The 144,179-nt window shown below is 44.1% G+C and overlaps 2 protein-coding genes across 2 annotated transcripts; both read right to left on the reverse strand.

Moving 5' to 3' along the window:
* Positions 1–47,256: 47,256 nt before the first annotated feature.
* PHLDA1 (pleckstrin homology like domain family A member 1) lies at positions 47,257–49,934 on the reverse strand. The gene is made up of 2 exons (XM_090042560.1): positions 49,362–49,934; positions 47,257–48,283 (listed from the first exon to the last, which is right to left on the reverse strand). Exon 1 carries the CDS (start codon positions 49,826–49,828, stop codon positions 49,370–49,372), a length of 459 nt encoding a protein of 152 aa, XP_089898686.1. The 5' UTR covers positions 49,829–49,934; the 3' UTR covers positions 47,257–48,283; positions 49,362–49,369.
* Positions 49,935–59,639: 9,705 nt separating this feature from the next.
* Positions 59,640–105,691, reverse strand: NAP1L1 (nucleosome assembly protein 1 like 1). The gene is made up of 16 exons (XM_090041580.1): positions 105,543–105,691; positions 89,099–89,134; positions 88,168–88,256; positions 86,636–86,738; positions 78,168–78,309; positions 77,060–77,140; positions 76,673–76,801; positions 76,070–76,141; positions 74,995–75,134; positions 73,008–73,153; positions 72,887–72,906; positions 72,179–72,301; positions 67,766–67,798; positions 67,428–67,478; positions 62,162–62,169; positions 59,640–61,636 (listed from the first exon to the last, which is right to left on the reverse strand). The coding sequence occupies exons 2-16, from the start codon at positions 89,113–89,115 to the stop codon at positions 61,579–61,581; spliced, it is 1,212 nt and encodes a 403-aa protein (XP_089897706.1). The 5' UTR covers positions 89,116–89,134; positions 105,543–105,691; the 3' UTR covers positions 59,640–61,578.
* Positions 105,692–144,179: the final 38,488 nt, after the last annotated feature.

A 144,179-nucleotide genomic window follows, 5' to 3' on the forward strand; every position in this document is an offset into this window, starting at 1 on the left:
AAACTTAGGGCAAGTCACTCTGTCTTTCTGTACCACTCTATTCCTAATCATCAGCAAATATACCAATCTTTACTGGTGTCACAAAACCATTGGGAACTTACTATGCAATCCTTCTCTAGTGACATCCATGCAAAAACTCCCATTAAAAATAAAAGTGAGCCCTCTAGTCCAACATTCATAAGGTATTTTGATGTCCTCAAAAATTGTAATAGTTCCTATCTCTAAGTACGCTCTGAGGGCACAGAGTTGGTCTTAGAATTTAATCCTCTGCACCGATATTAGGATCACAGGAAAGTAGGGCTAAACAGGACCTCACAAGGACACCTAATCCAGTGCCTTGCTCAAGGTAGCATCAACCTTGACTAAACCATCCTAGCCAAGCATCACTCCAACTTGCTCTTGAAAACTGTCAGGGATGGAGACAACATCTCTAGGCAGCCTGTTCCAGTTCTTGACCACCCTCTGAGTCAGAAAGTTCCTCCTAATCTTCAACCTAAATTTCCTCTGATGAAGCCTGAAACCATTGCTCCAAAACTGGACATTCTCTCACTTTTGCACAGTCTAGATTGTTATACTTCACTCATCACCAGCATAATTTGGGTTCAGATCTCAGTAAGGTACTGCTACCAAACCACTGATCAGTGAGTTCACAAAGTCTCTCAGACCCATATTACATTTAGGAGTGTTTCAAAAATTGTGGTGCAGGGAAGGTACATAAATCAGCTCTGTCAAGACATCTGGAAGGTTTATATTACTGTTGTAATTACAGTAAACATAATGAATATGTTGGAAGGAAGAGTAAGAATCAGAAAGGCTATAAAATAGGGAAATGCATGTAAAATAGGAATAAGTATAAAAGAATGTAGTATAATGCAAAGTAGAGACTACAGTGAGAAAACTGAATGCATTTCACTGACGGCTTCTATGACAAAAGACATTGTGAAGAAAGGCAAGAATTTCTTTCTAACGCTATTTTTATTTATACGCTGTCATTATACAGACTGCATTTTAATTGCTCTTAGGCAGCAGACTAACTGTTACCTAAAGGTAGCTCACCCTTCTTTTCTTGCACAAGCAATCTGCTATGAGGGCAAAGAAAATAAATAAAGCAAACCTTGTAATTAAGCAAATAACAGACCCTCTAGTCTTTCCTTCAAGGGGGAAGAGCAGATAAGAGACATCAGATGGTAGTCAGATGCTCCGGGCTAAATTGTGTTTGCTTTTTCATGCTGTGTTTTGTGGCTCGTGACTGTGCACTCCAGTATCTAGCACAGAAAAAGGGCACATCCTGGCCTCCTGACCCATGGGTGTGTGCCTTGAGGGCCCTCAGGTTTCAGTGTTCAAAGATGTAATAAAGAACAAAGAAAGCCTTTCTGCAGCTGTAATTGCAACATTGGATTTCAGTTTTATTCCCAAATATGAACTGAGAGAAACCATAAGCAGGCTTCTTAATCAGCCCTGGCAAAGATGAAAGCTTGAGAAAGGCAGGCAGTGTGTCTGTGTAAAAAGGGTTCATTTACATTAAATAATTAGCCTTAAAGAGGCAAATGGCAAGGGAGTGATTTTTTAATTATAAGAAATAATTGCAGTCTTGAGGAATGAACAGGATACCATTTTTATTTTGCAAATATGCAAGTAATTTATCTATAATGAAACCCAAACTCGCAGGGTTGGGAGGCAAAGTGTATCTATTTGTTGTTTTACTCAGAGCAGAATTTATAGTGCTGTTTGTGCTATCCAAGGGGATGATGGGTAAATACTTTTGTTCTCCCAGTTAGTTATTGCAGCTGTAGCGCATTCTACATTCATCTGTGCAGGGACACCAACATTGCATAAATGAATGTAAACAGAACTTTTCGTCCCAAAAGTACCTGAAGTCTTTTATGCTCCTTACTATGAAGATAAATGTTTTAAAAAGTTTTATCTAAAAGATATTTAAAATGTACTTAATGCCTACAAGTGAGCATTTAAACACATATGCCCTGGTATGTGCTTCCTGATTCTTGTGGCCATTTATCTTTCAAAAAGTGGATAAAGATTGTACTCAAATGTTCCAAAAAAAATTACTTATGGGTTTAGACCGAGCATAATTGTATGCACCTTCAAAATCACAGAAAGCTTTTTTCTGAATGCTCTGAGCATCTGAGAGATTAGGCCTAGCTATAGCTTTAAAAACACACAGAAAGATTAGATCTAGTGAGTTTTCCCTATCAAATTTCAGTCCTAATTCTTCAGGTACATAACTATGAACAATATAAGTACTCCAGCTACTGACACTTTTTTTTCCACAGCATCTGACAAAGTGAGTTCAAGTTCATTAAAATGTATGTTCTATATGTGTATATATCTTATTTAGCCTGCAAAGTGCATATTATCTACCTTGCCTTCTACTGAAACCAGGCACATTGGTAAAGTTTCTTGTTTCATAGCTGCCTGACTGGGCCAAGCCTTAGTATGTGCTTAACATTAAATACTTGAGTAGCTCTGTGGATTAAATGTGCTTTTACTTAGACCCATGCAATAACATTTACATGGATATCTTTTCAGGTATGTTTGCCATGGCACTACCTACCAGGACGATTTCTGGTACACGAATGAACACAGGCAATAAGGGCATGATACTATAGTACTTTATTAACATGATCCTTCTGGAATCTGTGTACTTGATAGACTGGGCTCTTCTACATTAGTGCACATTGCTAAAAGATAAAATGCAGTGGAGCACCAAGAGCCTTTTCCTTATGTCATATAATCTCTCTCTTAATTGGAGTCCCATTTTATTATATGAAAAAGGAGGTCCTTCTTAAAACACCCATTGTAAGATGAAGAACACAGATCTTACTGAGTGCAAGGCCAGAAGAAATCATTATGATACTGTTTTAGTCTGACCTCCCGCCTTACACAGGTCACAGAATTTCACCCAGTGATTTTTGTATCAAGTCCATCAGTAACATTTTTCTGCCTCTAGGCATTCACTTTGCCCTTTTAAATTATTTCAGGCTTGGACCTTCATGCTAGGTGCATGGATCCCTTCTATAAACACATTGACTAAGTATAGATAGTCAAAAAGCCCAAGGCTGAATCACAGAAAATTAAGGTTGAAAAGGACCTCAGGAGGTCATCTAGTCCAACCCTCCTGCTCAAAAGCAGGACCGTCCCCAACTAGATCATCTCAGCTAAAGCTTTGTCTAGCCGGGTCTTGAAAACCTCCAAGGATGGAGATTTTATCACCTCTGGGTAAAATGTTTCGGTTTTTTACTACCCTCCTCTTGAGAAAATTCTTCCTAATACCTAACCTAAACTTCCCTTGCTGCGACTTGAGACGGTTGCTCCTTGTTCTGTCGTCTGCCACCACTATCGAGAACAGTCTAGCTCCATCATCTTTCAAACCCCTCCTTCAGGTAACTGAAGGCTGCTGTTAAGTTCCCTCTCAGTCTCCTCTTCTCTAGACTAAATAAGTCCAGTTCCTTCAGTCTTTCTTCATAAGTCATGACACCCCAGCCCCTCACCATTTTTGTCACCCTCCTCTAGACTCTCTCTCCAATTTGTCCACAACCTTTCTGTAGTGGGGGGCCCAAAACTGGACACAGTCCTCCAGATGTGGCCTCACCAGAAGAATCGTTTCCCTTGACCTACTGGATACACACCAACCAATGCAGCCCAGTATCCTGTTAGCCTTTTTGGCAACAAGGGCACACTGCTGGCTCATATTCAGCTTATTGTCCACTGTAACCCCCCAGGACTTTTTCTACAGAGCTGCTGCCCAGCCAGTCAGCCCCCAGCCTGTACTGGTGCATGGGATTGTTCCATCCTAAATGCAAAACTTTGCACTTGTCCTTGTTGAACCTCATGAGATTTCTTTTGGTCCAATCCTCCAATTTCTCTAGGTCACTCTGAATTCTAGCCTCCAGCATACCTACTACTCCCCCCAGCCTGGTGTCATCTGCAAACTTGTTGAGGGTGCACCCTATGCCATCTTCCAGGTCGGTGATGAAGACATTGAACAAAACTGGCCCCAGCACTGACCCCTGGGGCACTCCACTTGATACTGGCTGCCAACTAGACACTGAGCCATCGAATACTACTCTTTAAACCCAATGCTCCATCCAGTTTTCTATCCACCTTACAGTCCATTCATCCAGCCCATACTTCCTTAGCCTGCCTGTAAGAACATTGTGAGAGACTGTACCAAAAACCTTGCTAAAATCAAGGTACACTGCATCCACTGGCCTCCCTGCATCCACAGAGCCAGTCATCTCATAATAGAAGGCAATCAGGTTGGTCAGGCTTGACTTGCCATTGATGAATTGCCATTGGTGACTGTTCCTAATTACCTTCTTCTCCTCTGAGTACTTCAAAATGGATTCCTTGAGGATCTGCTCCACAATTTTTCCAGGGACTGAGGTGAGACCGACTAGTCTGTAGTTCTCTGGGTTATCCTTTTTCCCTTTCTTAAATATGGGCACTATGTTTGCCCTTTTCCAGTCATCTGGACCTCTGCTGATTGCCATGAGTTTTCAAAGATGATGGCCTATGGCTCTGCAACCACATTAGCCAACTCCCTCGGCACCCTCAGGTGCATCCAATCCAGTCCCATGCACTTGTACATGTTCAGCTTTTCTAAGTAGTCCCTAACCTGTTCTTTCACCAATGTTGGCTGCTCACCTCCTCCCCAAACTGTGATACCCAGTGCAGTAGTCTGGGAGCTGATCATGCCTGTGAAGACTGAGGTGAAAAAGGCATTTACTACTTCAGACTTTTTTGCAGCCTCCCCTAGGATCCCTCCCCTATTCAGTAAGGGACTCACAATTTCCCTGATCCTCCTCTTGTTACTGACATACTTGTAGAAATCCTTCTTGTTACCCTTCACATCTCTTGCTAGCTGCAACTCTAGTTGTGGTTTGGCCTTCCTGATTTTATCTCTGCATGCCCAGGTAGTACTCTTATACTCAACCCTAGTTGTTTGTCCAAGTTTCCACTTCTTATAAGCTTCCTTTTTGTGACTTAATTTACTGAAGAGTTCCCTGCTAAGCCAAGCTAGTCTTATGCCATACTTGCTATTCTTCCTGTGCATTGGGATGGTTTGTTCCTGTACTCTCAGTAAGGCTTCTTTAAAGTACAACCAGCTCTCCTGGACTCCCCTCTCCCTCCAACTGACTTCCCAGGGGATCCTACCCATGAGTTCTCTGAGGGAGTCAGTCTATTTTTCTCCAGTCCCGGGTCCTTACTCTGTTGCTCTCCATCCTTTCTTTCCTTAGGAGCCTGAACTCTATTATCTCGTGGCCACTGCTGCCCAAGTTGCCATCCACTACTACATTTCTCACCAATTCTTCCCTGTTTATGAGCAGCAGGTCAAGTAGACCACAGCCCCTAGTTGGCCGCTCCAGAACTTGCACCAGGAAGTTGTTCCCACCACTGTCCAAAAACTTCCTGGATTGCCTATATCATAGGTGGACAAAATATGGCCCGCGGGCCAGATCTGGCCTGCCAGGCCATTCTATTCAGCCCACAGGACTCACAATAAATTTAGTAAATTAATGTAGCCCAGGTATCCCCAAAGATGTGTCCTATTCTCAGTTGGATGGAATAGGATGGGTAGGCAGAAGGGGGTGCTGTGAGAAGGATGCCAGAATTTTGAGCAGTTCCCTCTTTCCTCTAGAGTTAACCCAACCCCAAAGCTCTTAACTATATACAATTTACTGAGTTATAATATACATAAACATAACACTAGATAACATATACATATATTTACACAGTGAACATTAACCAATAACCAAGGTCAAACCCTAAATAACACTATTTGTAACACTGACAAGTGCAAGGTGATGCACCTGGGGAGGAAGAACCAGCAGCATACTTTCAGGCTGGGGAACTCCCTTCTCATTAGTGCAGAGGCAGAAAAGGATCTTGGAGTCATCATTGATGACAAGATGAACATGGGCCGGCAATGTGGGGATGTAGTCAGGAAGGCCAACCATACCTTGTCATGCATACACAGATGCATCTCAAGCAGGTCCAAGGAGGTGATACTCCCTCTCTATGCGGCACTGGTCAGGCCGCAGCTAGAGTACTACATCCAGTTCTGGGTGCCGCACTTCAAGGGGGATGTGGACAACATGGAGAGGGTCCAGAGGAGGGCCACTCACATGATTGGGGGCAGCAGGGCAGCCCCTACGAGGAGAGGCTACAGGACCTGAACCTGTTCAGCCTCCACAAGAGAAGGCTGAGAGGGGATCTAGTGGCCTGTTACAAACTAGTCAGAGGGGACCAGCAGACACTGGTGGAGTCCCTGTTTCCCCTAGCATTACCAGGAGTGACTAGAAATAATAGTCACAAGCTGGCAGAGGGTAAATTCAGATTAGACATCAGGAGGCGCTACTTCACTGTCAGGGCAGCTAGGATCTGGAACCAACTTCCAAGCGAAGTGGTGCTGGCTCCTACCCTGGGGATCTTTAAGACAAGGCTAGACAATCACCTTGCTGGGGTCGTTTGACACCAGTACTCTTTCCTGCCAGGGCAGGGGGTCAGACTTGATGATCTCCTCAGGTCCCTTCTGACTCTACTAACTAAGAAACAACATCACAATATAACATTTCAATTATAAAATATAAGGTGCAAACATGAACAGTCTTAATAACATCTATTCTTTAATATAGTCCTCCTTCCAATGGAGTCCCTTGGGGGAGCGTCCAGGAAGCACCAGGGGCCCCTCCACTTAGGCCTGACAGTTTACAGTCTTCGATCAGGTCCAGGGGAGCTTTTCTCCCACGCCCCTCAGGAAAGGGGTGTGACTTTATTTCTCTTGCTGCCTCCTGGTTGTGGATGGGCTCCACCAATCAAAACAGCAGGATCTCAAGCCTGGGACTCAACCCAAGCTCTGAAAGTGATCCTTCTACATTAATATTTATTTGCTCCTGGCTCCCTGTCAAAGCTGACAGATGCCACGAGAAGTAGGACCCAGGGGGAACCTTCAGCAGGCTTGAGTAGCCCAGTCCCGCCCCACCCCCAGCTAGTTCCCTGCTTCCTTCCCCTGCTCTGCTCCAGCACCACAAAGTTCCCAGCTGCATCACCGGACTGGGGAGCAGGGGACCACGCTGGTAGTGGGGGGGGGGGTGCCTGTGTGCAAGTGCATGTCTGCAGGCTCAGGGCAGAGTGTGTGTCTACAGGCACAGGAGCAGAGTGTGTGTGTGTCTGTAGGCATGAGGCAGAGCATGTGTGTCTGCAGGCATAGGGCAGAGCGTGTGTGTGTGTGTTCATAGGGTGAGTCCTACACCCCCCCACAAATACACACAATTACCCACAGCTCTGCTCGCACTGCCATACAGAATCCCCAGCAACCCTCCCCCAACACCCACCCGCACCCCACATATCTACACACATACTCACACACTCACCTCCCCACAATATACGCAGGTAAGACTTCATTTTAAGCTATTGTGCAGTCACCTCTATGTACACTACACAAACACATGTAAACAAGGACAAAAATATTTTTTAAATCAAATTAATGAATGTTCTATATATTTGGTATTTAGAATACAATTTGGTATTTTTCTGGTTCTAAGATAGCAAAACCCCTTGCTGAAAGGAGTATTTCTGGGGGCAAGGGGAGGGACTTCTGGTGGCAAAGGGTTAGGGGGTGAGACTTCCGATCACAAAATGGCAATGAAGGGATGGGGCACCTGTCAAGGACAGGGCTACCCATGAGGCCCTCAACAGCTTGCCAGAACTCAGTAAGTGGCCCTCTACCTGGAATAATTGCCCACCTCTGGCCTACACACTGTTTTATTGCCCTCCTAAGAGATGTCAGGGTGATTTAAGTCCCTCATGAGAACCAGGGCCTGTGATCAGGACACTTCTGCTAGCTGGTTAAAGAAAGCCTCATCCACCACTTCCTCCTCATCTGATGGTCTATAGCAGACCCCCACCACAACATCATTCTTGTTGCTCTCCCCTCTGACCCTAACCCACAGACCCTCGATAGGCCTATATCCAGTTTTATACTGGAGCTCTGAGCAATCATAGATTTCATAGACATTTGGGCTGGAAGGGATCCCAGAGGATCATCGAGTCCAGCCCCCTGCCCCAGGGGCAGGAAGTCAGCAGGGATCACAGGATCCCAGCAAGATAAGCATCCAAATGTGTTTTGAAGGCATTCAAAGTGGCTCTTTTACATAAAGTGCAACTCCTCCTCCTCTTCTCCCCTGCCTGTCATTTCTGAATAGTTTGTACCTATCCATGACAGCGCTGTCAAATCTCTGTTATTCCAATCATGTCATAGGTCTGTGACTGTGCAAGGACTTCCAATTCTTCCTGCTTGTTTCTCAATCTCTGTGAATTCATGTACAGGCACCTGAGTTCATTACTCAATTGCCTTGATTTCTCAGGAAGTATGAGAACAAACACCCCCCGCTTTTGCCCCTTCCTGCTTGCTCTTTCTCCTGCTCTCCCGCTGCCCCACTTACCTCAGGGCTTTGGTTTCCATCCCCCAGCAAACCTAGTTGAAAGCCTTCCACACTAAGTTAGCGAGCCTGTCTGTGAAGACACTCTTCCCTCTCTTCATCAGGTGGACCCCATCTCCTCCCAGCAATCCTTCTTCTTGGAAGAATACCCCATGGTTCAAGAAGCCAGTTCAATCTGCTCAGGGTAGTCTAAGCTGTGTAGATTGAACTGATAAGCCAGTGAACAGACATTCACTTTTGATTCCAGAAATTCAACCATATACCTGCGGTGGCCCAGGCTAGAAGCCAGAGGGAGCTAGAGCAAGCCTCCTTGCTAACCTGCCCACCCTGCAAGGGGAGCATCCTGGGATGCTGGGGGACTGTAAATTAACTTGAATCTGGAGGGGATCTGGGATAGAAGTTCAAAAAATCATTTTAACCTAAATCAGTTAAGTCTAATACTACATGCATCCAGGTTTATCATAAACCAGTTTCAGCCATTTTGAAAACAGTATATGTGCACTGAACTTCTGTTGTATTACAAATTTGAATCAGTTTCTGATCACTTATACCAGATTATGTGGAATTTCTGTCTCTAGCCCTTTTGGTTTCCCTTGATTACCTATTTTGAACCAGGTTCAGCAGAAAGAGACCAATTTCTGTGAGAGTTTTTAATATCCCTAAGTATTACATCAAGATATAGTGGACTTGACAACAATCATTTATACATTTATATAAGGAAGTTGTTATGCATAAAGGTAGAGAAAAATCAGCTTCTCAGAAATCCCATATCAGAAAACAAACAAACAAAACTCGTATGAGAACAGATTTTAAAAAGGGAGCAGAAGTGAAAACTTGATTTCAGTGGGGCCAGGATTTCACTTCATGTCCAGAGTAACTATATAAATTTACAGAAATATAAGGGGCATCTTATCCAAGATTAATTTTTAGTGTTGTTGTTATCATGTCTGGTGTTTTGCTGGGTGGATGGTACAATAGTTACAGGTCAGATTTTGATTTCCTTTATTAGCTTATTCTTGAAGTAGTCTTGAATTCCTGAGAGTGCCTGTAGACATGCAGGGAGGCTGCTCCAACACGCTTTATTTACAGTGCCTTGGAGCAGACATGATTGAGTCTGCTGGAGTGTGATAATTAATGTGCTCCAGCAGCTTCCGTCTCATGTACTCAGTGTCCCCACTCTTCAAAATGGCAGCAGGGGTGCTTTAACTTGTTGAACAAGCTTTAGTTAAAGTGCCCCCACTGCCAGCAACTACTTAAATCCAGGAGGGGGTTTTCCTTTGGCCCCTGGGGCACAGTGTGGAGAGATTCAGTGGGGACTCCAGAAGCGGCAGACCCAGCACTGGAGCAGCTTGCTGGTAAGATCAGCTGACTGGGTGGAGGTAACCACGGCAACTGGCAAAGCAAGGAGGTGAGGAAGAGAGGAGAAACTTACTGGCTGGGAGAAGGTCCCATGGAGAAAGGATCCGCTGGTACTGGCAGGAAAGAGAAAAGAGAGCGGGACTGGAGTAGAGCTGACTGGCTTTGGGGGCTGGGCGGCACAGTAGTGGAGGGTGAAAGGAAGACCGCGAGCTGTGAGAACAGCCGGGGTTCTCCACAACCTACAGGGAATTTACTAATAAACCAATTTTCTTTAATCCTGCTCCTGGGGCGATTTACTACAACCTCTCTTGTTGGGGAATTAACTTCTTATTCTTCTATCATTCCAAAGCGTGGCAAGCAAGCCCCAGGGACAGAGATTTCATTATTCACCCCACCCAGCCCCAATCATTTTAAATGAAATACTATTAGATTTTCTGAATGATGTGCTGTTCCCTTTCCTTATTCTCCCCAGTTTGGTATTTCTGGAGTTTTGGTCTGTAGTACTGTTTTTCATTAGAACTCCAGTAAAGGGCTTAATAAATATGAACAGGGATAGCAAAGTGGGGCACTGCAGTAAGAGGAGAAGTTAACTGTAGTTGGTTAAATCACCTGCTGGACAAAGTTAATGAAAGAGAATTTATTCCAAAACTTCTAAATTAGTTCTGCATAAAGAGAACTGCTGCCATATGGCCTAGCTAGATGCATATATTATACATGGATGTGTTTTCCATAAGTAAAGAATGATTAAATTAAAGTAAATACTGGCAAATCTTTCCTAGAAGCAAGCCAGGCATTATTTTAGTACATGATTGTTGAGACTAATGTATGATGTGCTGGGAAATGAGTGTGAGGTAATGTTTTCAAAATAGCCCAGGACAGTTTAACCAGCTCCCCATGGTATTCCGATGAGTAATGTCCGTCCTTATCAGCTTGTAATGTGATTCATGCCCAGCAGCACCAAGCCATTAACAGTGTCAGAATGCCAAAAAAATATCAATGCCCGCTCCATTATGGGGGAACATGGAGAAGGACACCGAGGCAAGGCTGCTGTTAGGCAATGTTGAGAGACAAATAACTTTGTCAGTTGTAGAAAGAAATGTTTACACTGGGATTGTATGGGATCTCTGAAAGATATATTCTGGGCTAGAAGGGGAGAGGTTAGACATGAAAGCATCTGGTCTGGGGCAGCTTTGGTTACTGAAAGAGCAACTGCTTTATGTTAGAGAGAGTCTTTGTTCAGTGTTTGCACAGTGCCTAACCCAAAGAGGTCCACATCCATGATTAGGCTTCCTAGTAGCTAACAAGAAGAATAACAAGCACCAAGTCACTTTTATGAGGGAATGCCCACTCTTTTATGGGGGAATGCCCACTTTAGTATCAACCTCCAGATGGCTCTCAGCTACAAGTGCCTTCACCTGAATGCTGCCACCCACTATATTCTGCACCTTAAAGGTGTAGTGACTATTGTAAGCTATTGCATAGTCAGAGAGAACTGGAATGAAAAGTATTCTGGAAATGCAACACTTCTCGCTCCACTTCACATTACTGTATATGGCTTCAAGGTCAAAGACAAATGTCTTTTATTATTTTGATTATTATTATAAAGCTTCAGTGTGGGGGTGCAGAACAGTCTGATAAGAAAAGCAGACATGTTCACTCTCTCAGTAATTGTGGCTAGAGTAATACCATAATGCCAAGACTTTACAGATTATCTCACTACCGTACTACTAACCCTATTGCCACAAGAATGTATTTCCCTCGCCCCTCCCCCCAAAAAAAGCAGTTGGTACTACAAAATAATATTCAGGACCACATTGCTGTGCTAACCATTCCACTGCCCTGGCTGAACATCGGCTCCACCATTTTCAACAGATGGACAAAGGCTTGGCATAATCTGTTCCAGGAAGAGCAACCACTACAGCCAAAGGAGTGTGTTAAAAGGGAAAAGTGCATAGTTAGGAGGCTGAACGGCTCATCCACTACAATTTTACTTGCTTCCACACACTGCTAAGCAGACTGGATGGTCTGACACTCTACCTAGCTGGCCTCATGAAGGAAAAGTAACGAGTATGTTAGGAGGAGATAAGGACCTCTTGAAAAGTGACATACTCTTAGTAACCCTGGGCACCTATAGACATACTCCGACATGTTCTAATTAGAACACTCCCGCGTGCCTCACTGTCACTTGTATTAATCATCCCATGTTTCAAAATGGAAGCAGGGGCACTTTAACTAAAACTTGTCAAATAAGCTTTAGCTAAAGCACCCCCATGGCCATTTTCAAATGCAGGATGCTCAATACACATGATGCTGCAGTGTTTTAATTAGAGCAGCTCTCCACAATCTGCTCTAATTAAAACACCCCCACCCACCCTTGCCTGTAGGCACCCCCTTTACCCAGAAAGAGGAAATCAAAGCGCATTCTGATAAAAATTGTTCTATCACATGACCAGACAGCCAACATTGAGAACAGCAGTAAAAATGCCCATACCAAACCTAAACACAGCAGCAAATAACCAAATGGTATTTGCTTACTAATTAGTTACTCTAGACCAGTGGTTTTCAACCTGTGGTTCACAAACCCCTGGGAGGGCCACAGAGCATGTCTAGAGGTCTGTAAAAGGTGGCCCAACCCAAAGGCGAAGCACTGCTAGTGTTGCTCCAGCTCCCCACAAAGCTACCCAAGTACAAGCAGCAGGCAGAGTATAGCTAGGCAGCCCCGCCTCATCCTGCTGCCGCCACTGCTTCATGTGGGACTCAGCAATGCTGCAGCCCCATGGCCCCTCTGCTTGCCCAGTAATATCAATCTACAAACTGGAACAGGTGGGTGCACACGTGTGTGTATCAGAGACAAGAAGTAGAGGCCGAAACCAGAAGTAGGGGCAGAGCACATACCAATTTGGACGGAATTTCCATTGGGAAAATTGGCAATCTCTCGAGGCACTTATGGAAAGCTTTATTAGGAACAATAAGAACTGCACATATTTTTAATGAAAGGTTAGGTCCTACAAAACTGAAGGGAGGCCACCAGCAAAAGCCTGGTGGGGTATCAGGATATCTACTAGCTCAGTCTGTGACCCGGCTTCTCATCTTCACAGCACATCTAATACATGTGAATGTGTTAGGGTTTGACGTGGCAATCTGGGGGAATCCCTGGGTGGATGTTTGCCTGTGTATGCAGGAGACTACACCTGATGGGTTTTGTCAAGAAGCTTCAACTCCAGGTTTCTCAAGTAAGAGAAAACAACTTTGATGTATTCAAAACCCTTGACAGCTTTTTGGCTGAAAACGAGCTGATGCTGAACAGTGATGTTAAAAGTGAAATAAAAGAACACTTGCTGGCACTCAAATCTCAGTTTCACCAGTATGTTCCTGAAAAGGGCAATGAGAATGAGTGGATCTGTAACCCCTTTGTAACAGACAGCAACTAGGTCCTAACAGCTAAAGAAGGGGAACAATGACTCTAGTTATCCCGTGACAAGGGACTGAAACTTGAATTCAGGGAGGAACCTTTTGCCCAATTCTGGTTGAAAATTAAAAAAAAAGGAGTATCCCAGTATGACAGATAAGGCCATTAAAGCCTTGATGCTGTTCACCCCCATGTACTTACGTGAAAGTGGGTTTTCAGCCTTAGTATCAATAAAAAAGAAACATTGAAACAAATTGGATATTGAAGGAGATCTATGGCAAACTATCACCTATTGTACCAAACTTTCACATGCTTTCTGCCAAGAAGCAAGCTCAACCATTTCATTAGAACTGACAACACAATGGTATGTTCACATAATTGCATTATTGTTATTGTAGATATTATTTTTAATATGACAGTTTGTCAGTAATTATTGACTTAGGTTAACTATACACACAATAGATTTCCATAGGGGTCTGCACCTTCATTTGAAATTTTTTAGGGTCTACAAATGAAGAAAGGTTGAAAGTCATTGCTCTGGACAGATACAGATGCCTGAAACGAGGTAAATCACCAATATTTTGTCTATTTGCAGAAAAAGAATTTTTTTTCCCACCTCCCACTCCAACTTCCAAAACTCAAACTATACCAAGGAAAACTGAATTATATTAAAGTGGATTAAAGCAAAATTTCCAGATTATCTATAGCAAAAATCAAATTTATAGGGACCTCTTAGAGGCTCATCCAAAACCCAACTAAGATAGTTAGAATGGGCCTCAGAGTCAGGTTGTGTATAAAGAAAATTATTTTTTTTTGCATGGAGCAAGTTGCTAGGTAAATAAGTTCAGTATACATAGACAGTCTTTCAAACCCGGATAATCTCTTACATGAATCACTTCCTCTGAAGTTAACAAAATGGAGGTATACAATCATATCATATAAAAGGTACAATAGGCCTTTTATTTTTAATTTAATAGCAAGAGACTGAAATAATCTTTTTTTCAATAGAATGGTTTCATTGTTCTACCCACGTACTATATTTGTTGACTGACTGAAGCAGAGGAGGAAAAGGGAAATGAATGAGAGAAATAAAACAGATTATAATATTTGGGATCTTCTTGGGAAAAACACTACCTATTTCATAGTTTACTTGATCTAAGCATCATCATTGTCATCAACTTGCAAACAAACAATTTAAAAAAGCAGAAAAAAACTTCACAATAATTATGCTGCAAATTTTAATATCGCCCATATTGTCAAACTCACATTCTCATTTTAATTTGCTTTTAAGGCTTTTAATGCTTAGGGTCTAGGTTTCTGTTTTTGTTTAGGCATAATTTTTACTACGCAGAAAGGCATATCTCCAAGAGTAGAAATGTGCATTTCTCCAGAGATAACTAGCAGAGGCACTATTTGTGCCACTGCTAGTTGTCTCTGGGCACTCCCTTGCAGGTTGGATAGGGGAAGCTGGGGGTCCTCCCAGGGCAACAGCTGCAGCAATCTGGACATGCAGAGCCTGGCTGGCAGCTGGAGCATGGCTCTGGCTGGCCAGGCTCCAGTTTCTGGTGGTACACACTGCTGCCACATGCAACACCCCACTTTTTTCTGCCACCCTTTTTTTTAGATACTGGGATTTCCCGGTATCTAATTTTGCTGCTGCAGTGCACGGATGCAGTGCAGTGAATGAAGGCACCACAAAAGGCTTTGAGGCACCACAAACTGCACATTCCTGCTTAGGGAATGTGGCCAAAGAGGTAATTCTGCTAGAAGAGGTGTATATTTGGCAGTGGCTCATGGAACTTTGAGTGGAATTAAAAAGGGAGATTTAGGCTTTACTTTCATCTGTAGAGTTCACAGCCACAAACTGAGACTCTACAAAATGCTTAGGGAGAGTTCAGGATCCACGAATGCAATTCACAAAAGGCAGTAACTTAGGAGGCGAGACATCCAAGGCAACCAATAGGATATGCTGAGAAGGAGCATGGATTCAGCCTCATCCCTCAAAGAGAATTGGGCACATGACAATGGACTGGATAGATGCATCCATCACCACTTGAGAGTCACAGCATGAACTACCCCTAGAGCTGGATGCAAACTTCATGCAAGGACTTTCATAGCAGTTAGATACCTAACTGCTACTATAAGCAGCCAAGTCCATAATGTAGCTTCTCAAACACCCCCACCCCCCACCCCCTATACACTGAGTGCTTAATTCTGAAGATGCTACTTTCTTACCAGGAAAGTTCTCTAAGCTCCTAAATGTTTGTTGATGATGAGCATGCCCAGAACTGCCAGACCCTTGACCTGGCTCATCCTTAAATCCCATGAGTCACACACTATATAGTCCTCTGCATTCCTAGCCTGCAGGGCCTACTCAAGTACCATTCCCAAAGCCTATCAACCAGATTGGGCATCTTATAAGACACAGCCAGCAGGGTTACCCCCCTTAACCTTACAGTCCAATCACTAGAACACTCTCCCAGTTAGAAAACCAGTTTCAAATCCCTCTTTTACCTGAGAAGATGCGAGTGCATGCTTCCCCCCTTGTAGGAGAATTGCTTCTGTATGGGATGTAGACCCTGTATGGGATATCAGAGCAGGGATTCAGAATGTATAGTCCTGCACTGGACAAGGGGACACATTGTGATGTTGATCCTGTCCATAGGCCAGATTCCACCCTGCACTCATGCAGCGTAGGACTTCCTTCTGCAGGCAAGTCTAGTGAAGTCAGTATGGTGAAAGTAACTCTCTCCAGAGTGTGCATAGTAGAATCCAGTCCTGTGCTCTTCCACTGATGCCTGGTATTAAAATCTAAGGTTCAGGTTAGAGCTAAGTGGAATTAAAATCAAGGGGAAAATGGAAAAAAAAAATAAAGTTGAATATTCTTGTAAATTATGAGCCAAATCCTATTTCTCTTGTTCATGCAAGTGAGTTTGTTGAAATCCGTAGGATTGAAGAATTTGTAAACAAGGCAAGCAGGATTTGGTTCTGTTCAGGGAGTTCCCTGCAAGTTTTGCCAAGCTTCTCCAGCAGCATCTATATCCCTGCTTGATAAATATCTTCTGGCTGTAGCACAACTGATAGGTTAATTAGCATGTGCTGTTCTGTGCAGACCAGCTGTCCAGTTTCAGGAATGCAAAATCCTTTGAGAACCCCCTACAAGAAAATGTTCTTCGTCTTCCAGGAACAAAACTGATTTCTTTTAATATCCATATAAACTGTAACTCATTTAGCTTATAAAACTTGACAGCAGATTTAGTCACTGATGCACTGTTTTCATAGGCTAAGGCTTTTTTTCTCCTTCCTCCTCCAATATCTTATACTCTCTGTTTAATTGTAAGATGCAGCTGTCTCTGCCAGCAGGGGGTCATATAAAAATCACAAAGATTTATACAACAGGTGTTCTACCAGCCCACTGCTCTGACATTTCCTCAGTGAAATGAAACAATATACTGTGCAGTGATAAAAAAAAAAGGGGAAGGAAACATTTGCTAGCAAGAGATAAGACTTGGCTGAGTTCCATCTTAAGAGAAGACTCTCTCAGATGAAGCCAAAATTGCCTGCTTAAAAGCAGATGGGTGAAATTAGTCAATAAAAGCCATATCAGAAACAGCCCTAATACTAGTATGGGAAAAAGTAAGAAATAAGCTAACTGCAGGATAGATTTCTTATGGGCACATACCCCCTTTGTCCCACCAGTGTTTTATTTAATACTTGGGGACTATTAGCAACAAGAGGAACAAGGCTCAAGCCAAATTCTGTAATAGTGTAATAGGACCACAGCTGTGCTGAAGTAGTCTCCTTGCCTTCTCAGTGAGCTGAAAATGGCTCCTAATGAGTCATTAGACATTGACCTTTCTGTCAGGCCATGGCAGAAGTGAAACAATCTTTGAATGATTTTATAGGGAGTAATAAAGAATTGCTTGAAACTCTATGAACAAAATGTACATTTGACACTTGGTATTAAAGCTCTGAGTTTGATCATCCTAAGTGTCCCTTAGGAGACAGCACTATTAGCTCGGGAAATGCTTGAGCACTTATCTGCATGCTTATTTCTGACTGTGTTCCAAGGCAGAAGATGGGGACAACACATGAAACAGGAACGTCCCGGAGAAAGTCAGTTAGTTCTATAGAAAGTGGTGCATGCTTTCTAGGACAAGGATCCACATTGCCAAGATTTTTTTAGACATTTTTAGATACTGAACTAAAAGATTAATTACTCAGTCTCTCTCTCTCTCACACACCTCTTCACCATAGTCACAAGCACTCACTGTAAGAAGAGATAGCTGGCCCTCTCTTCTCTTCACAATATATATGTAGCTATTTGACACCATGAAGGCTTAATGTTTCTAAGCTTTATGTATACCTAATCCCAAGTATTTATTTCTGTTTACAATATTCACTTTAGTATTTAATTTTAAGAATGTATTTGTAATATCATAATCCTTTCCCACCCTCCTATAGAAGCAAAGTCTGAGTTCCAGAAAAGCACTTAAGCCACCACTAACTTAAACATCACAGCACCTAAAAAAAGCCTACTCCCCTCTGGTGCTTATGTACCTGAGTCAGGCCTCCAGATTAGGCCCCTCCATTCACTCTGGACCCAAAGCACTGAGTGTTTATCTGAGGGTGAGCACCTGGTGCTATTCACCTTTTGCATATTAAGCCAATGCACCTACCCAGGAGTGATTTTTATACATTGATTGTCTAAACCAGTGGTTCCCAAACTGTGGTACATATACCACCAGTGGTACACAGATGACCTGCGAGTTGTACATAGAAGGCCGGGGAGAGGGGCCACATGCACACAGAGCCTAGCCGCAGCCTACTGCACACAGCCAGGAATGCAGCACTGCATGTCAAGCAGCACCCAGAAGGTAAGTGTGTCAGGGGGAAGGGGGAGAGGCAGATCAAGGCCCCTCCAGTGAGCGAGGGAGTGAATCAGAGGCAGGGGCTGGGGTGAATGAGGCCCTAGGACAGGTGGTGGGATGGTCGAAGCCCAGGCAACTAGTTCAGAGATGTGTGGGGTGGGAGGGCTCCCCAGGGAAGGAATGGAGGACACATGCCCCCCCAGTCTGTGTGTGGGGCAGAGGCAGGCTACCTGGTACACTGGGCTCTGCACCCTCCTGCTGTTGCAACTGCCTTGGGAGTCTCGCATGACACCATGTCCTTTCATGCACTGCCTGCCCAGAGGCAGAAGGCACATGGTGTCCTGCGCAGCTCTGGAGGCAGTGGCAGGGGGGTGCAGAGTCCATGCAGCCCGCCTCCACCCCAGGCACAAATCTGGGGGGCACATGCCCCTGGGGGTGCGTGCAATGGTGGGGAGCCACTGCACGAGCCTCCCATGGCTCTGTCCCACAACCCGCCCAGCCCTGGGGCCCCATTCACCCCCTGTCCCGTCCCACTCCCTCCCTTACCATGGCGGCCTTGATCTGCCCCTCTCCCCTCCCCCCTCCCCCTGCAAATCCTTATCTACTGGGTGCTGTGTCTGTTTGTCTGTGTTATCATGTGTGTGTCTGCAACTCCCAAGCTACAGCCCCCTCAACCCTGCTGCTGCCCCTCACTCCTGACCCACAGTGGCAGGGCATGTGGGAACCTGCCTCCCCAGGCTCCAACCCCTCCCCCCCACACACACACACACATATCATCACACCGGAAATATCCACAGGCACTATGACATCCATTAATATGCACATCAATTTGTCTTAGCCACTGTACATGTGGTTAATGTCCATCCCGCTGTGAAAGTGAATTAAAAAATATATTGTGAATTTGCCATAGAAAAGGATTAAACATTTAAAAATAAGGGAAAGCAAAAGGTGTAAATTAGTGGTGATGCCCAATTTTTGTGTGTTATTATTGGCAATACCCCCTAGCTTCATCTCTTCGGACTCCACGTCCTTTTATTATGCCAAAAGGCTCTTTGACATACTTGACTTTAGTGAATCTCTGCTTTCTAAACCAGAAGAAAAATTTTTCATTGACCAATTTTGTAGGAACATATGCCTCCATCAGAATTAAAATCCCTCACAAAATCAGGCTGGTTTTGTCTAAATATTATTTCAGAAGCAAACAAAAGGAAAGTGGCAACAAAATTGGAATGGCCTGTTTTGATATTGGGGGATGAAAGTTATCAGATATATATTTTTCCATTGTGAAATGGCTTTTCATTTCAAAATCTGAGAAAACTGAGAAATCAAAATTGTAATAAAATACTTATATCAACCTGAAATGTTTTTAAATTGGGATTTTTTTTTCTCCAGATAATTTTACATATTTAAATTTTGTTCCAATAGAAAACAAAGCCAAAATGGGACACCTCAAAATCCTTTGCAAATTAAATTTCCATCATTTGAACAGCTCTAGCTGGAGCTCCTCTTCTATCTCATAAACATGAGCACATTATCCCCTCCAAAATGAACAATTCAAAAGACAGATAAAGCTCTTCACCCTGTGTATTCACCAGACAAATTAATACTTGTAGATCCACTAACCAGTGGCAAAGATTTCAAGCCCAGAAAAAGAGGGGAAATTAAAAAAACTAGAGGTGCACTGATACATCAGTCTGATATCGGATTGGCACCAGTTTAAAGAAAATTGACCCAATGTGCCGATAATGTGGACAATAAATGCGGCATGCATGCACACAGCTGCAGCACAACACATAGGCAGCAAGGAGCACAGCTCAGCAGCTTGGAGAGCTGTGTGCAGCTGGTAAGTCTGTTGTGGGGGATGCGGAGAGGGGAGGGAAGAAGTGTAGGGGAGCAGATCAAGGCCCCCGCTATGAGGGAGGAAGAGGGGTTGGGGCAGGTGCTGCCCAGCCGGTGTGGGGCAGGGCATGGGGCAAAGCTGTGGCTTGTCTGGGAGGTATGGAGGGTGGCTCCCACTGCTACGTGCACCATGGGCGGGCATGGGGAGGGGGCCACCAGGGCTGGGGCCAGGGCTGTGCCACGCTTTTCCCAGTGGGGGTTACTCTGGACTGGGCTGCACTTGGGGTGGGCAGCAGTGGCACTGGGAAGGGGAACTGGGGGGGCTATGGTGAATATTGTAGTGGCTGCAGCAACAGCCCCCATAGCCCTCTTCCCAGCACTGCTGCCACCCGTCCCTAGCACAGCCAGGCCCAGCCCCCACAAGGAAGAGCCCAGTGCAGCCCCAGCCCCACCCACAACAGCAGTCCGCCCCGCACAGATCCAGGGGGAGTACCCCCTCCACTCCCTGTGCCCTCCCGGGGTGTGCACAGCAGCAGGAGCCACCCCACGAATCCCCGCCCCCCCCCCGCAGACAAGCCGTGGTTCCATCCTGCACCCTGCCCTGCCCCAGCTGGACAACGCCTTCCCCAGCCCCTGCCCCTGCCCCTGCTCCACTCCCTCCCTCAATGCAGGGGCCTTGATCTGCCCCCCCATGCCCCTTCCCTCCCCACTCCCCTCCCACTGCAGACTTACCAGCTGCACCCAGCTCTCCATGCTGTATCAAAAATCAGATCGGTATCAACTGACAGGCCTCCTTAAAAATTGGCTATCAGTATCGGCCCCAAAAATCTCTATTGGTGCACCCCTAAAAAAACCTGAAAGAATCTCAATGTTTGCTCTGGTGGACTGTTAAAAATGACCTGAGAATGACTGTCAGCCTACATACACAGAAAAATCTGTTCCACTTATATTCATCCTACATTTCAAATAAAAAGAAAAACACAGAAGATTGTGTTCAAAGATGAAGATGCCACCCAAAATGCAGAGAAAAGTATGGCAAAGTTGCTTACATAAAAAGAAACTTGAGAGAACCTGCTAAGTATGGCTATGTGTATTTCTGATTTACAGGTGCTCAACACACTATTTAAATAGCATTAAGAATGAACACTCAGCAGTCCTACAGTGTATTTGCAAGTTCAATAACTCATCTAGGATCCTTTTGAATGGGTGATTAATTTAAAAAGGAGAATTGGCAGCCTGGCTTCCAAATGACACTCAGCAGCCATTTCAGAAAGACTGCAGTCTTTGCATTTAAACATCAAGAACTGATATATGAAGGCAAAACAGGAGAAAAATACCAAGCCAAATATTAGATAAGACGGTTTAGCCAATACCTTTCATATTAAACCTTTTGTAGTGACTGACATTTAATGAGTTTTCTAAGATACTACAGGTACTTTAAAAAATATTATATGCCCGAGTCCAATGGGAGTTTTGTTTTCATTAAGACTGTGTGATCAAGCTCTAAAACTCCATGGGTAAACTATACCTTTGTGCATCTGTGACAATTACAGTTATGACTTGGAGGTATTCCTTGCTAATCATGGTATTAAAACCATTCTGTATGAGAATTTATTTCATTACGATAATCACTGCCTATCTATAGTAAGTAGAGATGGCTGTGGATTACTTTCAGTGAGAATGATCTGGCCTTCAGATTCATGGTATTTCATACTGTTGGGTATTTTAAATATAAGGAAGTGCCAATCACCATAAACAGGGCAGTGTTGAATTTCTTTCTTCCACTGGAACTGCTTATGTCATCTCCAGCTCTTGCAGTAAGTCACCAATGTTCATTTTGTTTCATATTTTCCATTTTTAAACAAAATGCTGTCTCTGCCATATCTGGAGTCCCCTCTAGTTCATCCCTCCCTACCACAACCCTGGGTTTCAAGGGCATTTCAATCCCTATGGGACAAATATCTGTGTCAATAGCTGAGGCAATAATCCCTCTCATGGCTAATGGACTGAAAATGGCCAAAGACTGATTGGACCTGAGAGGATGAAGCATGCTCTCACTTCTAGAAGCCAAAGTTGAGGAACATTAGCTTATATTGTTAGTACCTGAATTACATCCGTTCTGTGGATAAAGGATTGTTAATTTCCATTTTACGTGATTACGATATTCACTGTAAATACAAAAAGCCAAGCTGGAATGTAACTTTGCTAGGGTGTATGATATACTCTAGACACAGAAAAAAGAAGCTTAGACTTGATGTGCCGCATCATAGCTAGAGTGTAATTGACTTTTCCGTCTGCCTGCCTTTTCTTCTCACTGAAACCGAATGTACCATATGTCATTCCCTTGCACCTCATGTCCTTTCTAATTAGATTTTCCCTGTTATGCTTACAATTACTGCTGTAGGCCAGTGGCCTCGTGGTGCTGATGTGAAAGGTCAAGCAGAAAGCTGAGTGTGGCTTTGGAACAATTTTTAGATTTATGTCCTGCCAGGAAAACAGCTGGGAATATTATTTGGAAAAGACTCACCCAGGAGCTTACTGTGCTGTAGTCAGTCAACACACTTGCCTTCTGCTTTTATCTCCTTGCAGCTCTGCCCTTAATAGCTATAAATACAGAGAAGGATGACAACATTACTAGGAGTTTCCACATGCTGGCAAAAGGGGTGGGGGTGAGAATTCAAGTGTTTTCCTTAAGGATGCCTTGCAGCAAATAGGGACATGGAAACTGAAATCACATGACACTGCTTGAACCAGTCCAATGCCGTGCAACTGAATTTTGCTGTATAACACAATGTGTCTGGGGAGAACGTTTAGTTATGTTCCCTTTTGTCATCTCCACCTGTCCCACCACTCTCAGCAATGCATGTGTCATGCCAAATGGGAAGTCAAAGAATCCTCATGTGACTAAATTAATCAAAATGGAGACTGAGTAAAACTCAGCTTTCATGCACAAAGGAAAGCAAAGGGAAAGCCAAGGACCAGCAGCCATAAACGGTTCTATTTCCATATTGCAGCTTTAAAGATGTTAGATCCTGCAGCCGAGCAAATCTTCTGAACAGAAAACACAAGGAATAAACCATTACCCTCTCGCTTACTGATACTGGAATTCAAGCTAAATCTCCTGGTTTACTGATAGACTGATAGATTCATAGATGTTAGGGCTGGAAGGGAGCTCAACAGATCATCGAGTCCAACCCCCTGCATAGACAGGAAAGAATGCTGGGTTCAGATGACCCCAACCAGATGTTTAGTGTAGTTATCTTTTAAAGAGTCAATAACCAGTGGTTCAGAATATGAACAATAACAAAGGTATTCCTCTCACCCCATTGCCAGTCATGTCTGTATAGAGTACCAGCCCTTTGGGGCTGAGACTAAGGCAGAGGTGGGCAATTTTTCTGGCCAGAGGGTTACTTAGGGAATTTTGGTGAGCTTTTCATGGGCTAGGTCAGCGCCCCACCCCACTCCCTCACAACAGCTCACCAAAACTCCCTAAGTGGCTCTGACCCACATGCAGCCAGACAAATGGGAAGGGACCATGGGCAGGCAGGGAGCAGCATCTGGGAAGAGGACAAGTGGGCAGGGCCAGAGCAAGGATGAGGATTGCTGGGCAGTGACAGTGTGGAGCTGCGATCTGCTCCCCGCATGCCCCTGCAACAGGTGCCAGTTACATGGGAAAGGGCATGCAGGGACCAAATTGTGGGTCTGCCCCAGGTCCCGGCCCCACTCTGTCACCACCCACCAACTCTGGGGTCTCCACAGAGACCAGCCAATACCAGGGCATGCAGCCAGGTAGATGGGATGGGGCCGCAGGCAGGTGGGAAGAAGTGTCAGGGAGCAGGATGGGTGGGCAAGGCCAGGGCTGGGTTCAGGATTGCAGGGCCATGACAGAGCGGAGCTGGGGCAGGGCAGGGTAGAGTTGCAATCTGCTTCTGGTATGCCCTTACCAGAATTGGCACCCATCACAGGGCAGTGTGGGCACCAGATCATGGTCGTGCAGCGCGCCCCAGCCCCATATTGTCACTGCTCCGCGATCCCAATTCCAGCCCTGGCCTTGGTCCTGCCTGTCCGTCCTGCTCCTGGATGCCGCTTCCCACCCACCCACAACCCCATCCCATCTGCCCAGTTGAGCACACCCCACTCATGCAGGTATTGGGCCCTGCCCATGTGGGTCCATGGAGACCCCCCCCACCTGCTCCATCTGGTGTCCCCCACAGTGAGTGTGGGATGGACGAGCCGGGCTACCTGGGCAGCAAGGCAGTGTCCAGCAGCAGTGGCAGAGATTGGGAGTGGCAGATGGAAGGAGCCACTGCTGTAGGGGGAAGTATGTCCAACTGCCATGCCAACCCAGCCCTGCTGCATGCCTGGGGGTGGTGGCACTGGCAGCCACAGCTCAGGCTGTCCACTCCCCTCCCCCATGCTTGGGCCAGGTGGGGCTGAAGGACCAACCATGGGCCAGACAAAATCCCTTGGTGGGCCGTATTATAAAGACATTATCTGTATTTACCTTTTCAGCCACCAGAAGTCTAGGTACATAGCAGCTTCAGTCCAGGGCCCAGACCACATACACAGTTCTTGTGTTTCTGGGGGCTCTGTGCAACTCCACTGAGCAGCTGTGCAACCAGAGTATGAAGTGCGCCCCAGGAAGGAATCAGGTTGCTGAAGGAACTTGGCAGCTAGCAGAAAGTATAGGAATATCTCCACATACCTTCTGCTGGCTGACGGGTAGCAAAAGAAACATTTTTCTATCCAGGAGATCTGGAATAGCGCTGTCCACAGAACAAGGAGCTCAGCCAACACAGAGGAACCCAAGTGGCATTCTACAGGCAAAGCTGTGTAGTGTAGATCAGGTCTCGTTCAATGTGCTGTGCCCAATGTGATGGCATCTTAATTTCAGCTGGGCCTTAGGCCCCACCATAAAATAACAATAAAAAGGATAATAAACACCTTGTTCATTTATATAGCAGTTGCCTTCCAAAGACCTTTAGAGCACTTTCCATAAACAGTTGAGTATTACATTCCCCATTTGGTAGATATAGCAACCACAGTGCAGACAGATTTAATGACTAGCTCATACAGCAAGTCAGTAGGAAAGCCAGAAATGGAACTCCAAGCTCTTGACTTCCATTTCCCTTTGCCTACCCATAGACTCCCAGTAAAAACCACACACAGCAATGGGTTTCACTTCCTCAGTGTTTGTAGCAGGTGTCTGTGTTTTAGTAGCAGTTTCAAAAGCAGGATGGGTGCTTTAAGTGGGACAAGAGGAAGTGGCACTTCCCCTTTCATCCCAGAGCTACGTCATTGTTCAGCCTAAACTAATATCCATACTGGAATAACAGATAGGTTTTAGTAGTGTTGCTGATCAAATCTCACATGCTAGCATAGAAACATGCTACAGAATATATTAGCTATAGGAATCTAAGCTTCACACTGCTTTTTATTCCCATCTCCCTTGCCTGTGTCATTCATGCATCTTTCACCTTTAATAAGGAAATGACACTCTTTGATATGATAGTAAGAGACCATGAAGTTTCAAGTACTTCTAACTCCCAGCTATGAGCCATAATGTGTTAGCAGAATAAGTACTCACATGAGTGAAATTCAAAGACACTTTCAGAAGCAGATTTCTTCAACATATTGCCTTTTCTGGTCTATAAGAGACTTTTTTCCCAGAAAAAGGATGCCTAAAATTATCTTAAATGCTGTGCCTATGTAATAATACATTTAAATCAATGTAATAAAAGTTGAACACAATTTATTAAAAGTTATATTTTAGAGTGGGGGGGAAGTTCCGTATACACCAGAAAACATTGTGCCTGTTATATTCTCCAGTGCTGAAGGAGTAAATAAAAGAAAGCTCTCGTGGCCAGGAAAGTTAAATGCCCTTGGTACTATGGCTTGCTGTCCAAGAGTCAGGTGTGGCCTCAAGATCTGTTTGGAGAATGTGACTGCACTACCCTGCTTCTTGATGACTCACTCTACAAGTCATCTTCACTGCTGCAATGAAGAAGAAATAAGTCATAACTAGTGACCTTTACCACGCCACAAGAGATATATGTACGAGCACTAATATAACTTGAGCCATGGGAATCACACCTGCAGCCTTGTTGCACATTAAAATCCATATATGTTACATCTGTAGAATATTATGCAGTTTTAAGGTTAGAACATGCTCTAAGCAGTCACACATTAAGGGTCAATATGATCTCTGACCTGCACAGCTCTCACTTACAGCTTGAGGGCTGGTGAGCAGGGCCATGGCTAGGAGCCAGGGTTCTAGCCCTGCCTGGGGAGGGGAGTAGGGGGTAGAGCACGGTTAGGCAATTATTTCAGGGGGAAAGCCGTTTACTGAGTTTGGCAAGCCACCGAGGGCTGCATGAGAGGCAGCCAGGGTTAGATAAATATTAATTTTCTAAAAATTTTAGGAGCCCCATGGGCCAGATAGAATGGCCTGGCGGGCCGAATTTTGCCCAGCCCTGGGTTAGAGCAGGCTGTGTCACCATGGAAGTATGTGCTGTATGCTCCCACTTAGCCATTTGCTGTCTGCCTCCTTGGGTTCTGCTGTGCTGGAATTGCCCATAGCATGGGCAGAAGCCCAGCTAAAGGGGGAAGCACAGGCTGAGTTTGCACCACCGTAAGCCAGTGAGCAAGGCAGAACTGCAGACTGGCAGGGCTGGAAAGATACAAGTACATGGGTCATCACCTCTGGGCTCTGGGCCAGTATGTTCCAGCTGTGGAGGTCCCACAGGGAACCCACTGCTGCAGGGGCACAGGAGGGGAAAGGCCTTTACACAAGCACATTTACCCAGGCACCGCACCAGCCCATTGCCACAGCAGGTGGCACACCTGGAAGGGAATCTTACAGTCCTGGCACCTCTGGGCTCGTCCATCAGGGCTGGGAGCTAACTTTCAGCCTAGAAGGAGATGACATTTAGTGGACAATTGAGACCAGATTGTCAACTGCTGCCTACAACCAATCCAAAATGAAACAAGAGCCCTTGATGTAGGGTACACTTAGCTACTGGAACTCACAGCCAAAGGAGACTAATTATCATAGGAACAATGCTTTATTTTAATTACATTAATGAATATTTTTTATGTTGTCTGGGATGCTTAGCCATGAACGATTATATACCTGTGCTAAGCACTGTCAGATGGTCCAGCCTAAAAGTTTTTATAGTCTGCCCTTTGGTTGTTAGTGATGAACACAGCAGAAAAGAGGTCAAAGCTGCAGTAACAGAAGGCTTCCTCATTCTCTTTCCTTCCATGTTCTTTTCAAGTCCAGATTCAGAAAATCACTCTGGCATGTGTGTTAAAATTTAAGCACATGGAAGACTTTTGTACTTAAAGCCACAAATGTATTTAAACATTGTGCTGCATTGGGCCTTAAATTCTGAAACCCTCTTCTATTTAGATAGGATACAGACAAGGCCAAAAATGTCTTCCACAGCCCAACTGACTACAAGTATTAATGATTTAACTTCTGTCCTTTCCCAAAATCTGAATGTAAGCTGTAATGAGCTGGCTAGTTTTGAACCATCAGCATATGACGCATTTTATGAGATTAAATAAAATATAATAATCCAAGGTGCCTAACAGATAATCTGAGCAAAACAGATCGTTTTCAAGGATGCACAAAGCTTTCACAAACAATGGTCATATCAGTAGCTGACCATATGGGAAAATGAGGAATACTTGGTGTAACAGGGAACCCCTCAACCTGTTACTAGGAGGACCACCTCCCCCAACAACCAACAGAGCAACACCAACGTCATAGTAGGCGAGAGACTGGAGGTACAGGTGGACTGGATAAGGACCAACAAGTGGGGTGGACCATAACAGGGATCAGATGCCAGGGTGGCTACTCCTGCTTTGGGTCCTACAGTTGGAAAGATGATGGAAGAGATCATCAGGGAATCTATCTGCAAACACCGAGAGGATAACAAGGTGATCAGGAAGAGCCAACATGGATTTGTCAAGAGCAAGTCATGTTTGACCACCCCGAGTGAATGTGATATATTTCAGTTTTATCAAAGTTTTCAACACTGGCTCCCATGACATTCTCATTAGTAAGCTAATGAAACACAGCCTAGAGAAAACTATGGTAAGGGGAGTACCTAACTGTTTGCATCATCATGCTTAGGAAGGATGGCGATAAACTATTCTCTGTGGCCATGGGAGATGAGACAAGAAATCACTGTCTTAAATAGCAACAAGGGATGCTTAGCTGGGATATTAGAAAGAATTTTCTCACTCTGTGGGTGACTAAGCACTGGTACACTAAGCACTGATACAGACTGCCTAGACAGGCTGTGGAGTCTCTATCCTTGGAAGTTTTTTTTAAGAGCAGGTTAGACACACACTTGCCTATAGTTGTCTACATTGGGATGCTCCTGCCTTAAGCAGGCATTTGGACTAGATGACCTCCTCTAGTCCTTCCAGCCCTCTTTTTCTATGTTTCTATGACAGTAGTCAGCAATGTTTTGGAACAAGGTGCCACTTTAATGGAGCTTAGTTCTGAGTTCAGGCCTTTTCCAAACTGGTCTGCACTGTGCAGGCACCACACTCCACTCTGCAGTACTGCCACCACCACTTATCCCCACCACCCAGCTGCCACATGGGAAAAGCCCCCAACATCAAAGCCCCCCACTACTGAAAAGCTGCAGAAGCCTCCTGGTTCCATAGGCCAAAAAAATACAAAGAGAATGCCATACAATATTGTTTTGTGTAGTCTTCTATACAAATGACTATATCTCTTAATGCTTTGCAGAGTTACATGCTACAGATACAACAAAGAAAGATTGACAGAGCAGAGAAAATAAAAGGAATAAGAAGTGGAAGAAATAGAATTTCAGTTGGGTCTCAGAAGGAGATAGAGACTCAGCAAGGTACAGAGATAGATGTAACTTGTTCCAGATGGCGGCAGCAGCTAAACAGCAGGCTCTTGGACCAACAGTAGTGACACTTGACTGAAGGGCAGAGTGGAGCTTTTTCACTGAGGCAGTAGGTTACTGAAGATCCAGATGTATCTGTACATTCAAGATCAGAACCAGAGTGGGAACTAAACTGAAGAGTTAATAATTAAGCCACACTCCACTGTATTGTGACTCAAGCATTAGCTCATGAAGGCTAGAGTCCAGCAACTAGCAAAGAATAGGTTAAACTGCATTTCTGATAGGATTTCTCATTAAAGGTTTACCGTATAAAGTCCCATGAATTGATTTGGGTCTGAGAATTCAGGAAAAATAAAAGCCTCAAAAGTTACCAGAATCATAGCTATACTCAGCTCTCTGCCCTTCCCCTTTCTAATATTGAATTTGACCCCTGCCACATCAGAGATGAATTTCCAGGACGTTCATGCCTGCAGCATGCCCAATAAAACCATTATCTGAAACACCTCATTAGACAGACAGGAATATCACAAGCAAGCTCTGCTATTCAATTTTAAGTTCATATAATATGCTGCTGCAGTGAGTGATGGCAAAGGCAAGCCATTCTAATTCCTTTATTAAGGGATGCATATAGTGACCTGCTAGAGCCTACCACCTGCCCAGATTTATGTAATTTTTTCGCAAGTAAAATACAGTGTCTGATCCTCAATTGATAATAGCAGACAAAAAAAAAGTCCCAAACTAATTATATTTTTTAATTAAAATATATAAGAGGTATAAAGTGTATCCCCTATAGAGGATAGAAAGAGGGACAGCAGAGAGATTTTTCAGACTAGGTCAAGCTCCCAGGATTCAGGATTTCCTAACAGGATTAAAAGTTGCCCTGAGCCTCAGAGATACAGATTTTAGATACCCTGCACTTGGAACTTTTCATAACTAAAAATTTTATTCAGACCTTTATAGAGGTCCTGGAAAAGTACGAAACTTGGATTTGGACCTGCCCATCCATGGCTCAGAAGCAGTTAGAACTGGGACACTGGTTCAAGCACCTCATCAGTGCAAGAAATTACATCAGCAGAGGTATCTTGTATCTCATCCCAAAGTAACTGTTTGCTCAAATAACCAAGCTATAGTATTACCCAATTCCCTGCCACCTGGTGCCAGGGTACAGTATTAGCAGGCTATATATGCACCTACCCTGGAATAACTACTAGTCTATCCACTCTGAATCCCCATGCAATCAATATCAGCATACAAAATGGATGTAAATTACACTTATGAAAATACATTATTTGTCCAAATTGGCATAATGTAAGTAATGTAGAGGGTGAAAAAACTGTATCCTCCTTCAATACACTCCCTTAGACGTATCTGTGAATTTGGCCGTGTGCTTAGTAATTAGGCCCAGCATAAGGCTCCAGCTGGTAAGAAATAATTAGAGGACATCAGTGAGGCAGGTAAGCACTGGTGTGGTAAAGAGCTATAGATGGCAGATACTATTGCATGGGTGGGACTGCAGTCGGGTGTCACTGAGAGGACACCGGGGGACAGAGATGGAAGAAGGAAAAGAAAGAAAGGCCTTGAGTAGAAACTGACATCTTGAAGTAGGTACTGAAACCTTGCAGGGAAGAACATAAAGAGAGACTTGGCAGAGGCTGATCAAGGACCAAGTGAATCCAGACTAATAATTTATCTTATTTGCACATAATTCCATACCAACTCAGGACTTTATACCAGTGTAAATCAAAGTCACCGGTGGGTGAACTTCAGACGGAATAAGCAAGTAGAAATAACTAACAAACAGCAGTGAGAAAGAACTTGTGAGGTGTCTATTGGCAAACAAAATGAATCCAAGGCAAGAGGAGTCCAGGCTCCTGAATAAACTGGGTGTGATCCAGATGAAAGTAATATTCTCTAATCTGAAAATTCAGCCCCATTTCTTCTATGTTATTCAGCACAGCACTGGTCAGAGTGTCCCAGTACTTTTGCAATCATCATTCCACCCCATTGCAGGATTAAATTGCTGATACAGCGTAATTCCACCCTCCTGTACTGAACTCTCTGGCTTTCTCTTCTTCAGTGCACTGATATATCTCAAGCATGTTAAGGTACAAAGTGGAAAGTGACACAGTCTGCTGAGCTGAAGAATCTTTCCAAGCTGCATAGCTGGCAGCTGAAGAATTTTGCATGTGGCTTCAACCCCCAAGGTTAATCTTATTTCTGCACAATATTTAGGGTGCTAATAAACACTTCTCCAAAATGCATGATGCTCAGGCCAGGTCCTTGTTCTGCCTCAGCACACATATTGTGACCAATCTGTGTTCCATTTATACAACATGAAATCAAATATGGTTGAATGAGCAGGGCTAAATGTGTGTAGCAGAGAGATTTGTGGAGCTGATTTCCATTACAAGAGGTAAATCTCTAGCAGGTGGTAGTACTGGTGCTTCATGATGTCTGTGGATTTAACCTTAATAGAAGCAGCATGGTTTAGTCCTTGAATTATGTGCATTTTACTGAAAATGCCCCCTTTATTGCAGAGCTTTCCTCAAGCACTGTATGTTGTATTTACTATATTTATTAACAGTGTAAAAAGTCATGCAGGAATCCACTGACAGATGCTTTCAAAAAGAGGCTACAGGCTGTTAGTTTTGCAAGCTTGAAATAATGGAGAAATGGCAGGTTTCTGAGTAGTTTGCTTTAAAAAAAAGATATCACCAGACAACTTGAAATTTGTGCAGAAGATCAGGAACATGCAGTTCACTGAGCACCTGTACCGATGCTACCTAAATGTCCATGCAAGGCCAATTTTCAAAGGAGCCCAGAGCCACCACCCACAGCTTGGAACAGGTTTTTAAATCGGCTCTCAGTTATGGCACCAAGACCCAGATATCAAACTGGTCAGCACCCTACAGTGATGGCCCAAGTGTCAGGGGAATTCATCACATTAGCATCTGGGCTCTTGAAAAACTGCCTATTTGTTCTGGTACCTAGCCTTCACACAGATCTTGCCCACAGCATCTAAAATTTCTAACAGGAAAACGGATGTATTCCAGTTTAACTCAATTAAGTGAGGCTCATTTCACAATCAACAAATAAATGACTGTGTGGACTCTGGGCAGTTTGATTTGAACATACTAGTGACAATATGTATAACAACAGGCAAAAAGAAAAGTGCCTACTGAAATAAGTTCTAATCAGTTTTCAGATAAAAAGCTGAATCTACATAGCAATGCACAGATTTTAAAGGATACTTTCAAGCACACGAAGTGAAACATGGTTTTGATAGAGAAAATACAGTTCTCTGCTTGTAGCTAGACAATGAAGGGGGAATTTTTTTAATAACATTAAAATACCTTTTATCTTTGCAGAAATGGTTGCAATTATACAGCCTAGAAAATCCCTCATTTAATTTTCTCTTTTGCATCTTTCCATAGAATTAGATTTATATGGCATAAATCTTAAGTGGCAACATATTCTTTATACAGGCTGGGGAACTATACAGCACTTCAGGATGAAATTGCTTTTTAAGATAAAAATCACTGTCAATGAAGTTTTGCCATGGAGTTCCCTGGGGCCACACTTCCACCCTTAGCGCTTAATTAACCTTTATTTCCTTGAATCCCCACTTGGCTTGCTTTGGCTGACTCCTCTCAATATTTGGAAGGATTTAGTCATTTAATCTTATTCTCTCCAAAGCAGAGCAAATATCTTCACTTCAAATAAAAGAATTCTCAAACAGAAGATCAAGCCCAGAAAAAGTCTGTGGAATAAATCCTCTCAGGATTGTACTGTAGCTTCTGTTAGAGCTGGTTCTTCAATAAGTCCCACATTGTGGGCTTGTTGCTATTATACAGCTGATACAATTTTGTAGCAAAAAGCTGTTTCTGCTGGTTTGGAGAGAATCTCTACAGAGAGCTAATTACCATACTGCAAACACACACATCTATATAATGTCCCAGTGGTACCAGTAGTGCCAGCAACCATGGATTAATTCAAAACAAAATAAACCTAATTGACTTTATGGGGTTGCTCCACAGAAGTCAGTGATTGTAAGCCAATGATGGCAGGTCTGAGTGAAAAATCAGGGTCTATGGTTTCTGAAGTGTCAGTTTGCTTGTTTTGATGCCATTTGGACAGGCTTCCTATTACACTTATTGCAGAATCTAGTTAGAAGGATAGTGAGTGGGAGGGAGAGGCACAGAAGTCTTGCAGCCTCTGGACTTTGCAGTGAATAGACACACTGCTTGGAATCACAGTATTTCTTAAATCACTTGACAGCTGCACTGCTTCCACCACACAGAACTGAAATTCTCCATATACTGCCAGCTTATAGGAAAGATATTCATTCCCTTCCCCATCTACATCAAATTAATGTTCAGCAACTTTCTTTTAGCCTGTGACACTGGGAGATTATTCTACTAGAGATGCTTCACAGTTAAACAGAGAAATAAGTCTAAAATATTCAGTCTTCCTATTTTTGACTTCTCATTCCCAAACCCAAAAAAGCTCCCAGGATTTTTCATACGCTTAAAAAAATCCATACGAGAAACCTGGAAGATAGCAGAACATAGTAAAGGAACCAAGATGTTTTAATCAGCTGTGTAACTGAGGACAGATGACTAGGGTAGCAGCACTTGATGCCTCCATTGTAAGAGGGCACAAAAGTAATTACCACTACAGTTGATATGGTGACTGCTGGTGCTGCCCCTGCTCCACCTCCAATTATAATCCCTCCTCCAGAGAAATTAGCCAGTGGTGGCCTCTTTCCCTCCCTTGGCCAATCCGGTGCCTTATGAAGCATCCTCATTCACCACCAGTGGTCTTAGCTCCTTTACCCCACAACTCCCTGTGACAGGCGGATGCACGTGAAATGTGACAGTAACAGCAGGACACGCTGCATTCCAGAAATCATTTAAACGTTTTTCACTCCATCTCAAGGGTCACACGGCAAACTGTGCATAGAGGCAATATCAAGCATTTTTGTTTGGAGAAGTGAATACTCCTTTGTTAAACAAACACAGGGCTGGAAATGCACTTACTCTGTGAAAACTAACAAGTAGAGAAAAGTCTGAACGGCCAGCAGGGCAAGAACTCAATAAAGTGTCAACAGAATGGGTATTTGTATGCTTTGTGCTGGCATAATGCCCTGTTTCTGGCTTACCTTAAAGACAATCCTTTTTAAATTGCAGTAGATTACCACGCACATTTCATATTGATGATCCTGGGCTCCAAAAAAGCCACTCTCAGCAAAAGCTTCCAGCATTGCTTAAATCAGCGGTTGTTTCTAGTTTGTGTTAACTGTGCATGCTTAAAGGCATATAGTTGTGTATACTCACACAAAAATACAACTGGAAACTCACACATACATATACATGCAGGCAAACATACAGCCATTTGTCTCAAGACAAGTATCAAACTACTTTGATCCTCACATCTTTATAGCCTTCAAATCTGAAAGAGTTCAGAAAAGAAATCCCCTTCCTTTCCCCCCTTCCCCGCCCCACTCCCAGAGTCACAACCTCTCTAGGGGCTGACTATTTCTGAAAAACTCTTCTAGATTCGTTGCTCTCCTCAAGTCTTCCATGAGGTCCGTGGATTTGCCTTGAAACACAAATACTTGGGTGCCTCTAACTTTTTGGTGTGCCCTCACGTGAAAGTACTGAAAAGGAGAGACAACCAGATCATGGACCTGAACATACCCCCACCAGGCCCCAGCTGCAGACACCTGTTTGTGACAGTGTCAAATAACCAGGATGGAGGGCTACAAAATGAAAACCTGAAAGAAGGATCAAAGAAAAGAAGACAATAAACTGGAAAGCTGGGACTGGAGAAAAGACTGTACAAGCTAAAGTAAGCATCCCAAATCCTAGGATCTTGTCAGAGCTGTTTGAGCTTTGACCATCTCATATTGCATGAAGCAGTGGCATATGGCATGTCAATAGTTATAATTAATCATTAGATTACTAACAATTTGAAGTGGCACTGGGAATCAGCCACCCTCCTGCCTCAGACAAGTTTTCAACTCTAGTTCACAGTAATGTAAATGAAGAGTTTAAAAACACACAGATTACATGAAATCCTTGAAAAAAGTACTCTAGAGTATTTCTTGCTTGCAGCCCAATCTACTGCTTGTTCAAATGAATGATTTCATACAAGTAAAATACAGGGCAATCGTTTTTAGACTGCAGACCAACTAGACTAGCTGATTAAAATGTGCTGTGTCTTTCATCTCCATTGAAGTCAGAACAGCTGTATGGTTAAACCATCAGGTAAACCAAATGCTGGTAGCTAATGGCCAAGGAGGTACCCTCCTATTATGTAGTCAGCTCCTGGGTCCTGAAGCAACTTTTATCCTTGAGCCTCAGTATTCATACATTGTGAATTTTCCCCTGCATAGCTCTGGTTTTAGTACAATACAAGCAAAGGCCGAATCCTGCTGTCTGTAAAGGAGCTATTTGAATGCTTAAAATTAAGCACCTGGTTAAGTACCTCGATGAATCAGGAACTTCAGGCCTGCACTCTGTCATGAGAGGGTGCTTAAATGTAATGAGGTGAATAGTACTTACAACCACATTCACTCTCCAGAATGTTGCCTCCCAAACTTAAGACCTCATTCCCTCTAACTTGAATGGGCTTTAGATCAGCAGATACTAAGTATGTCACTGTTACTGCACAGAGTAAAAGTCAAAGTCAAAGTTGATAAGAACATAAAGGTAGAAAAGTTGTGGAAAGGGCCAGATAAACAGACAGTACTTGGGAAAATCTATGCAGCTTTCAATTTGCTTTAATTTTCTAGTGCCTGTGGCCATCACTACTACAAGAAAGAAAATGACAGCTGCAAACTGGATTACACCTTAATTAATAGCATTTAGCAAGCAATGTTGACATCTTAGTAAGAGGAACAGCAAACCAGTCTCCTTAACATTTGTATACAATTTTACATAACCATCACATGAAGCTGTGGAAAACAGGACAGGTGGCTAGCACATAATTGACATGGAAGGGTTTTTGCCTCTACCAAGTGTGACTTGGTGCAGGGCTTGATACTTTTCTAAAAAGACTACATTTATGAGGGTTCACAAACACCTTCCCTCAGAGAAGGAGATGTCAAGCAACTATTACAAGCCCACTGCAACACATCCCAACCAGGAGCAAGGTGACATTTCCACTCCATACACCCAGGCTAAAACGTGGGAGGCTTGTGACAGATAAATTGAGACCAGCACCCATCTGTGCTGAAGTTTCATTTGTCAAGGGCAAGCCTAACATGTACCATACCTAAGGCTAGTCAAAATATATGATTACTTTATGAGACACTAACCTCTCCAATACAGCTTGCAAAGAGAGAGCTTGGGAGCAGCTGTTAGCTTTATGTATTACAGATCTGTATTTTGTGTTCAGCTCACAGGGGTTGGGGGGATGTAAAGCAGGCAGAAAACTAGTATTATCCATATCTAGAAGACCAGATTGTTTATCTCCAATGAAACTGTATCTTGATTTAAGGTTCCCACCTAATTTTTGTAAAGATGTTTACCAGTAAGAATCCTTACAGAAATGGTAATCAGTTTTAACTACCTGCACCCCCAGAAAAATCATAGTTTCATATTAGCTAGAGTCAGGAAGGACCTGAACAGATCATGTAGCCTGATCCCCTGCCACAGGCAGGAATGAATGCTGGATTCACAAGACCCCAGACAGGTGATCTTTCAACCTCCTCTTGAATTTGCTCAAGGTAGGGGCAAGGACTACTTCCCTGGGAAGCTGGTTCCAGATTTTGGCTACCCTAACCGTAAAATATTGCCTTCTGATCTCTAACCTAAACCTATTCTCCATCAGCTTATTACCATTGTTCCTTGTCACCCCAGGTGGTGCTGGGGAGAAAAGGGCTCTACCTATTTGCTGTTGATTGCCCCTGATGAGTTTGTAGGCAGCCACCAGGTCCCCCCTCAGCCTCCTCTTGCTGAGACTGAACAGATTCAGGTCCCTCAGTCTCTCCTTGCAGGGCCTGTCCTGCTGCTCTCTCACCGAGTGGGTGGCCCTCCTCTGAACCCTCTCCAGGCTGGCCACATCTCTTTTGAATCAGATTTAGAAGAAAATAAAACATTTGAAACTATGGAAATTCACAGCCAATTACAACACAAACTCTCTAACAATGTACCAGCCTCTTCGTTGCTTCATTCCTTTTATACCTGCTCTGTGCTGTTCTATGTTGGCACACATACATAAAGTTATACACTTCATTAAGGAAACTCAAGTAAGTGCTTCTGTGAGTCTTCAAGTCTCATCAACTCGGTGAGAAAAAAGTATTTTTTTAAATCTAACTTTAAAGTAACCAAATTACTTCTGAAACTTCATTTTAATTAAATAGCTTCTGGTATTGGAACCTGCATACTCCAGGTTATTATTAACAAAAGCCTCTCATGTTATCCACTACTTTAAAGGACTCTTTATGAGCCTGTATTACTGACCCAATGTCTGTGAAACAGTTGCCACAAACCTCTGCTCTTAGCTAACCAAGTCTACTGATCTCACTCCTGTTTTCTAAAATAAAGGCAAGTAGAGGAGAGCTTGAGTGCTACACTTGTTTTCCTGTGCATGGACAGGGTTTTATTTATTCACAGAGTTGTCCATCATTACAACTAAAATGTGTTTTCACCTTATAAAACTAGATCATGCCAAGGAAATTCTCATAATGTCTGAGTGGCATTATAAAATTGGCTTTGCCCAGAAACTTCTACATGGTGAGATCTCCTATTCGGGACACTTATGAGATGGGGAAGGGCAGACCTAGGAAGTCTTTCACTACCAAAGCAGAAATGTTGGAATGATCTCTTAGCATGACTTTTTAAAGGTGCAAAAGGACCAGTGAGACTTACTCTGGGTTTTCTTTAAATCTGTGTGTGTCCCTTTTCTTTTTGGAGACACCTTCAAAATTAAAATAGGCATCCCTGTGGCTTGCCACAATGGTGTTTAAAACAAAATGCAGCCTCATCTGGACCCCTGGGAATTTATCAAGTATCCTAGGTATTATCCTAGGTGGCTTCCCTGAGTCCTCTGTCCCCAACTCCATAGCTTCCAGCTTTGCTACTGTTGAAACTTTGAGCTTCTTTGCGGTTTAGAGTCCACATGTCCAAGGAAGGTGGGAGGATGGCAGTGATCACTGTATGAGTCCAATTTCACAATTTAAGAGGTAGATTTCTAAATTGTTTAGAAATTATTGTATCCTCTTGCCCAGTGTAGAAGCTACACACTGGTTAGCAATTTTGCAGTTACTCCTGCTTCAGCTGCCTCAGCACTACTAAACACAAGAGCAGGGTAGGCCATTAACTGCAAAAATACAACACTTCTGCTGACTCTCAGGTTTGGAAAGCATGAACTGGGTGGAGAGAAAAAGCAGAATAAAAGTGCAACAAAGCCTCATTAAGATGTCTCCACCTTAGCAGCAATGCACATATTCTGAGCTAAACTGATCAATGGGAGTTTTTTTAGTGTTTCTGACAAGTTAGTACCATTCACTAATTCATGAAGACAGAAGTATGTATTTTTACCCTGCTAGCCATGTAGTATGTCCACCTCAGAGTCACTACCTACTGAGCCTGTGTTCTGAGAATTACAAATGTTCACTTTTCCTCTGCAGTGTTTATTAATAGACACTCTGAGTTTATGATTCAATCTTCAGCTTTGAAATCGGTTGGCAGACCTCCTTCTCTATCTGCTTTTACTGCAAGTGGACAGTTTTATTTAGAGAACACCATAGAAATACCACAGTTTTCCCAGGCTCTCTCAGTGCCCTAGTGAAGAATGCTGACAATCTGCTGTCAAAGACTGAGGCTGTCAGCATTACTTCCCTATTGCTGATCTTTCAGTCATCGCTCGCATAAAGGACAACTATGCGACCCACTGCCGTGTGACAAGAGCTGTGACTTTGTTTAGGAGCCAAGTGCTAGGAATGAATATTAGAGAAGCATGGCTTGGCATAACAGGAAATCTTAACGATATTAATGTGATAAAAAGAGAAAACAGACTTGCACGTGAATCTGTATTTCAAGGCATCGCTTCATGCTTTGCTAACATTCATAAACCAGCACTGAAAAAGCAAACAAGTTTGATTTTTCCCTTGAGGCATTCCTTTAAAAAGAGCAAAATCATTTTTCTTATGTTACTTTTACTTGATATGCAAAAAACTCCTAGCAAGGTCATCTGCATATTGCAGGGACTGCTGGCACAGGAGAGCCTGGAATATTTTTCAACTCTGCAAACAATTTAAGGAGCTGTTTGCAAATGCATACAAGCTAGCCCTTCAGAATACCATTAATATTCTGAAGTGGGTTAAGATAAACACATTTGTCTGTGAGCTACTACAACCTTTTGCTTCTATCAGATATTTCCAAAAGGGAAAAAATTGTTTGGAATTTGTGTTTCTATCCAAAATCATTTATTGTAATATTTTAAATCTGTATCTTGGAGTATATCAGGCAACATAACCAGCTACATACTAACAGAAAAAAATCATGAATGAGAAAAATATTCCTCGTAATACTTACGAAGTGTTTGTTTTAGTTCAATCAGTGCTATGCCTGGAAAAGCCAGGTTAGAACAGGAATCATATCTAACTAATCCTTTAAAATTATTAGGCTGCTGATAACCTCTGCTCCTCCTTGTAATGCCAGGTAAAGTGAGGGACTTAATGGGTCAGGAAATTGGCTTTAAGCTGCAGTACTTTTCACTTACAGTTCATGGTTTGCAGTGACTAACACTGCTAATAACCAGCAGTTCTTTTAAGCAAAAGGCATTTGATGACAGCTGCAGCCTAGCTAAAATGTCATTCTTGTGCCATCTCACTCCAGTTTCAAATGGACAAATATCTGCATCACAGTCTTTCACAACTGGGACTCAACTGGGAGCCAGGCCAGTAACTCAACCCTAACCCAACGCAGATCCTTTGGTGTTAGCAGGAGTCTTTCAGCTGATTTCAGTCTGGAGGTTGGAACAGGCCTGTAACAAGCATAAAGAATGAACTGCTCTATCCCTGTGAGAATGCTCCCTTGCTCCAGGTCAAGACAGGCTGGCAAGGAATCTTGCATAGCTGTGTGCTATACTTGTTCTGTGGTTAAAGACAGGACTTTATTCGCAACAAGCAGGAAAGAATAATGTCCTGGTATTAAAGGTACAGTAAAGACAGCCAGAAGATGCAAATACTATTTCTGCCTCTGCTGCAGACTGCTGCTGCATCACCCTTGCACAAGCGATTCAAACAGGCAGTACCTGAGTTTTCTCAGCTGTAAAATAGAGATGCTATGCAGAAGTAGATTGACAGCCTTGTACAAAAAGCACTATTGTTAAATACAAAGAATCATCACACACATGCAGAGCAAAGATTCTGTCAGATGAGGATCCCCGCTTACCCATATTCTGACCTAATCTTTGAAAGTAAGTGGTGATCGAAAACAGATGTTTGGCTGGAAATACTGCAGATATTTACAAAACAGTGCCACAATTTTTTAAACAAAAATAACAATTTCTTCATTTTGCTGGAAACTGGGAATGTTCAAATCGTGTTGTAACATTGGATCTATTAAATACTACACTAATTGCGAAGCACTGTATGTTTTATTGTGGTGGTTAGTCATCCTATATATATTAACTGGTAAGCAACCATTCATAACAGATTAAATTAACTATTGCAAGATAAAAATTACAAAGTAGGGTCAATTAACAGTCCTGTTATTTATGTATCAATTCAGTGTTGCCATGATACATTTTATACAAAGGTAAATCATCAGAGTATTATCCAAACAACTATTTCCTGTCAATCTTTGGCTATCAGAAAGGGATGCTGGAGAAGATGGTATCAAAATAATTTAGGACTATATAATTACACCTTTTTAAGAAGTGTCTGTGATTTATGTTGGGATTAATTTTTTGACTGGGTCTATTCTAAAACAGAAAAGAAAATAGAGTGTCGTTTTAAAGCTAGTCTTCTAATGACAGCTTAGAAGTGTGATAACCTGGCCAGGATGTACAGTTGCATTGCAGGTACTTTAGGAGTCACATCTGGAAAGTGATTTCATTGCATTCAGGCTTATTTATTGAAATAACGCCGCTTTGCTACACAATGAAGGTCTTTTCTTTGTACATTCCAAACACAGAACTAGGGCAAGATTCTGCAAGTTGTTAAGCATCCTTACTCAGTAAGCACTGAAAGACCGACTCTGAAGAATCAAGGCTTTAGTCTTCATTTAGCAACTCTCTAACATCCACAAGAACAAAGCAGTTCTGTGAGCATAATAAACGTGGGTGCTTGTTAGTTGGTAATGTGTTTCCGGTGTTTATCTCTCACAATTCAAAAATCCCTAAATAAAATGATGAATAGAGACATATTAAGAAACCAAAGCCCATGCCCTGCATTATATTCTACAATTTTCAAATAAAATTAAAGGATACTATAGTAGCAATTCTTATTACTATTGATATCGATAAATGTGTAGCGCAAAAGCTGTTAAGCCATTTCTGAATGTCATTTCTACTTCAAAAAGAACACAAGGCATTTCACATTCCAATTACCTTGTTTTCTCACATACAATATACCACTATGTAGAGTACACAACATGTTTCTGAAGGGCAACCCAAAGAAAAAAAAATCTTCCTTTGTGTTGGCTGACTAGCAACAACTAGAGAGAAGAGCTTACTCTCAAGCCTGCTACCAGTCCTGTGAGCCAGGTTGGGTCTGCAGACCAACCCTGCAAGCTGACCTGACCTAGCACATAAAGACATGTAATCTGGTCAGGGTTTCCCCATGAGTCTAGAAATTTGGCAGTGGAGGAGCTGCAGCAGCATTATTTGCTGTGGATCCCAGAGCCATGGTAATTAATTGCTGCTATCACTCCCCTGCTACTAAATGTCCAGATCCATGGGGATCCTTATTTCTCACATACAATATGCACCTGGTCCTGTGGGGGGCGAGGGGGGAAGTGGGGGTGATATGCAAGCAAAGATAGTAGCTTTGCCCTCAGTTTACCGTAAAGAGAGGAAAAGGAAAAAGCCATAATGAGTCAAGTTATTCTCCTCACAACATTTCAAAAGAATTTAGCGAAAAAGTACCTTCATTTTTTTTTTTAAAGCAATCACCATTTTTGTGATGGCATGAAAGTAACACTGAAAGTACTTGTAAATACATGTGTTATTATTATAAATTCAATTATGTAAATAAAAAATAAATAAATATACTTTGTGCACAATACCAAAATATTTACAGGGCCTAGGCCAGAGAAAGATCAATAGAAAGATTCCCATTGATTTTAAATGGGTTTTGGATTAGGCCTATAAACATCTTTTCCTCTTACAACAATTCCCGATGTTTTTAGTAGCACTCTTGCCATCCTGCTTTGTAATGTAACCTATGTTTGGAAGACACTTTTAAAAAGATAGCCCCTTTTGAGGGAAACAATCAATTTACCTAGCATGCACTTTACTTCAATGCAGAACACCCAAACCAGGTCTGTGCACCACATAATCCAAGTTAAAGCAGCAAACTACGATTTTCCTGGAACTCAAAAGCTAGGGACAGACATTACACATAAACTGGTTTAAGTGATCAGAAACTGGTTTAAACGTGTAACAGATGTCCAGTGCACATAAACCAGTCTGAAAATGGCTGAAACTGGTTTGAGATAAACCTGGTTGAATGTAATAAAAGTCAGTCAGACTTAACTGATTTGGCTCAAACTGGTTTATGCAATGTCTGTCCCAGACCCCTGGCATCCCGGCATGCTCTCTGGGCTGGGCAGGGCTCTCTGCTCCACAGCAAGACTGGCCCCTGCCCTCTGTTCCCTGGCTGCAGCTTGGCAGAGACTGCAGGCTGCTGCCCGCTCACTCCATCTCACCACTCTCTGCTAAGCAGGAATTCCCCCCTCCCCTCTGCCTTACGGAGAGGTGTCGGTGTATTAGCTAGGAGATCTCATGCTGGTGACTGGTGACAGTCCCTGCTGAATCAACCCATAGAATCAGCAAGCACAATCAACAGGTAGCTAGTACTGTCCTTTAGTCTTCATGTCCCTCTGTTGTTTTCTTAATGGGGTGATAAACAATGAGTTAGGGGTGATAAGCACTGTTATCAGTTCCCTGCTGAGCTAATGGAAGGGCCCTGACCACACCCCCACCACTCAGTACTGTGCAAGGGAAGGGAGGGTTGCTTTAGTGCCCCCTGGCTTCTAGCCTGAGCCACTGTAGGCATGTGCTGGCATTTCCGGGATGTCTGTCCAGTTACAAAGTGATTTAGCTTAGCCAGGTTAGACTAACCTGCAAAGATTGAATCAATTCAGGCTCAGGCTTTTTGAATCTCTGTCCCTAGCTAGGGGGTTCCCAAACCTTGTGTACATCCTTATGCCACAGGAAATGTCATTGTTATTGGAGGTAGTGAAGCATGAACAAATAATTCCAAAAACTATTTTGGAAAAAATAGCTATTTGGTATTCTACTTTTTTCATATATTTTCTCACTTAAACATTTAGCTCAGCTATTTTGAGCCAATAATGGGCACTGTCCAGTCAAAGCTGTAAGCAACATTTTCAGCCTTAAATACTCAAGATTTAGGAACTAAATCTTTAGACACCCAGTTAACAGTTGGTGAATGTTACTGAAAATACACCATCTGTTTATGGATTAACATACACCAATAGCTGAAAAAAATTGACCTACATTTACTTTAGGTATTATTGCTGACTCACAAATGGCAAAGGCATGCCATTATATGTAATTATGATAGAGCCCAGAGATAAGACTGAATTTTGCTTCTAAGCTTCATCTATTTAGGTGTTTAAAAAAAAAAATCTTTCCGTAGCACAAATTATTTTTACTGTCACTCCATACACTTGAATGCTTATCATTCCATAGAGGTCTCTGGTACCACAGAAGCGGTTGCACATTTTTATTTTCAGACACATTTTCTCTTAACATGAAGTAGTAAAGAAACAGTGCTGTTAGAGGAGAATGCTCCTAATATTTGAAGGGTCCTTTCTGGACCACTTAAAGGTTACTTGAAATTCCCTCAGAGGCTTTAAGATGCTGACAGAATAGTGACATACCAAGTCTAAAGCTGCACTAAAACTCTTACCAAGCCTCCTGACCTCACACATGGAGATTGTCACACAATTGCTGATAAGATTACAGGCAGAGGTCTCCCTTCTACAACTTTTTACATGTAGGTGAGCTTCTGTGCCAAGCAAAGCAACGTTGAAATCAGAGGAACTCCGTGTGGGCACAAAAATCTGCCCTGACTGAGGGACCTTGTGTCGTACAACACCACTGGGTGTAAAAGAAGAGTGACCGATCACTACTGTTACTACTTTCCCCTTAGAAAAGATGTGGACAGATTCTTGTTTGAAACTACTGGTATATTTTTCCTTAGGGGAAAGGGGGGAAGCTCCTCCCTTACCCCCACAAAAATCATCGTCGTTGATATGCCTTCCAATGGAAAGGGTTTTTAAGATCAGACCTTTAAACATTTCTAATCTGGGACCCCCCCTCAAAGGATAATTCCTTTCAACAGTTTATTTCAATAGATACCTCTTTATTGGAAATGGAATGCATTTTGAAAAATATGAAAAATAAATCATATCTCTCAGAAATTATTTATGAGTCATATTTACACACAAATTTGTTTGACAAACCACTGATATTTCCGCTCACAACAGGATATGCTAAAAAACATTTGGTACATCACTGCAGCTGATTTTTCAGAAGCTGGCATTTGCATATCATGAACTTTAAAGAAAAGCAGTTACTTCAGGATGTAACAGAATAACGTCTTCTTTGATCTTCCTTCTGCTGAATGCTGATATACAGAATGGTTCAGCAGAGCTTGGATTTTCTTGCTGAATCCAGCTTGCTCCACATTCAGTTTTCACTGTCTTTATCAAGATACACATTGACCTCCTTCATTAAGCAGGTTTCCATGTCACTACTAGCTAAATCGAGCACTTTGAGTTTTTATTGGCATCATAGTTTATTTCCTGTTAAATTGGAGTCCTTTGTTCTCTCGATCCCCCTCCAACACACACACACACACACACACACACACACACACACATAAAAGCAGAGGCCAACGCAGTTATTTTCCTTATGAACCTCACAGAAGATTATACATGGTGCTCTACCGCTGATGATGCAGAACGCACTGGACCTATTTTAGTGGCAGTTGCTTACCAAGAACATGTCAATGATAGACAATATTTAACAAAATAGATTCAGAGAAGAAATTCCAGGAAGAGAGAGAGGTGAAAAAACACAAAACAAAACAAAAAATCATTATCAAAGTCAAAAATGGAAAATTTTGGTCTAAAATTGCTACTGTTTTCAATGCTCCCCACCCCATCTGAAAAACTCCAAACAACCCATAGTGATTTTAGAATTTGAGAACATTGCCAGATTGAACAACATAGAAGAGTAAGTCTTATTTATACTGGTCAGGTAGGAGCTGCCTTCACCATGCCCCCACCTAAACTTGCTTCAATCCTGTTTTGAAGAGACAGCTATTAGAGAGAAGGATGTACAGTCCTCATACACATTAACTCCTTCCATTTATGCCATCAAGGCTGCCACTGACTCAAAGGGGATTTTGAAATGCAAATCACCCGTCATGGCAGACATTTGGCTGATCTCAGCATTTTCAGGAATCTCAACAAATAAAACGGAACATGTTTGGCACCAACATACAGCAAAACATTTGTTCATAATGCAAATTATTATATTGAAAGTAAGTGATCAGAGTACCAATATAAGCCAAAAAATGCAACAAGAAAATGGGCACTGACTGATCTTAAACTGGGTGGTAAACACGTAAGTGTGAGCTAAAGATAAATAACTTAAAATTAAAGTTCTTGCCCTTTATCAGTTGCACATTGTTGAAAACTTTCCAAAAATGTCCTTGATGTTTTCCTAGAAGTGTATGCTTTGAAAACAAACAGCATTCCTGACTTAGGCCCAATCCAAAAATCAATGGAAGTCAGTGGAAAGACTTTCATTTGCTTCAATAGGCTTTAGACCAGGCTTGTTTGAAGTAGGAAGAACCGAATCTCTTGGAGAATTTCTCTCTCAGATCCCACGGAGACATACATTTAACAATTACATGAGTTCTCTCCTAGAGCGAGTACATATTCTAGTCAATGAACTGTCAAGATATATAGCATTTCTGAAAAGGTAGATTATTAGCTGACAAATAAACCGTATTTAATGAGTCTTAAAAAGTTTTGACCACAAAACAAAAGGCATTTTTTAAAAGGTGGATGTCTGGCATAATAAAGGACAGTGATTTTAAAGGAACAAATTCACAGCATCTTTTCTTGATTTGGTACTCAAAAACCTCACAAACTTCCAGCTCCATCATCTCAGAGTGAGAATGGAGACAGGAAATGTACCAAACTGTGAAAACCAGAAATTGCAGGATTCTTTTCCACAAAAAACCCTGATCCCAAAGCTGGATAGGGCCATCTGTTCACATAACATTTTCCAGGATGTCGCTTTTTCATTGGAACCACTCATGTGAATATTAATGGGACTACTTACATGCTTTAAAATGTTCACAGGATCAGGCCTAATTTATATATAATTTTGTTCATCCTTCAAGATGCTCTGTGCCCTCATGTAATCAGAATGCAGGCAGGCCCTTGAGAACTGGGACCCTATTTGGGCTGGGGAGTAAACTGAAAAATCCCCCTCACACTGTTTTTAAACTTTCACTGGATATATCACGTTCATCTTTTCTTTGATTTGCTTTTTACATACTACACTACTAGTATTAATTAATTATGCAACATTTTTAAACTGCACCTATTTCCTATTTATAAAATCCTGTTTAGAACTTTTCATTTATAAGATTTTATTTACATTTGTGTAGCTTGCAATTAGCCAGAGCAATTTCCCTAATATGTTGATAGAAAGAAGTATTTTCCTTGACTCAAAGATAACAGGCCATGCTTCATGATCTGTTTCTAAAGACAACTCCACTATTTATTTAAAAAAAAACAAAGAACTTCAGTTACAGCAGTGTGAAATGGGTGGCAAACCACATTAAACTCACAAGAGTTACATTGTCCATTTCAGTGGTGCGACTGATCCAGAAAAGCAAGTTAAGCACATGGGTTTGTGTAGCTTTACTTTTCTGGATGGGCCCTTAATGATAGCAGGAAGATACTCCAATTGGATGCTCAGTCCTTTTGTTTTCTACCATTTCAGTTTCATTAACATATTATGAACACGACTGCAACACTTCCAATCAGCTGGTAGCAATATGCACCAAAATAATCCAGTTTCTCTAAGCAATAGAGCAACTTTCAGTTTATGAAAATGATGGCTAAAATGATCTGTTTGAACACTTTAAGACATATACAAGATGGGCTTTAAAATAAGAGCAATTCCAATGCAAGGCATTTAAAATCTGTCAGAAAAGTGTATTTACAGGCACAAACGTGACCCTTTCAGAAATACTGGGTATGGAAAAAACGTGAACTCAGATGCAGAGAAATTGTAATAAATATTTCAACTCCTACACCATTTTCATATCAAAGGATAGTATTAATTGGACAAACTATTAATCAGAACAATAACCAGGTTGGTCAGACTTTCCTTTTAAACTTCTACAAGTAACAAAATACCACTGTTTAACTTCTCTAGCAACAATCAATATTCATTTTTTCCCCATGTAGTCAAACAGAACATCAAATTTAATACTCCTTTTCCAGGGGCATGCTTAAAAATATGCATCTATAAGCACACACATCACCTTTAAATTGGGTTCCAAAACAATGCTTTCCTTGGAGAGAACAGATGTCTTGTGCATGAAGATTGTTATCCAAATCCTAAACTGCATGTTATATTTTCCCTAGTAACCTTAAAAACCATTTCTAAAATAATCTTGTAGGTACAAATGAAAAAAATCTTGTAGAACTGCATGTGAAAAAAAACCCATGATCATACAAATCACGGCTTTTCCAACAACTTTCTCCTTTTTCTCTCTCTGCCCTCCCTTCCAAAGGTTTCAATAAGTTAGGAAGCTAAATCTCTTCTCTGAATTTTGATTTTTGCTGTTTGGACAATGGCCTACATTCAGAAATGTCTTTCAAAACAAGCCTCAAAAGAAGAATCCCTAATAAATAATCATAAAATACATTAAAATAAAGTTACAGTACATCATATGTTCTAGGAGTCTTCTAGGAGTCTTGCTAAGCCAGATGAGCCTTTCCAAGGTTCTTAAATAATAGTCGGAGTCTATAAATGCTTCCCTGCAACAAGAATGGGATTGTGCAGAAAAGTAGATGGCATTTTCAGGTGGCTGAACAGAAGCTCTCCAGTCTACCCGCTCTCTTTTGTTCGCCAAGTTTTTTGATCAAGCGACCGATACGCTCACAAGAGGGACTGCATTCAATCCCCTTGCCTGGAGGGCTTCTTTAGTTCAACCTGGAATAAAATAATAGAGTATAAGGGGGGGAGCTGAAGAGCCTGACAAACGCTGTGTGCGCATATCTTAGACTTTAAGTGCTGGAGCCTGCAAATGGGAGAGAAACTAAGGAAAACACCCAGGTCAGCCCCAGTTCATTCTCTGTATCAGCATGCACTCTCTGCTGGTGCGTGACAACCTCCGGTGGATCTCTGGTGTGACCCAGCAAATGGCAGTTTTACGTTCTATGATTCCTCCAGTTGTCTTTGCTAACAACGGTCAAAAGGGGCAGGGGTGAAGTGTGTGTGTGTGTGGGGGGGGGGGTCTCCCTTATTTTGTTCGCGTCCCAAATAGTGTGTGTGTCAGGGTCTGGGTCTGTGTCAAGACGCCTGTCAGGGGGGTCCGTGTGTGTGTCAGGGTATCTGTCAGGGGTCCATATGTGTGTGTCAGGGTGTCTCTGTGTGTCCATGTCCTTAAATGTACCAGGGTGTCCCCACCTCTGCCAGGACAGTGCATGAGTGTATCAAGGTGTCCCTGTGCATGCCAGGGAGTCTGTCAGGGGGTCCATGTGTGTGCCTGTCAGGTGGTGTCCATATGTATCATGGTGTCCCTGTCTGAGCCAGGACAGTGTGTGTATGTCTGTGTGTGAAGGTGTCAGAGGGGATGTGTGCATGTCAGGGGGTGTCCATGCCCCTATATGTGCCAGGGTGCCCTTGTCTGAGCCAGGACTGTGTGTGTGCGAAGGTGTCCCTATGCATGGCAGGGGGTGTCTGTGCCCCTATATGTACCAGGGTGCCCATCTGAGCCAGGACTGCATGTGCGCGCTCGTGTATGTGGTGTCCCTGTATGTCAGGGGGTGCCCCTGCCTGCACCAGGGCAGTGTGTGCGCATCAAGGTGTCCCTGTGCATGTCAGGGGGTGTCCGTGCCCCTATATGTGCCAGGACAGTATGTGTCAGGGTGTCCCCGTGCGTGTCGGGGGAGAGGGGCCTGCGTGTCAGGGGGTGTCCCTCCATCTGTAGCAGGGTGCCCCTGCCTGCGCAGGACGGGTGTGCGTGAAGGTGTCCCCGGGCGCGTCAGGCCCGCGGCGCGGGCGGTACCTGGCGGGCTAGGCGGAGTTGGAGGCGCTGCGCAGGCGGGGCCCGTGCTGCTGCACCAGGTGCTGCTGCTTCTGGCGGGTGGAGCGCACGGCCAGGATGGCCTGGCGGTTCTTGTACTGCACCAGCTGCAGCGTGATCTCCGCGTTCCAGCCCTGCTCCTGCGGGCACCTGAAGTCGATCTCCTTGCCCTCGGCCATGACCACGGTGAAGTAGACGTACTTGCCCTTGCGCTCCACGCAGTCCACCGTCTTCATGCGCGAGAAGTGCAGCTCCTTCACCTTGGCCGCCCCCGGCTCGCTGGCGCCCGGCGGCGCGGGCTCGGGCGGCGGCGGCGGCGGCTTGGGCGGCACGAGCAGCAGCCCCTCCTCAGTGAGGATGCAGCGCTTCTTCTTCCAGAGCTGCAGCAGCCCGTCGCTGCGCTTCTCCAACACGCCCTCCTTCAGCGCCTTGCAGTCGCCCTCCAGCATCCTGCGGGCGCGGGGCTCGGCTCGGCTCGGCTCCTGTGGCGGGGCCGGCGCTGTGCGCTCGCTGCAGCCCGGCAGCGCGGGGAGGCGGTGCCGGGTCCCTCCCCCCCGCCCCTCCCGCCTTTTGAGCGCGCTGCGCCCACCCCAGAGTGACACCCAGCGGAAAAGGCGGCTCCCGCCGGGGCCCTTCCCTCAGCCCGGGCTCGGGCAGGCAGCCCCAGAGCCACGGCTGCGCGCGTGCCCCAAGCGCCGTGCCGGCGGGCACTGCCAGAGGCTGGTGGGGAGGTGGGGGCTTCCCTGCTGCCTGGCCAGGAAAGTTTGGGGCAGGGGGGAGCCAATGCCCAGCTGGGCAGGCAGAAGGCTTTGCTCTGGGAGGATGTAGTAAGGTGGGGATGGTCCTGCTCAAGTGAGCGGGGCCTGGGACCAGGCTAGATGCTCTCCTGAGCTCCCTCCCAGCCCTCCGGGTCTGTGATCCAACAAGCACGGCAGCGGCTGCTGGCATCAGGCACTGGCTGCGCCAGGCCTGCAAAGAAGTCAAGGGCAGGTGGTGCCAGCATTGCACACCTCACGCGTGGCCTGGCTGGATCCGTGGTGACAAGCAGAAGAGCCTCCTTTCCTGTTGGGGGCAAGGACAGGAGGCGGCGGTGGGGCTGGGTGGCCCCGAACCAGGCGTAGAGCCAGTCACAGCCACAGCACCTGCCTGCTCCGCCCTCTGCCAATGTAAGATGGAGGCTTTCTCCCCATGCTGATGGGGGGACCTCATCTTATATTTGAGTGAATATGGTACATTGCCTTGCAACAGAAGTAATGAATGGATTTCCTATTGCTTGGGAATTTTAGAATTAGACCAGAATACTGGAAAGTATCCCTAGTTTGGCTAACAGATCGAATCTAGTTGATTTCTGTTGTCTTTGTCAGTTTGCTGTTTCCAGTTCCTCTTAGAAAGTAGCTTTAGGTTTGAGCTCCTGCATTCTCTCTTCAATACCAAAGAGATGGTTAGACATGTTAATCTGAAATCAGGCAGAGGGTAGGGCAGGATAGCATCTTAGGCTGCATCCAGCCCAGCGTGGATGTGCACGGTATGTAGTGCTGCAGACCCTTCAGTGGCCCCACAGACTGCACACGCAGGTGTGCCCTACACTGCTACCTTGCAGAGGAAGCGGGGGAGTTGATCCCTAGAGATCCCAGAGTCAAAAAACCCCTGCCAAAAAAAAAAGAGGGGCAGTGCACATGGTGGCAGCGAGCGCCTCCCAAAACCAGAGCCTGGCTAGCCTGAGCCACGCTCCAGCTGCTAGTAAGGCTCCCAGCTGCACGAGCATTGCAGCCACAGTTCCCTGAGGCCCTCAAGTAAGGCTGCTGGGGCCAGCACAATTGCTGACCCCAGCCTCCCCTATCCCACCTGGGGTAACCTGCCACACATGTGGCACAAGCATTTTCTGTGGACAAGTAGCAGCAGCATAAAGTGTGCCACTGCTGCTTGTTCCCTGGAAAACAAATAGTTATGCCCATCTGGACATGGCCATAGAGACTAGCTGATTTAGAGGCATAAGCTTCTGTAGGCAACAACCTGTTAGTTTCTAAAGTGCCATCTTGCCCTGCCTTTCACAGTGTTACATTCATTGACCTATCCTGTCTGAGGATCCCCTTAGACTTATAAGTATCATTTAATAAAATGAAGACAGATTTAAAATTGATGTTACTACTTGGTGGGGATCTCAACTCAGCTTCAGTTGCTTTCCTAGTTGAATAGTGCCATACCACCTCAATGATAATACCATGTACCTCTCTGATATAACCAAAAGTCTGGAGAGTAACTAAATCTTTAATATTAAGGTTAATTCTATGAATGCTACTTGAAGGATTATTTACACCATGTAGTGAATTGAGCTAATGTGCTAACTGAAGTGCCTTGTAAGGAACTTGAAGTATCAAAGAGTGTAAAGCAAAATTCTCTGCAGCAAAATCTGACTGCAATGACAGTACAAAATGACTTAAAGTTGAGAATAAGGTGTAATACATTTAACTATATCTGAATGGTATAATGAGGCAATAAGACTTTATTGTCATTCCTATAGGAGCAGGCACTCAAACCTTTGTAATTCTGAGCTCTAGGGAAATTTTAATCCCATGCCATGTTTAAATGCACTCCTAAATCTGTGGAAATATCTGATGTACAGGTGCCTCCTAGTGCTAAACTTCAATATTGCAACATGGAAGCAAGCCTTATTCTATAACTCTAGTAATTTTTCCTACTACTTGCATATCTAGGGAGGTTGTAATGGGAAAGTTCATCTGTAGTCATGGTATCTGTGTACACAGATGCAATAAGCCCCCAACTTCAGATGCCACTATGCCTGAAATACATAGCTGTGATCTTATAGTAGAGTGGATTTATTATTATTATATTTTGACAAGTATGAGGCAAATCAGGCAATATTTTAGGAACTACAGCAAAAGAGAAAGCAGGTGACAATAATACATTAATAATAGGGTCTGTCAAGTTAAGAGGACCACACATTCTTCAAATGTTTATAAAACCTACAAGTCAGAGATGTGGCTTGTCAGACTTAGCTTGTGCAGAATTTAGGTTTCCATTAAAGGATAAAGATTCTAGCCTTCGTGGCTATAGAGATAATCCTTCAATCATAAACAGATCCACCGTCGATCAATTAAAGGATCGTAATGGGGGGGAAAAGATTGAAGCCTGTGAAGGTATCAAATGGGAGCTGCTACTTGGAAAGAAAGAGGAGGGGGAGAAAAACAGAGAAGTCATTCAAAAAGAAGAAAAGAAACCATCCCAAATATGGAAAGTTTGGAAGGACAAAACAGAAGCAGCAGTGTCAAGCAGGGAACAGATTTTCTCACCAAACAGAGTAAGGTATTTTAAATAATACAGAAGTGTGGTTTCTTCATGAAGAATAATTATGTCACTCAAAGGATGGTGCCTTCTTCTCTTGACCTTTGCACTAAACTCCCATGGAAAGCAGTTGAGGACTCACAGTGGACTAAGTAGTACAAAATTCTGAATTTAAATAATTATTTTAGTCCTTTTCAAATTAATTCTGTCTATAGGCACTCTTCCTCTTAGACATACACACACACGCACAATTTGAGACTTCCCAGAAAATGTAGCCGTAAGCTCAGCCTACCCAGCGAGATAAGACATTATCGCATAATGAACTCTGTTGCATGCTGTGTGGAAACTGAATTCACAAGTCTGGACTTGCTCAGGACAGCTCCTTCTATTGCACTGCAGACAGCCCCACAAAGATATTGGAAAACCAGCACTAAGAGCAATCTAGGGCTATAAAATGTGAATGACTCAAGTATTAGTCAAATCCCATGGAACAATGGGCTTATTACCTAGAGGCTCAAGAATGGATAGCACGTATATCTGAAACCTCAGTTTCGGCAAATGGCACAAAGCTTGTCAACATGGGGAAGACCGCGAGCAATAAACCAGTGTTAATAAACAGCCCAGCAGCTAATCTTTCAAAATAGAGCAAACTCTGCACATGAAGTCCTACTACATATGTTATTAGCATGCTGTAAATTTATACCCTGGCTTGCTGCACGCTGATCTCCCTGTGCAGGTAGCACCTACAGAGATGGAGGCTTAATTTAAGAGACAAGCACTGCTGTGTTCAGAGGAATGACCATTCCTTTTTCCAAGACAGAGGACAGGAGAAACTCCTCATTCCAAAACACAAACCTCAGATTCTGAGGTGAAATCAGACTAGAGAAAAACATGTCTCAGGATTAGTTGTCTTCAACTATCTGGTTCAACTATTAATAGTATAAGAAATTCCTTTGCTAAACCCAAGTTCCTTTTCTTCCTGCGTTGTTATCCCTGATGCTTTAAATTAAAACCAGAGAACATGCACAGCCAAGTGAAGCTTTGGTGGAAAACATGGAAGTAATTGTAAAGAAGTCATGCAGGAGGTAACAGACACTGGTTTGGAGGGGGGAGGTCTAGAGAAAATGGATGAATCCATATACCAAGAAAAAGCCTAAGACGGATCTGAGCCTGGAAGCATGCTCTACAGCCCCACGTCTATCAGTAAGCACAGTGTCTGAGGTCTGCCCAGAGCCAGTTGGCTGGGAGTATGTGGGATTCAAAACTTGGGTCCAACCATAAACATCTTCCTCAAATGTCTATGAAATGCAGACTGGTATTGAGCAGGATCCAAAAGAATAAAATAGTTCCAAAGTTGACTTCCTTTCAGACAGAACACATGTCCCCTGTTTATAACTCAGGAAGCTCCAGTTTCAGTACCTCCCCTGACCTTGGTGGTGTTATGGAATAGGGAGTTTATCTATCTCCCATGTAATCAGGCCTCCAGTCATTTTGGATTTATCAATGGTATGCTGTTTTACCTGGGAGCCCAAGTAGTGTTCTAGATTTACAATTGACCTCTTTATTTCCAATGGAAAATTCATTAGAAGCCAGTGTATGCCCTACATCAGTGATTTTCAGTCAGGGTGCCATGATATCCTGGGGTGCTGTGAGATCCTTTTAAGGGTGTTGTGGGGTGCTGCTCAGTGTCAGCATAATTATGTGTACAAATACCCACACACAATTTGCACGATAAACCCAGAGGCTGTGTCCAGATGAGTAAGCATGTGCCTGTTGTGGCATCTCAAAACAGTGCATGCTGCAGGAGGCATGCTAGGAACAAAACATTTTCCATGCGCTGCATACTTGCAGTGCAGACTCTAAGTTTCATACTGGGAAATCCTAGTATATATAAAAAAAACATATACATGCCAGAAAAAAGCAGTGCAGAGCGCACTCCTGAAGCAACCGAAGACTGCGTCCTTGAAAGAGATGCTTTAGCACTCGGCCAGAGCAGCCAACCTCAGCATGCTGGAGTAAAAAAAAAAAATGGGACAAGGCTGGCAGCAGTGGCCTGAACCCAGGCTCTGTTCCCGGTAAGCAGAGATGTGAAGGTGGGGGGACTGTGTGGGGGTGGGGGACAGGGTTCGGGAGGGGTGGGTCCCTGTCCTGCCCATCACACAGCCCCTGCCGCAGCAGCAGTAGCCAGCAGCGGGCCATCAAGTCACTCATGGCCCGCTGCTGGCAGAAGCTGGTGGCGCATGGCACCATCTGAGACTGGGGACTCCATGTGGTATATGGAACTGGCCTGGCCTACTACCACATCCCTTTATTCAAGACCAGGCAGCTCTTACTGCCACCTTGGGCTCCTGGCATTGCAGGCAGAAACAGAGCATTTTTGGGCTGGGCCAGCTCCCACCTCTGTGAAACCAGCCCAGCCCAATGGCACATGTGGCACATGGAGGCAGGAGCTGGCCTGGCCTGATGGCACGCAGCTTGTGCATATAGTGCTAGGAGTCCTAGATGGCAGCAAGAGCCAGTCTGGTCCCACCTGAAGGTATGCATCGCTGACCAGCTCCGGGTCTGGGTCTCAGGTGGTGCTGTTCACTGCCGGGGGTCTCTGCCAGCAGCGCACCATGGCCACCCCGACGGCCCACTGCTCACTACTGCTGTGGGGGGGGGAGGGTGGAGCTTGTGCACTGTGCAGGGGGATGGGCAGGGGACCCATCCCTCCCACACAGTCCCCCCATACCCACAACCCCATCCCACAAAACTTACACCCTCACCCACAAACCATCCCTACTGACATACCCACCTACAACTCCCCCCACACAATCCATACACAAACCCCACACAAGCCTCACCCCCTCACAAATCTCACAACCGCCTCCCCAAATTTCGCACCTTGTGTGCCCAGCCACCAGATGGTATGGGACCTACTGACAGGAGCTGGGGCTACAGGAACAACTGCCACACTGCAGCCCTGCCCCATGCCCGTACTGGTGCTGTTGGAGGGAACTGGGGGAGGAGGCGGCGACAACAACAACACTTAGTCCCAGGAACCACATGGGGGTGCTGAACCACAGGTGCTGGACCCAGCCTCTAGCTCCTCCCGGCTGAAGATCTGGGAGGAGCTGGCCAGGATCAGTTTGTCTCAAGTGGCACAATTTGCCCTACACTGGAGTACATGGTCAGGCACATGTGCCGAGGCACAAATCTCTGGGAGAAATCTGTGCCGCTATTTTAGCTTTTGCAAGCACACATGCCTGCATGTGTGGACACAACCAGAGACTTCTAATAGTAATCCATAGTGTCAAAACCATTTTGACTTGTGGCCCTTGAGTTCCTTGTAACAGAAGATTTGCTCTTTTGTTTTGTTTTTTTTGGCTATAGAAAAACAAGCGAAAGCTAAGAACTGGCATTTTTTGAAGGGTGCCTCAACCACTGTTCTAGTTGAATGGACTAGCTACTCAGTAAAGAGGGCAGGAAGGCTGATCTACGTGGAACAAATCTGTGGTAGAGGGACTAGACTGGTGCATCACCAGTTTTGCCCAACAGCAAAGCGTTTTCTGGACTCTCATGGCCACCTCTGGACCTAATGCAACAAAGTTCTGGTAGACAGTTTTCAGTTCCATCATTTTATTAGGGGATTTAAGGGATAGTTCCTATGGCACTCTTGCCTACCTTTTCACTATATTTACCCAAGGATGGAGCCTTAGTGTCTCTTGTTTACACCTGGCCTTACTTGGATCAGTAAGCTTTCTCTACTAATATTAGTCTATTCTCAGCTGAGGTGCTGCAGGGAGCAAGGTTAGCATGCGTCTGTCCATGCCCTAGCCCCGAGACGGTAAACACAAGCTGCTTTTCCTCCCTTAGCCACCAACTATCCAGCCCTGTTGCAAGGAGTGAAGTGCACACACAATCCCTGCCAGGCTGCTCCTTCCCCAGCTGGCCCTCGCACAAGGAGGGAATAAAAAATAATTTTTGAAATGGGGTGCTGCTCAAATCACAAAACTTACAGAGGGATGCATGGAGTCTTAGAATGTAGAGAACCACTGGTCTAAAACAGGGATGGCTCAATCCCTGGTCTGCAGGCCACATGTGGCCTGTGGAGCTACGTCATCCAGCCTGTGGGGCTCCCTATGGGTTGAAGAACTTGGTGGTGGGGGAATGGTGGCAGCTAATTTTTGCTCCCTCACTGCCAAATTTCAGGATGCCAGGGGAAGGGCAGGTGGGGAAATGCTCCATGAGCCAAATATGCACCTACATGCTAGATTGGGTGCATGGGACTGATGCGCTGAGGGGAGATCCCAGTGCATGGGGCCCAAAAGGTTGAACATCACAGATCTAAAGCATTTAAAACTGAAGTGCATTTGCCCATATATCGTTATTGCAAACTACTCCTGCTGTACCTGTAGAGATAGCAAGAAAAGGACATCTCTGCCAAGATTAACCACACTGAGAGCACCTCAAGTAAAATTTACAAGATTTGTACTACAGGAAGAATTACAATAAAGGATGAAGCACCATTATTTTGAAAGCAACCATCTTCTTTAGCACCTGGCAAAATGTATTAGATGGAAACCAAGGGGAAAGAATGGCAGGGAACACCCATTTCTCTGACAGCCTATATAAAATCAAATCCATGTCCTGCAAAGGTTCATTTCAATTATACAAATAATAATACAAAAAAAAATCAAAAGATATTAAGTTCAGATGTCTGTGATTATAAAGCCTGATCTCATGCATAACATGGACTGTAGCATTTCACCCAGTAATTCTTGGAGGGGAAATAATATTGTCTCTTAAATAAATGAACACCATCTACTCCAGTAGTTTGTGACTTAACTAGAACATATTTGAGAAAGTTGTCAAATTCAGTTCAAACGTTTCAAGTGATGAATCAGCCACTTCCCTTGGAAATGGATAGTCTGAACAAATTTCCTTCCTTTTTGAAAATCCCTGTGCTCAAGCTTCTAGCTGTTAGATCTGGTCTATTTAATAACATCTTTACAATCTATGATTTTCCACGTGACCAACTACAGACTTAAATTTTAGTCATCTTAGCCTTTTCCTTGAAGAACTAGAAATTGATTGAGATCCTTTGATAACTATAATGAGCCCTCTTCCCCTCCTTCCCTTTGCACCCAGGACTTCACAGACCAAGAGTGTGCCTCTTTTTTAAGCTACTGCCTATTTTCTATTTCGTTCAAAGCAGGCACTAGAACTGGACATAGCACTAACTGAACTGCCAGACACAGTAGATAACATATCCCTATTCTTACTGGATATTTCCCAGTTTATAAAGATCTCAGCCATTTCACAGGCAGAAGTACATGAGAACTCCCCGTTAACCGCTATCTACAATGATAATCACATTTTTCAGGAGGACTATAGTTCTCTAATCCAATGCCCTGCTAGTGCAAGATCGTATTTGTTTAAGCCATTCCCAGACCAATGTTTGTCTACTCTGAACTTAAGAATTTCCTACGGTGGAGATTCATTCCATAGCTTCTCTAGGTAACTTGCTCCAATGCTTAATCATTCTCTTCCCAATGTGTTATTTTAAAACCCCTTGCTTTTTGTCCTGCTGTCTGTGGGCTCCTAAAAATTGAAAGACAGTCCTCAGCAACCACTCTTTTTTGAGTAACTTACCAAATCCTCCTACTCTTTCAATCTTTCCTCATACATTGTCTTCCACAACAGAGGTAGGCAAAGTTTTTTGACTGGAGTGCCGAAAAACACGCCTACATTGGAAGGTGCTGGAGTGCCAGCATGCCAGAAAAACAAAATGAGGGCATTGGGTCCATGGCAGGATGCCCTGCTTGTGCCCCTGTCCCCCACCCAAGGCCAGTGCCCCCCAGCCCTGTGGCTGTCAGCAGCTATCCCGGCTCTGGGTGGCTGCTGGAACCTGGACTGCTCCCAGCAGGGCTTGCAGCATCCCAGCTGCCTGCTGGGAGCAGCCCAGGCTCCCAGCTGGCAGCAGCTACCCAGAGACTGGGCCAGCTGCAGCCAAGGCTGCAAACAGCTGTGCGGGGCTCCGCAGCCCAGGCATCAGCTCTGTACCGGTGCATGTGCGCACACCTCGGAGCGGCCAGTGGGCACAGAGCTAGTGACTGGCGGCGAGTGCATGTGCGCATGGAGCCGATATTGGAGCTGTGGAGCCCGGGGCAGCTGTTTGCAGCCTGTCCGTTGCAGCTGCCCAGAGGCCAGGATGGCTACAAACAGCTGTGCTGGGCTCTGGAGCCCAGTCACCAGCTCCATGCTGGGAGTGCTCCATGCCCGGAGTGGGGGAGAGACTGGGGTTGCACTGCCTCAAGCACCTCGCCCACTGCCCACTCTGAGGCATACATACACATGGTGGTACAGAGCTGATGCCTGGGCTCCGGAGCCCAGCACAGCTGTTTGCAGCCTCCAGGCTGCCAGCCAGGAGTCTGGGCTGCTCCCAGCAGGCAGCTGGGACACTGCAAGCCCTGCTGGGAGCAGCCTGGGCTCTGCCACTGGCAGCAGCTACCCAGAGCCAGGACTGGCCATGGCATGCTGAGCAAAATGACCTTGCGTGCCATGCTTGGCCCGCATGCCGGGGGTTGCCAACCCATTCTACAATGATACTTGTAATGTAAATCTCCTTTGAATTCTTTCCAATTGGTAATAACATTCCTAAAGTGTGGTGCCCAAACTGGATCCCATAGTGCAAACAAGGCCCCACCAGTCCTAACCAGTGAAAAATTATTTCCTGACTTGCATGCAACACTTAAAAACATCCTAGTATGGCACTCTTTTTTTTTTTGTGCAACAAATATTACTTTTGATTCGTCTGCTAAAAGCCACCAGTACTTTTCTGGAATACTATAGCTAGCCAGCTTCACAACTTAATAAAGGGAAGTTGCCCACCTAATGCTTCCTTCAATTATGGACATGACCCACAGCTGGAGAAAAAATGGAGGGAAAGTGAAAAGAACGAGTCAACTTCTCCACTCTATGCCAAAAGTTTAATGTTTGTTACATACTGCCTTCCATAACAGCTAAACAAGAATACTTTGACTCACATAAAAATCAATATAAACACCAGAACTGTCATTTTTTATAAAATATTTTAAGCCCATAGTATTGGCATTTTTCAAATTTGCATTCCTAGATGTAGTATTTTGCTGTATTTGGGTCAGGTGGTGTAAGAATAAGTGAGGTTGTGATTCAATCCAGGAAATTCCTTATTCCTGAGTTCCTGGTCCCTGCTCCCCTGACTGTTCCATGTATTTAATATCAGACAATAACTAGACAAAAGCCAAAGATAGCCCTGAAAGCAGGAATCAGAAGCAAGTACCACCCCACCTCCTCAGCCAAGTACTCTCCAACCAAAGATATATTTCTTGCATTCTTCATGGCCCCATGCAGCTTGTACCCTTCACTGCAAGGTGGCACAACTTCAGAGGGTGAGGGAAGAACACCCCATCCAACCAGGTGTTTAGTGCGCTGGGTCATCTGGGAGGTGGGAACCCCCTCAGGCTAAGGAGGGTCTGAACCACTTTTTTTTTTTTTTTTTTTTTTTAAACTTTCTGGGCATGTGTCCTAAGCTATAAGCAGTTAATAACAAATGGGGGACAAAGCCTCTTCCTTCTGTAGCTGTGCTTTCAAAGCAAGCCAGCAAATCCTGATCACTTAGATGCCTACCCTCAGGAGAGTGCCCCCATGTCTGAAATGAAAGTGCTTGCCTACAGCTCTGACTGCGATACCTAAACATCAGAGAGGACCAGTGATTGAGACACCTTTGTCCTAGGAATTTCTGTACTGACTAGCTCTAGTCAGTTACCCATTCAGGATATTAGTTACTTTTGTTCCCACTCAGACATTTAATACTTCCCATGCACTGGATGGGGCGCCTAGACTCAGGTTCTGGATTCCAAATGATGGCTGAGATGCCTGAAGAATAGGGAATGTAGTGGCCAACTTGCAATACTTCAGTCCTTTACTGGATTTAGCTTCGTATCTGAAGCTGACATTTGTTTTCTTAAATGGCACACAGCGTCGACTGTAAGCCAGTGAGATAGCTGAAATTCATGTCCACTTATTATTCCTATTGCACTGACAACAAAATCATTGTGAATAGTCATGCTTAAGTGTTTAACAGTTTGCTTATAGGAAGTTATTTAAACGTGAATTTGTTGCTACTAAGAAGAATGAACTACAGCATGAAAGACATGTAAAAACATACACAGAGCATAATAAAAGAAGACTAGCTTCTGAAAATACTAGGTTTTATTCACACCCCAGTGGTAAACAATAACCTTAATATGATGACTAGTTTTTTTCTTTATTTCTTTTGTAGATCACTATGTCACATAAAATACAAAAACCCATAGCATAAACAAGCTGACAGTTCTGAATAGTTAATGTGGTCTTGTTGGGAAATAAAATGAATTATACTAGTCTTCTCAAGTAGTCAAATTCAGAATACATCATCTCCTAGTTAGTACAAGTCACCGCCATTTCTATAACAAAAAGTAATGAAGGCACAGCTAGTGCAAGCAGACTTAAACCCGTTCAAACTACTGGGCTGAAAATACTTTGGTTGGTTCTTCAGGAGAGGATTTTTTCCTAAACAAATATTGGTCTCAGTTAACAGTTCCAATAATCTTCACAGCTGCTGTCTAATAGCTACATGACAAGACTTCACAAGAACCAAACTATGTAGCAATGAATTAACATTCATGCTTTAGGGGTTTACTGCATTCTACATATTGGCAGAAAATTATACTATTAAAATACTAGGTAGAATGAACCTACATTTTAAACTGGTTCTTATGCATTTGATTTAATTTTTAACAAATTGTTTACTTAATTCTACCAAGAAGATACAAAACATAAGGCTGTAAGTAACTAATAGTTGTGTTTTAGGCTATTACAGTGCAGGTAATCCTCAAGGCCACATACACATTACTTCACTGCTGCTTGCATTCTGCTGGGTTTTGATCTTTCTGTTGAAGAGGGAAAAAGAAAATGTCAGTGTACACAGAGTAATTTTTCTAAAGCATCTATCAAAATCAGCAAGTATTGTATTCGCCTGCAATATGAAAGCTCTAAGGAGCCTGTTTATACATAACAGGAATAAACAAAGGTGCATTCTACATACAATAATATTACTCAGAAACAAATAAATGCAGTATAACCAAATTAATCATAGAAATTAGGACTGAAAAGGACATCAAGAGATCATCCAGTCCATCCCATTTCCTCAAGGCAGAATAAACTTTCCAAAAACTCTCTCTCTCAGATTTACTTAACCTGTTCTTAAAAGCCTCCAGTGACAGAAATTTCACAGCTTCTCTAGGTAATCTATTCCAGTGCTTAAAACTATCCTTATAGTTAGTTTTTTGTAATATCTAATCTAAATCCAACTTGCTGCAATTTAAGCTCATTATTTCTTGTCCTATCCCTAGTGAACATGAACATAACCAATCCTAAGAATCAGACCATGAGCTGGCATATGGCCTTTCCTGTACAGTTGTGTCTGCATAAAAAAAAGGAAAAGGATTAGCAGTATAGTTATGGTATGCAGATGAATGCAGCAAGGCATTACTATGAGAATGTGAACCTGCAACAGTAGGCACTGAAATGAGACATCAGGTTCTAGTGATAAAGACATAGGTTCACACCCTTGTAGATAGCATGGCACCATGCGAAGAAGACTGTACTGTAAGACCCTTTTATTGCTTCTCTAATTGAAGCTCTTAATCACAATGGAAAAACTTGGTCTGGTACAATTGTTTACCCATATGCACCAAACACAGAATGTGGGGGTTGTTGGGACATTTGGACTGCTTTCCTGTTTATTCTATCAACTGCCTGACAGCACTCAGAAAAGATGCTATGCTGGAGGGGGACCAACAAAGGTGTTTGTCAATACTTTCTGAAAGTAACCAGAACACACTTCTTATAAGATTATATTGCTTAGCCAGCCAAGCAGGAGAAGAAGTGAACCTAAGCAATCATGAAGCAAATCCAAGGAGATGAGTAATCCCTTACAGTCAACCCAGCAATTGGCACTAACAATGAAGTTTAGTGTTACAACACAGAATTGATGAATGTAACATATACTGAGCTATTTTGCAATCCTGTAAGTGAAAAAGCTTCAAGGTAAACTGTAGGTGTTTTGGAAGGTTAAAGCAGAGGCATGAAGCCTTAGCAATAATCCAAATTGCTTTAACTGGACACAGCAAAAAGCCAGGAAACAATTACTTGCAATTGTGCATAATGAGATGGACTGAAGATATGTTTTGTCATGGGAAGCAAGTACAGCTATTGGCTCGATACCTACTTCATTGCCAGGCAGTGTCACTGTTTTGTTTGTTACAACACATCACTTGATATTACAACTTTTAAATCATCTACTACCTGCTGCTCTGCACCTATTTTCAAGCTTGCTCTGGATAACAGAAGTATTTATCCTATATTTTAAGAATATTATCTCCTTAAAGACAAGGGCATCGTTTATCTGCCCCACTTAGCGTCGGCACCACAATTCTCAAATTTAATGCCCAGCTCTCACCCTAATTCTGATCATTTCCATATGCATACAGAGATAGAGCTTGGTCTGGACAGGGCTGAGAGAAAGGGACTTTCATATCTATTTGAACACACTAATTCCTCTCTTCAGTTCCTAGTTACTTGGACTGAGCAACAGGATCTTGTTATCCTTCAGTTTCCTCTGAAAGAGCTTTGGGGCTGCAGATGCCCTGGTAACAGCTAATATCCAGTCAGCATATAGGGATGAGCAAACAACCAGCCTAACTGCAGCAAGTAATTAAGCCCCATCTTGTCTCAACTGTTAAGTCAACATGATTATTTCTGTTGTGGCAAATACAAGCAGTTCAACAGGACAGCCACTATTTACTGTTGTGCTCCAGTATCAACTGCTTTTACTGCATGGGAAGGGAAGGGACAGGAAAGACTGGTTTGGATACAAGAGACCAGTGCAAATGGAAAGCTATTTAATTTTAGCTTCAAGAGCAAGCTTGAGCTTCCATGTTTTTAGTATGGAGCCCATTAAGGGCATCTGTAGCTGCAACCGAGATGTCCAACTGCAGCTTGGATAGACATACCTGAACTAGCTTTAACCTACTAGTGTAGGTACCAATAGAAGCGCAGCTACAGAAGAGCACTTCAGCCACAAAGTACTTCGCAGGGCCCCAGGCAACTCAACAAGCCTGGGCTGCCATGCTACATACACTATCAGTACTCATCCTGGAAGCAGAAAGTTAGCTTGGATGCATCTATACAAACTGCAATTACACCTCTGGATTACAGTGCAGACATACCCCTAAGGTTTACTACTGTTTTACAAAGATTAACAAGGCTCTCCTTGTTGGTTGAAAATAGCCAGTGAGGATTCTTTCTTCTTGGATACAACTCTTCTTACCCTTGCAACAGCAGTCCTGGCTACTGTGTAGAAACAGAAGCAATTTCTAAATGAAAGCCACTTTTAGCCATCATTTCTTTAACTTCTTTCTAAGTATGCTGTAATTGTAAGTCCATCCTTCCATCAAGTCTAGCACTGCTGGGCCAAGTCATTACCATATATACCTTCTTTATAGATGACAACATACATAACAGTATGACAACTTAAAAATATCTGATCTTATCCTAGCTTTCACTGGTAAGAAGCATGATGCATCTATATGACCCACTGATTTTTGCTATGTGGAGATCCCTTCATTTGTGCCCACTGAAACAGCACTACTTAAAAGTCTTCCACAGTGAAGGCTGGCAAAATCCTTCAAGTCAGTTTGCAAAGCAAGCAGCTGATACATTGCACATTGTTTAAAGGAAGTTTCTAGTACATAGGGGAAACTTACGGGCCTTTGTCACAAAAGTGTCTAGTACCTGCCTGCTTCACAGACAACATTGTCTTCTACCCCTGCATTTCACAGCCATTTTCCAGATAAAAGCAGAACTTTCAGAACTGTGGTGGACTCACGTTGGGTAAAACAGTAATCCAGGGTGCAATATAGCCTTGCATTTTAATAAATATGTTGGGAAATTAGAAAACAGTTTTCTGTAATACTTCTCCTGAAGCTAGTCTGAGAAGTTGACCCAGTTTCATATGAACAACAGAAATGCCACTGGTCATAGGGTAACTTACTGTACAACTGCCTATATCTGTAATAGGGATCTATCTGAGGGAAGCCACCAGAGCATACCTCAGTACCAGAGTTCAAGTGTTGTAACTTCACTAACAGCCGTGAATACAACCAAAGATCTACTTCAATGGCCTGAGTGCAAACTGCCTCACTGATCAAGTCAGCAAGTCAGATAATCTAAGAGATTCTCTAAAGGGTACATTTTGATAAGAGAAAAATAAATCTGCTACTACATTTCCGTCTGTGGTACTGACTCAGTAAGCAGTACTGATCAGCTTGACAATGGTTAGTCAACCCAAATCCTTAATGAAGTTTAAAGACATGCTTGTACTTCTAAGGCAGGAGTCCTGCTCCTAATTGATATATTATGATACCTGCATAAGAAGGTTTGTAATTCCTACCACGCATATCTAGGCAAACCAGAGAAGGTAGATACACCTGCCTGACCATGGGTCTCTTAAGGCCTGCAGGACACCCTGGAGCAGGTGCTTCTTGTGTGTGCCACAGGATAATAAACAAGGGCAATGCCTTTTAGTGTTGCCGTTCAGCAGGGCTGGGCGGCAGAGGTTCATGTTTTGACCTGTGTAATTCTTTTAAACCCTACAATATATTGCTGAGGAAGACAGGGAGATTGAATGAGTAGGGACCTACTAAAATCGCAATTTTGCAAAACTGAGAATTGCTTGCAAAATCAGTGTGGGGAAAAAGAAAGAAAAAAAACTCACAGAAAATAAAATGTCGGCCATCCCAGATGGAGCCAGAAGTCTTCATGGTGCTGTGGCAACCCCCTGGGCCAGGGAAAGGGGAGCTGCCTGATCAAAGGGCTGCCAGCAAGATGGTTGTCACCTCTGCCCCTTGCTGCTGACTGGCTGTGAATGCTGTCATGTGGCCCCACCTCTCCAATCAGCAGTGAGGGGCAGGGCTGTATGTCAGGCAGTGCTCATAGCTAGTAAGTAGTGAGGGGTGGGGCCACCATGGTAGGACCTGCCATGCTTCACCCACAAAATGGCTGCAAGGCCCCGAGATCTGCCTGCAAAAATTGGTGGGCACAACCGCAAATTCAGAAGGTCCCTAAGAATGGGGTTTGGGACCAGCTGTGGCCCCCTGCCTGCTGTGGACAGGAGAGCCAGGCTTGTGGTGGACATTGTTAATCACTCCATAACAGTAACCCTGTTGCATGGTCCAGTAATTAATATCAAGACCAAAAAAACAGCCCATAAGCAGGTTGTTTAGCCTAGTGACTTCCCTGAAGAGCTTCTCAGCCATTCCTCCCAAAGAAAATAGTTTAAGCCACAAAATAAAGAGAGACAAATAAAGCAAACAGAACCAAATCCTTATGCCCTGTCCCAGGAAAACCTCTTCAACTCTAACCCCCAGGACTGCACCCTGGTCCTACACAATAGCTAGCTGTTTTGCTCACAGCTGGTTTCCTTCCCTGTAACCTGTTTTTTTTGTAGTTCACCCCTTTCTGCTTTTCCCCCTCTCGGTTTTAAGCTGCCAGTGGGACACTCCCTTACTAGCAAAATGCCCCCAACTGCAGAACCTTAACCAGATTCCCTTCTCAATACAGATATAAATATCACTTAAAAATATTTGTTTAACCTCTAGTTACACTGATTAAACAGATAATTGATAACACAGCAGCTCAGACAGCTGCTGCTGGGAGTGGGTTCTGGGGCCCTCTGATGGGAGGGAAGGAGGTGGCAGCAACCCCAGCTAGACAACACAGTCCACATAAAGCCCAGAGCTGAGAAGGAGGGAGCACCTGTGAAGGAACAGCCAATTGCTTAATAGATGAGCAGAGATCCTGGTTTTCTCTGATAAAAAAAATGCAAAATTTTCTGATTTAACACCCCCCCATCAATATTTTTCCTTGATTAAAACTGAATGCCACTATATCTATATCTCTCTATATAGAGAGATAGATGCAGATATAGTGGCATTTTGTTATAATCATGGAAAAAATGTTGATTTGGGTTGGGTTTTTAAAAAATCCAAAATCTTCTTATTAACAGACAAAACCAGCATCCCTGTTGATGAGCCATTAGACTGCCTGATATTTTCCTCTTTAAAATATTTATAGGCTATGGGTACTAGTCCCCCTTCACCCCTCCCTCCAGCCTTCTGGTTCCTGCGCATCTTGCCTTCCCTTGCCAAACTGAAACCTGCCTCACTAACCCGTTATCACTGGCTTATCAGCCAAACTATTAAAATCGCTTAACCTTCACATCCCTGTTTCTCAAGGAGACACACCAGCTAGTTACACAGCAACAAAAAATGTTACCGCAAACCAGCTTCCTCCACCACCTTCCCAACATGCCTGTTGTGTAATCAGGATCGGACAAATTTTATCCTAGTTCTCAAAAAGGTCACCTGTTCTGCTGTTTATATGCAGCATAGCAGAACGTGCCATTTTTGAGACCTGAGATAAAAGTAAGCATATCCCAATCCTGCAATTATATTAACATTTGCCAGGGGCCCTAGAATGTCAAAGAACATGGACCCTATTCCTCACAGAGAACACTCAATCACAGTCTGAACTATAAGTGGCATGCTGCCTAGTCAAATAAAAAACAACACAAAACAAAAAACAACGTTTTAACAAAATTATTTCACTGATGCTGCTCACCTTCGGGTCATAATCTGGGTCATTTTCTTCATCTGCTTCTTCCTCCCCTTCCTAAAGAAGAGAAAGTTTCACATAAAAAAAATATTCTTGTTCAGATTAGTTAAATGGACTTCACAGGTTAACATTAATCTAACATTCAGAAGTTTGTCAGTACAGTAAAGATCTATTTCCATACAGCAAACTGCAAATCTTTTACCTACTATTGTTGGTATCTTTGTCTGCCCAAACTACTGTAGAAATTTACTTTAATGTAACTGCAAATAAGGTCTGCTGCTGTTGCCAGTGCAGTTCCAGTAAAGGTTAGGGTTTTTTTCCATATAGCCCATCTCATAACTTACCTCATCATCTGCCTCCTCACCCTCTTCATCATACTAAGAAAGAGGGGAAAAAAAGCATTTTTAGTACAGTGTTGTGAGCCATTTACAATATAACTGATTCTTCATCTATAACACACGGACAATAGATACTTTAATTTCAGAGCTAAATTTTGTAAGTAAGCTTGTGAAATACCTAGATACAATAGCGATTAGTGCCATGAAAATTCAGTACTTCCATCTCCGCTCCCAGTTTTGATGAGTGTTTAGTAAATAAGGCACGAGACCCAAATAACAAAGAAGGTCAAACGAAACACTGAACAGCTACTCATTAAGTAAGGGCTACCCATTCTGTGGATCGAATAAGGTAGGCTCTTACGGAAAAACAGTACAACCATATAGTTAAAATACATTATTAATGCATACACACGTATATGAGGATCTTCCTTAAGAGCACAGACAACTATAGTTGTATTTTCTCCTAATATTTTAGTACTATAATCCGCATCTTTAATACTATATTCTTATTTGAACAGAAGATCAGGTATCTATAGAAGGGATGTTCATTATAATGATCTTTCAGGGAGTGACAGTTTATTTTGTTGTAACAAGTTTTCTCTGCTTTCTCATTTTTGAGCATGAAGTGGTGTTCCAAAAAGGACTGCTTAGCAGAGATGGGCTCCACCTGATAAAAGTAAGGTGTTTTACATATATACTCAATAAGCTAGCAATAAAAGTTTTAAATTTTGTTTAATGGGGAGCAGAGATAAAAGCCTACAGGTTAAGTAGACAGTACAGGGTAGAAAAGGAACTAAGCAAAATTATATAGGGAGCCTTTATGTTCTCAGCAGGAGATAAGCAGGATAGTTAGCGAGCCATCCAAGATGTTTATATACTACTGCAAGAAACATGGGCAATAAGCAGGAAGAACTGGAAGTTCTAGTACAAAGAAGTATGGTGAAACTGGTATAAGATTTGGTGGGATAGTTCACATGACTGGAATATTATCATAAAAGGGCAAAACTCAGCCAAGACAGACAGGCAGGGGAAAAACGTGGTGGTGCTATGATCTAAAGTGCATGTGTATGTATATGTGTGTGTGTGCGCGCACGCACGCACGTGTGCATATATATATATGAAGTATATCAAATGTATGTAAAATAAACATGGGTCCGTGCACGTGTGCGCAAACGCACACACAAAAATAACACCACCCCGTTTTCCACCTGCCTGTCTGATGCATGTGACATACATTTGTTTTGAGTTGTATTTTGAAGCAGGAGGCAAACTTATTCAAAGTCTCCAAGATAAAAAGGAAAAACAGCAAGGATCACAAGGCATGTCTGCTAGTGACCAGCAAGCCAGCAGGAAATGGTGGGCAAGGTTTCCTTTCAAACAGTGAACTGAGGTATCCAAACTGCAGGGCCCAAAAGGGGGATTTAATTACTGGTGGAAAGGTAGCAGGAGTGAGCTGACAGTCCAGCAAGATCTTGAAGATCATTAAATATTTTTTTGGTGCAGATAATAAAGGAAAAGGCTTGACTTGCTGCCAGCAGGGGAATGGAGAGAGGGGGAGTGGTTCTTGATTAGCTGCTCAAGAACAGGGAGAAGTTGGTTGAGAATGGAAGGTGGATGGCAACCTAAGTGACAGTGACCATGGGCAGAGTGCAAGATCTTAAGGAAAGGAAGGAAGGAGAGCAGCAGAATATGACATTGGACTTCAGACAAGCAGATTTTAATCAGAACAGGAAACTAGTGGGGAGGATCCCCTGGGAGGCAGTTCTGAGGGTAGAAGTGCTCCAGGAGAGCTGACTGTGCCTGAAAGAGAACATATTAAAACACTTAAGAACTGGTAATTTCAGTGAAAGGAAAGAACAGAGATGCAGCAGAGACTGGCCTGGCTAAACTGTGCTCTAACAAGTGGAAACTCAAAAAATAAATTTTACAAAAAATGGAAGCTGTAAGATTCACTTTACAGTACTCAAGGAGTTGGCCGAGGTAACTGCAGAACCACTGGCTAGCCTCTTTGAGAACTTGTGGAAGTGAGGTGTAAACTCAGACAACTGGAAAACGGCAAATAATGTCCATCTTTAAGAAAGGGAAGGAGGAAGATCCAGGGAGTTACAGAGCAGTCAAGTCCAACCTCAATACTTGGAAAGATCATGGAGCAAGTCAACCAAAACTATTTCTAGGCACTTAAGAGAGTAACAAGGTGATAAGCAGGGATCTGAGTTTCCATTTCCTGCAGAAAAACCTGGATTTTCCCATTTGCAGCAGCAAACCATGAGTTTGCCCTCGCAGAGTGGCAGAGTTCCAACCTGCAATGAATTGCTTGGGTCTAGCAATAACTAGGGGAGAGTGATTGGAGGCAGGAATGGGCTCTCCTCCTCCTCTGGGCTGGGACTTTGGTGGTACCTCCCTCTCTCTTTCAGGCATGGTGCTTGGAACGACAGCAGTGCAGGTGCCTGACAGTGTAGGGACCAGCAGGCCTGGGGTGCGGTGGGCTGTGCTCCCCATGGGAGCTGTTGCTGCTGGCACTGTACACGCGCACACACACAGCAGGCAATACAGGCAGGGTGGTGGGAGCATTCCTGGCAGTTGCATGCAGGTAAGTCTATGGAACAGGGTTTGAAGGGTGAGGGGATGGAGGGGGGCAGGGGATAGCACATGACTGGGTGCAGAGCAGCAGCAGTGCGGGCTAGTAGTTGGTGGCCGCATCCACTGCATGCAAGGTTCCCTCACCCCTTGCATCCAAACTGGCCAGGCAGTGCTGGCCCTGTCCACTCCATCCCCGCCTGTCTGTGTGTACCCCCAAGGCATTCCCAAGTACCCCCAGAAGTACACATATGCCCAGCTGATAACCCCTCCACTATACCACTGTTTGTTTTGTTTTTGCAGCAATAGCACACTGCTGATTCATGTTCAACTGGTAGTCTCCTAAAACCACTGGGTCCTTTTCTGCAGTACTAAAGCCTAACAAATCATTCTCCTATCTATATTAGGTTAGATGAACACCTTGCTGGGGTTGTTTGACCCCAGTGCTCTTTCCTGTCATGGCAGGGGGTCGGACTAGATGATCTGCTCAGGTCCCTTCTGACCCTAGAAACTATGAAACTATATTTGCACCTTTGAGTTGTCCACTCTAAGTGCAAGATTTCACACTTAATCAATTTCATTCTGTGAATTTTGGACCATTTTTCTAGTTTATCATGGGAAAGGTGCTATTCCAAGCAGTAATTTTTGCACTGTTTCACTCCCTGAGCTCTTCCATTGCATCTTCCTCCTGCCCTCCTCTATTCTCATGTGAAAGATGCATTACAGCTACTGGTGGAAGGGAAAGAAAAAAGGAGAAATGACTGATACTTTTTTATTTTTTTTGCTTAGTAAAAAAAATTTACCAAGAATCTAGCACTATTGCTACAGAGGGGCAAGGATTGCTTCCCACCCCCCTGCAGCTCAGGGCTGCCTGGCCCAGCAGCAGTTCATTTCTGGCTGCCAGGCAGCTTCACTGAAAGTAGGATTGGGCGCCTTGCTGCTTCTGCCTTCACCAGGTGCCTACAGGATGCTTGGTGCTGCCCAGGAAGGGGCTGGCTTGCCCCAGGGATAGCGCAAGGTGTCAGGCAGCAGCAAGGGGGAGGCTGGCGGTGGTCCTGCCTGACACCCGTAGCCTCCCCCTCTCCTGCCCGATACCCATAGCCTCCCTCCCTGCCCCTGGGGCAGACCAACACCTTCCCGGGCAGCACCAGGTGTCTTACCAGCTCGAACCTTCCAGCACATTTATTTCACATGCAACTTTGTTTAAAATATGGAGAGCAAAGGATATTGGGAGTTTTTGCATATATCAAATGAGCTACCATCTGGATTTAGACTGAAAGATTAATTCACTGATAAGAAAGATTTCATTGCAACAAAACTACTTTCTATCATCAAGAACTGGTAAAAGGCATTTGCTGTTACTATGAATAATTCTTTACAAGTTTTGTTCTAATGAGATTCCTCTGTACTGTTTACTACATTCCAGTAGTGGCTGGAATTATTTTGCATTGATATTTCCTTAAAAATAGACTTTATGATGACCTGATAATACCTTCAAGTGCTAACTTTTTACGTAGACAATTAAAACAGATCTATTAGCATGACTGAATCCATACATTGTTCTACCAGCATTTTCTGCAAGATTGTTCTAGCAAAACAGATAACATCTATCTCCCTCCCAATACTCCTAAATGGCTAGGTGAAGCCCTGGACTGTTCTAAGCCCTTGGATTGTGCAGCTTGGGGAGAACCTGCACAGAGCTGAAGATATCACTGGAGATAATATTTAAACATTGAGGAGTTAGACACAAGAGGTGCCTTAAAAACCGTAACATACTAATCAATCAATTTTAACAAAACACCATTGTTCAAGAATGTTTGGACAGCTGGAAGTATTACTCACATCATCATCATCATCTTCAATAGCTTCTCCTGTGAAGTACAATACTGATCGTGGGACTATGCGCTCACGTAAAAAGTGACCGATTTCAAAATCTGCAGCAAGGATTGCCTCAGCATCATCATCCTGTATAAAAGACAACAGTACTTCAGAAACAGTAAATTCAATAATACTTTTAGAACTCTAAATACAAGTCAACATAGTACTCTCATGTTTGATACCAGTCATAGGCTGGGACTACCAGTTCTTAATTCAGAACCATCAAGTTATTCAAAGTTTAGAAGAATAAACTGCAATTGCTTTGTGAAACTCAGAAAATACTGAACAGACTAAAGCTTCCAAAGGAGAATTCTCCTCTCACTGGCTATGGTATCACTTCCGGAAAGTAAAAAAAACGTGCTATATCAGGGGGTCAGCAACATATAGCCCGCGGGCCAGATCTACCCTGCCAAATGACTTAATCCAGCCTGCAAAATCAGGACATTGGCAGCAATTCAGCAGCTGGGTCACAAGTAACAAGGCTGCCACTAGATCAAACTCCTTTAATTCTGTCCACTTCTCCTAAAAGTTTGTCCATCCTGTGTCAAGTAATATTACAGATATGTAACAACCTGATAAAGCAGTTTAATACCTTTTCAAACTATCACTTACAGTACTCACAGTCATTTTCAAGATTTATTGTATGCTGAAGGAACCCCATCCCCAACTTACCAGGTCTCCACTTTCAGGAACTGTAAAGGAAGAGGAAAAGAAGTGATTAAAAAAACCCAAACAAACCAAAAACAGATGCCACATTTGAAATTAAGGGGAAGCAAATCCAGATACAATTTACCTTCGGGGGGGCTAAAGAAATTGAAGAAAGAGTCATTTGACACAGTTTTTGTCACTGTTCTAACTGTTCCACGTCCCTTGTGTTTCTGCTTCTTTTTAATGGTTTTTAAAGTAACATTCTTTCCTTTTTTCCAGTCTATTTGGCATCTGCAGAAAATAAGGGGGGGAAAAAACTGAGCTTCAAGTAATGCATTTACAATTTTATTTATTCTGCTTGCTAAGACAACCACTATTTTAAACATATAGTTAATATAAACAAGTATAGCAAATTTAATGGATTTTAAAGGTTATTTTGATTATCATCATAAATTTGGAGCCAGAATATTGCAGATTAATGTTACCAATGTCACTCAGTCTACTCCAAAAATTGTCCCCGCCTACAAAAAGTTAACAAGACAAGGAGGGAAAAAAGTTACAAAATAAAAAAAAAGAAGCTAGAATAAGGAAACCTAAAATTTTGCCAACACAAACAGGTTTCTGAGGTTCCTTCATATACTGTTTGATTTTTGAGCTTCAGGTTGTATAAATCAATATCAATTTTAGTTTAATCCAAGGATTACACATTCAACATTATTCTTCTGCTCAGCATTCTACAAGACTTCAGATAACTCTCACGACACAAAGTTCTCTTCAAACAGTACACTAAACCAGGTGACATTTTTCTTTCATGAATCATTCACATGCTGCATGAACAATATACTTTTCCCCCCAAGGTCTGAAGAGACAATTTAGCTAGTATATGCATAAGAGTTTTTCAACCATACAGACCATGGGGGATGGGAGAGGGTGGAGGGAGGAGAATATTTGGGACATGACCTAAAAGTTATGGTTTGAGGAGTCTCAATTTAACAAGTTGCAGGATTTCTTCTTTACCAGAGTATTTAATCTAGAAGATTAATTTGGAAAAATGCCACAAAGATAGGACTCAAATCAAATATTATAAACATGACCTCAAAATTAATCAAAAACAATGGATCAAGTTTCCAAAATTAAACCTGATTTCAGAGGGAAGTTGCCTAAATCTTTCAAGTGATTTAAAAAGTTCAACCTACATGTCTTGTTAATAGGGGTGTGCAGATAGAGATTTTTGGGGCCGGTATTGATAGCTGATATTTAAGGAGGCATACTGGCCAATACCAGTCCAGCTGGTAAGTTCAGTATGCTGAAAGGCAAGGGGGGAAGTAAGGGCATGGGGAGGAGGGGCAGATGAATGACCCCCCCATGGTTAGGGAAGTACCAGGGGCACAGCTCGTGGGAAGGGGAGGGGAAGCAGCTTCCACCACTGCTTGCACCCTGGGAAGGCACAGGTAGTGGGGGGTGGCAGGACACATGCATGCCCTGCCTCCACTCACACCAGGAAGAGCCAGGGTTGTTCCAGGCAGCTGGCAGCAGCTGCACTGGGAGCAGAGCGGAGCAGCAGCGAAATCTGGGGTGGATGCAGCATCCTCCCAGTGCTGCTGGCGCCTGCGCCAAGCCCAGCCACCACTGAGAAGAGCACCATGCAGCCCTGATTGCAGCCTGTCCCACTCCACACAGATCAGGGGCACTCCCCTCCCCGCTCCCATGCCCTCCAGGGGTGCAAGCAGTGGTGGGGGATGCTTCCCCCACCACGAGCCATGACAACAGCTCCCCTGCCCCATTTGGGCAGTGCCTGCCTCTGCCTCCTCCCTCACCACAAAGGAAGTTGACCCCCCCATCCCTTCCACCACACTGGACTTACCAGCTGAAGGCAGTTCTCCATGCTGCCGGCTGTGCTCCTCTGCCTGAGTGCAGCTTGGACATTTATCGGCCCCATTGGGCCGATATCCAGTACAACCAGTTTTGTGTATATCAGTACCAATCCAATACTGGATCAATGTATCAGTGCACCTCTACTTGTAAAGGCAGGAAAATAGCAGAAAGCCTACAATTTCATAATGCTCATATTTAGGCACTCAAAGCATTGTAGGAAATAGAACTATTAATTACAGTTCTGTATTAATACTTACCCTGTACAACCCATAATTTCTGGTCCATCAAAGGAGAAGGGATCAGAATCATCTGGCTCTGATCGCATTCTATACATTTTTGTCAACACTTCATTTGTGAAGTAGTCATTTGGTTCAAAGTGAAATTCTAATGTAAAACTCTAAGAGAATCGCAGAAAAATACTGCCATTAGCAATAAAACAACATTTACATCTTTTAACTTCAGTCATTATGAAAGAAAACCTAATATCCAAGGAGTTGATGTTATATTACAGAATGTCTTTTTAGCTTTTCACCCATCTGTAAAGTGCTAGAACAATTTACATCTTAAAAACTACAGCAAGTTTACTTTTTCTTAACCTGATATTGGCATTTAGAATCATCAGGAAGATCAGAGCTATACTTTCAACTACCAATATACTGCTTGTGATAGCATCTGAAGTTAAATCAACTGGCGAGCAGTAGTCTTTGTGCTAAGCCTATGGACTACTGTAGAAATAATCAAGATCATTTCACTCAGCACACCATGTCATTTCTTGCAAATCAATTATATTCAAATGATTTTGAGCACTTTGGTCTTAGAAATCAGTACAAGTTTAGAATTTGGTCTTAGAAATCAGCACAGCTGGCTAAGGCTGGTTTCATATCTGTCTGATTACAGAATCACAGAAAAGTAGGGCTGGAAGAGACCACTTGCTCAACGCATGATCATTCCTATCGAAACTATACAATATAAGCATTAGTCTAATCGAATCTTAAAACTACACAAAGAACCCTGTCACAAAACTGCCAAGCACAATGTCCCAAAACACCAGAAACAGTAATCTGCCACAGGTAAATCAGGGGGGTGAGGGCATTGTCCATATCCCACTGATGCAAGGACAGGACTGGTTGTTAGACTGAAATACTGCAAGGGTTGTTATTCCTTTATATTGTACTGTAGTAACAGAATACTAGTATTATTTTGTTAAAAGACTGACTTCAGAGGAGTTCAATCAAATATTTTATACCTAAATTAAGAACCTTATTTTGGTGTCCGAATGTATTTTTTTCAATTACCATATAGAATTAGAAGCGTCAAACACGTTAAACTTACCATAGGCTGACCAGCTTCTGAGAATTTCACTTTGATATCTTTTAAATGTTTCAGGATAGGCTCATCATGTTCCTTTGAACACAAAAACGTTAATCAATATAAAACAAAGATTTCTCAGCGTTGACTAAAATCAGTTACAAAAATTATAAAAGTGCAAAGGCATACTGACATGGTCTCGCATCAGACAAAAACAAACTTGTGATAAGCATCTTACATAAATGAATGACCAGCAGAGGGCAACAGCAGCAACAGTACAGAATTTCAAAAGTAATTTAAATTGTAATGCAAACCTCAGTCTTATTTAAGTATAATAACTATATAGTTACATCTGATAAGCAAGTAATCACTGAATGATTGCACCTATGTGTGTACAATATAACTGGCAACTAAAAGAGTAGGATGTGTCAGATGCAATAAGAAAGAACATAGCAAAAAATACTGGTTTAAAAAAATGTCAACTGAAGTACCAAAAATTGGACCAAAAGTTACTTTATCTATCAACAATAGTATCAAATCTGGTCACTTTCCATAAATTTTTTAGGGGAACACAGTTATCTTTAGCTTCACAGTTTAAAATCTGTAGTCCTAAATATCTCCATTTACCTGAACCATATCACTGAGCAAGTCAACATTCTTAAATACAGTCAACCAAAATTCAGGAATTCCTTTAGGGTCTTCTTTTTCTTCATCTTTTTTCTCTTCTTCAAGCTTTGCCTTTTCTTTCATTTCATCCTTCAAAATAAAAAAAGTTAAGCTTTCAAAGATTTAAAAATTAATATGCCCCAGTGATTAGATATTCAGCTAACACAGACATGCTAAACACATAGGCTGCTAAGTCAGCATGTACCCTACCTAAGCTCACAGCTATTCTTTAGAGATTCAAAGAACTGCAAATGAGAATTATATTGTTCGCATTTTGGTTTTACTACCCTACCAGCTCCTATTTAGTGGTAATTCCTGAAAAAAGCAAGCAATTTCTTAGATACTCACTGAAATTTCTTCTTCAACATCTGCTTTCCATTCACATTCTTCCTCTGTAGGCTCGTAAATTGCATTGATGATTTCACTTCGCTAGAAAGTTAAACCAGAAAACCTTTCAGGTTTACTTAAACTATGCAGTCTATAATATCCACATTAAAAAAAAAAAAAACACTCCTCATGCTAAAAGTTCTTTGTAAGGGTACAAGCACCTCACCTGCTTACATCTTTATCCTTCACTTGTGGATGGTTTTACTAGCTTCATTTATTTCTTTCTATAGCATCCAAAAGCAAGGGGCTTTCTACCTCTTCTGACATCTGTCTACAGCATACTGGATGGGACCCAAGACAGTGGAAAATTTAGGCCACAATCTGGTAGACAGGCAACTCCTTAATCACGCTAACTCCAGTGCAGTTGTCTATGTGGACAGGTGTAAGCCAACCTGGACTAGTATGGGTTTAACGTACTTTTGAGCATTGACATGCAACACTGATATACCGTATTTTCTCATGTACCAAATGCCCCTAAATAAGACATGCACCTTGTTTTTGGGAAGACAAAATGAAGAAAAAGATTTTGCTGGACTACATAGATTTTGCTGGACTACATACAAAGATTTTGCTGGATTTTATGACTACATAAAGCAGGGACAGATCATAACCTTCAGATAACTCACTCTCCCTTTTCTGTTTGGCTGCTGCTGAAGACTGGTCTCCATGAGAGACTCAACTATTTTGAAAAGAATTAAAGTCTCCAAGACTGTGAAATAGGAGGAGACACACCAAGAACAGCTAGCAGACAGCAAATTTAGTGGAATATCAAGTCCAGTGAAAAGGGGAGTTGATCTTTAACACCTGTGGAGTGAAGAAAAATCAAGTCAAATGATTCTCTCAGTTTCCTGAATAGTGACACCACTGCTGCTGCATGGTGGAGCAGGAATCCAATCAGGATACTTCTATTCTAGGCAGAAAATCAGCTTCCCTCCTTAAGACACACTTCCCAATTTTGGGAAGCTGATTTTTGTGGAAAAGGTATGCGATATGTGACTATCCATGATATATTCCCTTGGAATCTTTTCTTTGACATTTCAGTTAAATCCAAATGGCATTAAGTTATTACCTTATCAAATAAGGGTTGATAGAGAGCAGCGTATTTTCTTTCCAGTTCATGAACTTCTTCATAAAACTTTGCTTCAATCTGCGCACACTTAACTTGAAGATTCTTGAGAGCATTCACCCGTCTCTTAACTACTTTGGGCAAGCTGAAAATTTCAGTTATGCAAAATTATTATTACCATTTATCAATTAATTTCATAAGAAAACCACCAAAACAAAAGCACATACTGACTCATCAACTGCATCCTCACTAGCCAACTTCTATCAAATAGTTATGTTGCATTTACTACTTTTCATACTTCAAGCTATGAAAGCAGAACATGACCCGCTCTATCCCATGCTGAATCAAAATGTTAGTGCAGGCTCTTATGAGGTTTCATTAAGGTTAGGGAGAAAGTATTCCAAAAGAGAGGGTGGTAGGCAGTTTTATTGCACAAGTTCTTGACTTAAGTCAGAATCGATAATGCAAGACTGCTTTCTTAACAGGACACATTAACTGAACTCAAATTAAATTAATGCTCCTTTGACTCACTTGACTGTCAGGGTACTGACTTTCTTGTGCAAAGTTGGGTCAAACGATCAAGATGACAAGGTAAATTCTTAAGCTTCCTTAGGAAAAGCCAAGCAACTTCAGGATGTGTGTCTAGTTTTTAGCCAAGAAGCCAAGTTAAAAGCCAAGTTAAAAGCCAAGAAGCTATTACGTAGGATTTCCGTAACTGAAAAGGATTGGTTTGTCAAGGAAAACAAATTATTTTATAAACACGCTGAAAATTGTTTAAGTAACCCTGACTATAGAATAGACTAGTGGTTCTCAACCTTTTAAGGCTCAAGCCACCGCTGCAAACTTGAGGCAACCCTTGGAAAATGCCAACTCTTAGTTTTCACTTTTTTTTTTTTTTTTTTTTGACTACAGAAAATACAGACTAGTATTTCTGCTGTAAAGAACACATACAGACCACAACAGGCCAGAATGTTTCAAAAACTACAGATTCCTATTCAAAATCTCTGGATTAATCTTGTTAATCTTGTTAGGTCTGCGTACCTAACAGGGTGCCACGGCACCCTGGTTGAGAATCACTGAAATAGACTAAACAGCTGCAACCCCCTGAGCTGCTATTCTTACTTGTCACTACAACTTAGATATAAAGCAAGTACTAGTTTGTTACAAAGACTAAGACACAGATCCTCAGATACACAGTGCAGTCTGCAGGTGCAGTGGGCTGCATATATAGCTTACGCTCCAAATCCTGGACCAACAGTGAGCTGGTCCAGTTCTGCAGAATAAGACTGAAGCTATCTGATTAATGTTACACTGGATTACCTATATTAGTTATTGTGAACCTATTCAGCAGGCTATATGAAAAACCCAGCCTACCCTGATAGGTGACAAAATATATAAGAACTTCTAAGTATCACAGGATTTTTAGACCAATTGTTTTCAACCTTTTTCATTTGCAGATCCCTAAAAAAAAAAAAGTGAAAGGAGGTGCTGGACCCTCTGAATGGTAAGCGTAGGTATTCACATACTTTTCAACTGATCACAGTCATCTTTTGCGGATCCCTTAGACCAGGGCCAGGCAATTATTTTGGGCAGAGGGCCACTTACCGAGTTTTGGCAAGCTGTGGAGGGCCGCATGAGTAGCCCCACTCCTTGACAGGTGCTCCGCCCCTGGTTGCCATCTTGGAACTGGAAGTCCCACCCCTATACTCTGACCCTTGCCACCAGAAGTCCCTCCCTTTGCCCCTAGAAGTACTCCTAGATGGCCCCCGGGTTCCTGGCAGCCACAGGAGCCTCTGGAATGCAAAAGCGTCCATGGGCCTAATCCTGCTCCTGGCAGAGCCTCCCTGCCCATCCTAGGGCTGGGCGGGAAAGCTACTGTCAGGCCCCTGGTATGCAGTCCCACCTGGGGGCCGGGGCCTAGTCCTCCCCCCCCCCCCCCCCCCGACATAGCACCACACCCTGGGGCTGGTTGTGGGGAGAGCCAGCCAGGCCCTTGCTGCCGCAAGCCTCGTGGCAGCATTACATCCTGCACCTGAGGCTTGGGGCAGAATTGCCCGGCTGCCACCCCCTGCACAAATAGACCTGGTGAGTGCTGGTGTCTTGGCGGGGGAAAGCCAGGCCCCATTCCCCTGCAGGGGCCTGCCGGCAGCTCGCCCCCCCAGTCCTGGCACAGGCAGGGAGCACCAGGAGCAGAAGCATGGCTGCTTTTCTGCTCTGGAAGCTCCTGCTGTCACAAGGAGCACAGGGGCCCCAGGAAAGCTCCTGGCTGTCTCAGAGGGCAGCATGGGGGGCTGCTCAAGGCCGCTGGGGGTGGCACGACCAGGCCAAGGGAGGCAGCACAGAATTTCTGACAGGAGCCAGGGGCAGATAAATATTAATATTTAAAAAAATATGTTAGGGGCCCCACAGAACAGACAGAATGGCGTAGCAGGCCAGATCCAGCCCATGGGTGGTATTTTGCCCACCCCGCCTTAGACAGTCTGCAGATTCCAGGGTCTGTGGACCACAAGTTGAAAACTAATGGGTTAGACTAATGATACTCCCAGGGCCAGTTTGGTGACTTATGTTTATGTTCCAATGGCAGTGAAGCACAAAAGCAGCTTGTTATATTCTCAAATCTAAGATCAAGTATTCTACATAAACCTAATATAAAAATGCAAAATATACTTCATAAGGTCTCAGGATAACGTAATATGCACAACTTGAAATTAACAGTAGAGCCAATATTTACACCCTGAAAGTCCAAATTAAATACAACTCTCTCATCTATGACTACTGATACTGTGCTATAAAACCTTTCACATTTTGTTCTTGTGCAAGTATAAATGGCTAAAAAACGATAAACAATAAAGTCACAGTCCTTTCACTGCCTCTCTGTAAGTAAAAGAAAAAAAAAAGCAAGATATTTTTTAAAATATCTGATGCATTTTCACAAAGGAATTATTTAAATGCTACCATAATACACCAATTAATTTCAAAGTGTGAGCATAGAATTAGGAACTAGAAAAACATTTAAGATTGTTAGCACTCGTCTACCTAACTAAGCAAGATGCTAGATTCGCCACAATGAACTGTAGGACGAGTGCTTTTGTTACCCTACCCACCTCAACACTGATGACAGAAGTGCAGAACTGTCACCCTTCCTTAACGATTTTAACAGAAACACACAAACACTTACTCACTGGTAAGATATCAATTTCTAGTTACCAATATTTCAGCATCTACCTTGCCTTTTTCTGACTTTGGAAGAACACGTCCATAGTATGTACTACCAAAGAAATTCATTAATGAAAATTTAGAAAAATGTTATATTGTACTCATCTATAACACTCATGTTATTTTACTTTCTCCAAAAAACATGTTCCATAAATTATATTCAAATGTCTTACTAAATGTTTTGCTGCAAACTTAACTTTCAGGAATGGAAAAAATAAGAGGAACTTCAGTGACCAGCAAAGGTTAATGGTGAAAAGGGGTTAAGAAGGAATGTTAGTAAGACTGAAGTAGACCATACAATTATCACTCATTTGAATGCCACATGCAAATATTGTTTTAACGTTCAAGGACATTGGAGAGGTTCTAGTAACTGTATATAAAATATCAAGAAAGAGATACTCAAAAATCCATATTTCCATGCAGAAGCTTTCATATAAATCAAGAGTAACCCACAGTAATTTAATGCAGGTGAACCTTTCACAATAAAGATCCTAGATTCTTTAGCATAAATTATATTTGATAGAAAAGTAAAATACAAAAACTGCCAATGCCAATCTCTTCCAAGGTTCAACTGAGATTTATACATATGTCTTACACGTCTTTTTATTTTTATGACAGTTATGAAGAAAGTCTCTACCAGGTTACAGGTCTAAAAGAACTACAGCTGAAGGAAGAACATATGCAAGACATCCAATCATGACTCGATCTGCTTTTCAAAAGCCAACTGAATGAATACAGAAGCAGAACAAGGTCTCCAAGCTCTGACCTACAGAAAGCCTTTAATATCACTTATGAAGCAAGGCTTCAGTGATATTAATGTAATAATGTTGAGGAGGGTTGCAAAGCAATTACTTGTGCGTAAAAGTCAAAATCTAAACATGGTCAGAAATTCTCTAACAGAAACCTGCCTGATTTTTTGATAGCCTGTGTGTCCCATTCCTCAGGGTCCACCTGACAGACTGCTAGATAACCTAGATATCTATCCTATCCTCCCTCCTCAACAACCCAGACTTCCAAAAAGTTTTTACTTCAGTCCCCCAAAGTCATGGGGCAATCCACAACCAGGACTTCTGGAGTACAAGTCCAGAGCTGCCAAGGCTTTAAGATAGAGGTACACTGATATATCATTCCATATCACATAAGTGCCGATGAAAGGAAAATTACCATTATCAGCAGATCAAGACTCCCATGGTGAGGAAAAAAGTGGGGCTGAGCAGGCACTGCCTAGCCAGAGCAGGGAATGTGCCCCTGCCAGGAGTGGGGTGGAGCTGCAGGCAGCTTGTCTCAGAGGTGTGGTGGGGGGCAGTTCTCTGCCACTGCATGCACCCCTCGGGGAGGCATGGGAGGGACGTGCCATCCCCCCACCCCACCCCAAATTTCTGCATGGGGTGAGGGTGGGCTGCCTGCTGTGGGCTTGGGGCCAGGGACTGTGCCTGCTTCTTTCTGGTGGGTAGGCTGAGCTGCAGCTGCACTCAGGGTGGGCGGTGGTGGTGGTGGGAGAGGGGGGGCTCTGGAGTGGCTACAGCCACCCCAATATTCCTAGTAGCCCCCACTCCCAGCACTGCTGCTGCCTGCCCTGAGCATGGCTCTGGCCCAGCTTCCCGCTGGGAGCTGTCCCCCCTCCACTCACTCCCTGGGCAACCTGCCCTTGGCTTCACCCTGCTCCCAACAGTGGTGCATTCACTGCCCTGGCTGGGCTGCACCCACCCTGCCCCAGCCCCACTAACTGTGGGGGCCTTGATCTGTGCTCCCCACACCTCTGCCCTCCCACAGACTTACTGGCTGAATGCTGCTCTACAAGCTGCTGGGCTGCATATTGGCTATGAGATGGGCATCAGCCGATATGGGCTGTTAATAATTGGCCATCAGTTTTGGCCAAAAAAATCTTGATTGGTGCACCCCTTTAAGCAGTTCCAAAACCCTTCAAAAAACCTTTCAGCTGGATCAAAATTAAAAGCCGTTCTAAATGGATTTCTGAAGCTCCTGTTCCATGAGAACTATTAAAATTGTTTGTTACATTCTGGAATGGAAAAGCCAGTTTCTGATAAATTCTACTAAAATCTTAAAAGGAACTTGTGGGCTGTTTATATTGGGGTGGCCCAGTTATTAAATAAAGTTCTGCTGCAAAAGTCACCTGCTGTAGTAGTCTCATTTTGCAGCAAGAGATTTCTAGTTGATTACAATCCATTTATAAACTTCAGAAAATACAAAGGTGTAGCAGATGAATTAACATACCCTCATAGGGCAAAGAAAAGAAAGACTCAATGCTGGCTGAGAACAACATTGCTGGGTGCTCAGACTAGAGAACAGAGGCATGCATATTACACAGTCGTAGAATCATTATGCAATTCGCCCCTTGCCATGCAGTCAACTCTAACCAATGGCCAGGGAAGCGTAGATGTATACTTAAAATACTGATAGGAAAACAAGAGCATGAGGGACATTTTGAAAGCTACATGCATACATATATTTGAAAAAAGCAGGCTCAACAAGTTATTCTTGTTACTTTCTCCAGCATCTTTTCACTGAACAGTTAGATAAGTTTTCAGTACAATAAAACCAAGTTAAAATGCTTTTATAGTAAAGGATGTGCTACTGTACTTGAATAGATGAAGAAATGGTACAGTATCTTAGTAGAAGTGGCTGACTAGAGGAATGGCATGAAAAAAAAATCAATATTATGACTTATGCTGTTCACTTCTTGGATGAAGGACCTGGAAGATTAGTAAAGGTTAATTAATACCTGAAGAAAAACAGAAGAGAGAATATATAATATATAAAATTCCAATAGTATACAGTATTTAGAACAGAAGTAGAGCATTCTGGTACACAGATTTTGAATTAAATGTTTAATCTTAACGATGATGCACTTTTTAAGCTTGCCTGCAGCTTCTCCACTATCCACTGAGAAAATTCCACTCTGAAGAGACGTTTCTTGTCAGGAACAGGAAGTGCCTGCTGCTCTGACTGCAACTTTGCTTTTCTGTCTCATTGTTTCCTACTACACCTAAAGCCTGAAGAGCATGACATTACATTTCCTCCTGTACTTTCACCCACAAATTGCATAGCAGTAGTCATCTACATGTTTAAGGCATTTCCCCCTTCAGCTTCATGCCCACTTGGCTACTTCCCTGGATTTTATTATTTTTAGACAATTGTGGGAGCTTATAAGCTCCCACAACACTGGCTTTCCTTTATACCAGGGGCAGGCACCTATTTCAGGTGGAGGGCCGCTTACTGAGTTTTGGCAAGCCATTGAGGGCCTCATGACAGGCAGCCAGGGCAGATAAATATTAATTTTCTAAATTTTTTTTAGAGGCCCCACAGGATGGATAGAATGGCTTAACAGGCCGTATCCAGCCTGTGGGCTGCATCTGGCCCGCGGGAGGCATTTTGCCCACCCCTACTTTACACTGTCACATGGAGTAACAAAGAAAGCTCTAGAGATAACAAGGAAACTATGCCAAGTAGCTCTCTCAGTCATAGTAGAAAAAGATGTACTCCAGAAAAGGGTTTTCGCTTCCCTCCATATTCTTCAAGGCCTAGAAAAGAGCTCTATATAACAAAGTCAGATCTTAGATGAAACTTCCAAGTGTGGTTTTTCCTGCGTAACTGCATTATTAGGTGAGGAACTTCTCAAGGCAAAAAATTATGCCTCTATATCAGGGTGGACAAAATATGGACTGCGAGGCCATTCTATTCGGCCTGCAGGGCCCCTAAAATTTTTTTGAAAATTAAAATTGATCTGTCCTTGGTTCCTGTCAAAAATTGCAGGAACAGGGGAAGCCCTGGCAGCTTGTAAACCAGCCCCGCACCAGCTCTGGGCTCACCCATGGGGGCTGTGCTGCAGCAGCAGTAGCTGCAGCCCCTGTCATGTCCTGTGCCAGGCAGCGTTTGCTGCTGCTGCCTGGCCAAAGCTCGCCATGGTAGGCTGCAATGTGACTGCCACCACCGCCTCTGTGCTGCCCAGCACGCAAGCTCCGGGCAGGCAGCAGCAGCAGTGACGAACACTGCCCGGCGCAGTAAGTGGGAGGAACACAACTGCTGCTGGCATGGCACAGCCCTGATGGGCAAGCCCAGAGCTGGTGCAGGGCTCAGGTTGGCAGCAGCTGCGGGTTATAAGCTGGTGCTGAGGAAAAGTGGTCCCTTGCCCACCCTGTGGCCAGCGCCCTGTGCTGCAGTTGCTGTGAGCTGTGAGCAGCTGCAGCAGGGAGTGCAGGCCACAAGGAGGGTGAGGGGCCACTTTTCCCCGTGCTGACCAGCTCCTTCCCTGCCAGCGAGCAGGGGGTTGGGGTTGTGCACTGCCCCCTCTCACCTGTATCACAGGCTGGTGGGGACACTGGGAGTGAGTGGGCACGGAAGCACAGGGCCTGCACCGGTGTCCTGGGGCCAGCGCCAGCAAGGCCCAGAGTTCAGCAGCAGGGGTACGGGGTCCTGGCCAGCAGGAGCTCTATGGAGTCAGGCCAGCTCCCTCCTCTCCCAGGCCCAGCCCAGCCCAGGTCCACAGACCCCTGCCAGCCTGCACCCTGCTCTGGGCCACACCGATGCTGGCCCTGCGACATTGGTCCCAAGATGTTGAGACACTGGTCCCAAGATGGTGACCAGAGGGTGGGGCACCTGTCAAGGGGCGGGGCACCTGTCAAGGGGCGGGGCTACCCATGCAGCCCTCGACAGCTTGACAAAACTGGGTAAGCGGCCCTCCGCCCGAAATAATTGCCCACCCCTGCTCTATATGCAAGCAATTTGCATCAGCCACTGACAATCCAACATTAACAACTCTGCAAGTCTCTGTGGCTTTGATATAAAAAGAATACCCAAAAACAAGAGGACCAAATCAGACAATTTTTAAACACCAGTTCCAAGACCATTCAGGATACTGATACTTTTTAAGACGACAGTGCAGGGTTGTGAAAACAATCTTAAAGCAACTAGAGGCATCTTGTAAAGACATAATACATATGCCACAACAGCTCCTCATCTACTCTCCCTTCTCAAAGTTGTCATGAAGAGATTCAGTGCCTGCTGTTTTCCATCCTGAAGTTTATTATATGCTTTTGGACTAAATGTTAGCTGTTTCTACATTTACTATGACATGAGCAGTAATTTAAAATTACTAGCATGTAATATGGGTTAGAAGTAAAGAAATTCCCTGAATAATGTTGGAGTACTTCTATGTACCTCGAGATTACTTAATAATAAAAAAAGTAAAATAAACAAACATATTGCAACAAACAGCAAATGAAAATAAGTCATACCTTTCTATATATCCTGTAGATGTTCCTACCAGACCATCAAGTCTTTCCTGAAGGGCTGCAAGAATCTGAGGGTTTTGCATCATCTGCACAGTCAGCTGTCGAGCTAAAATAAAAAAAAAAAAATAATATTCTTCTCATACTTGAGCTATAAACTTTTTACAGTATCTTTATCATGCTCAAATAGTTACTTTAATCTAGCATTTCAACAGATCTAGCAATTCTATAGTAGATTTGCAGATTTATATAAAACAAAAATCATTTGTTGCTATTCACATAAATCTTCATCTATTTACTTTTCAAATTCTTTATTAGACTCCAAGGAGCACTTGTACTGCACAGCAAATTGTCAAGCAAAGTGTTCTGGGATGAGAAGTTCTTGGGTTTTGCTTTTACTTGTTTTTACACATTCCCCATTTATTGTGACAATTGCTTTGAACCTGAATAGTTTCTGAAATTAAGCTAGATAAATGGTAAAGTTCATTTGTGAACACTGACAGACATGGAAACTAGTAAAAGCTTTGTCATGCATTGATAAACAGAAAATCTGCTGAACTGCTGCTTGCTATGGCTAATAAAAATAATGACAATAGACCAGGGGTTGACAAGTTCTTTGGCTGGAGTGCCAAAAATGCCCCAATATGACCCATGCCTCCACTTGGTAAGCCAGGGGTAGGTAGCAGGGGGAGCTCGAAGGGGCCTGATCCTCACTGCTGGCGGTGGGAGCATGCACACCACTGGGCAGAGATTGCATTGCTCTGGTCTCTTCCCCATCATCCACCCAGAGACACATGTGCAGCCACCAACACCACAAAGCCCAGTCAGGGCACCAGACTATGGTGCAGCAGCCTGCATGCAGCCTCCCAGCTGCCTGCCACAGTTGGCCTGGGCTCTGGGCAGCTGCATGCAGTAGGTAGGCTGCAAACAGCTGCAGCAGTGTCTGGAGCCCCAGTACTGGCTCTGTGGCAGCAGTAGGTGCACGCACACCTCCTGGCTCCCTACCACAGAACCCCTGTGAGCTGCCTGCAGCAGGGCTTGCAGCTTCCTGCTGCAAGCAGCCCAGGCTTCAAGGTTAGCAACAGCTGCCCAGAGCCTGGGCCACCTGTGACATGCCAAGCAAAATGGCCTCGCGTGTCATGCTCTGGCATGTGCGCCAGGGGTTGCCACCCCCTGCTATAGACACTACATTAGTAATAAATAATCATTACAAATCCTGTAGAACAGTGGTTCCTAACCTTGGGCTGCGACCCAAATGAGGGCTGCAGGGACCTGGCAGCACTGCACACAAAATACAAGCTGTGCTGCATGCTGGGAGCTCCCCTGCCCCTGGGCCACCAGCACCGCAGCCGCACTCTGCTCCCAGCAGTAGGTCATGGCAAAAAAAGGCTGGGAACCACTGATGTAGAAGAATAATATTCTGTGGTTAAGGAACTTATGACTAATATTAGGATTCGTATTAGCTACTTTAGGTGCCTTTAATATTTCTTTGGATGCCAGTATGCAATAGCTCAACATGTCTTTAATATATGTATTACCTTTGCTGTTGGCATCCTCACCAGTTTCTTCTTCTTCCACTTCTTCAACATCTTCCATATCCTGCTGGTCAAGTTCAGCCTGTTCTTTGCTATTAGAAACATTAAATTTGAGGGTCAAGAGGTTATTGTTACCTATTCCCACCCACATTTTTATTTTTTTTTAAAAACAAGACACATTTTAGAACTTGGTCTACAAAGCTAGTTACAAATACTGTATTAAGTCCCAGTGTAAACAACAGAATGATGTATTCTATTTTGGTCTAAATTTCCTTCCCCGAGTAAAATCTAACCAGAAATAAATCTATTAATTTTACTTCTGATATTCAAATAGTGGTTTAGCAGTTCACAGAAAGGAACAGATTTCTGAAAATGATTCCTATCTAATCCCATTTTGGAGATTCCCTTGCAACTGTCTGGTTGACCTCAAGCAAATTAACCAACTTCCCCACTCACAGCATTTCTCCATCTATAAAATGGGTATATATTCCATAGTAGGTTACTATTTATTGATTTGAAAACCACTTACTACAGGGACAGAGAAGTCATGTCCAGCCTGATAGCAGTAATGATAATGCTGGTAGCTTTAATCCTTTATTACACTACTTAAATTACATCTGGTAGTTGAACAAATTATATACAAGTCAAATTTTGCTTAATCTCTATTGCTATGAAGATCCTGGCAGAACACTTAGTAAAATACAACATGAAACAGATGTTATGGCAATGTAATATTGTTTACATTAAGACAAGAACTATTCAGTTGTCACAGCAGTTGGAAGAACAGAATAGCAGATATAGTAAAACAGAAGACACAGCAACACCTTGAAGATTAACTCATTCAGAAAGTGATGAGTTTTCATAAGCTACAGCCTACTTTGTTAAAGTCTGTGACAGTTACAGTCAAACTTAGCAGTCAAAAGACTTTACTTACTTGTCAATGTCTGCCATGTTCTTAAACCTCAAGAACCTAAAAAAAAATTAGCAACATTAGATTTTTGCATATAGCATCTATGTACCTCAGACAGCACTTATTTTAAATACAAAGTTTGGAAACCGCATATGTTCTGAAAATTAAGGTAGCATTTGAATTACCAATAGATAACCCAATACAACCACTGTTTGAATGCAAGTATGAAGATACATCTAACAGCACACACCACTTCCAATCAGAGAACTGAAAATACAGACATCTTATGTACTAGGGTTTTTTGTTTTTGTTGTTTTTAAACAACCTGTGTTGTCCCGATAACTAAAATTCAGCATACCTGAAAAGAATGTTTTATGACTGTTCAATGGCCACAAAAACACATTCTATACACGTTTTCTCCAGAAGTAGTTTTGTAGACAGGTAAGAATTTTTCATCACATCAAAAAGGCAGATTTTGTTGACAGGTTTGCAAAAACTGACAATTTTAAAAGACTGCTATAAACAAAGATTCGATCATTTGAATGCCTAAAGAATTGGAGATGGTCAACTCAAAACGTCTATTATTCTGATTTAAATCTGCCCTATAAAGAGACTTAAACCTTTACCAAATTTTACAAAATTATCATCAACCCTCTGTAGACTATGACAAGTGTAACAGTGTTCTGATTTCATAGACGTTAGGTCTGGAAGGGACCTCCTCGCAAGATCATCGGGTCCAGGCCCTGCCCAAAGGGTAGGAAGTCAGCTGGGGTCAGATGACCTTAGCAAGGTAAACATTCAGGCATTTCTTGAACAGCCCTGATAGAAAGGGTAACTATTAAAGGGCTGTTTTGAAAGTCAGCAGGCACTAATAAATTCACCTACAAAGATATAAGCGTTCTTACTTGCGATCAATGTTAGATCAGGCATATTCATATATATTTTTAAACAGATACTGGAGAACTTGAGAATGTAAATACTAAACTCCTAGACATTACCACACTGTGTATGGACAGGGATTCATAAAAACAACTGGACCAACTTGACAGCTGCCCTATTCTTTTACACTAAATTTATGTACCAGACTGGCAGATACTACAAAGGAAAAGCAAAAAAGTCTTTACTCCAAGTTTCACTTCGTAATCTTTTAAACTGTTACCCTCCATGGTTCTAGCATTAAGGAATTATGGGAGCCTTTAAGGGGAGATCCAGAGGGGGTGCAGTGGTGTACCATGGTCCCCAAAGAAAGCAAGAACTCTGCCTCCCAACTTCCCCTCCATGCTCTCCCAGGGGCAAGGGGAGTTCCTGTCCCGCTCTTTTTTATTTTTTGCTTTTTTATTATTTTAAAATAATAGTTCTAGTTAATTTTTTAAAAATGACTGTACCAGCGCTCTTGATACAAAACCATTGTATCATTTTAGCTAATGAACTAGGAGTAACTTTAGCTCAGATGGAAATTAGTCACTCAAAGCGAGTGGCTTAAGTTTTGCACCAGATAAGTCTTCTTTTACTTACACTGATAACTCCTATGTAGACACAAACCCTTGCAATAGCACTACAACTAACTGCAACATGCTGTCAACTTTTGACACATCTGAAAAATCTACTCCTCTTATACAGCCTTTTCCATTTTTAGCTTTGTTCTTGTTTATGGAGTGTGCATCTTTGCACTGACAGTCTCATTACCCCATTACCTTCCCCTTTTCCTCTCTCCCAGTATCATTCACCACTTTCCCCAAAAAATGTTATTACTCGCCCCATATCTTCGTTCTACTCCCACGAAAAGCTTCAAAACAAACAAGCCACAGCAGAAGGACTGTTTGGGGCCAAAGGGCTAACTGAGAAGCCGCTGGAAATTGATGGAACTGCACAAATAAAGGTGTGGACTTAATGCTGAGAGCTGGAGATTAGATACAAGGAGCAGATGAAATGCACCTTTACACACAGGTATCAGATGAACTTCTACAATTTTACTCTTCTGCTGCTTAAAGCTAAAATAGTAAGTCTATTCACTCCAGCCTCACTTAAACTATTCATAATTCTCTCCCCATTCCTCTTTCTCATGTTCTATATTTCCTCTCTCCTGCTCTTTTTGTATAATATGGCTAACATACTATAAATGTTAAGTAACTGTCACCCAGACATTTCACAGGAACAAAAATTAGGAACAAAACAGTGTCTGAAAGCTGCCTTTCCCTACCTAACTCTTCAGATATTGTTTACAAGATTCACTATGGTTTTTGTCCCAAGAGAACAAGCCTGGTAGCAATTTAATTCCAGCTATAAAACCCAGAAATCTGGATGCAACCACACTAGTACAAAACTATTCATACATTAATTTACACTGTTGTCAGTCTTTATATATACCTTCATACTGACCTACCAGCATGCACAGCTACCAAGCATTTAGCTAAACCGGTCCAAGCCACCACTGCATTTTAACACTGCATTGCACTAAAGTGCCCTTGGACCTTGGTCATAGTGTTCAGCAATATAAATAGGATAGTATAAAATATCATGACCACTTCCAGCAGTCAATACTTCGGGTCCTCCTTCCTAGATAATACTTGTACTGCTGGTTATGATTTTCCTCTGAAAAACCACACACCAAAAATGTGGTAGGGACCACATTTCTTGTCAGCTTACCCAGCAATCCTTACAACTGTAACAGTAGCTACATCTTGAGAACGCCATGATGAAGGGTAGCCATTGGTAGCCAGGATTCCCGATTTCCCGCCCCCAATCCACATATAACTCTGTTAGGTCTCCCTGTTCTAGAGGAAGCAGCACAGGCTCTCTCGGTTCCAGCAGGGAAGCACTCTGGGAGAAGAAAGGCAGAGCTGACAAGAGAGCACCCACTGCACTGACATGAGCTCCATATCTCCCTTCTCCTTCTCTCTTGGTGAAGGGAAGAGCAAAGCCACAGCTTCTGAGAAACGGGGATAAACGTCACCGACAATTCACTCCACTCCACTCATTGCCTATCCCGGAGAGGAAAAGGGAAGCACGGGAGGAAGGTGGTGAAGCAAAGCCACAGGTAACCACAGCCTCCTGGCCAGAGAGCAGACTGCTGCAGTTTTGAAGTTCGATAGCTGGGAGGTGTGACCTGGGGAAGGGGGGTGGTTGTAGCTGAAATGGTCCATTTTTAAATGCTTCCAAATGCAGCCAGGTATCCAGGTTGTAGCTGTATTGGTGTAGAGGAAAAGGCAATCAGGACTCGTAGTAGAGATGATAACTTTTATTAGACCAGCAAGATTTTTGCAAAAAAAATTCTTTAATTGCAAGCTTTCAGGCATAAACACCCTTCATCAGGCATTGGAGAAAAGATTGTAAAAGTTCCTCTGGGTAGAAATGAAAGTTCATATTTCATAGGATCTTATAGAGGAGTCAATAGATGGAAAACTCCTCTGGGGAGTCAGTGCATAGCTGTTATAGAGCTTCTCACCTCCTGTGAGGATCTGGGATGATGCAAGTTACCTTGAAACAAAGGCAGGAGCAGGATCTCAGGTTTCAGGTGGTCACAGTCGTTTTATAATCTTTTTTTCCAATGCCCGATGAAAGGTGTTTGTGCAATTAAGCTTGCAATTAAAGAATTTTTGCAAAAATCTTGTTGGTCTAATAAAAGATCTCTCTACTATGAGTCCTGATTGCCTGAAAATGCAGCTGCACTTTAAAGCACTTCAAACTTCACATCTGCCTGCACCCAATGTTTCCACTATTGTGATTTTAATGCAGAGTTAGTGATACTGCTGTTTTATTAGAGCCTAAGCTTCTGGAGAAAATGATCACTTCAGCCTGAACTTTCATCTGATAGCTTCTAATCTTCAGGACTAGAAATGTGACAAAAGTACCCACACACTCATAGCTTTAAAAAAGAAACTGTTTTATAAAGTCTCATGATTTGACTGGGATTGGCAACACTACAGTTATGTATTGCTACAAGGGGGATTTGATTTAAATCAAGTTTATTTAAATCACTGGTCAGGAAGGCTCGATTTAATCACCGTTTTCTACAAAAAGTGCATACTTGCTGTTTAATATAACCTTCATTAAAATATTCCCAAACAGGGTCTCTTTTACAGCCTGGGAAGCCTGCTGCCATGATAGGTTTTTCCTTCTATTATAACTGTACCATTCTCTCACTAGATCTCACATTAATGGATATGCTATACTCAGAAACTTATCCCTCAAGACTTCTGGAACATTTTGCTCGAAATGTTTCCTTTTTGTTTCTATTGCCCCTCCCTCCTTGCATTTATCTCCATATACCTCCTCCTTGCCCAGATCTACTCCACCCCAACAATCCTCTATTAACTTCTTAGAATCTTGTACTTTTAGAGAGAGAGGTAAGGGCTTAACTGACTACACAGATTTGCAGAGACAATAGGGTAAATCAGGTCTGTTATCTCTCATCTCCATATACTGCTGTTAACAAGAAGTTGTCTCTGGAGACACAAATTCACACTTTGAAAACTGAAACTAAGCATCACAGAGATACTTGATGGGAACTTCTAGACTGAGCACCAAGTCCCATTGGGTACAGTGGTTTTCTTTAATCTTTATTAACCTATAGAGGAGCCTCTGAGAACCCCATAAGATTGGACCCCTAATATAGTCCGTGGCCTGTTGTGACCTATTTACAAAACTTTTCTAAAAAGGTTACATGAATATATTGTCTCAAACAGTATATAAATTAGAAGTTATAATCCCTATTCCATGACGGTGTCTTTGAGCACTAACATATCTTAACTTAAAACTATCTTTATATAGGTTTATTTTTTTTAAAAGCATCTTCACAAAAAAAAAGATTAAATCAAAAACTCTAATTCATATTTTAAAAATCATTAAAAAATGTTTTTAATAATTTTTTTATCCACCCTGGTACTGCATTACTGTCCAGAGGTTGCACAAGTGCTGTGCAAAGGTAGAGAAATAAAGCCCGAACCTTGGAGAGATTATAATAAATTTAAGACAAGACTCAAGTAGATGCTAGAGGCAGGAAGATGCATAGTAAGATCAGACAGTGCAAAGATGTTGATGGTTTCAAGTTATGGCTGTTTCTATACACACAGGAAAAGAAGGCTACCAGTACTAAGGGGAGATTCTTTGTAGGTGTCCACCAGCTGCATTACAGATAACACCAAAAGGCCTTCTCATTTTAAAAGGCTGGCTTAGGAAAAAAAGAAAAATCCTGATATGTACTTTCACTGATCTAAAATTTGCTAAACACAGGGGGGCAAAGAGCAAGGTTAAAGGTCCAAATTTGTAATCCCTTGCTTAGTCAGATGACTGCCAAGAGACAGCTTTTCCTCCACCCCCAAACCACTTAAATTGTTACTGTTTCTAAATACGAACTTAGATTGTGCATTTTGGAAGTATACTGCAGACTTAGGAGAAAGTAAAGGAAAACATAAACACTACAAGTCTAGACTAGATGAGAAGTGTTTTGGAGTACACTAGCTACAAGGGCAATTAATAAAGGGTATTAATTTTTGACCTGATGCGATACCTTAGCCCCATTCCTTTCTAACAAGCTATGCAAACCATTCCTCACCTACTGAATCACAAAGCACACCTCTGCCTTTAGAGGATTCTGCTCTATTCAATGTAGTTTCAGTAAAATTCAATTAAACATGACTGGCATTACATAATACAGTTTAAACAATGAACTGGCACAGATGTACAGATCAGCTGTGCTAGGATGTCTCCTGGCACGGCTCATCTGCTTCATTGGGCCAAAAAAAACACACATTACCCACTGCAGGGTGAGGTCTCTGCTGCCACCAGGGCTTCAGGGGCCCAATCCTGCAAGATAACACTCAAGGCATGCCTCTGCAATCAGAAAAATCCAGGATTCCCCCATTTGCTGAAGAACACCTGTGCCAGCACGGTGCATCTTGCAGGGGAACACACATGGATTCTGACTCAGGATACACCTCTGCAAACGAGAAAACCAAGTCAGGTACTCCTGGGGCTTCTTGGGCCCAATCCTGTGCATCCTGGAAAATCCCCTACAAGGAATTCCTAGGGTGTGCAGGATCAGGCCCCCAAAACTCCAGAAGAACCTGACTGGGTTGGATGGAGAGGACAGGCAGCTCTAGGCTGCCTCCACTCATCCACCTTAAAACAAAGACACTTGCTTCAAAACAGAGACCTAGGTATATACTACCTTTTATCAGGGCTAGAAATTTGGGCATTTTTAGCATGACAAAGAGCACAGATGTCTCTCTTCTTTTACTTTGTGACATCATAAAAAACATTATGGTGGCATGAAGCTGATGTCTGTTTGCAGCTAGAGTCCATTACCATAACAATCGCTAAGACATACTGATTCCTTCACAGCAGTTAAGGGATGCTAGAGCAACTATTTTTGGGCAGAATAAATTTCTACTGCAAAGAGACCTTGAAGTGGAGCAGAGGAGAGTTAGTAGCCCTAAGTCACAGGGAGATCAGATAATTTACTGGACAAATAAGCCAACTCACTGAAACAGAGCACAAAGTACTTCTCTTTACCTCAGGGACAGTGCTCAAACTACCATCATGGGAATTTACTATCATGGAAAGAATATGCAATGTCACCTTGCATGCTACTTTCTTTTGTACGCTAGGGACTGACAACCTTTGAGTAACAGCTGGCTGAATTAACAAAACTCAGTCTAAGGTGGGACAGCACCTGCAACTGAGCCTCCACTGCTGCATCCTGCCCTAGGCTGGGGATTTCCCCACCACCAAATGCTGCCGATGAACTTCTGATGCACCTGCTCACTGCTGAATGTCTCCATTGCCAAATCACCACCACTGTACCTGCTCTGTGGGCTGGTTACAATCCCTTTGCAAACTGTAGGTTGTCATCCCTGGTGTATATGAACAATCCAATTCATGGTCTTAAATTCAAACAGTGGCACGTGCTAAGAGATAACACTGCAGTATAAGTAAAGATCAGTTTCCACTTCCACTTGTTCTACCTCCTCTAAAAAGAGTAACGCACAGTGAGAATGGAATTTCCCAATGGTATCACATCAGGTAAAAAAAATTAATATCCTTTATTTAGTTGAAAAAGTGAAGAAGTAGTTATGTTTCCCTCATGGCTGCATATATCTAGCTAGAAAACCAAGAACTTTTTTTTAACCTTTCCTATTGATTTATACAAATTGAGAGATGACAGAATGGTTAACTTGTATGCACCTGGAATTCAACTTCTCAATTATACTGACAGATTCTTAACTCTAAGAATACTCAGAAAAACTTCAGAATTAAAGTAGATAGTTTAATGAAAGCTGTCCATTTACCATCCATACATAACTATAATTAAAAAATAAATAAATAAAAAGCAAGAATGATGCATTTAGGGAATTTAAGATGAGAAGTTTAGGAGTCATTAACTCATGCAACACAGTCAAATCTACAGAATCCATTCATTCATGACATTAAGACATTATGCAAATGAACAGTTTATGGCATCCTGCAACCAAAAGAAACACTCATGCTCTTCATATTAGAGTGGTTAATCTACAATGATCAATAAGCAATACAGAATCCCTTATGCAGTGAGCTTTTCTGCGTGTTTTCTTCTGCAGCAACACATTACCACCAGAGGCAGTACATCTAGAACACAGAATGGTTCTCAACCTTTTTTGTACCAGGACCTATTTGTACACATCAATGGCCAGTCCCAACCCAGTGCTCCTCACTCCCGACCCACTGCCCTCCACCCCCACTATATGGGGCAAGAGGGAAGTGTGTGGGGCAGGAGGGCCCCAAGCTGGAACTCCGCCACCCTGTATGGGAAAAGTCACTGTTTCCAACATTTTCCTCCTTTAAAGGAGAATCCATTTTAAAAATTTGTTCACGGACATTTCATATATTCTTGCAACCCACTTTTGAGTCATGAACCATGGGTTGAGAAACTGGCCAATGGTCCAACAAAAATAGTATCAAGGTAATGAAACTTGTCCCTGTATTTTCCTTCACATTACTCATTTTGAAAATAAAGTGCACAGGTTAAAGGTGCCATGTGTGTCCCAAATGTCACTGAAGTACACAGGAGCTGCAGATGTCCTGCAACTTGAAATGAATCAATTCGATGTTCCTAATGAAGCCAGTGGCTCACTACTTCAGGATAAGAGGTCCAAGGCTTCTAAAAACATTCATTCATCCATCAAATTTACACCTTTTCTAGCACCACCAGCCCCTCCCTCTATGAGAAGACAGCAGTACCTTCCCACAGCCTGTAGTTTTTAAAATCTCATAATAGCAAGCTACCAGTTAAGAACTGATGGAACATCAATTCAATTTTCAGTGTCTTACAAAAAAAAAAGTCTAGTAAAGGGAAAAAAATTATGGAGTACTTCTAAGGCTGGTCCTAGCAAAATGATTCATTTTTAATCCACGTGGGGGGGGAAAAAGTATGTAACATTTCCACACTGAAGTTCCAGTCATGAAGCAAAGGTTCAGTTAAATAGCACTCAACTCCTCCACTGCTTTGTGATGCCTGGTGCTCACGTTATTCACTTTTGCAGCAAAGAAAGGATTCCCAGGCTCCGTTCAACACAAGCTAAAAAAAATTAAAAAGAAAATGAACTACATTACAGTTTAAAGCCTTGACTGACAATTAAGGCTATGTGCTTATTCTGTTACTGATCTGGGCTCCCATGTTCTAAAAATAGCACAGTTAACAAACAAAATGTACCCAGTGTTCTGGATGCCATCTTTTTCTAGCAAAACACTTAATAGTTGCTCTAAAGACCAAGCTCCCATTATCAGAAGCATAACTAGTGAAAAAAGTTAGAAGACATATCTGTTTTTAAAATCTCTCCTGTTTCCAGCCAATGAACCACTATTTATTGAATGAGAGGGCCACCAATAGCAGTCCTGTGTATATGAGGGATTGGCAACCTTTTTTTAAAGTCAGGGGTGGGCTGGAGGGCTGCTTAATGAGCTCTGGTGAGTTGCTTAGGGCAGTGGTCGTCAAACTTTTTTGATCACACACCCCTATCAGTAAAAAATTTTTGAGCCCACACCCCCAATATATGTATATGTATGTATGTGTGTATATATATATATTATTTCCATTCTATATACAAGTTCTAATATTTTCTTCCCGTACCCCAATGGATTGTCTTACGTGCACCACACTTTGGAGACCACTGGCTTAGGGCAGCAAGAATAGCCTCTCCCTTGACAGGTGCCCCACCCCCTGGTCACCATCTTGGGACTGCCCCTAACCCCTGACCCTTTGCCACCCAAAGTCCCTCCCTTTGCCCCCCCCAGAAAACACTCCTTTTGGGAGGAGAGGGCTGCCTTCTTGGAACCAGAAAAAAAATCATATACTAAAAGTCAAATAAATATGTTATAGTAGGTATTACAAAAAATATCTCTGTGATGATTTGTGTTTGTGTAGTGTATACAGAAGTAAGTGTATGTTGGGAGAGTGTATACGTGCCGGGTTGTGGGGGCAGGATGTGGGTGTGTGGTGCTTGTTGGGTATGAGGGAGAGTGGGGACCCCTCCACACCCTCCCCACTTTGGCACAGTCCCCATCACAGGCCACAGCAACAGCAGGAGGTGGGGTCCCTCAGGGTGCCTATGGCCTATACAGGCGCTGCTGCCCAATGGCACAGCTCCAGCCAGAGCTGCACATGGTAACAAGGAGCGCAGCCAGGCTGGCCCATTTTGCTGCAGGGAGTTCCGCGCAATAGCACATGCAGTTCCTGGCACAATGGAGCCAGCTGCCACCACAGAACCAGAGGGCAGGGCTCCCCACTACTTCTGGTGGAGTCCTGCCAGCTGCATGGGGCAGGGAAGGCAACCAGCTTCACCGCATGGGGCTTCCCATGGTGGCACATGAGTGCTGGGAGCTGCGCATATGGTGCGGGGAGGCCTGCACAATAGAGGCAGGCTGGCTTGCCACCCCTCTGGGCACAGGCTCCATGCTGCTGCCAGTCCCAGCCCCACGCGCCTACCCAGCTGCAGTTCCCCTACCTGGTGCCTGGAATGAGTTGGGAACCAAGCAGCTCTCCAGGGGCTGCAGCATTGGCAGCAGCAGCCCCACCCGGAAGCTATGTGTTGACTGGGCTGAGCCATTCCACCCACAAGGCTGGGGGTGAGGCACATGGGCTGGGCAGGGTACAATTAGTTAGCTGGTGGGTGCCCGTGGGCTGGATGACATTGCCTGGCAGGCCACATCTGGCCTTCAGGCTACATTTTGCATGCCCCTGCCCTAAGTCAAATTTTTCTTAAGTTTCAGTGGTTTCTAATTGTGAGCTGCCACTTAGGCAATGAGGCAGAAAAACAGCAATCACATTAACTGTAAGGATGTCTGGTGATGAGGTCAAAGTTAGAATAGGAGGGAAGGCTGTTATGGCTTCAGAACACAGCATGATTCCTTTTTCCTTAAAGTCTGAAAAGGAACTCAGAGGTGATTATGTAACATCCTCTCCCTATGAAAAATTGTTCTAACATAAGGAACTGCATGTGCAGTATTGAAGTTTGCCTAAATTTGCACGGTTTTTTCCTCCGATTGACAAAAAGCACATCTTCGACACAAGAAAAGCCTCCTGTCAAATTCCAAGCTGTACTGTAGAGCATGGAGGTAGCCAGAGCTTCTCAAAACTATTTTTTTAAAAGAAAAATAATCTAAGTTTAATATGGCTGATGGTATTGGACACACCAAGTTAGCTGAAACTTTCCAAATAATGCCAGTAACTGAAAACTAGGGATGTGAAAGGTTAAACCATGAATTGCTTAACTGACAAGTACAGTGATAATCAGTTAGCTTACAGGTTATCCTTTAGCTCTGGCTGACACAGTCTGGCAGGGAAGAAGGAAAGGGAAGCAAGCCATGCAGTGCCCCAGCAGGAATCAGAAGACAGCAGAGCAGACAGGCAGGCAGGAGGATCACTAGTAAACACAGCCTAAGATGGAAACAGGGAGCAGCCTAATACCTCATCAGTTAAGCAATTAGCTGCTTGTTCACAGGTGCTCTCTCCCTTCTAGGGCAGGGCTGCAGGTGGGCAGTGTTGTCTGGCTGGGCTTACCTCTTCCCCATTCCCCCTCCCTCCAGTCAAAGGGCTCCAGGAGCTGGAAGTGGCTCCCAGAAGTAGCTGTGTCATCAGTTAATGGTTTAACCGATATAATTAAAGGAGGTTAAATGAATATTTTAAAACAATATTTACATCCCTATTGAAAATATGAACTCAAACAATTTGACAAAGCTATGAGCAAACTAAAACCAGGATGGAAATATCAGGTAAGTAACACTATCACACATGCTTTCATACCCAGGATACAAACTAGTAATGAAGTATGATGTCTTCGTTCATAAGATCTATTTTATAATAAAATACTAATAGATCTCCAAAGAAAACTCCCTTTCTGGAAGAGGATCCCTAGCTATACAATGGCAGAAAACAAAAATAACTCACTGACTGGTCATTGATAAAAGGCTTTGAAATTCTGCATTTGTACCACACAAAGAGGGTAATACATTAGGAAACTGATAGCTTTCATATCCCAGCCTCATTTTTGTAAAAGCATGTAAAAGTTCCTACTCATACTAACACCATCAGACAGAGCACACAATATGTGCATATATTTCAATAGGCCAATGCAGGCTTCCTGTCTAAGGGCTTAAGACAAGGGGCAGACAATTATTTTGGATGGAGGGCCACTTACCAAGTTTTGGCAAGTCATTGAGGGCCAAATGGGTAGCCCCACCCTTTGACAGGTGCCCTGCCCCCTGGTCACCACCTTGGGACTAGAAGTCCCACCCCCTAATCCCTGACCTTTGCCACCAGAAGTCCCTCCCCTTGCCCCCCAAAAGTAATCCTTTGAGCAAAGGAATTTGCCATCTTGGAACCAGATAAAAACCAAATTATATTATAAAAATCAAACATACTACAATATTCATTAATTTGATTTCAGAAAATATTTTTGTCCTGGTTTACTTGTGTTTGTGTAGTATACATAGAGGTGATGGTATAATAGCATAAAATGAAGTCTTACTTTTGTATATTGTGGGTGGGTATCAGTTTGTGAGTGTGTGTATGTGGGTGTATGCAAGGTGAGGGAGCATGTGAATGTATGTGTGGGTCGGTGTGGGGTTTGTGAAAGGCTGTGTGTGGGGGAGGGTGGCTGGGGAGGACTGTGGCATATGTGGATGGGGAGAGTTTCCCCACAGCCTGCCCTGCCCTCCCTCAGCAAGCAGAGCCCCTGCCAGCACTACTCCAAGCCTGGGCTCTGTGCTCAAGCTGCTCCTGGCCCTGGGGCAGACACAGCCCCACTTCCCCCCTTGTTTGCCACCACTGCCCTTCTCTTGCCACTTCCCCAACACCTGCCCCCACTTACCGCTGCGGCACCATGTCCCAGACGCTCCTGCAGTCCCAGTGCTGCAGCTGGGAACCATGTGGTACTGGAATGGCCAGCCAGTGGATGAGGGAAATGGCTACACATGGCAGGGGAAAAGGGTCAGCAAGTGGGTGTAGGGAGTGCAGCAACAGCTCGGTGGGAGGGGCCAGTGCTGATGCATCAGGGCCAGCATTGGCAGCAGCACCAGACATAGGCTGGCAGGGGTCCAGGCTAGAAGCCCCTGGTAGGCAGAAGTTTCTGGGTGGGGGTAGGTTGGGGTCGGGCCAGCCTTGCTGCTCAGGCTGCTTAATCCTGCTGTCTGCTCCCCCTGGCTCCTGTCATCTTTGATAGGCAGTCAGGGCAGATAAATATTTATTTTCTAATTTTTTTAGGGGCCCCACGGGCCAGATAGAATGGGTCAGTGGGTCGGATGCGGCCTGTGGGATATATTTTGCCAGCCCCTGGATTAGACAGATAAGCACACTAACAAAGACACAATATGTCCGTAAACAGGTGTAAACAAAAAGCAAATAGATGACCTATACAACAGTACAGAGTTTCTTATTCAAATCCATTGTAGATTTAACCCAGAAAAAAGCCAGGAATTAAACTACACTGTTGTGAGCTTGAAATTCCAGCATGGAAGCAATGCAATTAAATGAAACTAAACACTGAAGAAAATGATATACCCTTGCTTGGAATACTGTGTTCAGTCTTGGCTATCCCATCACAAAAAGGATGCAGCAGAATTAGATTGCATCACAGCCTGGCAACAAGAACAGCTAGGGGACAGAAAACACTTAAGAGTAGAAAATTAGAGCTGTCAATCTTACTCAACAGGGCAAGAAGGAACATAAAAAGACTACACAAAAGTGTCATGCAGCAAGTAGCTCAGAAACATCTGACAACAGAGGACAATCCAACTGAAAGATGATAAATTCAAGGGAAGAAAAAAGCAAAGTAAAACTATTTTCACAAGTTGCAAAATTAGCCTATTGTACTTATTACTGAGGTACTAAGCCAAGTGTCTGGAGGTCAGCATAAAACAAAATTAGTTTTTTCAAGATTAAACATTCATATTTCAACAGTTAAATGAGTCTCCCAATTATAAGAGCTGGAGGGAAGCTCTCTCTCATTTATGTCATCCTGTAATTGCCTGTTGCAGGGTTGCATGGTATCAACCATTACAGGAAACTATGGTAAATACTGGACTAGACTGAATACTCTTCCTCTGAACATCCAAGAATCAGGCCAGTGGTCAGTTTAGTGAACAGTAGCCCAAAAAAGTGTTGCCCCGTAGATGAAATACCAGCTAGACCCCAACTGTGCATACTCTTGCTTGAAGCTATTAAACTTCATGCTGAACAACACAATTTTGCTCCAGAGTATACTACAACTGTCCATTCACTCCAGAATGGCATGTAATGATTCCGAATACATATTTTTGTAGATCAGCTTAAGTTCATGAAGTGCTTTGGAATTCTCTGGCCTCAAGTGATATAACTCACTTAATTCATTATTATAAGTTGTTAATACTGCTTAGCTGGACACTAGCCTGCAGATGCATATGGTTAGCAAATTAATAATCATTGCCACATTACTCCCAAATATCTTTTAGATGTAAACTTTTGTACAAACACTAGAGGTACACAGATATATCAGTCGCATATCAGATAGGCACCGATAACAGAAAAATTAACATCATCAGCGATTGACTTTTTTTGGCCAATAGTCACTGATAAATGCTGTGTGCATGCATGCAGTTGCATGCCGCAGCCTGGCAAAGTGGAAAGCAGCCTCTGGCCAGTAAGTCTATAGAGGGGAAGGAGCAAAGGGGGGCAGATGGAGGCCCCAACAGTGAGAGAGGGAGTAGGGCAGGGGCAACCGCTGCCCAGGTGGGATGGGGTATGGGATGGAGCTGCCAGAGGCTCATTCGGGGGACATTGAGGGTAGAGAAGGAAGGGCCGCTCAGTGGAGACATGGGGGCCAAATCCACCCTTCCCCCTCCCCCAACTTGTGCGTGGGGTGAAGGCAGGCTGCCTGCTATAGGCACAGTGCCAGCCTCATTCTGGCAGGGGGGCTAGGCCGGGGCTGTAGTCAAGCCAGGGGCGAGGCAGGCTCAGCTGCATGGGGCAGGCAGCAGCGGTGCTGGGAGGGGTGGCTATGGGGGCACCGTGGAAAATTTTGGGGTGGTCATAGCCACCCAAATGCCCCCTAGTGCTGTCCCTGCTCAAGGCACTGCGCTAGGCCCTGCCCACACCCCTGGCCTAGCCTACCTTCCCTCCCCTCTTCCAGGAAGAGGCTGGTACAGCTCCAAGCCTGCCCCTGCCCAACACACAAATCTGGGGGGGGAGGGGGGCACATGCCCGTCATGCCTCCACCGGAGGGTCACGCAGTGACAAGGAGCTACCCCCCACCCCACCCCAGATGAGCTGCCCACAGCTCTGTCCCGCACCCCACCCTGGGGCAACATTCACAGCCCTGGCTGGGCAATACCTGCTCCTGCCCACTCCCTCAAGTGGGGGCCTTGATCTGCACCCTCCTCCTGCCTCCCTCCCTCCCCCAGCAGACTTACCAGTGAGACACTGCAGTCCTGTAAATCAGCTATCCAGTCGGTATTCGCCAATATGGCTGGATAATAATCATTCATCAGTATCGGCCAAGAAAATCTTTAACGGCACCCCTAATACACACTTATTTTATTTTACAAGAGTCTGGGGGAAAAACAGGGGACAGGAAATTTATGGTGGAATACATAATTGAACCCTAGACTCCCAAGACCTGGGTTAATACTGAAGTACTGGTTCACTGTTAACTCTGAAAATACTGTGTTTTCTGGATCACTTCCACATGTATATACAAAACAATGAATAGGCGATTTAAACTAGACAAACGTCATCACTTTCTGCATCACCTTTTTTTTCTTGGAGACTCATCAGACAATTACTAACTAGATCTGTACCTGTTTAAACATAAGATACAACAGATTTACATCCCTAAATCATATAATTCACATCAGAAGCTCCCAAACTTTTTAAAATTTCCAATGTTTTTACTGCTTTGACAGCTTGGATACTATATGTACTCAACTCCAAGACACCATATTTTTCCCCAAATTAACACAGGGGGAAAAAAGCCCCCGAGTCATAGACTGTTCCTCCTGCCCAGCTCCTTTGGCTTAGGCCCTGGCTCCAGCATAGAGCACATGGTTGGGAGGGAGTCATCCTGGCCACATGGCCGTGGTGGTGGCAACTCCAGCTCAGACCCCAGACCTGCCAGCACAGTGTGGCCAGGCTGAAGCTGGAGTAACTACTGCCATGTGGTCAAACTGGGACCAGAGAGTAAATAGTGGTGAGTGGGAGCACAGCCAAGGATGGTGGGGGCAGGCAGCAGGGGAGGCAGTAGGCAAACAGTGTTGTGGGGCAAGTGGCAGGAGTCAGCCCACCCTCCCACCCATGCTCGTCCTGCTGCAGAGCGGGGAGGGCTGGGGGCACAACAAGAATTTAAGGCAACACTCCAATAGCTGGATTCTGCAAGTGGAAAACCACAACGAAAACAGACAGGTAAGTTTGCCATGTCTAGAATCTGACTGGGGGGAGGAGGAGGAGCATCTTAAATTCAGCACCTCTTTGGCCCCAGCACAGGGGGCAGTCTTGCTGTCTCTCTCAGGGAAGGTTTCCTTAGGGCCACTGCGCACTTCTACCATTCACAACCGACAGCTCGAGTCAAGGTGACCGGGGCCCAGAGGCAGGGGAGGGTGAACAGGTGCCCTCCCCACCCTGCAGGCTGCTTCCTATGCAAAACCTCTGCCGGCCCTTCCCTTCCCCCGCCGCAGGGAGCCGACCCCTCTCGGGAGCGCCGCGCGGCTGCCAGACCCGCCCACTCCCCCGGTCCCGGGGCCGCCCGCGGCCTTCCCCGCTCTGGCCGTCCGTCAGTCCACCTCCCCCCACACGCCCTCCCCCCCGCTCACGTGGCGGTGGGGCCCGGTTGGCCCAACGTGCAGCCGGGCCAGAGCAGGCCGGGCGCGGCCTACGGGTGCGGAGGGGGGGCGCCCCCAGCGGGGGGCACCACCCTCAGGCGCAGCCCCCCCAGCCCCGCTCTACTCCCCCGGCGCGCGGCGGTACCTGCGCGCAGGGCCGGGACCGGGGCCGTGCCGGGCCGGGGCGGCGGTGACTCAGGAGCGAGGAGGAGGCGGCGCCGCGCGGCTGGCGGTAAAAGGGCCCGGGCTCCCGCCGCTCGCGCTCATATAGAATTCACGTCACCACGCAGCGCGCCCGCCCTCCCCCTTCCCCGCGCGCCCCTGTCGCCAAGGCAACGCGAGCGCGCGCACTCCAACACCTCCCGGAGGCCGGCGAGAATTCTCCCCCCACCCTGCCTGGCTAGGCAAGGCGCATGCGCAATAGCGAGGCCAGCGCGCGCAACCTGCGCCCTCCCGCCCTGAACCTTACACTGCGCGTCCTTACACTGGAGCGGCGGGGCTTGCGAGTGACGCCGCTCCCCCCCCTCGTACGCGCGTCCTGCCTGGGCGGGGCTGCTCCCGGAGCGGCGGGGTTGCCCGAAGCTCGCCCTCATCCCGCCAGCGCCCCGAGCCACGTGCCAGAATCCTAGCAGGGAAGGTTCTTTGGGTAGATTAGATTTCTTTTAGGAGTACTCAGTCCGTCTGATAAAAGGCATCGCATTTATCCAAAGAACCTCGCCTGCCTCTGTCCTGAGACCAGCACGGCTACAACCGACAACCCATCGGTATAGCAGAGACTCCCTCTGCCTAAGGGTGTTTGCACGCCAGACCTTGCAAAGAACTTTTTCCCCCAACTATTTAGTTGGTTTAATAAAAGATCACATCTACCCAAACAGAGGCGACTGGTACCTCCTGAGTCTGGGCAGGCACCAGTCTACACCACCAGCAGCAGGGGCATAGCTGGCGAGCATAAATATAGTGCTGTGCTGCCCAGGCTGTCACTGTGCTGCTATATCAGAGTAACCCAAAGAACTTCGCCTGCATACATACAGCACCGTGCTGCTCAGGCTACCCAGTATTTCCCTCATAGCATTGTAAGGGCCCTCACAGAGAGCATCCCTGCCCTGCAGAACCAGGCTGGGAGGGAGGTGACAGGTACCTACTGACAGAAAAGGAAGGAGGAAGGAAACCTACAATGTGGCCAGACCACAGAGATGCCCCCGCAACCCATGACTTAATCTGGAGAGAAATGTGGCAGGGGAACAGGGCAAATCAAAAGAGAAAGGGCCTTCTTCTGTAGTTTTATTCCCCTGTAACATCATGAGATTCAGGCTGGGACAGCAAACCTGAGAGAGACAGGCCTAAAGGACAGATGTAAAGACAGAAAAAGGAGGGTGAGGGTTGTTCCCCCACAAAAAGTTGTTCCTATTGTTACAGACCCTGTTGTGTTTTGGGCTTCATGACATGTCATCATTTTCTGGTGTTTTATTGTATTGATAGGGCAGGTGTAGGCTCATTGGAAATCCTGTGTTGTGCCAAGTCTATCACTATGGATTATGTTAAGCCGGCTATGTATAGCTCTATGGTTTTGGATGTTTTAGCCAGAGAACGAAGTAGGAAGACAAAATGTCAAACACACAGGTACTGGAGCATGCAGGACTGACACGCTCAGGAGCTGCTGTCAAGAAGAGGAGGTTGTGATGGCTTGACCAAGTCAGGAGAATGGGAAGACACCATATCCCCAAGAATATTTGATACAGTGAGAGATTCGAGACAGTTCTAGAAAGCAGGGTCGAGTTCTCTGGCAGTACCACAACACATGCAAAAATGATACAAAGTACAAAGTGCTGGTGGTGTAACATCAGCGTAGAAAGCTTGGCACTGGTGCAGCTCACCATGAAGCAGCTTTGACCCAGAGGATGGAAGCAAAGTAAGAAAGAAGGATGTAGTGTGCTGTAAACTTGGACTCCAGCTCAGACACTACATGGCTCTGTGAAACTTGTAACAAGTTGGGTCACTTTCAAATTGGGCTCGTCTGTCACAAGCAGATTCACCAAGCACCTGACTAGACTTCTTAGGCGTACACCATGATCCAGAGGATCGGTGGTCACCTAAAGAGCCAGAGAACTCAGGGAGTGGGCAGAACTGCTAATTAACTCTTGCTGTCACTTCCTAGGGCCAGAAAAATTGCTACTCACAATAACAAAAGCAAGGCATGACCCTAGCTGTGCTAGAATATTCATCTTTGAATCTCAGGCTTTGGAAGTTTGCTGGCCCCAGTTACACGGTCTCACTGCCAGAGTCAGCAGAAAGGCCTCTGGAAAAGACTCTCATGGATGGCTAGGGGAAGCTAGATGAGAGGGTAAGAATCTGCACTTGTTCTACATTTCTGTCTCCAAACCTATGGTTTGTATTACTTGCATGGCTCGTTCATCCTACGTAATGAATCCTCTCTCTGTTTGGCTCCTTACTAATTGCCAGTGAAAAGTGTGATTTTTAGGCGAGTGATATTCCAGGCTGATTCTTTTCCCAGAAAAGGCGACCTATAATTCTTCCAAAACACAGAAGTGGGAGCCACTTGGGGCTGGCAAAAATCCCTCACTACAGTTGCAGAGTCCAGTGTAAGAGGAACTGAGGTGCAGGGATAGTGAGGCCATACACACACTTGGAGAAGGTGATTAGGGACAGTCAGCATGGATTCATCAAGAGGAAGTCATGCCTGACCAACTTGATTGCTTGCTATGACAAGACAACTGGTTCTGTGGATCCAGGGAGAGCAGTGGATGTGATCTACAGTGACTTTAGCAAGGCTTTTGATATGGTCTCCCACCACATTCTCACAACCAAGCTAAGGAAGTTCAGGTTGGATGAATGGACTGTAAGGTGGATAGAAAACTGGCTGGATTGTTTGGCTCAAAGGGCAGTAATCAATGATTTGATGTCTAGTTGGCAGCTGGCATCAAGTGTGCCTCAGGGATTGGTCCTGGCGCCAGTTTTGTTCAGTATCTTCATCAACGACCTGGAAGATGGCATAGGGTGTAGCCTCAGCAAGTTTGTAGATGACACCAGACTGGGGGGAATAGTAGATATGCTGAAGGGTAGGACTAGGATTCAGAGACCTCAATGGATTGGAGGATCGAACAAAAGAAATCTCATAAGATTCAATAAGGACAAGTGCAAAGTCCTGCACTTATAATGGAACAATCCCATGAACGAGTACAGACTGGGATCCAAATGGCTAAGCAGCAGCTCCGCAAAAGAAGACCTGAGGGTTACAGTGGACAATAAGCTGAATGTGAGCCAGGAGTGTGCCCTTGTTGTAAAGAAGGATAACACCATACATTAGGTCTGCATTAGGAGGGGTGTTCCTAGCAGATAAATGTAAGTGTAAGTGATTATTCCCCTCTATTCTGTACTGGGAGGCCACATCGCCAGTACTGTGTCCAGTTTTGTGCCCCCCACTCCAATACAAATTGGACAGAGTCCAGGAGAGGACCACAAAAATGGTTAGAAGGCTAGGGAACAGGGCTTATGAGTTTGCAGAAACTGCAAATTTGGTAAGTCTATGAAAAAGCAGGAAAATGGGGACGGGGGAAGGAAGGGGGATGCAAACAGAGGCAGGAAGCCCTGGTGTGCTGAAGCACAGGAGGGGAGAGGGAAGTGGGAGGGAGCAGGAGATTTTTGCCTCTGATTGACTGAGGGGTCTCACAAGCCCCACCCCTTCCCAGAGATTGACAAATAGCCATCTATCAATCTCCAGGGAGAAGCTGGAGAGGCCCCTCCCTTCCTCTGATTCTGAGGGGCCCCAGCAGCCCTTCCCCTCTCCAGAGATTGATAGGTGACCATCTTTCAATCCCCACGGAGAACCAGAAGAGCCTCTCATTCCTCTGATTGGCCAAGGGGCACCAAAAGTCCTATCCCTCCCTGGAGATTGACAGGTGGCCACCTGTCAATCTTTGGAGAAGGGTGGGACTTCTGGGGCCCCTCAGCCAATCAGAGGCATAGGTGCTGTGGCACTCCACTATGAAAATGGCACCCAACACCATGCCAGGACTGTGACTTTGGAGGCAGCCTCTATGAATTAGGTAGGTCCCTTCTCAGGAGGGAGGCTGAAGGACCTGAGCTTATTCAGTCTGAAGAAGAGAAGACTGAAAGGTGGATTTAATAGCAGCCTTCAGCTACCTGAAGGGTGGGGGTTCCAAAGAGGATGGAGCTATGCTGCTCTCAATGGTGGCAGATGACAAAACAAAGAGAAACGATCTCAAGTTGCAGCAAGGAAAGTTAGGTTAGATATTCGGGAAAATCTCTCTCATTAGGAAAGTGGTAAAGCACTGGAACAGGTTATCTAGGGAGGTGATGGAATCTCCATCCTTGGAGGTTTTTAACACCTGGGTAGACAAAGCTTTGGCTGGGAAAATACATTTGGGGCTGGTTCTGCTTTGAGCAGGGATGTAGACTAGATGACCTCCTGAGCTCCCTGCCAACCCTGATTTCCTATGGTTCTGTGACAGGGAGCTGTCCTGGGACAACCTCGGGTTGTTTCTTGGGGCAAGTGGCAGTGCAATGAAGAGAAACTTGGGGCTCTGTGGGTCCTCTGCAGGTGGGTTTGTGACACCTGGTATAAAGGGTATAGATTAAAAGGCATGAGGTGCCAAGTGGAAAAACAAGAGGGTGGCAAGAATGGCAGCTCTCAGCAGTGTCTGCAGTGCTACCATGCTATTGCATGTGCAGCAGGCATTTAGGGAGCTCAAGCTGTTGCAGCTGCTGTGTCCCCTGTGAAAGGAAGTAAGCACTTGGCACCCTTCCCACACCCTATGTGCCCCTCCATAATGCCCAGGGCTCCAAAACTCTTAGTTAGCCTCTGGTTGTTAGCTTTCTGTCTCGCTACAATTTTTGTGGCAGACAGTCTGAAAAATGACAAAGATGTAGAATACGCTGCATTTAACATATAATCAGTATTTATGGTGCAGCATCACTTATAGTGTAATCATGTTAATTCTATTCAGGCAGTTGAAGTGGCAAATCTGATAAAAGGAGGATGTAAACAAAAGACTTAATTCACAAGGGAGATTGAGGGGTTGTAATGCTAGCTTTGAAGCACCCTGATGCTGATAGAAATCAACAATGCTGAGTTGGAGGCCCAGGCTCCCTTATACAATGCACTGGAAGGGTTAGGCACCTAGAGGAAGGTATTCGCACAAGCCATCCATCCAAATGGAGAGCTGCCATTAGGAAGCTGAAAAGAGGGAACTCTAAGCCAGGAATAGGCAAAATACAGCTTGCAGGTTGGATCCAGCCCAGAGGCAAGCAGCAGCACTGCGCAGCAGACCCTGGGCGAGCTGCACTCAGGCTCCTGCCTCTGCTGACAGGCAGTGCAGGCAGCAGCTCTGACCTCTGCTAGTGCTGTGAAGCACATTGGGCAGCAGCAGCCCTGCCCACCGCCACAGGGGATGCTAGGCAGAAGCAGCCCTGCCCGCCTGCTGGCCACTCGAGCTGCCCTTCAGCAGAGGCAGGGTCCCAAGCACGGCTCACCCAGGGCCTGCCATGTGGTGCTGATCAGGTGGGTGGGTGGGACTGCTTCCATCCAGCATTCCCTACAGTACCTGGGAGGTGCAATCTGGCCATGCAAGTCCTGGGCAAGCTGCGCTTAGTCCCCAGCCTCTGTTGGGAGGTGCCACCTAGGGTGTATGGATCCAGACTGAATCTCCCAGGCACCATGGGTAATATTAGACAGAAGCAACCCTGCCTGCCTGGCAGGCCCTGGGCAAACTGTGTTTGGACCCTGGCAGCTCTGGTTCTGGCTGCCACACAATGCCAGGTGGGCAAGTGGGGCTGCTTCTGCGCAGCAGCTCCTGAGCCCCACTCATGGCTTGTCCAGTCCCTGCCCACGAGAGATGGAGCCTGGCTGTAGGTCTCTGTGCTCACCCCACCCTGCCATCAGGGCTACTGGGAACTGTGGGGTGGGGGCCAGGTATGCATGCATGCATGCACGCACACCAGGAGCCCCAATGGCAGGCTGGGACAGTGTGGAGGCCTGCAGCCAGGTTCCATCCCCTGCCTCTTAGCTCCAGACATGGCCAGTAGGTGCCAGCTCTGGGCAGCAAGGGAGGCAGGTGTGCATGCACACTCACCAAACTGATTAAGTTGCCCTCCAGCCCAAATAATTGCCTACCCTTGCTCCTCAAAGGTAGCAAAATACCTAATTCTGGGTTGGACAAAGGTGTATCCCTCCCCTCTGTCTTCACAACCATTGATCCTGTTTTGGAGTTAGGTGCCTAAAGGATGTTAATTAATTTGTGTCCTGAATACCAGGATATAGAGTCAGTCAATAGGACTTACTGCGAGAGATACAACCTAGATATCCAGTAGCCCAGGGTTTGGGGTATTGTTATGAGAAGCAGGTGATGGGTTCAAAATGTTTTTCCGATCAACCAGATGAGAAGGGATTTAAATTGGTCTCCCATATTCCACACAAGTCTTCTAATTATTAGCTTGTTAGGTATACAGAGCCCAGTAGGATCATCTCCCCTTTGTGTTCTACAAGAGAAAGGCCTTATCTAGCTTATGGCTATGGATCCCATGAGGCAACAGGTTGCTAGATGTTAAAATGCTAAGCTTAAATCCCCATTGTAGATATAACTTTTAGTGACTTCAAGTGCCTACAGTATTTACTTGAGAAACCAGTTAGGTTTACTCTGCACATAGTTTTAGTACCAGTCTGATTATTTCATTTGGAGTATGGCTTTTTACCAAAGTTTACCACACTTAATAATATAAAAAAATGCTTTCTAATTATTTAGTTTATGAACCATTTCTTTTGGGAATAAGCTATAACAGTATAAGCACCTTTTATACCCATATAACTGCATCCAGTCTAGGGACTTATACTTCATTATCTGCATCAGTGGTGTTAAAGTAGCACAACATTTGTTTGTAGACAAGGGCCCACCACACTAGCCCATCAGGCTGATAGGATTAAAGCACACTGCACACATGGCAGTATTGTGGCCACCGTTGAGTCCATGAGCCCAAGTGACCAGGTTCCCGTATACAGCTAGGTTAACTAGAGGTACCTTTAGCAAAAGCTCAGAGTGACGCTGAAATCTATACCTCTGAATCCATAGAAAGACACCTGGAAAACACTGAATCCATATAAAAACTATTCTAGCATCATATCCTTTGTGGGCAGATAGCCACTGGTAAATCAGCACACCTTATTAAATCAGGCTTAAATTAAAGTGCTTTATACTGATTTAGCCTAAGGTAATACTTTTAAATCTAAACTAATTTGGTAAAAATTCTGCAACTTTTGTATATGAGCAAGGCCTAAGTTATGATCACTCATTATGAGGCAATGACTTTTATTCTGAATTGACTATGAAAAAAAACCCAAACCTCATGTTCTACCAGATGCTAGAAACAGATGTACTTTCCTCATTTCTCTTTCAAACTGCTATGAATGGTAATTCTGGAGGAATATGTTTGATTCTATTCAATGAAAACAATAAATTCAGCATTAAAAATTAATCACATTTTTACATAAAAACTTTTAATTTTAATTGAATTGTTATCATAAGTTGTCTGATGAACCATACAGTGTAAGCAGTTGTTATTTTTTCCATGTTGCATTTATTTTTAGATGGGCTACATTTTAGAGGATGGAAGTACAGAAAGAACACTGATTCAGGAAATAAGTCTTCATTTATAAATACTTGCACAGATAGCCCACAGTAGTTCTGTTTTGCTATCACATGGCAAAGGTAGCAAATCATGCAAATCTGTGTGTAGCTACCTCCTCCCAGTTTTCTGTGGGGGATTTTTTCTACTTGCTTCTGCTTTTGTAAAATGAGAGCAAATTTCTCCACAGGGAACAGAATTTCAGACATCAATAACAGCAAAGAAAAGAACTGTACTCTATAGAGCTTTTGAAATACTGTAATAAAGACAAAAGAAAATGACACAACAGAGAAAAATGAAATGCTGAAATGTGGTTATACACTTTTTGACATTACAGTTTTCAACATCTTTCATTTTTCACTATTTTTAAATCTTCAGGGATGAATCATGACTTACCTTACCTACAAGGGTTGTTCAGGAGAAAGCAGAAGCTGTAAAGTAATAAAAGAAAGACCGGCAACAGACATGTACCTGAGTCAGTTTGAGGAGATAAAGAAAACAGGCGTATAATATGAAGTAGGTAAACTTAGGAGAGAGAAACCAGAACAAATAAGTTGAGAAATGAGAAAATCATTTTCTGAGACTATATTCATTACTATAGTGATAAGTTTCAGAAGCTGAACATACTGAACGTTATAGAAAGTGCACCAAAACTTTTCAAGGTTGTAACCTACAGATAAACTGAAACTTAGTTTGTAAGCATTGTGTCTGCTGTGGTAGAGCCTTACCAAGAGAATGTAAAGCAAGATCAGGTCCTAACTGAAATATCATTCTTGGATAGAAAAACTTTTAAATAAGTAGCTTATTTTTAATGCCATAAAATAATTAAGTTACTCTAATAGCATAAATCCTATCTATAATGTAACTGAAATGTGTTGCATGAAATAAAGAAAAATAAAATGGAAATATATACACCTCTTTGAATATCTACCCCAAATGTATCCTGTAGTTTCATGAAAAAGACTACAATCTAGAAAGTTTCTGTCATTAGATCTCTGGGTTCTCCTCAATGGTGGTTAATATATCACCTTAAGGATATGAATAACCTAGCTTTCTCATATTTACTTTGTAAGTCAAAAGAACAATCCCACCACTAGACTATATCATGCATACACTCGTTCTCTTTCACCCAATTATTCTTGAATTATTTCAGCACAGTGGTTCAGCTTCAGCAAAAGGGATGAAGAATGACCCCATAGCTAAGGTTAGGCTATAGCCTTCCTGGCTAAGGTTTTTTCTTGAGAATGAAAGCTATGGGTTCAAATCTTCTCAGGCTGAGGAGGAAACTAAACCTATTCCTCACGCTTCCTGAGCAAATGCTCTAGTGACTGACTACTGTACAACAGGTGACCATGACCATGACTCCCTGTCCTTTTCAGTTCTTTGAAACAAGTTGCAAGCATCTCTGCTTAGGAAAGGATTTTGAACTGAGGATGGAGGCACCTATCTGCAATCTAGATTAGGTACTTAAACTCCAGCACTTAAACTGCCCTCCTCATTTCCTTATTGGATAGCTCTGGGCAGAGCCCTGTTTAACTCTTAACCAGCCAAACACAAGTACCAGCTGCTTAAAAGTCTAGCCCATGGGTGTACTCTTTTGTTGAGCCTATCGGATTGGTTTTGCTTAGAAGGACTGAATCTTAAAAACAGAGAAGAACAAAAGGATGATAAAAGTTTTAATTTAAACTCTCAGGGGAGTTATTTCGGGAAACCATTCTGAAACACGTGCACCTGCTAGGCTGTCTGAAGAAGTTAGTCTTCTTAGACGCACAGAGCACACAGTAAACCTTTAAGGCTGAAGTGGAAGTAGACTGTTGTCATCCTCCTGCTCCTGTTTACAAATGCCAAGCCCAGAAATATGACAAAGCCTCAGTGACATACGTGGGTCTCTGGCTCCCAGGGGCCAATGTTTGCACTTGCGCCCCCCCCCCCCCCCCGCCGTCCTTCTCATACCAATACTTAAAGTCACACCACGTAATAAGAACTTTGAAGGGCCCAGCTGGCAGCGCCCCTAGGCGCCATACCCCCCAGCATCAGTCTGCCACTGCAAAGCCCCTGTGGGAGACCCCATTCAGTTGCTCTAAAGCACACTGGAAATGGAGATCTCAAGAGTGGCCATTAGGGACACCCCCAGAGGTTTTAGGTTTTCTGGGTTAGACGTGTGCTCAAGAGTGGCCCTATCTGGGAACTTTGGAACCACAGTGTAGGTACTCATACCTTCCTCTGTCATACCTGCTGAATAAGAATAAGTAATCAGACCCGCCATACAGATAAGTATGGTCGATACAAAGTTTTCTCCATCCCCTGGGGTCTCAATTAAGTGTGGAGAACTTTGGACTTCTCAGAATTGCTAAAGGCATAAGGCCTGACACTTGAGAATGTGAAGTTGAAGCAAGCAGAAAGAGAACCTGGATGCAGATCCTAGCAGTTGACACCTCTTTTTAAAATTATTTTGTGTGCTCTGGATTTTGTAATATCTATATTTTGTAACATCTGTGTTACCACTTTAGCAGCATGTAATAGTATTGTAGATTGGTGCTTTTTCAAATCAATTGTAAATTGAAATAAATAAATGTATCCTATGTCCTTCATATCATCCTGCTGATGCTCTTACCTTACAGTCAGCAGAACAATTACATTTGACACTAAAATTTCTAAATATCAGAGGACTTGACTTATTGGCAATCAAGCTAATGAAGCCTAGTAACCAATCCATCAAATTGTATATCAGCTTTTAAAATTCAGGTTCAGGCCTCCATTATTATTTGGCAGGGGGGAAAAAAACTTATCTGGTGAGAAAAGAGCTCTACCAAAATAACTTGTGTACCTTTCTTAACATTTCAAAATTCTAGTTGATCAATAATAGCATTGTATCTGGACAGTGTTCACAGACTGATAAACCACTATGTGTTTAAAGAGGGTGCAAAAGCTGAGGCATAAAGCTGCCAAGAAAAGAAAAAGAGCCAACTTTAAACAACTCAATTGTAGAAAGCATTCCTCCTGTTTACTTCTCTTTTTTCTTCTCCTTTTCTAGATTTCGTATTATCATCGTCGTTTTTCACAAAAAATTTCTGAGTTTAGGTTAAGTGATCTTGTTTTGTCATATTACTGTTGCTTATAGCTGTCATTTATTTTTATACTCTAAAGGAACAATCCAGCAGGGATTGATATCCATTTTATCAGGATTCTCTACTTTCCATTACTTTTTATTTACCTCTTTTAATTTACTTCTGGTTTAGCTTTCTCTCTCTTTTTGTTTAATCTCCTCGAGTATCCTTTTTCTTCTGTTTTCTTTTCTTTCACTTCCTCCTTGCTCAGTTATTTAAATTTTTATTTTAGTTCCATCTGTAGCAGAAGGCTGCAGGCCAGACAACAGTTTTTTCTGGAGGTCTGCTCTGGTAAGCCTCTCTGATTCTGTACTCCTGGTTCACTAACTCCTGACCCTGCTCAGCTTTGTTCCTGGACTCTAGCTTTTTGATTATTTCCCCTGGAAACTTTGTCTTTGACTCTTGGCTCACCAGATTCTGGTTTTGACTCCTGGTATACTCTGACTCCAGCTGAACGTTAGCATATCCTGACTTCAGTACCGGCTTCTAAGTCCTGAACCTCGATTCAATTTGTGTTTTGAACTCTGTCCTTGAATTTCCCTTTGGATACCTGCCCCTTGCCTTGGCCTGTGGTTTGACTCCTCCCTTCCCCAGTGGCATAACCACTAGGATAGACTGCTCAGAACACTTACAGGTGGCCACACAGCCCGATGGTTTTCGATTAAAAGATGGCTATAGTGATTGTGTAATAATAATGGGAAAGGCCTGGGAGAATGAAAGACTTCCTGGAGCAAATTCTCTTTGATGGGGTACAACTTTTAGCCTCAGCCAGATAGCACTGATTAGTGGAATAGGATAGATGCAGACCTAGGATGAATGTCTGGAGGAGCCGAATTTCAGAAGGACAAGAGTCTACCTTTCTAGAAGTCTGCGTAGGCTTTGAAATCATTGGAACTGTGGTAGCAGAACATTAGCAAGAGAGATCCCTGTGCATGGAGAAGCATATAGACATTGCCATCTGGAAGTTTGCCATACCCTGTTGCAACCAGTCAGTAGCTAACAAGTTTGGCATTAACCCATTAGCTGTCAGGGCTGTTCTTATACATACACAGGCTATTTTTGGTAGAATGTTGCCTGACATTGTCAAAACATGGCAATCTACAGGAGTTTAACATACATGGTTGGGGATCCTGAATGGTACCAAGTACCTCAACCAGAACTCCAAGTTCTTTTGTTACAAATAATGAGAGCACAAGGCTTGGCTGATGCCTACAGAGAGAGGGCTTGTTCCAGAACCCCAAATCCCAGTGTCCTCCGTAGGCTCTGTTCTGCTTCCTGCCCTGTGCTACCTGCACAGTCTGCGGCTCCATTTGCTTCTCCCTGCCTTATCTGCTGCTATACTGCCTACACATCCCCAATCTGCCATGTGCCACTTGTGGCACTCATGCTGCAGGTTGACCACCCCTGACAGATAGTGACTTCATGGTCAATTATAATCTACCTCATGGGTGTCAAACTCATATGGCCCAGCAGACTGGGTGAGCGGTATAGGCTGGATTAGGTCAAAAAAACAGCCTCATGTGCAGGATCCAGTGCACAGGGCTAGTTTGGTGTGGGCATTGCAAAGTGCCCAGCCCAGCCCCATGTGCCACATGCATGCTGGAATTGACCCTATGTACATGCCAGAACCAACCCCCCATGCCACCTGCAGCTGATACTCACTAATCTCTGCACTTCACAGATGATAACAACCTTCCTGAACAATCCTGTTCTTATATTGTTAGGTTTTTACTGCATCTTTTTTGTCTATTGGCTTCCTGACAATTTTTCTTGTACTCTGTTTTTATTATACATATAGTTTTACACAATCTTTTGTTCCATCTGCTACTAGCTCTGCAGTGTCTGCTTCTCTACCAGAGACCTGAGGAAGGGTGTGACAGGGTGCACGAAGCACCCTGCCATGAGCAGAACCAGGGACAACTAGGAGAAGGAAACTTACCTTGGGGAGCCAGAGGAGCCATGGAAAACCCCAACGTGATGTGGACAAATGAAGATGCTGGCTGGGGCCGCAGCAGGTCAAAGGCTGCCACGGTAGACCCAGTTGCCGGAAATCAAACAGGGAGAAAAGAGACTGGTGCACGAAAAGAATAAAGAAAAAGAAAAACCATGCTGGCAAGCAAAGGCGGAATAGCTGGGTCAAGCAGGCAATAGGGCAGCCAATAAAGAATTACCATGCGGGACCCAGCTGAGAGGAGGGAGATTTAAAGGACACCGAGGGAACACCCGGGGAGAGGCGGAAGCAGTAAGGGAGCAGAAGGAAGAAAGAGAGAAGGAGAGAGAGCAAGCAAGTGAAGGACAACTAGCAGAAGACCCCAGGGTAAGCTCCGATATTGCTACTTACCAGACGAGGTCCAGTCAGGAGCAAGAATCAGTGAAGAAGTCCAAGAGATCAGTGAATCTGAATCTGGGTGGTGAAGGGAACCACTCCGAGGACCCAGAAGAGGAGGAAAGCAAAGGGGGCTTTTACTCTCCCAGAGGGGAAGAGAGAAGAGAGAGAGGACCCCAGCCAGAAGAGGGTGATGTGAAGGGAACCAGATGAAAAGGTAGCTGTCTCGGGACCTATGCAGGGCAAGCAGCCACTAAGACCCGGGCTGTAGATGCAAGCCTTCGGGTCAAGCTAATAATGAACCTTAGCAGCAGTCAACATCGCCTGGAACACCAGGTGGGGTGAAGGCAGTGTATGGGGATGGTGGAGCCCTGCGAAGAGCCACAGAAGTTCTGAGTCTCTAACCATTCTCTGTTGTCTCCCAGTAGTGGCTAAGCAATATTTCCCATAACACTGAAGGTGTGGCAAGAGATTTATTATAATGAGCCACTACTGTTACAGCTGGGAGGTGACGCGACTCTAGGCAGTGCTGAAGGCCCCTTACAAAGGGTAATCTGATAAGCCAGAAGCTTGCCTATCAATATTAATGTGGGGTGATCTGGAAAAGCCTACGATACCTGGTTCTTTAGAAACTCAGCCTGATTTGCTTTAATAAAAAAGGGAACCTCTTTTTCTCAAGGTCACTATGAATACTAATAGCATTACCATTCTTCTTGTCATTCAGGTCTGCTCAGCTTAATCTTCGCATCTCTGACTTTTGAGCCCTTTCTCTGGCCACATGGGTAGGAGAAATGAGCTGTTTAAATACATTTTGAGTAGGTATGCAATGACTGTGGATTGCCTGTTTGTAAGACTAAATGAAAGGTGGCGGTGCCTCATGACAAAGCTGGAGGCTTGATGTGATAGAAACTTGCTGTGTCTTGCATATCTGTGAGAGGAAGTCCTTTCTGGTACCTGGGAGGCAGAGATGGAGAAACAATTTGAATACTATGACAAGGAGCTCCAGGTTACATTATGCTCCTATCATGACACTAGGGATTCCCTTGTTCTGCACTATGAAATGCATGCCTTGGGATCCCCAGCAGGGGAATTCCCAGGGCATTCACTTGCAAGCATAGAGCATGGAATGCATGAGGCTCCCTGGGTTCCTCCTGGCTTAGGGCCAAGCACCCTGAATGAAGCCCCAGGAGCACCTGCCCAGGGTGGCTAGAGAGCATAGTCAGCTCCAGGCTGCCTGAATTCTCATAGTGTAAACAGACGGACATCCACCACAAAAAGGTGGAACAAGTCATTAAAAGGAATCATTGTACTACCATTTTTGGGCACTTGGGGCATGAAAAGGGGCAGGGTCATCTGCTTGCTAGGGTTTTGTGCTACCATAAAAGTGTTTATGGCAGCATAAGGCAATTTCTATTTGCAGCCATTATGTCCCGAGTGCTCATGTATACCTTACTATGGCTTACAAACAGATCTACCATATTTCAAGGTGTACAAGTTGACATGGTGTAAAAGTCAACCCCATTTTTCTGATCCAAAAAGTTAAGTCAACATATACACTGAATCAACAGAAATCCTAACTTCTTGGATCAGAAATATGGGTCCACTTACACTGGACCCTGCGTGCCCTCACTGGAGGCTGGGCATCCAGGGGCAGACATATGCTGCAGTGCCACTCACATGGGACGAAGCCAGGCTTGGCGCTCAGCTGGCTTGGCTGCACCCAGGCAGTCAGCTGAGCACTGCTCTCCCCAAGTCTCCAGCCACGTAGTTCTCCACTGTAATAGTAAGGCCTGCAGACCATGCTTGGGCCAGGCCTGGGCCCCATGGCCTTCAGTGACAAGAATACTGAACTGGAGCAATATTAGTGGGGCACAGGTGGGAGGCAGCTCCCATGGCCCCTGCTCAGCCATGAGATAAGCCACGGCAGCACAGAGTGGAGCCACTGGCGGTGTGAGGAGCCCATCCTAAGGTCCATCTTGTTGGGGTAACTGGAGTCTCCAGCTGTGGTACCAGAAAAAGGTTGGGGCAGGGCTGGGCTGGGGTTCAGCTGGAGCCAGGCTGGGACAGCGCTGGGGTGGAGGTCAAAAATATTGATATGGTGTAAATTTCAAGGTGGAAAATTAAGGGTAAATATCTTGGCTGCAAACCTTGACTTATACATATTCAAATATGGTAGGTGTTTCCCTTGTCTTGGAAAGTGTTTCCCTTGTCTTCATAAGTGGAGTTGCATGGAAAAGGCCTTACAGGTGAAGGACTAAAAGAAGACTTCCAGTATCCTATGTTCCCTATAGAGGACAGGACCTGGCTAGATTGGAGTGCTGGCCATAAGTATAACAACAAGGGATTTTCCAACAGAGTTGTTTCCCTTTGGATCATTTTTGGGTGCTTTAGCTCCGTGTCCTTTTGCAGTCAGGGACCCTCCAGAGTCTTTTCAGACTCTGAAAGCCTTTGGTCTTTCTTATTTTGGGCTGTCTGCTGAGATGCTGTCACAATGTCAGTGAACATTTTATTCATCCTCTTTTGCTTCCTTCCAGGAATGTTGAGATCCTCAGCAGCTGATGAGGCTTGCAGAATTTTGTATTAGGAAACAGAGATACAACAAAACTAGTGATTGTCCCAGCACTGGTGTCTGCACAAAAGTATTGTTTTTTATTCAGTTTTGGACTTTCTTGCTACTTCTTTCCACCTGGTGGATTGTTTTTGAGATAAGATGGTTTCCCACCCTTCTATAGGACTCTCCATGTGAAGGGTTTGGGGTGGAGCTGGTTGACAAGAGAGTTGGTTTGCACAGGCACTGGAGAACACTGCATTGATGTGTGGCCCTAGGAAGCAGAGACAGATGTTCCTTAAAAAAAGCAACTGGCAAACCAGGAAGATAAGAATGTACCATGATGTGACAGGATGAGCCTTGGAGCAGCCGTGGCACCCTCAAGGGGCCACCTAATCCTGCCTGCACTCCCAGTCCTCTATAAAATCTCCCCTGTTTATCTTTCCTGCCACGTCTTGATGTTCTTTTGATATTATTTGGGAGGCTGCCCCTGAGCCCTGGAATGCTCTCACCAATGCCTTGCCCAGCCTGACTGATCTCTTACAGTTGCTGGGCCCTCTGTCCACTAGCCAAAATGACTGTTCTCCACACATCTCACACCCCAGTGGACCTACAGATGCCTCGCTGGCACTATGAGCCAGTGGTCACCAAATAAGGGCTCAACTGGCCCTTATTTAAGCCTTAGGGCTCTTAATCATGGCCTCTAGCCTCCCCCATAACCATGCCTATACCTCATGGACACCACTGTCACTATTTTCTTTCCTGTATAAGCTTCAGCTGTCTTAGCCTTAGCCTACAAGTTACTCTGGCTGTGGACTGGTTGCCTAAGTCCACAGGCTCAGTCCTGGCCTTTCAGTTGCAGCCTCTCATCAGCCTCCAGCTGCCCACATTACCCCCACTAGGCTCCATCTCCAGCCCCAGCCCTCTTGGCCTCAGGCTGCCTTTGTCATCCTACTCTCAGAGTCAGACCCTGAGTTTCGTGGCCTCAGCCTACCTGTGCCTCACACTCAGGATCAGGCCCTGGCTCTCTCAGCCTCAGCCTGCTTCTGTCTCACACCCCTGCCCCCGCAGGGCTCAAAAAAAAAAAAAAAAAAAAAAGAGCATGCCCCCAAGGCATCCTTTATACTGCTAGTCACACACAGCCCTCTGGTAGAACACTAGAAAAAAAATGCAAGCAACCACTTTAAAGTAAAATACTTAAAACCCCCTTCTGATTCATTATATTACTAACAAGTCACCTCCCCATTCTCTGGCTCTCTCAGCCCTGGGAGCACCTGCCATGGCCTGCAGCTCCCACCCTCCACCAGTCTGAGTTGACAGGAGCTCCTCTCTCTGCAGAGTTCAGGGCTGCACTGCCTGCTCTGCCACAGGTTCCCAGGCTTATATCCCCTGGGCTCCTCCCCTTTTGGTAGGTGCTCTGCTGACTGGCTGCAGGCATGTCCCCTCAGCTTCCACACCTGCTTATTGTAATCCTCTGGCCAAACTTGCTGCCCAACCAGGGCTCTGTCCTATTGCTAGGCAGCTACCACTGCAATAAGCACTTGGGAGTCTGTGGGTCCCTGGCAGTTTATGCCCCTGCAGCTAGCCCATAATTCGTCCCCAACCTGGGAACATCCTGCTGTAGCTTCTCCCTTAAAGTAATAGGAGCCCCCAGGTCCCTGTTGCACTAATATGCCATAAATATGTTGCTATTTACTAGGATGGTACCCCTCTTGCTGGAGCAGAAGTGGAAGATAAAAGCCACTTCTCTAGATGGCATCATGAGAAATCTGCCTTAAGTGTTAAAGAGGGTACTACTAGTATTTATGCCTAAAATTCTCTTTTATACAAGCAAAAGGAAAAGGAAAGGAATCCCAGCCTGCAACCTACTCTCCCCTGTGAAAAGACCTGCAGCTTCTGCAGATAGATCTGTGGCTCAAGAATGGGACTTTTAAGCCATCTCAAGACCCATCAGCAAGCTGTGAAAGAGATCACACTCAAATCAGGGGACTGCCGCTGATGAGTCACTGGTCCTGGGGTTTGAGACATGAAGTAAATAAAACTTTTAGAGCTTAAAGTGTCTAGTAAAGATGCCACTTTCGGAATCCTTAGTGGGGTAAGGGAAGCTAAGAAGGCTGATATATGCTCACACCTACCCCAAATGGCAGTGCCTATCAGCACTTCGAACAAAGTTGTTTAAGCTCTCCTATATCGCCATGTTGTAATACATCACATAATATTTATTATACAACCCAGCTCCTCACAGCCTCAGTTTGGCTCTCTGCCTCGGTTTCAGAGGCAACCCTGCTGTTTGACTCTTTGGCTTGCAGTTATTCTTGACTATCTGGGTAAATCAGTTCCTAGTTAGGGGTAAATGGCTTAACAAGGCTTACCTCCTCAAACTAGCACCCCAGGCCAGGGTTTGAAGGTGGTGTTCCTGACAAAAATTCAGTCTTTCACTTCATAACACGGGGAGGTAGTTGAAGAATTATTGGAGGTCCTGTTCTCTTCCCTTGTGTTCCAGAGTTCCTTTGCTTTGAAGCAGGTTGGGTCCTTGTCCTAGAAGTATCCTTTGTCCTGAATTGGTCCTGCTAGCAGTTTGTAGATTTTGGCATTCTGGCAACTCCTGTTCAAAGTGCCTGAACTCCAAGGAGGTGTAGGACCTCCTCAAAAGAAACACAGAAGTGTACAGACTGCTATACTAGCATGTGGCTCAGAAAGCAAATGCTGTGTGACAGTATTTAAATATAGAAATGACATCCATTAAAAGATGAGCACATACAAACTGTGCTTTCAGAGCAGCAAACGGCATGCAGACAAAGAGAAAAGCTGATCTATAAGTGGAAATATGCAGTTTGGAATAGGACAACTGCCAAAAGGAAAACAGTTAACTCAAATATGGTTGTCAACACAAACCTTACCCTGAAAAACATTCTGCAATACTTATTCCACTTCCAAAACAGGCTAATTAATATGGGTACAGTGTCACAGCTTGGGATTCCCACAGATAGCCATGATGCCCCTAGGGCTCTATGACCGTGCCAGCTTCGCCCTGTTGTGGGTGCCTTCTAGTCTTTCCTGCCACAACTGGCTGATTAAGATAGTAGATGGAGAGGCTGCCCTCAAGTTGTTACACAGCCACGGTCCTGATGGACCCCACTAAACCTTGCGGGTTTTTAGACCCCTTGTTGGGTCCCACTCCAAGTTGGTGCCTCACGAGACACCCCAAGCCTTATGGGCTAGTTGCCTGCTCCAAAACCTCCCTTTTACTATGCCCCATGCCTTGTAGGTGGTATTTAAATGTTGTCCCTTTTTGGTGAGATCTTGGCCTAACTTGGCCTTCTGTTATCACTGAGCCCCTGGCCTCTCTCACGATGCCCACTAGTGCTGGGGCTCTCTGCAGCCCCATCTCTGGTGTGCCCTCACTGGCACTGGCGCTCTACAAGGTAGTGTGCCCCATGAGGCTTCTTCTTCCCCAGTCCACCAGTACAAATAATAATGTAAGCACAAGCCCCTGGCCTACAACCTAACAATAACAATATCAATAACACTGGAAGCCACACTCTGCCCATTTAAGGAGGCAAGCTTCTCCCTCAACAATGTGAGCCTCCTAGCCCTAGGTACTTTAAGAGCCTCTAGAGCCCATCAGTTTTACCAGCAGCAGAACAGGCAAGCAAGCATCTTCAAGTAGCTTTTGCTGCAAGAGTTCCTCCCCCCTGGCTACTGCCAGGGAATTAACCCCAACCAGCCCCAATCCTGGGGTTTTTATGTGCCCAGGGCCCTGTCTCCTTCCAGTCAACTGACCGGGTTGCAGGTGCAGGCTAATTCCCTCATTAGCCTGCTGCCAAGGCTACCTGCAGCTGTAGAGCACTGCCTAGCTCCCAGGGCTCTCTAGCTAAGCTGCTTCTTCTTGTAAAGGAGCAGGCACACCTTAGTGCCCTGCAACAGACAAATACAAAAAAAAATATTTTTGTATGAGAACTCAATGTCATTTATCCCGTAACAAACTATAGTTATTCCAACTAAACTTTCCCTTGCAGACAAGGCCTAGATACTGGTTTTCTGATAATTTTTGTTAACTGTTCAAGAGTCCGCTTCATTGCTACTATATACCTAAAAATGATGTGGTCTCAGCATAAATAATTTATGAGCACTAATAACCATTGACAATTCAGATGTGGTTAAAAAAATTCTCAACCCGTTTAAGAAAGGAATGGTGTTGTGAAAGCAGTTCTGTGAAAATGAGATTGGATGATTTGTACTAACTTTTCTTGGTGATTTAAATGTTATACAAATGAGTTTTATAATAAGCTCTGGTATCTTCTGATTTCTAGACTGAAGTCCTAAAAGGCCTATTTTGCGGGCGGGTATCCCAAAAACTGCCTGCAGATTACAGAACAAGGCAGCAGAACAATTCAACATCTTTCACTGAGAAAAGTGAACTAGCTTCATTGGCTCTCTGTAATTTAATATGTTAATTAGAGTCTAAAGACCAATTCACAAGCAAGCACTTCTTCCAGTATTTACCATCATACCCCCTTGGCTCTCTGAAATGATTAGTTGAAGCTCTCCACTCAAAAAGCTCATTATTTCAAATAACTAAACAAAGATGAAGGCAATATCGCTAAACAATTTGTTTTCATGACATTCAGACACTGCAGGAATCAAACCTTATTAAACAGAATCAAGAGAACCATGCTGTAAAAATATGTCGATCCTAACAAAAGACAAACATGTACTCTTTCACAGGATCAATACCTCTATGATGTCTAGGTTCAGACCGACTCCTTGGTGCTGACCATAAATTGATATTATATTATGCTGATTACGTAACCATAATACAGGCACAGTGAAATACGTCTACAGGGATTTTGAGATGAGGTATGTGATATTTACATGTAGAATTTTAAAAGGAACTTTTGTTGACCATACTTGTCTACAGTTTGGAGAGGGGGCACAGTGGTGTCATAGAAAAAATATAGAGGGTTTCTATCTCAATGGGATGTCATAGAAGTTCACAGTGGTATTAGTGTAGGGTAAATGGAGATGAAGGCTCCCTGGTGCTGTAACTACAGAAGAAAACTACACTCATTTTGAAGTCACCGGGCAACTTTTCCCTCAGATTCCCGAATCTCCCTCATGTACCACCTTTTCAAGTTTCTCAGAAATACATCAAAACTCTTTGCTATCTCAAAAGTATCAGCTGAGCTGACTTCTCAGATGTTTTGTTGTTGTTATTGTTGCCATCTTTTTTGTTGCCCACATACTGCACTAGCTCATAGTTTCATAGTTAGTAGGGTTGGAAGGGACCTGAGCAGATCATCAAGTCCGACCCCCTGCCATGGCAGGAAACAGTACTGGGGTCAAATGACCCCAGCAAGGTGATTGTCTAGCCTTATCTTAAAGACCCCCAGGGTAGGAGCCAGCACCACTTCGCTTGGAAGTTGGTTCCAGATCCTAGCCGCCCTGACAGTGAAGTAGCGCCGCCTGATGTGTAATCTGAATCTACCCTCTGCCAGCTTGTGACCGCTATTTCTAGGCACTCCAGGTATAGATTGGGGGAACAGGGACTCCCCCAATGCCTGCTGGTCCCCTCTGACTAGTTTGTAACAGGCAACCAGATCCCCCCTCAGCCTTCTCTTGTGGAGGCTGAACAGGTTCAGGTCCTGTAGCCTCTGCTCGTAGGGCCTGCCCTGCTGCCCCCTATCATGCGAGTAGCCCTCCTCTGGACCCTCTCCATGTTGTTCACATCCCTCTTGAAGTGCGGCGCCCAGAACTGGACACAGTACTCTAGCTGCAGCCTGACAACTGTTGCGTAGAGGGGGAGGATCACCTCCTTGGACCTACTCGAGATGCATCTGTGTATGCATGACAAGGTATGGTTGGCCTTCCTGACTGCCGGCCCATGTTCATCTTGGCATCAATGATGACTGCAAGATCCTTTTCTGCCTCTGCACTGACGAGAAGAGAGTTCCCCAGCCTGTAGGTATGGTGCCGGTTCTTCCTCCCCAGGTGCAGCACCTTGTCGCTGATGAAGATGTTGAACAGTGCGGGCCCGAGGACCGAGCCTGGGGGACCCCACTGCCCACATCCCTCCAGGTTGAAAATGACCCATCCACCACCACTCTCTGGGTGTGGCCCTCTAGCCAGTTAGTGACCCATTTGACTGTGTAGGTGTCGCCACCACAGTCCCCCAGTTTTTTAATGAGAACGGGGTGAGAGACAGTGTCGAACGCCTTCCAACACAGTGTCCCACCCAATTCTGGTAGGCAAGCTGAGGGAGTGTGGCATTTGTGGATCCACAGTCACTTGGGTGGCGAACTGGCTCCAGGGCCGCGCCCAGAGGGTGGTGGTGGACGGGTCGATGTTGACCCGGGAGGGTGTGGGCAGCAGAGTCCCCCAGAGCTCGGTCCTTGGGCCGGTGCTGTTCAACATCTTCATTAGCGACCTGGACAAGGGTGTGGAGAGCACCCTGTTCAAGTTCACTGATGACACCAAGCTGTGGGGTAAAGTGAATACCCCAGCAGGCAGGGACCGCATCCAGGCAGACCTGGATAGGTTGGAGAAGTGGGCGGATCTGAACAGGATGCGTTTCAACAAGGACAAGTTCTAAATTTTGCTACAGACTTCCAGTGTGACTATTATATGTTGTCTCTGTGCTTCTTCCCCGTTATCTGTCCAACAAGAATGATTAAATTTTCCCCCCCACCCCACCCCACCCCTTTTTTTGTTTACATTTGTTAGCATCTAAATAGCTGAGAGAGACAAACATTTGGAACAGGTTCTTCTCTAACTCTGGGTATATGAAATAAGGAGGCGGGAGCTTGACCTCATTGTGGGACTTTTTTTGAAAATGTATGATTGGCAAAGGAAGAAAGAAGGACAGGATTACTTGATCTCACCCAAGGACTTTTTCTATGAAAATAGGAATCAGGCCTTATTAAGACAATGCATCCTTTCAGTTCAATAGGAAATCTGAGTAATGACTACCAAATAATATTCTGCACCTTATGTTTGTGAATAGATACCTAATGCCTCTTTTTCTTGCTTCAATACAAGAGGTCAACATGTTGCATGCTGCTGATATATTGTATTAACTGTTATTATATGCATGCAAACCATACCTTCAAAGAAACTATGAATAATTTTGTTGGCTTCATGTCACTATCAACAGTGACGTTCAGGTGGCACTTTAAAACCCAGTAATCCCAACCATATAGCATCACAGCCCTTGCTACAACTGTAGAAATCGTTCTGCCACTGTTCCTAATTAGAGTAATATTATTATATGTGCTTATGAACAGTAGAAATTATATTTGCATTGCCTGGATCTATTTATTTATAATTTACACAATCTTCAGATGAAAATATCCCAATCAAACACATAAGGAAAACAAAATTTATATGGAAGTTTCTATTTATTTTAGAAATTATATTCTGCAAGGATATTTTTTTGCCAGTTTATTTTTTCCTGATAAAATACTGACAGTCTGGAAAACTGTAGCTGTCTTTTTCATTTAAAGTCATTTTTAAGTGGAGGTTCCTACCAAAAGGAGATTTACTTTTAGCTGGCTGGGAGGAAGCAAAGCTATCGCCTGCATTCAAAATTTTTTTGTTCCTTTGCACAACTTCACATGAATTTAGAGCTAATAAAAGGTGCCAGATGTTGAAGCCTCCTAAGATTTTCAGCCTTTTGAAGTGAATTGCTCTGCTAGTGTCTCTGTCAACTCTTCTGCGAAATCCTTGGTGCATTTGGGTTTATAGATGAGCAGGCTGCTCAGGGTTGCTTGTCCCTTAATTAATAGATTAACTGATCATACTCAAAGGATGCCATTTTGAGTCTTTCAGGAACAGCAGGAAGGTTTTTTCTTATACCTTACTCTGAAGTATCTAGTACTGACCACTCTTGGTGACTCTAAGGAGATGCTTAGCCTGCAGGGTGCTCAGCCTGACCTGTGTTTGTACAGATATGTGACCATAGGTGGTGGAAGGCCAGGGATAGTGGGGCTTATCTCCACCAAATCCAGGCAGCCCAGACACAGGCTCTGGATGGCTGCAGCACTGTGGGGAGGGGCATGCACAGAGACAAGCAGCCAGAGCCTGCAGACAGCTAGGAACTCAGCCCGGCCCAGCCATGTGTGGAACAGCGCCCAGCAAGTAAATATGTGAATGGGAAGGAGCATGGGGGAGGGAAGGGGCATGGTGGGGCACATTGAGGTCCCCAAGGGGGCGGTGAATGGGGCCCTGGGGTGGGTCGTGGGATGATCTCTGGGGCTCCCACTGTTGCCTGGGGCTCCCACTGCACCCCTGGAGCAGGCACAGGGGATACATGCCCCCCGACCAGTGCTGTGCGCAGGGCAAAGGCAAGATGCTGCTGTGGGCTATGCTCTACACCCCACTGCCAGTGGCCTCAGCAGTTACGCAATGCCACATGCCTCCCACTACTGGGCAGGTGGTGCAGCCAGCATGCAGGAGGCACATGGCGTCACACTGCTCCCAGGGCACTGGCAGTGAGGTGCAGACCCCAGCCCGCAGCAGCAGCCTGCCTCCACCCCACACACAGATTGGGGGGCCACATGCCCCCTGTGTTTGCCCCAGGGATGTGCACAGTGGCGGGAGCCCCCAGGTGCCCCTGGATGAGTCGCCTAGGCTCCAAATGTCCCACAACCTTCCCCAGCCATGGGGGCCCATTCACCTCACCCCCTGCCCCTGCCTCTGCCCTGCTCCTCCCTCACCATGGGGGACTTGATCTGCCCCCCTGCAACCCATCCCCACAACAGACATACATGCTGGGAGGGGTGCATACATGCTTGCACACACACGCACGCAGCCCCCCCAGATTATATTTTCTTCCTTTGGCTATGTATAAGACAAACTGATAAACAGATAAGAGCACTTGCAGATTAAGAAAGTATTGGGCTTGTGTAATAACTACCACCATGAAACTTGTAGAAAGGAGCACAAGTTGCAGGAGGGAAGAATTTAAGAGAGACACCAGAAGTTAGTCTGTGTGTATGTGGCTCAAATACTAGTTGCAGCTGTAAATAGATTTTATAATAAAAGCTCACATTAATTTTAGAAATGGTGGGTCTCTCCTGTTATTACTCAGCTTGCAGTAAATGAAATCTATACTGCCATATATTGTAATCCCTACTTCATTAAGGTTATCTTATCCTATTGTGCATTCACAATTTATGGTATGAAACTTGCTATTATAACTGGCAGGATGTTATCCACCACAACCTAGCTAAGTAATGTGTTAGAAATGTCAAAGAAAGCATTTCTTTCTGAAACTCTAGATATCAGATGCTTGTTTTAATAGCAAATTCCATATAGAAATACATAGGTGGAAGCAAAATGGCCTAGACTAGAGACAACCTAGCTTCTAAATACCATGGTCCAAGCTCATTGAATTACTTTCAGTTATTTTGTCAATTAGATTAAATCAAAAAGTAAGTTGTGAATGTAAGTCTGAGGAATTTATTTCTTCATTCACAGAAGCCATTCAATTTACTTGATATCTGTCAGACAAAAATGTCCTTTAAAAGTAAGTGGGTCAAAGCATTAGGACATTAGGAATGATCCTGCACTAGTTTCATAGATTTCATAGATTTCATAGACATCAGGGCTGGAAGGGACCTCGGGAGATCATCGAGTCCAGCCCCCTGCCCAAAAGGCAGGAAGTCAGCTGGGGTCATAGGATCCCAGCAAGATAAGCATCCAATTTACTCTTAAAGGTGTTCAATGTAGGTGCTTGAACCAGCTCCGCAAAACAATAGCATCTCTCCATTAGCTCAAATTCTTCTCAAACAGCTTACCAGCTGACCTGTTGATTAGTTCCAAAAAGCTGTAAGTGGTCACTGCCCCATTGAAATTGGAGAGACACACAAATAGACACCTCTCAGCATTAGCTAGCATACCACATGCCTAGGGTTGATGGGGCTGGGGTCCCTGCTGTGGGAGATGAGAGAGAGGGAGAAGGGGAGGCCTGCTTGAGCAGCAAACAGTGAGGGGGGCTATGGCAGAGGGGAGCCAGGCAGACCCTGCTGTGTCTGCAAGCTCTGCCAGAGCTTCAGCGAGGAAACAGAGGGGAGGTCCAGCTCAGCTATAGAGCAGAGAGCCCCACCCAGCCCAGAGAGCATGCCAGGATGCTTTGGGAGTCTGGTTTATCTTAAACCAGCAAGGGATCTGGGACAGACATTGCATAAACTGGTTTAAGTCAAATCAGTTAAGTCTGATACTACATTCAACCAGGTTTATCTCACACCAGTTTCAGCCATTTTCAAAGTGGTTTATGTGCACTGAACATCTGTTCTGTTACAGGTTTAAACCTGTTTCTGATCACTTAAACCAGTTTACGTGTAGTGTTGGTCCCCAGCCTTAAGATGCAGGTCTTTTACAGCAAGATGCATGCATGTTACTCGGGGCATGTTGCTTGTCCTTTTCTTCCAGATCATGCTGTCCCTCCCATTTGTCCTGCCCTGGCAGTGGCTACCATCATGGGACATACTTTTCATATCCTTCTGCGCAAGGTACTGCAGGACAGTGTTGCCACCAGAGAAGATTGGGTGATTAACATACTTGCCACAGGGGAACATAACAAAATAGCAGGCTTCTTGGCAATACACTCTGTCAGTAGGTGTTAAAAGCCTACATGGAGCTGCTGAGATGTCACTGACTCATTGTTACAGGTGGTTCTTATTATCCCTTAATACCAGAGAATTGGGAATGGGAAGGAAGAACCAGTGAGGGAAGCCTTAGGAACACATGTGCTCAAGGAAGACATTTGATATAATGATAATAACACTTTGCTCGTATAGTTGTTTTGCTTCAACAGAATTCAACCCCCCACACATAGCAGGTCAGTATTATTATTCCCATTTTACATGTAGGAAAATGAGACAGAGAGAGGGAGTGACTGTCTCAGTGTTTCTCAGCAGGGAGTAGACAGAGCCAGAAAAAGAATGCAGATCTCCTGAGTCCAGTGTCTCTGCTCTGTCTCCTAAGTGAACTGTGAGGAGATAAGCAGATAAGGGCAGGCTTAAGTTTGTCCCTGTCTGGCCAATCCACCCCCACTCCCGCCCCCTCCAGACCCCTGTGCAAGGAAGTAAACACTGTAATATATATATAAGCTTTTGAAATTGTCACTCAATTTACAAAAGGTACAGAGGGGTGCCTTGATTCCAGTGAGGGTGCCTCAAGTGCAATGAGGGGTGCCTTGAGACCAAAAAGGATATGAACCACTGTTCTAAAGATTTCATAGATTTCATAGATTTCATAGACATTAGGGCTGGAAGGGACCTCGGGAGATCATCGAGTCCAGCCCCCTGCCCAAAGGGCAGGAAGTCAGCTGAGGTCATAGGATCCCAGCAAGATAAGCATCCAATTTACTCTTGAAGGTGTCAATGTAGGTGCTGGCAGACTCTTCCAGACCTTGGGGGCTCGGACAGTAAAGAAATTCTTCCTTATGTCCAGCCTGAAATGGTCTTGCAGGAGTTTGTGACCGTTCGACCTCGTCATCCCTTGGGGCGCTCTGGTGAACAGATGTTCCCCCAGATCCTGGTGGTCACCCCTGATAAACTTATAGGTGGCCATCAGATCACCCCTGAGCCTGCGCTTTTCCAGGCTAAAGAGTCCGGTGGCTCTCAGCCTGTCATCGTAAGATCTGTTTTCCTGACCTCTGATCATGCGCGTGGCTCTCCTCTGGACTCTTTCAAGCTTCTCCACATCCTTTTTGAATTGTGGAGCCCAAAACTGGACGCAGTACTCCAGCTGCGGCCTCACCAAGGCCAAGTACAAGGGGAGAATGACGTCCCGGGATTTGCTCGAGAAGCATCTATGGATGCACGCCAGCATTTTGGTCGCTTTACTAGCCGCAGCATCGCATTGGAGGCTCATGTTCATCTTGTGGTCAATGATGACCCCCAAGTCTTTTTCTTCTGTAGTGCTAACCAACGTAGCACTGCCGAGCCTATAAGGGTGCTGCAGGTTTTTCCTCCCAAGGTGGAGAACCTTGCATTTTTCGGTGTTAAACACCATGAGGTTCTCGTCTGCCCATTTGCTGAGCTTGTCCAGGTCAGCCTGGATCACCCGCCTATCTTCTGGCGTGGATGCTTTGCCCCAAAGTTTGGTGTCATCGGCGAACTTGGCCAGTCCACTCCTGACTCCAATGTCCACATAGTTAATGAAGATGTTGAACAATATGGGTCCCAGGACAGAGCCTTGAGGGACCCCACTGGTCACAGGTCACCATGATGAGTGACTGCCATCAATCACAACCCTCTGGGTCCGACCACGAAACCAATTTCCCAGCCAGCGGATCGTGGTGGAGCCAAAGCCACGACTGGGCAGTTTGGCCAAGAGGTGATCATGGGATACCAGATCAAAAGCTTTTTTGAAGTCAAGATATATGACATCAATCTCTTCTCCCTTGTCCAGGTGATAGGTCACCTGGTCATAGAAGGAAATGAGATTGGTCAAACAAGACCTACCCGCAACAAACCCATGCTGGCTATCCCTTAGAATGGTAGCCTGGGCCAGTCCCTCAAGGATGGCCTCCTTAATAAACTTTTCTAAGATCTTCCCCAGGATAGAAGTCAGGCTAATGGGCCTGTAGTTAGCCAGATCCACTCTCCTCCCTTTCTTGAAGATTGGCACCACATTGGCCTTCTTCCAGTCTTCGGGCACTACACTAGAGCGCCAGGAGTATTCAAAGATCCGTGCCAGGGGCTGGGCTATGACGCTCGCCAGCTCCTTGAGTACCCTGGGGTGCAGGTTGTCAGGGCCAGCTGACTTGAAGGTATCCAGCTTCTCAAGGTGTTCCTTCATGAGGTCAGCATTGATGGAGGGTAGGGGATCCCCCTCACCCGGATCTCCCTGTCCCATAGCAGGCATGGGCATCCCGTGTGACTGGTGAAAGACTGACGCAAAGTACCTATTTAATAGGTTGGCTTTTTCCTGGGCGTCAGTTGTCAGTTGCCCCATCTGGTTTAGCAGGGGTCCAACATTGCCCTTGCTTTTCCTCCGGCTCCCCACATATCTGAAAAAGGACTTTTTGTTGTCCTTGATGCCTGAAGCTAGTTGGAGTTCAGTTGCAGCCTTGGCTTTCCTGGTTTGCTCCCTGCAGGACCGGACCAGCGTGGAGTAATCCTCCTTGGAGGTGAATCCCATCCTCCATCCTTTGTAGGCTTTCCTTTTTAGCCACAGTAGGTCCGCTAGGTCTCTGGAGAGCCAGGGGGGCTGCTGTGCCTTCTTGCTGCCTTTCCTCCGTGTTGGAATAGATTTAGCTTGTGCACTGAGGATCGCTTCCTTGAGAAGCAACCACTCTTCTTGAACTCCCAACTCCCTGGGGTCATGGTCCCTGAGGGCCTGACTGACTAGCCTCTTGAGCTTGTCAAAGTCAGCTTTTCTGAAGTCAAGGACTTCTGTGTTGCTGCCTGACTTGCCAGCTTTACGGCGGATGGTGAAGGTGATCAGCTCGTGGTCGCTGTCACCCAGCTTCCCATCTATCACTAGGTCGCCGTTTGGGTTGTCCCCCGTAGCCAGTACCAGGTCGAGCAGCGCTTTGCCTCTCGTTGGCCCATAGACTTCTTGAGTCAGGTAGAGGTCATCCACGCACGAGAGAAAGCTTTGCGCCCGCTCAGATTTAGCTGAGTGATCTTCCCACGAGATGTCCGGGTAATTGAAGTCACCCATGACAACCAAGGTCCTGGAGCAAGTGGCCTCAGTCAGTTCCCGGGCGAACTCCTGGTCAAGCTCGGGACTTTGAGTGGGAGGTCTGTAGTAGACTCCCACCGTTGTGTCCCCTGTGCCGAATTCCCCACAAATTTTTACCCAGAGGGTCTCTAGCTGTCCATGCTGGTCGCCAACATCAGGAATCAACAGAACAAACACAAGCAAAGCAGGAGAGCATGGTACCATATACAGGATGTGGATGTAGTGGCAAACATTGAAAAAACTCTAACAAATCTCTAATTAGAGAACCAGATCATACACTGAATTTCAGTTTATTCATTTCTGAACTCAGTCTTACAGCATATAGTCACAGATTATTATATTTACCAAAGTAAATATATTCCCCTGAAAGCGCTGTTTAAATTACAACATGTTTCTGAAGGGCCAAACACTTGTGCTAATTACTGAATAAATGTAAAGATTGTGGCCAGCTGGTGTTTCAACACAGCACAAACCAGTATAAAAATTTGCTTTCTCAGCAACCAAAATGTATTCAAGCTACAGCTCTGCCCACAATGGGCACAGAAGCATGCTCACTTTAACTAAATTTAAATAAAGTGAGGCATATTCTCAGCTGGCATAACATGAACATCAGTGAAGCCATGGCAGTTTACAAGAGCGCAGGATCTAGCTTACCAGTAGTTATGATGTCGCCTGACATTTGTCTTAGAATTGTGCTTTAAACTATGTTTTAAAGCTATAAACTATCAGACTGCACCTACGTTAGAAAACTTTATGCTCATTTCACAGAAAAATCAAGAATGCATTTATATTAAGTGTGCAAGCAGCAGTGTAGAAAATGTTTGGATTCTTGCAGCACACTATTGGAGACTGCACAGTGCACTGAACTTTTAGTTACAGGAGCATCTACTGGGACAAAACATTTATTTTAAAAGAAAGAAACAAGAACAGTGAATTTTATAGATTTCACATGCTGTATTTTCCCAGCTGCAAAGTATCCTGACATGTCAGATTCTTAAAAAATAATCATATATTTTGTTGTAGTCAACACCTTGGGACTGAAAGGAGTCATGGGGTGCGTCCCCACACACAACATGTGAGTTTGCCATGGCACAAATAGCAGAAGCACACATTTGTGCCGCTACTTTTTGTCATTGCGCACCCCTCCACGTGGAGTTTGCTTCAGGGAAACTGCCATTTCCTCACTCCTCCCAGCTTCCAACATGCTGGAGGAGCTGGAACAAGCAGTGAAACACTCTGGCCAGCAGCTAGAGCGTCTCCCTGGAGATCACAGCCTCCAACTGCTTCAGTACTTGCTCCTGGAGCGTGTGCCATGCTGTTTTGCGGGTTTTTTGCAATTTTTTTTTTTGTTGGATACTGGGAGTTCCCAGTATCAGTGGAGCCATGGCAGGCTGTGGCACCTGAAGCTGTTCAGGCTCCACAAGAGAAGGCTGAGGGGGGATCTAGTGGCCTGTTACAAACTAGTCACTACCAGGAGTGACTAGAAATAGCGGTCACAAGCTGGCAGAGGGTAGATTCAGATTAGACAACAGGAGACGCTACTTCACTGTCAGGGCAGCTAGGATCTGGAACCAACTTCCAAGCAAAGTGGTGCTGGCTCCTACCTTGGGGATCTTTAAGAGGAGGCTAGACAAACACCTTGCTGGGGTCGTTTGACCCCAGTACTCTTTCCTGCCATGGCTTGGGGGTCAGATTCGATGATCTGCTCAGGTCCCTTCTGACCCTAGAAACGATGAAACTGAAATTTTGGCACCAAGCTGCAAATTTCAGTGCAGTTTGTGGCACCTCAAACAGTTTCAAGACACTATAAACTGCATGTGCATGGTTGTCTGGATGCACCCATGTCAACTTGTCCACTCATCTTGTGACAATCTGTAATATTCTTTAGTTCTGTGTATTTACTTTCCTTTGGTAAAGAATTAGTTATAGTCTCTAATGCAGCTATACAAAGTACATTCTTCACCTTATGCACCATCTGCATAAAGATATTTCTTCTAAATTTGCTTCATGCTTTGTCCCTTGCAAGTTTCTGTTTAAACACTTGCTTTTCAGTCACTTTTTCAGCATCCTATAGAGCTCTAGAATTATTACATATGCTTCATATCACCTATGTTTTGCATAGGTACAAAGAAATGTAAGATCAGCACTTTAATTTCTGTCTTTTTAAAGAACAGGGACTTTGTTTTCCTAATGTCTCCTGATATCTGTGGCCCTAGATACTTATTAGCATTTTACCTTTTTTTCATTTTTTTCAGTTCCTCTGGGTCTTCCCGAGCAAGGTGACCAAATATTCTTGACTAATAACAACGAGTATGATCAGTTACACCAAGAACACAATAGCAGAAGGTATTTTTTTAAGGAAAAAAAGCAAGTTTAGATACTCAGTTGATGTAAACTGGCACAGTTCCACTGCTGTTGATGCAGTTACACCAGCTGAAGATCTGCCCCAATGTCAAAAGTACTTCAAAAACCATACCATTCTTTAAAGTTTAAACATGTGTTTTAAATACTTCTTTGAAGCGGGTTTTCCCTAGCAGGGTACTCTTAGAACAATCCAGTGATATATCCTTGGTCAAAGACTTGCAGGAGTATTGACTGAACTCTAGTATTACTATTCAGACTATTCTTTTTAAACTATGTATTTTCATAATACAAATTAATAAACATGACAAAATTAATACAGGTAGAGTAAAGCTAGTGAACAAGGGGATTATACCAGTGATCTCATACTTGAATTAGCTTCCCAAAGAGTGCAGACGGAAGAGGCCTGTACTGGTAGCTGTATTGCAATACGAGTTTTGCCAATGATTTTGAGCTAAGATTTCATGCTTAGCTTTTGTGGTTTTCAAGAAGCAATGGTGGCATCAGTCCAGCTACCATTCCAGCTGTGCTAAGCCAAACTGTAAAGAAGCCTGGTGTGATAATAAAAGCTAGCACTAGGAGACATAAAATCTAAGTTCTGTTGCCAATTCTGCTCTGGAATTGTTTGCATGATCTTGGGCAAATTGCAAGAGGCAGCAGATGGCTTTCTAACTGCTGGAAATGGGAGAACTGCTTAGCTGAAGTGGCATAAAGAACAGAGGGAAAAGGGGAGGGGGCTCCTGAGAAAGATAATATAATGAATGGCTTCTTGGAAAGGGAGAGTAACTGGGAAGGAGGCAGGGGAGGAACAAGCAAGAAAGTTGGCTGTGGAAAGAGGGAAAGTCTACTTCACACCCCAAGAAGCATTGCCCACACCTAGCTGTATATTCCCAGCCCTCCATGGCTGGTATTGGATATAAGGCATAAAAATAGGTTTATGTTAGACATCAAAGGTAGGATCCTGAGCTCTCAAGCTGATACAGGATCATTTTGGTTCCTGAATAGTGTAATTATTTTTCCAAAAGGAGAAAAACTATGCAGCAAAAGCTATTCCTCAGTCACTGTTAATGTTCCAGGTAGTAAAACTAAGGGTGCTGAAACTTCCTCATACAGTACAGCGGACTCAGTAACATTGTATTCCTCACCAAATAACAAGAACGGGAAACTCTGTGATCTCATATAAGGTGAACTTCCTATGGCCAGGAAATGATTTATTGAAATTATTTTTTCTGTGAAGTCTATAGTCTCGGAGTGGAGGAAAAATCTGAAGAAAGGATTTTTTAAAAAGGCTGGATGGAAACGTAGCTATTTTTATTTTGCTAACCAAGATTAATTTTGAGAAGATGTTTCATTTTAGTAGCAAGAACTAAATTACAGACAGGATGACAGATGGGTTCTGGGCTGAATACAAGGCTTCATGTCATTTAAATGGCTCTGCTAACATAAGGCTGTAGTGACAGGACTAGTTTAGAAATTTAGAAACAGTTCTATTCAAATTCAACTTATGGATAAGTTTTCATTAAAATATATTTTGATAAAATGCCCTTTCTCTGGGGATGATCCATGGGTAATATCTTTCTCAATGCTACTCATTTTGGCAAATAAAATATCCTAATTTTTATTTTATTATTGTTGAGAGAGTTCACTTAGGGGGCTAGAAGTCTTCAAACCCACAACCCTAACATTGAATCTGGCTTTCCCGACAACACCTCATTTCCTGGACCTCTGCCTCATCCCAGCCTTACATGCATGATCCAAAGCCTTGTCTTCAGCACTGGACTTTTCTTTAACAAGATCTTGTGGGCTTTATTTTTCCACTAGACCCATCAGTTGTGAGGGGGGTTGAGGGAGCTACAGTGAATTTTGAGGTGGCTACAGCCCCACCCATAGCTTGCCCCCAGCGCTGCTGCTGCCCACCCGGAGTGCAGCCCAGCTCAGCCCAGTCCCCCCACTGGGAAGAAGCCGGCATTACCCCAGCCCCAACCTGCAGCAGCAGCCCACCATCACCCTGCACAGGTCTGGGGGCACACGCCCCATCATGTCCTCCTGGGGTGGGTGCAGCAGTAGGAGTCACGCCCCCCTTCCCCTGTACCCTGCTGATGGGCCACTCATGGCTCAGTCTTGCACTCTGGCTTGGCTGTGCAGCACCTGCCCTTGCCCTACTCCTTCCCAAACTATTGTGGCATAATTATAATATATATATTTAATTCATATATTAATAATGCATTTGTAGCCTGCCTTATATCACATAATTGGTAACATTAAAAACAAGAAAAAAATATAAAGGCATGAGCTGAAACTTTGAGACAGAAGGGTACCCTTGTTAAAAAATGTTGAAAACCCCTGTTCTAACCTATGAACCCTCACAACGCCCTGGTAAGAGAAGGAAGTACTATTATCCTCATTTCACAAATGGAGAACTGGAGTAGACAAACCAAGGAACGTGTCCAAGATGATGGAACAGAGAACTGAATCCCAGGCTAATGCTCCAGCCACTGGCCCATCCTTCCTCTTGAGCTAGGTACAGACATTCAAAAAGCCCAAGGCAGAATTGATCTAAGTTACACAGTTTTCTGTAAGCAGCATATTTTAAATTGGTAGCAAACGGAGCACACATTTACCCTTTGTTGGGGGGGAGGCAAATCTTAAATCAGGTTCTTCCATTTTTAAACCAGTCTGTATGTGCTGAATTTCTGTTTTGTTATGGGTATAGATTGGTTTCCAATCACTTATACCAGTAAAAGTGTAATGTCTGTACCTAGCCTTGAAGGCAACATCTCCTGCTCTACAAAAGATGTATATATAACCACTGGGGAGTAATAAGGGTGATGTATCTCCTCCCTACTCCAAGACTCACGTGAAGACATCTCTCTGAGCACCCCGCTCTAAGCCAAAGTGCCTACCGTTCTCTTAAAATGTTGGTGAGAAATGACTCTACTGAGTTATCTCAAAAGCATGATAGAGAACTAGCTTGAAAACCACAGGTAGGGAAAGACTGTAGCTACTGCAGAGATTCTTTGTGAGTGGCATCCTCAACTAAATGTAAATGGTCATATTACAATAGCTTAAAATTTACCTGTGGGCACCAGATCTCTAGATTTTATAAAGACTGGTCCCTGGAAATTTTTTCCTAAATTTTGGCAATCCTGGAGATGTTCACAAAGACAGATTGCTAGGCTGAGCTAGCATGACAGTGCATGCTTTGAAAGTTCAGTGGAAGAAATGTAGCCTGCTGATGAAGGTACTATTTTAAGAAATTGATTCATGATCATTTTAGCTAAAAAAGGCCTGCTAGGTCATCTTGTCTATCCTTCAGCCAGTGCAGGATTACTGCACCTCTCTGTATATAAATTAATATACTTTTTGTCAGATACCGTTTATGTAAAAGCACAAAAGTGTTGCCTACACACTGTGCACTTATTTTGAGTTTATGATACGCACATCTGCAAATCTGTATTTAGAAAGTCCCAGGGCACAAAAAGCCACCAATTTGTAACATTTGCAAACAACTGAGTGAATCTAAAGGCAAAGTATCACTGTTCCTAATTAGGCACATATATTCATGGAATGGGAATGACAAAGGGAAGAATATAATTGTTGACATCATCAGACTTCACCATTTAAAACTCATTATACCTCAGATGTGGTAATGGAAAAGGTTATGTGCCCATCATTTTGAGACTGGACACTTCAGCTTAATTTTGGCAATTGGTGGACATGTTTATATGTGCTTACTGCACAGTAAACTTTCCCTGGGAGACTGTGTATACGTGTATCTGATGGGAGCAGTTCAGTGTAGGGCTACTCCAGCCCCGCTCTGCCTCCCTAAAGTAGTCAGGGGGCATTGGGATCAGGCATGGCCTCCAGGAGGACATAGAAACCTGTCCCCTCTCTGGGGCAGCTGCCTTCCAGCCCTACATCCCAATCCATAAATCAGGGAGTGGGGCTGGGAAATGGTCCCCTCCCCCAGCAGCTGCTTCCTAGCCCAATGGCCTGATTGATTGATTGGGGTGCAGGGTTGGGAAACTGGCCCCTCTCCCAGCAGCTGTTTCCTAGTCCAATGCCCCAACAAGTAGTAGCTAACCACGCAGTAGACTAATTTACTGTGCAGTAAATGATGCACAAGTGTTTAATTTACTGTGATTAATCTGCTACAGTAAAGCATCTTGTGTAGATCTCTAATTTTTAACACTCTCTTAACTCCAAAATTTAATGAGGAAGCTGTTGGGAGTGGGTAATATAAGGCTATGGTCTCCGCCTGCTTGATGTTTTACTGGGGTGAGCCATGGAGAAATTGGATGGTCCTGTCACTATCAGCCTCTGATGTTCTCTCATCTGCCATGTCTTGATGTCTATTTTTAATTATCAGGAGTTGGATATAGGCTTAATGATGTGGACATTGGAGTCAGAAGCGGACTGGCCAAGTTCACCAATGACACCAGACTTTGGGGCAAAGCATCCACACCAGAAGACAGGCGGGTGATCCAGGCTGACCTGGATAGGCTCAGTAAATGGGCGGATGAGAACCTGATGGTGTTTAACACCAAAAAATGCAGGTTCTCCACTTTGGGAAGAAAAACCTGAAGCATCCTTATAGGCTTGGCAGTGCTACGCTGGCTAGCACTAAAGAAGAAAGAGACTTGGGGGTCATCACTGACCACAAGATGAACATGAGCCTGCAATGCGATGCTGCGGCTAGTAAAGCAAGCAAAATGCTGGCTTGCATCCATAGATGCTTCTCAAGTAAATCCTGGGATGTCATCCTCTCCTTATACTCGGCCTTGGTGAGGCCGCAGCTGAAGTACTGCGTCCAGTTTTGGGCTCCACAATTCAAAAAGGATGTGGAGAAGCTTGAAAGAGTCCAGAGGAGAGCCATGCGCATGATCAGAGGCCAGGAAAACAGACCTTACGATGACAGGCTGAGAGCCATGGGGCTCTTTAGCCTGGAAAAGTGCAGGCTCAGGGGTGATCTGATGGCCACCTATAAGTTTATCAGGGGTGACCACCAGGATCTGGGGGAACATTTGTTCACCAGAGCACCTCAAGGGATGACGAGGTTGAATGGTTATAAATTACTAAAAGACTGTTTCAGACTGGACATAAGGAAGAATTTCTTTACTGTCCAAGCCCTCAAGGTCTGGAACAGCCTGCCATCGGAGGTGGTTCAAGCACCTACATTGAACACCTTCAAGAGTAAATTGGATGCTTATGTAGCTAGGATCCTATGACCCCAGCTGACTTCCTGCCCTTTGGGCAGGGGGCTGGACTCGAGGATCTTCCGAGGTCCCTTCGAGCCCTAATGTTTATGAAATCTATAAGCATTTAAAACATTATCATATTGTAAAATGTAGTTTTACCCTGACTCCTAGATTTATCTAGGAGGCTAAACAAACCGAATACAGATGGAAACCATGTTTCTTGCCCACAGTTGTGCACAGCTGGAATGTGCAAAGCCTTAATCTCTCTTCATAAGAGTGTTAGGAAATTCAGGCTTTACTGTAGAGCCTGAATGGGTACTAATGATGATATCATATTCACTTATTATGATCATGGTATAGTATTAGTAGAATTGAAAGGGAAAGTAACAGGCTGGAGGGTGGTTACAGGTGGAGTTCCTCAAGTTTCAGCACATAAGTAAGGTCTGTGGGATTGAAGTGGTGCATTTAAGCAAACATTTCCTTAGCTATATTACTTACTAACCTTTAGATTACTAAAATTGTTTTAAAATCATGTTTATTTATCAATAGGGAGTTTGTTATTGTTTGTTTCTTTGCTTAATGCCAATTGCCTTTTTTAAAGTCTGAAGCAAGCTTTTAGTACTGTAATACCTGAATTTTTTAAAACTATAAATATCCAGTGGGACTACTTTTTTTTTTAAATATTTCCATTAGGAAAGGTTAGGAAAGGGTTTTCCTTTAAAAAAAAACAACAACACATGTCTGTCTATCATGTGGTTTACAAAACTATTTTTTAAAAAAAATTTAGGGTAGGATTTTCAAAATTACTTCATCCTCACCTAAAATATACTCTCGCTGAGCTTTTGTGAAAGTCCCAAATTTACTATAAAGTTTGGGCTAAGTTGTAATTGGCAGTGCCTTGAATGTATTATGACAAGTAAAAAAAGACACTGGCTGTGGTAAATATTGCTGCATCACTCCATCTCTCCATACTGTTCTTTATAACAAGTGCAACTCCCATAGCAGTAGTAACTCCCATAGTAGTAACAGATATATAAGTTGTTTTCACTATGTTAAACACCTAGAAAATTATACATGTGCGGGAGGGAACAAGCAAAACCTTAACGATCTAAACCTTGTACGTCAAGGCCTGAGGAGGGAGAGTAGAGATGTTCCAGTTTCACAAAGGAAAAGCCATAGTTTAGCTTTAAAAGGAAGAGGAAAGGGAATGTGACTGTCTCATCTACTGTCTCCACCTTTACCAAAACTAAAAAGCAACCCTGCCCCTGGTAGTGATAACCAGCGGTCAGTGCTTGTCTCATCTTCAACTATCTCATTCTCCAGCTATTTTTCACAGTATGTTTTTGCTCTAACTTTATGGTTACTTTACATTGGGTGGAGTGCCTGATATTCCACATAGCCTGGGCATAATACTCGTGTCTGAGAATATTTTTCCAGAGCATATGAATTCTCAGGTTTTTTTAATGGATTCCTCTGCCTCTTTCTGTTACAAACTTGTCAGAAGCTGCCATTCTCCATTCCTTTATTCACACAAGTAATCCCTGTTCATTGGACAATCCCACTGAAGTCAAAGGCACTGCTGGGGTGTGTGAAGGATTTGCATAATCAAGCTTATAATTTTGGAAACTGTGCCATCAAAATAGAATGAAATAAGTAAGGCAACTAAGCTGGATTCCCAATTTTCATGTTTACAAAGATTGCTGATTTGTAAAGGATGAAGGAAACATCATGTATAATTTAACAATTTGCATTGCATTCATTGCATCCAAACTTTTTTAAGATCACCTACAGACAGCCCAGCAAAATGTAAATAATTGATATCCACTGGTGTAGAAGACAGTAGAGCCCCCATACTGTTTCCCGTGCCTTACTGATTGCCTATGGATGCTAT

The sequence above is a fragment of the Crocodylus siamensis genome, chromosome 4 (genome assembly GCF_052110815.1).
Source record: "Crocodylus siamensis isolate JL-2025a chromosome 4, ASM5211081v1, whole genome shotgun sequence".
NCBI classification, from domain to species: Eukaryota; Metazoa; Chordata; order Crocodylia; family Crocodylidae; genus Crocodylus; species Crocodylus siamensis.

What these genes read in the sequence shown, in the direction of transcription:
- PHLDA1 (XM_090042560.1), bottom strand. Translation starts at nt 49,828, where the DNA reads ATGCTGGAGGGCGACTGCAAGGCGCTGAAGGAGGGCGTGTTGGAGAAG.
- NAP1L1 (XM_090041580.1), bottom strand. An exon ending in TCTACAGGATATATAGAAAG is followed by an intron (nt 78,310 to 86,635) that starts GTATGACTTATT and finishes TGAAATTTTCAG; the next exon opens with CTTGCCCAAAGTAGTTAAGA. An exon ending in TTTCTTTAGCCCCCCCGAAG is followed by an intron (nt 72,907 to 73,007) that starts GTAAATTGTATC and finishes CTTCCTTTACAG; the next exon opens with TTCCTGAAAGTGGAGACCTG.